General features: G+C 43.8%; 6 protein-coding genes, 2 long non-coding RNA genes and 12 other non-coding genes across 34 annotated transcripts in view; 17 read left to right on the forward strand and 3 right to left on the reverse strand.

The window, feature by feature from the left end:
• LOC142466034 (T-kininogen 2-like) overlaps positions 1 to 2,905 on the forward strand; it is a 20,137-nt gene extending 17,232 nt beyond the window's left edge. The window contains exon 11 of the mRNA XM_075570659.1: positions 2,071 to 2,905. Coding sequence (XP_075426774.1) covers positions 2,071 to 2,634 — 564 coding nt within the window. The 3' untranslated portion in view covers positions 2,635 to 2,905. The remainder of the gene's footprint in view (positions 1 to 2,070) is intronic.
• Positions 2,906 to 6,871: 3,966 nt separating this feature from the next.
• LOC142466033 (T-kininogen 2-like) lies at positions 6,872 to 30,660 on the forward strand. Of its 2 annotated transcripts, XM_075570657.1 has the most exons (10): positions 6,872 to 7,137; positions 12,306 to 12,419; positions 12,684 to 12,771; positions 14,545 to 14,717; positions 17,383 to 17,490; positions 19,222 to 19,306; positions 24,051 to 24,196; positions 25,708 to 25,815; positions 28,148 to 28,231; positions 29,722 to 30,660. In XM_075570657.1, exons 1-10 carry the CDS (start codon positions 6,943 to 6,945, stop codon positions 30,400 to 30,402), a joined length of 1,782 nt encoding a protein of 593 aa, XP_075426772.1. In that variant the 5' UTR covers positions 6,872 to 6,942; the 3' UTR covers positions 30,403 to 30,660. The 2 variants fall into 2 exon arrangements, with proteins under 2 accessions (XP_075426772.1, XP_075426773.1); XM_075570658.1 differs by lacking the exon at positions 28,148 to 28,231.
• Positions 6,885 to 8,175, reverse strand: LOC142466040 (uncharacterized). The gene is made up of 2 exons (XR_012788037.1): positions 7,954 to 8,175; positions 6,885 to 7,232 (listed from the first exon to the last, which is right to left on the reverse strand). It is a non-coding gene; the product is annotated as an uncharacterized LOC142466040 (long non-coding RNA).
• An 8,574-nt stretch (positions 30,661 to 39,234) lies between the features above and the next one.
• Positions 39,235 to 49,023, forward strand: EIF4A2 (eukaryotic translation initiation factor 4A2). 3 transcript variants are annotated; one of them, XR_012788038.1, is made up of 12 exons: positions 39,236 to 39,372; positions 41,048 to 41,093; positions 41,177 to 41,309; positions 41,562 to 41,701; positions 42,985 to 43,153; positions 43,337 to 43,446; positions 43,991 to 44,134; positions 45,017 to 45,154; positions 45,393 to 45,482; positions 45,882 to 45,961; positions 46,485 to 46,633; positions 48,306 to 48,443. XR_012788038.1 is itself a non-coding variant. In XM_075570670.1 (11 exons), the coding sequence occupies exons 1-11, from the start codon at positions 39,344 to 39,346 to the stop codon at positions 48,448 to 48,450; spliced, it is 1,224 nt and encodes a 407-aa protein (XP_075426785.1). In that variant the 5' UTR covers positions 39,236 to 39,343; the 3' UTR covers positions 48,451 to 49,023. The 3 variants fall into 3 exon arrangements, 2 of the variants coding, with proteins under 2 accessions (XP_075426786.1, XP_075426785.1); XM_075570670.1 differs by lacking the exon at positions 46,485 to 46,633 and having other exon boundaries at positions 48,306 to 49,023; XM_075570671.1 differs by lacking the exons at positions 41,177 to 41,309; positions 41,562 to 41,701; positions 46,485 to 46,633 and having other exon boundaries at positions 39,235 to 39,372; positions 48,306 to 49,023.
• LOC142466293 (small nucleolar RNA SNORD2) lies at positions 41,405 to 41,479 on the forward strand. Its single transcript, XR_012788144.1, has one exon. It is a non-coding gene; the product is annotated as a small nucleolar RNA SNORD2 (small nucleolar RNA).
• LOC142466295 (small nucleolar RNA SNORD2) lies at positions 43,187 to 43,257 on the forward strand. Its single transcript, XR_012788146.1, has one exon. It is a non-coding gene; the product is annotated as a small nucleolar RNA SNORD2 (small nucleolar RNA).
• On the forward strand, positions 43,741 to 43,921 carry LOC142466289 (small nucleolar RNA SNORA81). Its single transcript, XR_012788141.1, has one exon. It is a non-coding gene; the product is annotated as a small nucleolar RNA SNORA81 (small nucleolar RNA).
• LOC142466271 (small nucleolar RNA SNORA63) lies at positions 44,584 to 44,715 on the forward strand. Its single transcript, XR_012788124.1, has one exon. It is a non-coding gene; the product is annotated as a small nucleolar RNA SNORA63 (small nucleolar RNA).
• LOC142466274 (small nucleolar RNA SNORA63) lies at positions 45,190 to 45,318 on the forward strand. Its single transcript, XR_012788127.1, has one exon. It is a non-coding gene; the product is annotated as a small nucleolar RNA SNORA63 (small nucleolar RNA).
• LOC142466272 (small nucleolar RNA SNORA63) lies at positions 46,278 to 46,409 on the forward strand. Its single transcript, XR_012788125.1, has one exon. It is a non-coding gene; the product is annotated as a small nucleolar RNA SNORA63 (small nucleolar RNA).
• Positions 49,024 to 53,810: 4,787 nt separating the features above from the next.
• On the forward strand, positions 53,811 to 53,883 carry LOC142466294 (small nucleolar RNA SNORD2). The gene has a single exon (XR_012788145.1). It is a non-coding gene; the product is annotated as a small nucleolar RNA SNORD2 (small nucleolar RNA).
• Positions 53,884 to 54,840: 957 nt separating this feature from the next.
• LOC142466296 (small nucleolar RNA SNORD2) lies at positions 54,841 to 54,913 on the forward strand. Its single transcript, XR_012788147.1, has one exon. It is a non-coding gene; the product is annotated as a small nucleolar RNA SNORD2 (small nucleolar RNA).
• Positions 54,914 to 54,989: 76 nt separating this feature from the next.
• On the forward strand, positions 54,990 to 66,213 carry LOC142466043 (eukaryotic initiation factor 4A-II-like). The gene is given in 8 exon segments (XM_075570676.1): positions 54,990 to 55,058; positions 55,060 to 55,093; positions 55,645 to 55,788; positions 58,365 to 58,502; positions 58,746 to 58,835; positions 59,236 to 59,314; positions 61,881 to 64,447; positions 66,084 to 66,213. Coding segments are annotated over 7 exon segments (816 nt in total). The 5' UTR covers positions 54,990 to 55,002; the 3' UTR covers positions 62,156 to 64,447; positions 66,084 to 66,213.
• On the forward strand, positions 55,395 to 55,575 carry LOC142466290 (small nucleolar RNA SNORA81). The gene has a single exon (XR_012788142.1). It is a non-coding gene; the product is annotated as a small nucleolar RNA SNORA81 (small nucleolar RNA).
• On the forward strand, positions 56,194 to 56,325 carry LOC142466269 (small nucleolar RNA SNORA63). Its single transcript, XR_012788122.1, has one exon. It is a non-coding gene; the product is annotated as a small nucleolar RNA SNORA63 (small nucleolar RNA).
• On the forward strand, positions 58,538 to 58,666 carry LOC142466275 (small nucleolar RNA SNORA63). Its single transcript, XR_012788128.1, has one exon. It is a non-coding gene; the product is annotated as a small nucleolar RNA SNORA63 (small nucleolar RNA).
• On the forward strand, positions 60,623 to 60,754 carry LOC142466273 (small nucleolar RNA SNORA63). The gene has a single exon (XR_012788126.1). It is a non-coding gene; the product is annotated as a small nucleolar RNA SNORA63 (small nucleolar RNA).
• On the reverse strand, positions 63,921 to 74,144 carry RFC4 (replication factor C subunit 4). Of its 3 annotated transcripts, XM_075570673.1 has the most exons (12): positions 74,009 to 74,114; positions 73,457 to 73,604; positions 73,007 to 73,145; positions 70,363 to 70,441; positions 68,379 to 68,458; positions 67,377 to 67,496; positions 66,647 to 66,790; positions 66,050 to 66,170; positions 65,264 to 65,389; positions 64,707 to 64,787; positions 64,317 to 64,433; positions 63,921 to 64,106 (listed from the first exon to the last, which is right to left on the reverse strand). In XM_075570673.1, exons 2-12 carry the CDS (start codon positions 73,467 to 73,469, stop codon positions 64,011 to 64,013), a joined length of 1,116 nt encoding a protein of 371 aa, XP_075426788.1. In that variant the 5' UTR covers positions 73,470 to 73,604; positions 74,009 to 74,114; the 3' UTR covers positions 63,921 to 64,010. The 3 variants fall into 3 exon arrangements, with proteins under 3 accessions (XP_075426788.1, XP_075426789.1, XP_075426790.1); XM_075570674.1 differs by lacking the exon at positions 73,457 to 73,604 and having other exon boundaries at positions 74,009 to 74,144; XM_075570675.1 differs by lacking the exons at positions 73,457 to 73,604; positions 74,009 to 74,114 and adding an exon at positions 73,820 to 74,002.
• Positions 74,145 to 93,730: 19,586 nt separating this feature from the next.
• MCF2L2 (MCF.2 cell line derived transforming sequence-like 2) overlaps positions 93,731 to 142,205 on the forward strand; it is a 229,713-nt gene continuing 181,238 nt past the window's right edge. For 2 of the 9 annotated variants that reach the window (XM_075570677.1, XM_075570683.1), the window contains exons 1-3: positions 114,400 to 114,660; positions 125,293 to 125,376; positions 140,631 to 140,745. In XM_075570677.1, coding sequence (XP_075426792.1) covers positions 114,516 to 114,660; positions 125,293 to 125,376; positions 140,631 to 140,745 — 344 coding nt within the window. In that variant the 5' untranslated portion in view covers positions 114,400 to 114,515. Of the gene's footprint in view, positions 94,156 to 114,398; positions 114,661 to 117,509; positions 118,123 to 125,292; positions 125,377 to 140,630; positions 140,746 to 142,205 lie in introns of those variants that run through there. The other 7 variants (XM_075570680.1, XM_075570684.1, XM_075570686.1 and 4 more) reach the window with 6 other exon arrangements.
• Positions 127,536 to 142,205, reverse strand: part of LOC142466047 (uncharacterized) — a 24,699-nt gene continuing 10,029 nt past the window's right edge. Inside the window, exons 4-5 of one of the 2 annotated variants that reach the window (XR_012788040.1) lie at positions 141,456 to 141,602; positions 127,536 to 127,735 (exon numbers count right to left, since the gene is read on the reverse strand). This is a non-coding gene — a long non-coding RNA (uncharacterized LOC142466047). Of the gene's footprint in view, positions 127,736 to 141,455 lie in introns of both variants that reach the window. The other variant, XR_012788039.1, reaches the window with a different exon arrangement.

The following is a 142,205-nucleotide window of genomic DNA, read 5'->3' on the forward strand; positions in this document are numbered from 1 at the left end:
AAAAACATGTATTTGGTATATGAATTTAGAATAAAGCAAGAGGTGTGTTTTATGCCAACAAAACACGTAAATTCTCATCTTCCATGCTCCAAAGACCTCGTTTGGGAGGGAACTGATGTGCCTGGGTAACGTATAGGTTCTCTGTTTTACCGTTATTTCATTAAACAATCTGGCTTCCGCACTGCTCACTCCACTGAAACAACCCTCACTAAAATAACTAAGTACCTCCATGCTGCCAAAGACAGAGGTCATTACACTCTGCTCATATTACACAACCTCTCTGCAGCATTTGACACTGTGATCACCCTCTACTCCTTCACATTCTCCATACTCTTGGCATTCGTAACAAAGCTCTATCCTTGATCTCTTCTTACCTCTCCCATCGTACTTTCAGTGTCTCTTCTGCTAACACCTCCTCCATCGATCTCTCTGTGGGGGTACCCCAGGGTTCTGTCCTGGGACCTCTCCTCTTTTCTCTGTACACACTCTCTCTAGGTGACCTAATCACATCTTTTGGGTTCAAATATCACCTCTATGCTGACGACACACACATTTAATTTTCAACCCCTGACCTTACACCTGCTGTACAGAACAAAGTTTCTGAATGTCTCTCTGCGATATCATCCTGGATGGCCCTCCGCCAACTTAAACTTAATAGTCAAAAACACTGCTCCTCCTATTTCCTCCCAAACCTGGCCCTACTACCTCCTTCCGTATTAATGTTGGAAATTCTGTCATACACCCAGTAGCGCAAGCACGCTGGCTAGGGGTCACACTCAACTCCTCTCTCACATTCAAAACTTATCTAAAACCTGTCGCTTTTTCCTCTGCAATATTACAAAGATACACCCTTTCCTCGGACACAGGCCCTCATTCTTTCCCGTCTCAATTACTGTAACCTCCTGCTGTCCAGACTTCGTGCCTCTCACCTATCTCCCCTACAATCTATCATAAACGCGGCTGACAGAATCGCTCTGCTCTTTCCTAAATCTGCCTCAGCGTCCACCCTGCTGAAATCACTCTCCTGGTTTCCTATCAAATCCCGCATCTCACACTCAATTCTTCTCCTCACTTTTAAAGCTTTACACTCTTCTGCCCCTCCTTACATCTCAGCCCTAATTTCTCGCTATGCACCATCCCGACTATAGCGTTCCGCTCAAGGATGTCTCCTCTCTACCCCCTTGTTATCTAAAGCCCTTTCCCATCTTAAACCTTTCTCCCTGACTGTCCCACACCTCTGGAATGCCCTTCCCCTCAATACACGACTAGCACCCTCTCTATCCACCTTTAAGACCCACCTTAAGACACACCTGCTTAACGAAGCATACGAGTAGCTCCGTGGCTAATACTATACACCTGATACATAAAGTTTGGCCCCTTGCAGACGCACTTACCAGAACTCCCTCTTACTGTCTCTGTATGTTCTACCTACCAATTCGATTGTAAGCTCTGTTACTTTTATGTCTGAAGCACTTCTTGCCATTATTTGTTATTTATATTTTTTGTTATTTGTATGAATGTCACGTGTATTACTGCTGTGAAGCACTATGTACATTAATGGTGCCATATAAATAAAGACATACATTACATGCATACATTAAACTGTCTGCATATATTGTTCTGTATGTTTCTTGTAACATTATTTTGCGTAACTATATTATATATTAAATCTAAAATATAATAAGTACTGTTTTGGACTAATTGAACTTTGCACGTTTTTGAAGAGAGTAACTGCATTTTCGGACACATTTTGCCACAATAGATGTTTGTGTGCTAGTCATATTTGTTCCAATTTAACAGGGGACCAAGGACCCCCCTAGTGATAGGACTCTTTTTTAAGATGTATTGTGATGAGTCGAGGGGAGATATTACTCATTTTAAAGACGCTGAGATAAGTGGGTCAGCAGGATAACCCGTGTCACATATACAAGTAACGTGCTCACAATAGTGCTGTTCATTAAAAATGTGCATTACCAATTTGCAGTAAGGTGAACGTATATATATTTCTACCATTTAATTGAACAGGTGTGTAATATGCTTGTGTGTTTCATTTTCTTATTCTCAATACAGCTATTAAGAATTCCGGGTCTTTCCCCTTTCCGCACTGCTTCAAAAATTCCCAATCATCAAGTCAGACATGCCCAAGGACATGGGCAATCCAGAGGACAAGGGCATGGTCCTAATCATAAAGAAGAACATAAACCTTTAGTGCATGAAATCCCGCAGGTGCCTAAAACAACTTCGCAAACAGCTGAGGTGTTAGTGACACCACAACAGTCACAGAATTCCGGTCATGTTCTTGAAGAATCAGCTACTCCATCTATACAGGGAGACAATGGTCCTCCAATATTCCCCCATATTCCAAAAGTGGCACAGGATCAAGGTAATGTTCCAAATAGTCATGAGGATGTTTTGTTGGACCTACCAGAGGCACCAAAATGTCCTGGGAAACCCTGGAAATCAATAAAATTTAACCCAACATTGCCAGCACTTCCAACTCTTCAACCACTTACATTTGAAGACCGGCAGATTGCTACTGAGGATATAACAACTCCAGCAGCTCCAGGAACAGAAAAGAGAGGCTCCGCCACCCCACCCCAATCTCTGCTTTTTAGCGATGAAGACCTACTCTAGATGCCGTGCTGTCCTAATTTTAAAACAATTATCTGATTAAATGTGGTATGAAATTGTCAGTACGTAATTCAAAGGTTTAAGTTGAAAATTTGATCTAAAAACATGGCAATATATTTGCACACTTTTCATTTTCTTCAACATATATATATTTTTATATATATTTAAAATGCTAGATAAATATTGATTTAAAAATCTGCACACTGATCTTCCAATATGTGTCTTTGTATGTTACCACAATAAAATGTTCCTAATGGTGGTACATAAAATAAAATGAATGCTTGATTTATTTAAGAGTTTATTCTACCTAAGGCAGCAAAGTAATATTTCATTAAGAGATTTTCATTGGCTTCCCTCCTGTGGTCTTTTCCTGCTTTCTCTGGTTTAAGTGAAAATTAACTTTGTGATTCACAAAGGTGTCTACCAAGACAGAAAACAGGCATAGTTCAATGTGTATCCATCTGTGATATACACATATACTGTACGAAGAGCAACAGGGAGTAGGAACACTCCTTTTTAGGTAAAATCTATTAATAGCAATAATGATTTTTAATTGAAAAAAAGTAACTACCTATTTTGATTACAGAAAACATATGTCTTTACTGTTGTAAAAAGAAAAAAGAGTGGTGTGAATAGCGCTAAAGAATCAATTAAAACAAATAAATGGTGATTTAAGAGACAACAGTGTAAATATTGAATTAATTGATGAACAAGGCTGCCAGGAACATCTAACCCAAACACAGTTAGTGAGACACAAAAAAAACAAATACAGACCGGCGCCTTAGAGTCCAATTGGATGGTAAATAGAGTCCAATAAGGGGCTTGAAATGTCCAATAATGGATGTTCTAGTCCAGTGGACAGCAGATTCCTCTGCAGCAAAAGTATTATGCCATGCAGGGAAGACAAGAGAACAAAATCATAGTGTAACACAGTTGGTTAAAACTTAACACATACAAACATACACAGACAAACACAAACAACACTTAAACAACACTAGACAATAGGCTGACTAATATTAACAGTTTTAATGAACATAATAAAATCCAGCACACTGGTGACGAGCAGGTTCGGGTTCCGGTGTTTTAAAACCGGAATCCTACTTACAGCAAGACCACAGGATATAGGCAGATGGATAGTGGATCGATCGGTAGATGCTTATGGATGCGTGCCGCATGTGGAGTCCTGCAGGTCACTCCTCGTGCTGATGCCGAAAATGGCGACTCTGCCTTCTCCTCCACAAGGCTCCTTCCGTTTCCTCCCGGAACTACGTCACAGCGGGCGGGATAGGGATGCCGAATCACACTCCAAATGTCAGCTCCTATTGATCGCAACTCCAAAGTCTGCTGCAAGGCTCTGCTCCTCTATCAGTGATGCTGGCAATGAACTCTCAAAGGCCCAACGCGTTTCGTGCGCATGCGCACTTCTTCAGGGTAAATGAGCACAGTTCATGACGGCTTGATATACAGACAGGGCGCTCACCATTGGCTCAAACAAATGTCACTCAAAACAAATTGGTGTTAGCCCTAATTGGTGTCACATTCTGTCAATCATGTCCTGTGTAAAAGGCAGCCTTAACACACAAATGAAACTACATAAACACAACAGACATGTATACATAAAAACATACAAACATATATCATTTCAATCATGTTACTAATTGTACCTATTACATCTTATTCCAACATACTGAATTACACATCCTAAGTTAATGATGTAATCTTATTCCACATTGATGTAGCACACTCCGCACACAAATGGCTCCAAAGATTGCAGCAACTATTATAAATTGAATTTATATACCTATTCTATTAAAATATTTTAAAATTTATATTATCAATTATAAAACTATCAATTAATATTCTAAAAATGTATATTCATAATTTATTTATAAAAGGTTTTAAAAAGTCTTTTAAAAATCATTTAAGAAAAACACCTAGATCAAAATCAATGTTGAGACCGTTGGGTGAGAGTGTTTTTAATTCATAGATCCAGTAGGCTTCACGCCTACTGATCTGTTTAAGTAAATTACCTCCTCTCCAATGTTTTTCTACGGTTTCTATGGCTCAATCACAGCCTGCAGCGAATGACACAGATTGTAGTAAATCAGGACAGAGCAGAGTGCGATTTTACAGGAGAAGGAACAGAAGAGGAGGACTCCTCTATCATTCTGTCCAGTGACATCGCGATCACTCTAGTCCTGGGACCTAGGAAATCGGTTTGTGGCCCTGATCGCGAGTGTCGGATGGGGCTGGGGTAATCTGGTGTCGTGGTCCCTCCAGCACTCACAGGGTTAAACTATACTGATCAGGCCACTATTGTACAGATACTCCCACTGACTTCAATGGGAGCTTCTGTGCTTTCGGCCCTATCGAAGTTTCGGGAATAATCTCCTGGGTGCCAGTGTATTTGTGAGTGTGCCTCAATCAGTATCAGTATGCCTATATGTATATCAGTGAATGTGCACTGGGGGGTTAAGGGATATTAGGAGTGTGCTTTAGATCTCAGCAAAATGCTGACATTATAGGAGTTCCATTGCTATAGACTTCTTAGAGATTGCTCCTTTTTTATTTTAACTTATCATTTTATTCAGAAGAAATACAGAACAAAAGTAAAGGAGAGGGGAATACTGTACATCATAATGTCACGTTGAAGGACATTACCTTTGCAGGATACACAGATCCCAAGTTGACTCTATGACAATATAACCTAGACAAATATTTTGATCCTCAGAACGATCAGGAAAGGGAAAAGGAGAAAAGGAAAACAAATAAGGGTTCTTGGGAAGCTTTTATTACCAGCACTTTACTGTCCAAAGAAGAGGTTGGTAATCTGGACCAAGATGTAGCTAAGAAACCACTCTTTTCATGTTTTATATCGCCAAAATATGTCCAAACACTTTGAGCATTTAATTTAGCCAGGGATCCCAATTACTGTTTAATTCTTATAGTGTGTGGTGGTACATGTTGTGTGGGAATAGTGACTAGACACAACACAGTGCTAATGAATTATAACAAGCGTTATATACTCATAGCTATAATTTGTGGTGTTGCATATCTCATATGAATCAGTACGTTGAGTCTTAATCTCAGAATCACCCCATACACATATGTACTTAAAAAAACTATACCAACAGTGCAAACGCTGCACAAACCAAAAATAACTTTTATCTCTGTCCGGCCTCCCAATCATGGGGTACTGGCCTGTAGATCCTGGTGTGCTAGCACAATTGTTGGAGCTCATAAACTGTATGTGTGCTGCAGGCCTGGTGCTTTACAAAGATCAAACTGTGATGGCAATATAACTGCAGTTGAAATCCTTTGTGGGTTAGATAGACACAGTTATAATATTTCAGCACACAGGCTCAGCTGGACTCCAATCGTACTGAAATAGCAGTGACATCTTGTGGTCATTGTTAAGAATGCAGAAACACAGGTTAAGAATATTTAATGTTTTCAATGAGGAATTAGCTGCTGGTGACAAAGTGAGAAAAAAAACAAACATAGAATCATTTTTAATTAAATAGTAAGGTAGTGTCCAATATAAACAGGGCGAGTTGGCCAACATGGATTTGTTGCTTTATTTTAAATGATAGATTTGATTTATTGTCGGATTTTATAGTTTGACTACTCAGTTGCTCACCTCTATTTACCTACAGCAGAGACTGCGACTATTCTAACACAAACCAGTGGCAATCGCCAAAAAGACCCAGGTACATTCTGAATACATGCCTTAAACTTGCCTTAAACTAGCCCCAGCATTTCTGCATTGATTAATGGCCCATCAGATTAACAACGGGGATCCCTGGCAGTCCCATTCAAACTGGGACCTCTGCTGTGTTAATCCTATGGGTCATTAAGCAATGCAGAAATGCCTTAAACTAGCCCAGCACATACCCAGCACATACCCAGAATGTAACCGGGCTAGTTTAAGGCAAGCTTTAGAATAGTCGTGGTCTCGTCTGTAATTATGTATGTATATATGTATCTTCCTCTTTTCCCTTCCACATGCCTCGGACAGGAGTACCTCCATGGTTGGTCAGTATACTCTTAACATTTAAATATTAATAATTTCCTGCCATCTGCGGTCAAGGTGGACAAGCTTCATGGATTACACTGAACCTAAAGTCTATTTGGATAAACCTGGTCTGTTTGCTTTGCTGACATTGTGTAACATCTTTCATCACAGTCTCTTGACCTTTCTCTGCCCGAACAAACATGTTTGCTTTCTAACTCTTCCTTACTGTTGCCTGGTATTTGCACATTCACTTTCCACTGAGCAGTCCCCACTATTGCAGGGGATTCTTGGCATCAATGTGGCTTACGGTCGTCTTGCTTCTTTGCTCCCAATTTATCTTGGGAGCTGCAAACCAAGCTTTAACCTTCGATGCAGACTGCAATGGCCAAGACATTTTTGATGCAGTGGACTTGGCGTTGAGACATTACAACGAGCAAAAACAAGATGGCAACCAGTTTGTTTTGTACAAGATCACAGAAGCCAGGACAAGGGTAGGTGAAAATGATACTCTGTGGCAGAGCTTATTGTCCAAAATGTAAATAGTTCCTGTGAGGGGGATGTCTTCATTTTCCATTGTTTGTATTGGCTGAGAGAGAGAAAATAGCACATTACTTCAAGTGGTCAAAGTAGCCTACTAAGAGTAGGAGCTATTGTGTCTAATTTCAATTAATCCAAATCAGTTAAATGTTGATGAAAATAGCTGTGGAGTTGATTTTAGGAGGTTTTATATTCAGCCTTTTTAAAAAGTAGTGGTACTCAATTCCTCAAATACCCCCATACATCGACCATTAATTGTCTCTGAGAGTTGGGAAGAGTTGGCACTCAGAGCCACTAGCTTTAAAAACCTTTTATTTGCAAATGTCCACTTTCTTTCACTTATTTTTTTTTTACATTTCAAAATCTCAAGTGTTATAAAAAGCAAAGTAAGGGGTATATGAAAAGTTTTATTACTAAAATAACAAAAATAGAAACCTTTCCATATCTTGTTATAACATTAGCTTTAATTTAGGAATCCAAACAAAAGGCATCAATCTGTAACCTACATCTGTCTAACTGGGCTCCTGTCTGCGGATGCAATTTCAATATGTTACACTCTGGTACTTGTAGATATAAAGATACGTTCTATATTAAAATACAGCTTCTGTGGTCAAAAGAAATACAACATACAGTACGTGGTGATCTCCTTTCATGCGGAGGTCGTACAGATTCTCATTATTAAACAAAGGTTGTTACTTACATATATAAGACAAACATAGTGTGAAACTCTATTGTGTATTTGACGCACACAAATAATGAATCGCACTCACAAGATATCCCAAAAAAACGAGCCTTGCGTGTTTGTTCAGGGGACATGAATGTCCTGTTCCCGAAAATCAGCTGTGTCTCTACTGTTCAGAGGGCGCTTGCACACCGCGTCCTTCTAAGGTTCACCATCCTTTCGCGTTTCCCCGTCTCTGTGGCTTCCTCAGGGGCTCCTGCTATTATCGTGCTCTCCCTCGAGAGTGATATCGGCCATCTTGGTAGTTCTAGTTTCTAGTCCCTACAGTCAAATGCCAAACCTGAGAAGGACGCGGTGTGCAGGCACCCTCTGAACAGTAGAGACAATAGGCTGGTTTTCGGGAACAGGACATTCATGAACTAACACCCGAGGCTCATTTCCCCCCCGGATATCTTGTGAGTGCGATTCATTATTTGGGCGCGTTCTTTTTCTAACTTCTTTCAAGGGTGGCAGTGGATTGGAGATTTTTTGGATGAGAATCCTGAGATTGATTCACTCTCACACTTGCGGCATACTTTCTGCCATTATCACATCTATATTTATACCACAAAGGATTTGCGCTTCTTTTTTGCTTTTTAACCAACTTACCAACATGGAAGGGAACCTGTCGACTCAGAGCAGCATTACTTTCAGGATGTGTATTAATTTTATTCACTATTTGTTATTAGAGGGTGGTTTTTGCGCTTGTTTTTCACTCATTTCATTTCCATTTGAATCTATTGTCCTATTGTTAACATGTTCACTGCATCTTCACAATGGATATCTTTTACATGCTTGCTGGTTGATGCCATAAAGATTTGGCTGTCTTCCTGGACCTCTGACTTGTCATGTGGGCAGAAATTCTAAATTCCTTATTCAGTTACGAAATACAGGAGCACTTATATAGTACATGATGCCAGCCTTTTAACATTATTCTGTAATAAATATGGAGAAACAACTCTTTGGGGATCCTGATCTGAAGCAGCGATCACTCGCCATCATATCATTTTCTTTATATTGATTATTTTTCCTAATTCGATATTGGGGGTTCCTTCAGATCTGAAATGGGACCCCACATTCCTGAGATATTTACCAGTTTAGTTGCCAATGTTTCTGCTCCTACTAGGGAATAAAAAATTGCTGCTAAATCGCGTGTGTCTTGCGGGCCAATAGGAAGTCACAACGTCATTGGAGGAATGACTAGGCAGCTTCCTATTGGATAACCGCAAAAGCCATCTTTGATAATCCAGAATTGGCAACAGCAGCTAATCACTTAAGTGTCTCTGGAATTGTGGGTCCATTGAGGCTAAAAGTAGCACTATCCAACTGCTGGTTTTAACTCTGTAACAAAAATGTTTAAATGGCTTCTTTAAAGGGACAATTCTACAAAGGACATTTGAGGTCTGGGGGGGAGTATGTTTATTGGCTATGCACTTCTTTAACAAAGGCTGTGCTGAAACAGCTGTGTAATTGTAACGAGTGCTCACCACAAATAGGACGGGGTCGCAAGGCTGAGGTGGGGATGTTTGAATACAAAGATCAACAACCGCGCAACCGTGTTTCCCTGTGTTCCTGGCCACCTTGGGCTCTAGTTGCTGAGTCTTCCTTGTTCGTGAGTCTTTCCTGTTGCTGTGCCTAGCCTGTTGCTGTGCCTAGCCTGTTCATTTGGAATCCCTGTTGCCGACCCCGGACCGTGACCCCGACCTCGCTGCCTGCCCTGACCCTGCCTGTTGCCTGGACTTTGCGCCACTGCTGCATGCCCTGACCTCCTGCCTGCTTACCGACTACGGATACTCTAACAGGACTCTGTCCCTGGGCTCTGGTCGGTTAATTTGCATCCCTACCTCAGCCCTGCGGGTCCGCTTCCTGATCGGAGACGGGCACCCTTCACATGCAGCAGGCATACGCTTACAGGGGTCCATGTTAAAATGGATTTGAAGCAATAGGTGACACTGTGTGCTCATTTGCATGTCATTTCCCTGAATCCCTAGCTGCAGTGTAAGCATTGTATGCTAAGAGATAATTCTTTGAAGGAGCAATTCTATGTAAGACAGAAGTGAATTAATGCCAATGACATGTTCGAGGGGTTACATCCGAGTTATTGATGCATTTTTTACCCAAATCTCACACCTACACGTATTTTCAAATAATGTTTTAATGTTGCTCATGCTGAGCTGAGATTTGGGAGGCGTGTTATTTCCTCCGGCCACTCTTTCTGCCTGATGTTGTGTGTTCAACAATTGCTTGTACTGCAAGAGCCTCCCCCTCACTCCCCTTATCTTTTTTGGCTCTGTGACAAGAGCAGCGTGGGATAGCGGTAAACACTTGATTGACAAACACTCCCCCACTTAGGGGACCCTGAGAAATGCCAATTGTAATTCATTTCTAAAAAAAAAAAAAAAAAAAAAAACAGCCATCCAAATATTACTTTGGTTAGATTTGGTTGTGGAAGCCAATTTCATTGTTACATTTTCTCCAAACGGTTGTTTTTTGGCCGACGGCTATACCATTTATACTATACTATGTTAATTAATTAAATAATTATTGGTAGTCTCCCTATATCTCTTTGTCTTATCAGCATTGGTTTTAGTTAATAAATCTAAACGATCAGTTTGTAATGCTTGCATAAAAGCAGAATGAATATCACGTTCAGAATATCCTCTACTTCTAAATCTATTGTTTAATATCTCTGACTGTTGTCTAAACAATTTAATGATATAGGGAGACTACCAATAAAAGTGAAGAAACTCCATTGTTTATTACTACTTATAGCAATCAAGCCAGTCAAATAAGAACCATTGTAGAAAAACATTGGAAAATATTACATCTTGAGAAGGATTTGGCTACCGTTGTTCAAAACACTCCTAGATTTGTTTATAAAAAGGCAAAAACAATTGGTTATCACCTTTCCACAAGTCTATTTGTATCAGATCGAAACAAACAAAAACAGAATTTTCCCAAGGGGTTCCACAAATGTGGAAACTGCAATTATTGTAAATATGCAACCCCTCTCTCAAGCATTGTATGCAAACATACGGGACAACCATATAAAGTCAAACAATTTATGACTTGTACCACTAATTATGTTGTTTACAAATTAAATTGTATGTGTGGAAGTATTTACATTGGCAGGACAATACGTCCCTTAAAATCAGGATTTCTGAACATCTTCGCTCTATTAAAAAGAATGATCTAAGCATTTCAATTGTCCATTAGGTTCTATTAGTACGTTTACATTTAGTGCCTTAGAACAAATCCCTAAACATCCCAGAGGAGGTAATAGAGAGGCAGCCCTCAATAAAAGAGAAATGTTTTGGATTTATACCCTCGGGTCATTATCACCCGGGGGTATAAATACCGATTGGGAATTGAAACATTTTTTGGAATAGGATTCTCTTTTTTCATATAACGTTTAAATTATGATGTTTTATGCATTACTACAAATTATTTGCATATTTTGTACCTTATATGTTTTTTACATGAGTACTATATGCTCTTGAATAGATATCTGGTCTGTTTGAATCTCTTTAGTATTAACCATTTTGCATATTACAGTTTCTTTTGTATGTGATTGACTATAGGGGACATTTTATTTACTATTTGTATCCCACATTCATAGATTTAACTGATTATGTATGTTATATATGTGATATTGAATTAAGGACTCTCTTGGATAAATAGATTTAATAGGTATAGTAGTTTAGTATTAGTATCATTGTATCTATACTGACTTAATTGTCATTCTGAATATAACTATATTTTATCTACATATCTAAGAGACTCATATCTGTCTCCTGAGAACATTCTTCATTGTTTTTATTCATTTTTTGTTTTTATATATTCCCGCATTGATAGTTTGGTTATCATTATTACTTGCGGGTTATTTTAACTGGATGCCCTTTCTTGTCTATGTTTATGTTTGATCATCCCCCACCTTGCAGTGACGCCACTTAGGCATTTCTATGACAACCGGTTGTCTTAGTAGATGCCCGTCAGTGTGGCTTGTCCCGTTACATCACTTCCGGTATACAGATCTCAGTGTATCAGTCTTCTTAGATGTGTAGTTGCGTCACTTCCGGTGGGCGGATGATGCGTTACCGCGTCACTTCCGGTAAGCGGTTAAGGGGTATAAGAAGAGGCATCGTGTCCACACTCTGCACTCTCTGACGAAGCGCCAATCGTGGCGTGAAACGCGTAGGAGTTTTTCCTGTCTGCACCATGTTGTCCTAATAAAGAAGCTTTTTATTCTACTGGCTGTTTTCCTGCAATATCCCTTACTAGCTCCGCTTCACCTACCTTTTCGGAGGATTACTCTCTTTAGAAGAAGGAATCCCTTACTGCACATTTACAGCTGCAGAATAACTGAGCTATTGAACAGCAAGATTTTCATTTTCTAACCAGCCTGAAAATGATGGTGGAACGCGTTATTTTGTCAAGTATGAGATATACGAGAGTTCCTGTGCAGTGAAAAGTGGCAAAGTGTGGCAAGAATGTGACTACAAGCGATCAGAAGCAGTAAGTCCTGTTTAATGACTTTTTCATAATCACTACGTTTTATTTTCCAATGACAATCAATTCTTATCACAAAATGTAACTGAGATATGTTTCTGTAGGCATGTTATTTTTTTAGTGCGCTGCAAAGCACTGTTTAGCTATAGAGAATCGGTTCCAATCCTGTAATTATAAACAAATGATAAAGGCGGGGATACTACTTTCAGATATTCAGTATGACCCTTACCCATTTTGCAAGTCTGATCTCATCTTTTTCTGTTTGTCCAGGAAACCGGTGTGTGCTCAGCACATGTTCTAATCAATAACCAGCTGAAGATCAATGATGTTATTTTACAGAACTGTAGCATTATTCCAAGTATGTAAATCAGAGCCTATAAAGATTGTTTTTTTGTTGTTGTTTCAATCTTTTTTATTGCGTATACAAGGATGTACAAATTTTCACAGGTCATAGTTCATGGGGGAGTTGGGACAGATTACAGTTAATAGTGACCTCCTAGACTTATAATTAACGTTTTCCTTCTTTGCATTTAAATTCTAAGTTAATTAAATGGTTTGACATTTTGTTTTTAATGATTCTGTAAATCTTTTTCTGGTTATTGTACAGTATTGCCAAACTTTCAGATTTAGGTATTAAGTTAAAAAAAAGTGTTGCACTTTGACATTTCTCAATGAGAATAGGGTTATTGAACTGTACAAAGTCTGTTTGTATCCGGGTCGCTATCTACACTATTTCACTTAGTGTTACACGCAGTATCCATAATCAATAAATGATTCATCCTTGTTGAATTTTTTTTTTGCTTCCAAACTAACCCACAAAACTGTTTTGTTGCACAGCAACTTCTTCAGGGGTACAGATTTCAGAGTCTATGTAATACGTTTAAAAAAGTGCTGGGGGCGCTGGGATACAATGCGTGCGCTCTAGGAAATGGCTGCACTCTAAGTAAGCTCCGTGCAGGAGGTAGACAGCGCGACTCATAAAAGCCGACTATGCTGACTTGCAGTCTCCAAATTAGTCCCAGGCATCACCCCCAGCCATGACATCCAAATCTCAAAAAAAATGCTTCTCCTCCCTGACTCAAGAGGGCCCAGGATGCCAAGCCTGACAGACCCCCCCTGTTGGCGGGCCTGCCACCCTCAGTCCTCCTGCTTTTGCATGTTCTCCCGCTGCCTCCCTCTTCCTCCTCCACCTCTGCCCTCCCAAAATGTGCCACCCTAGGCGACGTCTAAGTCACCTAGTGGTAGCACTGGTCCTGCCCAAGACTAACTATGGACAAAATCCTTCATTTAGTAGAAGACTTGTTTAGTCTCTGTATTTCCAGAGACCCTCTTCTTTTGGCTTTGGGCGCTCCAATTCCAAATTCAAAAAATCTTGAATCTAAACTAATCACCCACATTTTTAATGCCACATGTTGCTCCATAGCCCACCTCTGCAAGCGTAAGACCACTCCGCCCTTCCAATGTGTTTACAATAAAATATGGAACTTAGACTCTCTCTCTCTCTCAAGGTTCTCAGCCTACCTTCATGACTCAACCAATAGGTTTACTGAGACCAGGTTCACGCACTGCAATAAACAAATAAGGCTATAAGCTGTATGTAAGTTTAATGATATCCCAACATAGAACCCAAAATAACAACAACAAAAAAACAAGAGTTCCCCTATAGATGTATAACACCTGTGATGTATAATTTGTACCGATCTCAGGACCTGCCTTTCTCCCCCCCCCCCCATCGCCCCCAAATATTATTTAATCCCTATTCCGTATTCTGTAAACTGGGATTTAATGTGTTGAGTTTATTATAGTACCCTGATTTGAAAATGCTAAAAAAAGAATAAAAAATTAAAAAAAAACAGTGCTGCAGTTTGACATTTCTCAATGAGAATAGGGCTATTGAGCTGTACAAAGTCTGTTTGTAGCGCAGGAGCTATCTGCAATATTTCAAATAGTTCTCAGTGTTACACATGGTATCATAATCCATAAATTATACATACTTGTTCGATTTTAATTCTATATTTTTTTTTAAAGATGTCAGCTTGTGTTGCACCGGCATTTAATCATTTATGCCCTGAGAAGCTGTAACCCTTGTGTACTAATGATGTGTTCTGCAATCTCTTGGCCCAATTTTCAGTGGAAGTTCCTGTGACTGCTAGTTACTATCCGTGTCTTGGATGCTGGAAACCCATAGATATCAACAGTGGGGAGTTGTTGCGCATCGTGAACTATGCCATCGAAACCATGAACAGGATAGGTTCTCATCCTTTCCACTTTGACCTGGAGGAGATGAAGGCTGCATCTAGCCAGGTCTGTACATCTCATTGCAGGGATGTGTTACCATATCCCACAAGTCACAGGGGCATGTGTACAGTATCAAGATGCACCAAACATTTTGGTCTACCTCAATTTACTTCGACGCCATGTGTATGATGCTTGTTATTCCTGCTTCTTACATTTGGCGCCGGTCTCTAATAAGGATTAGACCTTGCTGATTTATTTGATGCACAAAGAAAATAGGAGCACATTTGAAAACATCTTATCTCTAATGGCACTGACTACATCCCCCCTTTTTATCTCCTCCTATGGTCACTCCCCAAAACACTCACTGACACAAATGGAGCAAAGAAACCTTAATACATCAATGCAAAGTGAAGCGGTGTCAAAATGATGCAGTTTGCGCCTGTTTCTGAAGCAATGCTCCATTTGCAACATGTGATACATACAGTAGCAGGAGGTCTGCGGTGCTGGACCATGTTGATTTGCACTCTGGGAACCCCCTGTTTACCGAGATCCTTACATCTGAAGGGGCTGCCGGTAGCAGCTCGGGTTTGGTCACAGAAAATGTCTGTGTAAAGGTTCTGCGTCCTGTCGGCCAATCGGAAAGCGCAATGTCATCCTTTGCCGCATCCCATTGTCCGCTTACCGGGAGGACCTTTAAACAGCCGTGAGCTACAGGCATCACCTTCAGGTGTAAGTATCTCAGGGAGCAGGGGGTCCCCGGTGCTTACATTAACCCCGTTCAGCTCCAGAAAGCCCCTCCTATGTTTTTAGAGTCAAAGCTCCTTCAAAGAATTATCACAGCAAAATTCAATTCTTCATTCTCTCTCAGCACACCACCACCCCCACCTGCCTTCTCCCCACCCGCCTTATCCCCCGCCCCGTTTCATCCATCCTCCCGCCTTTCATCCACACCCCCTTTATTAAACCTCTTCCCTATAACCATGATTAACCCTTTTCTCTGAAGTTGTATCTACCTTCTTTGCTGCTTTTCTGCTACATTCTGGATAAAATGGTGTTGCTTAAATTTGTAATTCCAGCTATAAGTATATTTAAATCATTTTTACAGTTGGTTTGCTGTTTGCAAACATTGTAAACTGTTACATGAACAGGATTTGATCCCCTTGCAGCTTGTACATTTTGTGTGATTTCACAGTGAGCTGTACAGGAGTTTGCAAAATTGTATATTCACCTTTTTATTTATGTTATAATAGTGTTTATGTACAAAGGCCCAAAGCCTGTCGCAGAGTGTTCCCATGGCAACCTCTGCCTTTTATTCTCACTTGCTCCTTCTCCCCAACATGCAGCACAAACTCGCCGTCCATGCAGAGCCTCGCTTGAGTGATTGTAGGGTTGCCAGGTGTCCAGTATTGAACCGGACGGTCCTGTATTTGGACACTCTCTCCAGTAAAAAATGTGTGTGTGTGTGAGTGTCAGTCAGTGTGGTTGTGTGTGTGATTGTGTGTGATTGTGTGTGATTGTGTGTGATTGTGTGTGAGTGTGATTGTGTGTGTGTGTGTGTGTGTGTGTCCGTGTGTGTGTGTGTGTGTCCGTGTGTGTGTGTGTGTGTTTGTGTCAGTCAGTGTGTGTCAGTGTGTGTGTGTGTGTGTGTGTGTGTGTGTGTGTGTGTGTGTGTGTGTGTGTGTGTGTGTGTGTGTGTGTGTGTGTGTGTGTGTGTGTGTGTGTGTGTGTGTGTGTGTGTGTGTGTGTGTGTGTGTGTCAATCAGTGTCGTTCCTCCCCTGGGGTCACTGAGGGCCTCCTCTGCCAGCAGTGACGTCACTTCCATCATGGAATTTTGTTGCAACACAAGGGATATTTCTTATCAAAAGATCACTGCTCTTTAGATGCCAGAGCAGAAATAAACGTTCTTTTAATAGTTTTTTTTTTAACTGTTGATTATAAATACAGTGTTAATAACTGGGAGTTGAAAGTTTGGTAACCGCCTGTTTTTAATTTCAAGACTCATTCTTGTAGACTGAAATGATTTTTTTTACATAAACAGAAAGCATATTCTTGCTGTTCTGGGCTTGTGAATATATTGCTGGGGGTAGCGCCTCAATTTAGATAACTGCAGAACAAAATATGATGACTCCCATACTCCAGAGTTCAAATATGTGATGTCACTTTATTAATCATGTTTTATATGCTTCCCCTGATGTCAATAAAAGCGGAACCAGACAGGGCATTCTTCAACATCTACTACAGGCGGTCCTCGGTTATCCAACGGAATCCGTTCTGGAAGTAGCGTTGTTTAGTGAAACCGTTGTAAAGTGAGCCCCATGTTAATCAGTGGAGGTGAGCATTGGATAACGCATTCCGGCGTCGGATAACGCGTTCAGGCGTCGGAAAATGGCCCGAAGGGTTGCAATGTAAAGCGTTGGATATGCCATCCGTTGTAAAGTGAAACGTTGGATAACGAGGACTACCTGTACTTTGCCAGATAAGGGGCTAGTTTTACTATATCTTAGTATTCAAGAAGTTTGTTACTTGGTATAATCTGTTATCTGACGGTAGACACTAAACACAGTTTAAACTATAAGATTTCTGCATCACATCTGAGAAGGTCAGTAACACCCTGCACCCGTCTGCAAAATCCTCCAGCAGAGAAGGGTATACTATTTCATTTCAACTTATAAAAAAACAAAACAAGTTCATTCTTTTGTTAATCTTTGTTTTCTGTATGTGTTTTTTCAGGTGGTGGGTGGATGGAATTATAAAATGGAATATACCGTCAGACAAACAAACTGTTCCAAAAGTGAATTACCTGACCTGACACCACAATGCAAGATCGATACAAATGGGGTAAGTGCTGTCTTTGTTATTTGTTATGTGTTGTGAGATTAGGATTCCCTATACCAAAGCTTTTATGGTGAAAATAAAAAATTATAATGTTGAAAAGCCTAACGCAGTCAGGTGAGTCAGTTACGCACGTGTGTATAATATATATATATAGCGCCAATCATGTATGCAGCCAGCGCTTTACAAAATTACAATACAAGGTAAATACATTGCAAAGAATGGGAATAAGTGCAACAGGTAAGTGACAATTTAAGGTAAAAGTAGGGTGGCCAGATGTCACGGTTTTTCAGGCTCTGTCCCATCTTTTTTGGGCTCTGTCCCGTTTTTTTCCCCCCTGGCAAGCGCCGACTGCGCATGCGTGATCGACACTTCACGGCTGCTCGTGTGCGCATGCGCGACTGGCAAGCTCCGATTGTGCACGAACAATCGAGTAGTGCCGATCGCGCATGTACGGTCGGCAAGTGCACTTTGCGCATGCTCAGTCGGCGAGCGTCAACTGCGCATGCATGACATTTGTTCCGGTTTTTGTCTGGAAAAATCTGGTCACCCCAGGGAAACGGATACCCTGCCCATAGAGCTTACAATATAACTTAGGGTTGGGGTTCCCTAGAATTTTACAATCGAATTCTTGGGGTTCCCCAACCAAAAAAAGGTTAAAAACCACTACCCTATACCAATGTCTTAAAGCTTTTATGGTTAAAAAGTTCTCGTCTTGAAAATCCTAACACACATATTCCAAACAGTTATCAATGTATGTGCAATGTGTAACGTCTCTTTCACTTGACGTGGGCTTGGTGTTTTGCTAACGATGAAAGCTACCTTGCAGCATATTAAACTGCCAATCAGAGTCATTTATCTATATTTACTTTAGTGCACAAAATGCCACCAGATGGTTTATCAAAAAAATAGGATTTATTTTATTTTGCACCTGGAAGACTCTGACAAATGACCCCCCAGTATACGCCCTGAGTGCAGATATAATGCATATGTGGAAATATATTTGATTTGATGTCACGTTGTCATGGTAAAGCGGAATCACTTAATGTTGCCATGACGGGACGCTGTAGGAGGGGAGATCCCGCTGGACCAGGTGACAAATACTTACAGAGGCCCCGCGCCCTCCTCCAACAATCAGTTTAATTGTTGTGGGGAATAACGCGGGGCCTCTGTAAGCGCGGGGCACGGTTCAGGGGCACCAATGGAACTGCCATTAAGCTGGCCCTGTGTGTCTATCAACTTGTGACTTTACAAGGGGCAGCAGGCACAACACCTCTTTATATCACATGACACACTTCTTCTGAGAGGATTTTCTTTTTAACAGAACGGTTCCTTAATTGTCGCTTTAAGGATGAATAATCCTTTCAGGGCAATAGTTACCAGCAAAGCATCAACATGCAGATATTGATTTGTAGAACCCAGACTCTTGTGCATCAGTCTGAACTTAATATTGCAGGATACAGTATATGTGTATACACTAGTTTTTACCCAATTATTTGCTAGCTTCATGCACATTCCAATACCCTGAAGATGAAGGTCAGTAAAGAATAATGTAAACAAATGTATCCTTTTTTTTTTTTTTTTTACCTTTTATCACGTTTGTCCCATTTAGACACAAAACAGCTGAAATAAAAGGTGGTACAATGTAGTTCACCTCAAACATGTGCTTTATTTGATAAGATGTGTTTTGCGGAGTTCTGGCTGCAGATTACAGATCTATTACATGTATTTCTTTAGCTTTCAGGTAACTGTGAAACTAAAGTGTTTGTAACTCCTTTTGATATCATTCAAGACGTTTTTCAAAGCTGCAAAACGGATACAGGTAAGAGACAGTGAGAGTACAGAAAATATTATCTTCTGTCCTCGTCTAAAGACATATAGTAAGTGACAAGACCCCATGCAGATCCCCCCATATATCCTACCATATAGGAAGATCTTCAGGTGCAGGTAGAGCAGCATTTCCATGAGTGCTACCTCCCTTTACAAGACACAAGGAGCAGGTGTTTGCCACAAGTTCTCCTAGTCCTGAGCCAATGTTAGTGTTCCAGTGAATAGGGCCCATCTCCTGCTCTCTAGAGTGATTCCCATTCACTGGAGAAGCCACATTCTCAATAACACCACAGCTTGGCTCAATGCTGGTATCCTGCCCCACTAGTAACCTAAGTGTGGCTCCCTTGAGCATTAGGCTGCGGCCACGTTGCCGTGACGCGCGCTCATGCTTGAGAGTGGTGACGTCACCAACTCTCTAAGCTTGAGCGTGGCATTTAAGGGAGGGTGCATGTAATTGGCTGGAACGGGCGTGTTATTGAAGGAACTATCGTGACATCACTTTATTAGCGTAAAAATCAAAACAAAGAGCTATGGAGCTCCTTCCCTCCATTTTCACCTTCCCTCCCTTCCCTCCATTCTCTCCCTCCCCCTTCCTCCATTCTCTCCCTCCCCCTTCCTCCATTCTCTCCCTCCCCCTTCCTCCATTCTCTCCCTCCCCCTTCCTCCATTCTCTCCCTCCCCCTTTCCCTCCATTCTCTCCCATCCCAACTTTCCTCCACTCCCCCCTTCCCTCCATTCTCTCCCTCCCCTTTCCCTTGATTCTCTCCCATCCCCACTTTCCTCCATTCTCTCCCTCCCCCCATTTCCTCCATTCTCTCCCTCCCCGCTTTCCTCCACTTTCCCTCCCCCTTCCTCCATTCTCTCCCTCCCCCCTTTCCCTCCATTCTCTCCCATCCCGACTTTCCTCCATTCTCTCCCTCCATCCCATTCCTCCACTCTCTCCCTCCCCCTTCCCTCCACTCTCCCCCTTCCCTCCATTTTCTCCCTCCCCCTTCCTCAATTCTCTTCCTCCCCCTTTCCCTCCATTCTCTCCCTCCCCTTCCTCCATTATCTCCCCCACCCATTCCCTCCATTCTCTCCCTCCCCTCCATTCTCTCCCTCCCCGCTTTCCTCCACTCTCCCTCCCCCTTCCCTCCATTCTCTCCCTCCCATTCCCTCCTTTCTCTCCCTCCCATTCCCTCCATTCTATCTCCAACCCCTTCCCTCCATTCTCTCCCCCCATCCCTCCATTCTCTCTCCGCTCATCCGATACTGTCTCTCTCTCTCCTCTATTCTGTGTGTCTGTCACTCTCTCCCCATTCTGTGCCTCTCTCTCTCCTCATTCTCTGTCTACCTCTCTCTCCCCATTCTGTGTCTGCCTCTCTCTCCCCATTCTGTGTCTGCCTCTCTCTCCCCATTCTGTGTCTGCTTCTCTCTCCCCATTCTGTGTCTGCCCCGCTCTCCCCATTCTGTGTCTGCCCCTCTCTCCCCATTCGGTGTCTGCTCCTCTCTCTCCATTCGGTGTCTGCCCCTCTCTCCCCATTCTGTCTGCCTCTCTCTCTCCCCATTCTGTGTGTCTGTCACGCTCCCCATTCTCTGTCTCTCTCCCAATTCTCTGCTGTGTCCCCCCCGCTCTCCTCCCGCCATGCTCATTTCAGAACATTACAGTGATCGCGCCAAGCGCCAAGTGTCGCAGCAGCGTGGCCACAGCCTTAGACTCCCCATATGTGCATGGGTATGTTTTTGTATGTGTTGTCAGTGATGGCATAACCGATTTATATTGGAGTGGGTGAGTAAGTCAGGACTTGGTGTTAAACAGCCCAGTGATAGATTTTAAAACACATAGAAGTGGGGTGGGAGATATCACACGTTTCTACTATAGGATAATTGTAGGCGGACGCTCACAGAGGTATGCAAGGGAGACTGATTATAGTGAAATTAAATAAGTCTTTTATTGCGCCTTTTCCTTAACATCAGGAAACCATCCAAACAAGGGGTAAACAAAGCTTCTATTCACTTGGGAGTATTTCTAGTGAAATACTATGCAGTTCACAACTCCCTTAGATAAGCATGTCTCCCAGCCCCAAACATATAGCATGCAATGAACAGATATAAAAAGTCTTGTAAATAAAAGTCTTATCTATTCCTTGTGGTTTGGAGGGAAAATCTTCTCTGTCCCTGGTTGCTACCTTTTCTTCAGGGTTTGTCAGCATTCAGATTTAGAAGTTTCCCCTGTGTCTTGAAAGCAGCTCTGCTGTTTCTACTGGCAGGGCTCAAGACAAGTGTCTCCAAGTTCAGCTCAGGTGTGAGCTAAGGAGTCTCACTTCCTGTCGCAAAAGACAGGCTTTTCTAAGCCATCTAATCAGGCAGGTGGTGTTTGTTAATTGACTACCAGCAGTTAACCACCACACTGCTGGATTAGAGGCACATTACCTGAACAGGGATAACTCCCCTGTTACAATAATGTAATGGGATTTCTTTCAAAACCCTATAGCAGAAAATGTCCATTTCCATATACCACGTGCACAAGGCACAAACCTAAGGCTGTGTCCATACAGCCTTTGTCCGCGCGGAGGCGTGCACGTGCATGACGTCACGCACGTGAAGTAGGTGTGTTTTCAGGACAAGGTAGACCCGCCGGCGGGGGGCGTGTCTAGGGGCTAAGGGATCTGTCAGAACATCCCGGATGACTGCTGACAGGAAGTGACATCACCTTCTCTGAAGCTACCATGGCTATCTTGCCTCCTGGCAATCCCTGCCCTCACAGGAAGTAAGCCTCACTTTGGACTTCATTGCCAGCAGCTGCATCTGCCCTTTAAGTAGCAGGCAGTTGCTATCCAACCTCGTGCAAAGTACTGGTTACCTTGTCCTGTCTGAGCTCTCCCTTGCTGTTGTTTTGCCTGCTGCCTGTCTTGACCTTGGAACTGAAATCTGACTACCCCTTGCTTGCCGCCTGCCTCGACCTCGGAACTGAACCTGACTACCCTTTGCCTGCCGCCTGCCTCGACCCTGGAATGTACCCGATTACCATGCATCCCAAGCCTCTGATCCCAGGCTAAGGTTGGTGTATTACTCCTACCTTCACCCTGCGGGTCCGTATCCTGTTTTGCATTCAGCAACGTTACAGGTGCGTGTCTGTGACGTCACGGAGCTGGTTCTCCCTCTTTGGGCGAACTGCTCACGTGAGCTGCCCGTCGAGCCAAGAAATCAGTTTCAACTGATTCCTCGCGCAACGCGCGCCCCCTCCTGCTGTCGCGCACGCCTGCGTGGTCTATGGGCACGATCAATGCCTTAAGACAAATGAAATAAAAAGTGTGATACCCTAACTCAAGCGCTAAACCTAGATAAGTGTGAAATACACGTGAAAAACAAATACCAATTGTGGTTAACAAGAGGTCAAAGCTGCCATAGGTTTCCCACAAAGCAAATATCTCAATTTGCATAAAGGACTGTGAAAAATGAAAGGAGGATACCTGGCGCTTAAAGAGTCACTGTGTCCTTATGAAACAGTCTGATCTTTAAAGAGTGTCTCAAAGTCCAAAACTTGAAGTGGATGGCTGTAGCTTTTCTTCACTGCTGCTGTTCTTCAATACACCTGAAATTGATAAAAGGGTACACCATTGCGCAGCACTACTGATGTTTGATGTTAACCCCTTATTGCCAACTTCCCCAGTGTGGACTGAATACACTTACAGGAGTGTTTCTTTCAGGATACAGTGGAGACAATCTGTGCTTTATTCCCTTTCCGTTCTTTATACACCACGAATCCCCTGGGTGCTTCCTTTGTCTCTTGGGATTTCGTGATTCCCAGAATCATCCGAACTCCACGAGCCCCCAGACAAGGAATTTGAACAATGGCAAAGAAGGGGGTCACAAATTTATTAAAAAACGGCTTCAACAAGCCTAAATGGCTGATTAGCCTGCACTAAAAACAAATGGATGTTTACTCACATGTACTCACATGAATACATGCGTGACAAAACTTCATAAGGATGCCGTCCGCAGCTTGTGGCACAAGCTGCGGACGGCATCCTTATGAAGTTTTGTCACGCATGTATTCATGTGAGTACATGTGAGTAAACATCCATTTGTTTTTAGTGCAGGCTAATCAGCCATTTAGGCTTGTTGAAGCCGTTTTTTAATAAATTTGTGACCCCCTTCTTTGCCATTGTTCAAATTCCTTGTCTGGGGGCTCGTGGAGTTCGGGTGATTCTGGGAATCACGAAATCCCAAGAGACAAAGGAAGCACCCAGGGGATTCGTGGTGTATAAAGAACGGAAAGGGAATAAAGCACAGATTGTCTCCACTGTATCCTGAAAGAAACACTCCTGTAAGTGTATTCAGTCCACACTGGGGAAGTTGGCAATAAGGGGTTAACATCAAACATCAGTAGTGCTGCGCAATGGTGTACCCTTTTATCAATTTCAGGTGTATTGAAGAACAGCAGCAGTGAAGAAAAGCTACAGCCATCCACTTCAAGTTTTGGACTTTGAGACACTCTTTAAAGATCAGACTGTTTCATAAGGACACAGTGACTCTTTAAGCGCCAGGTATCCTCCTTTCATTTTTCACAATGCCTTAAGACAACATGATCACGCCGGACGCCTCCACGTGATCTTCGGCAGTATGGACACCACCTTAGAATACAGGTAATATCTATACAATGTGAGATAAGAGCATGAAACATAACATTATGCAATGTGAAGGAATCACTGCCCCAAAGAGCTTACAATCCAAACTGTTATCTGCTGTTCTAGGATTTTGCCTTAGCTGTCTTAATGCAGTGGACCCGCTTGATCCAGAACTGTTGGATCTGTTAAGACAAGTTATGGATGAATATAATTCTGACAATAACCACACAAACCTTTATAACTTCTTTAGTGTTGGAAGCGCCACAAAACAGGTTGGTATACAATGTGTTCCAGTCTAAGTATATTTAAATCATTTGTACATTTAATTTTGTTTTTAGTTACAGTTAGGACATAACATGCAGGGTCAGGGGGTTGTGAGTCCTCTTTGCTCTACTGCCGTGATAAGATCAGCATTTTTTGGATACGCAATTCTTGTATGGTGGTAAATTAGGAAAGGGGAGTATGATAAGGAAATATACCTAGAATCAGTGGTGTAACTACCATCCGGGATGCCCTTGGACCCCAGCTTGGGTGATTCGATTCCCATTGGTCAGTTTGAATTTCCCACTCCCCTTAAGCCCGCATCGATGGGCTGTCTTACAGCATTGTCGCCTCCAATGGCGTGATTGGTCCATTTCAGGCAAACCCTCGCTCTCTGATTGGCCAGCAAAGACAATCTCTTCACTGATTGATCAGCACCCAGTCTTCCATGGTTTCAAATGGCGTCGGGAAAGTATGTAAGCTGACCAGAGCTCCACAGATATTCTGAGGTTCATACCTAGTCCTGGTGTCAGAGTAGCGGGAGATTTGAACATGCATGCGAGCAGCTATCATCCTAAGGTACTGGGATACCCTGAGATGGACGGACTGTGGTAGACATCCTGGGTGAGCTATGATAACCGTAACCCTCTGGTGAGTTTAAGCTTGTTTTGTGCATTGTGTTGCTCTTTTTGGCTCCTGCCAAAATGGGGGGAGAGGGAGAGAGAGACACTTTTCATATATTAAAATTCAGGATATATTGTGGATGGAGCTTTAACCCAAAGTTTGCGCTGCTGTTGGACAGAATACATTCATTTGCAAATAACCTGAAGATGAAGGTGTCATACGGCTTCCAGTGAGTGAAGCTGAATTACATACAAGTGTATGCAGCCTCACATGCTAAAAATGAATGTGACTTCCTTCCCAGTGTAATTGCTCCAAATAAGTGAGTTTAAAGGAATTTAACACAACTTGAAGAGGATTTCACTGTTTACAAACACATGTTCAGCGCGCATGCGCAGGAGCCGTTGCCGACCACAGGCACAGGTGCAGCACACGCACCACAAGCGCAGCACGCACACACAGACACACACACGCACACAAGGAATTCACAGTTACTATAGATATAGAATTACAAATGGGTAAAACGGGGTGTGTTCTAAGTCAAACTTTGCGTTTTGGCACTGAAATTGTTGTTTTGATTTTTAATTAAAAACATCATCACAAATACAATTTCTGCAACAAAACACAAAGAAGTTTCACTTAAATGCGCGTGCTCGGCACACACACACTCCCCTCCACCCCCCATTAATATGTGCATCAATACAATCCGCACAAAAAGTCATTAGCAAAATTGCCGATCGATCGTAAATGAGACTTCCTTCCCAGTGTAACTGCTCCAAATAAGTGAGTTTAAAGGAATTTAAGGCAACTTGAAGAGGATTTCACTGTTTATAAACAGATGCTTAAAATAAGTGAAATATAATATTTTCTCAACATCTTTCTCTTATTCTTTATCTTATAGGGTCTGGTTGAAAAAATGTATGAAGTGTCATTTGAAATTCAAGAGACCAACTGTTCCAAGTCTGTCTATGCCATATTGGGAGATGAGTGTCAGTTAAATAATAGCAGTGTAAGTACTTGGGACAATGAGGATATATCACTTATTTCCTTTTATTGACTGTGGCAGGGCAGCTCTTAAAGCAGCAGTCCAAGCTGCCATTTTTAATTATTTTTTTAATATGTGCATCAATACAATTCACACAATGGTAAGTAATTAGCCGACTGATCTGTTCTCCTGTGATCGATCGACGAAGATCGGGGTTCACAAAATCTCTGCCAGTGCAGCAGAAGAGGACCAAAGATGCAAAGTTCTGTGGGGAAGATCATGTGACCAGGCAGTCACTAGATACAATTGGTGCACTGCTAGAGAGAGGACAGGGCTCAAAAAGGGGTGTGCCTGAGCCTGTTTCAGAAGTGGAAGGTGATGTGACTTTGTAAATGGTTGCCATAGAAACAAAAAGTGCTTGTTACATTATAATACATTAAAAATATAATTCAGAGTTTTTTTTGTTTTTTTTAAATGCTACAAATATTTTCTCATAATACAGAACTGATTTATTTAAAAAAAACACACATGTAGGATATTGCTTGGTCTGCAGCATTAACCCCTCCCCCCCCGCCCCCCCATTCTGACTTCCCAGTGTAGAGGTCAAGAACATTTGGCTATGTGTTAACCCCAGTGGTGGTGTCTGTAATTGCGCACATACACCGTATATATTCCCTCCAAAAGATATTCCCAGGAGAGCACAAACAAAGCCAGGCAGCATAATAATCATTTTGGTTTCTTTCAAATTCTGGTGAAACATTTGTAATTATAGCTGTATGTCATGCCACCCGCACCTGTCTAACAAAGCGATACAAAGGAAAGTTACACATTACTGCGGAAAGTATACCAGTGAAGCAATACCATGTATACAGTACTTGAATAATATTCTCCTCACCACACTCTTCTCTCTAATGGGACAAAGTAACAATAGGAAAAGAGTTACGATTCGGTAAATTGTAAATGATCAAACACAAAATTATTTACTCATCTATTTTATACACACATATAGCACATTTAGGCCCAGATGCACCGAGCTCTGATAAATAAGGTCAAATAATGTGACGTTACCTAAATAGATAGCAGACCTTATTTTCATTGAGTTTAACAGATATCCACTAAGCTAATTAGATGCAAAAATAACAGCCATTAGTTTTCTCATTAGAATAGACTTAAGGCCATGGATAATTAGCACTGCCTTGCATTAGCTTCACATGTCTTGTTTTAGGCCTGTTCAAAGCTCCAGCACCCTGCGGGCCAAGAGGAAGCCATGATGCCATCGGGTTCTGCTTCCTATTGGCCCATGTGACGCGGGAGCTTTAAACTTTAAAGCTTACCTAGATCAGCCCGGAGTGGCTGCACCTACAACTACTACAGGGGTAAGCTACTGTGAAAGCAGGGGGTCCCCGGAGCTGAACCACATTCATTCTAGCTTCTCGAGACTCTTACCTCAGTAGATCCTGCTGGTGCTTCCTGGTTATTAAATATCCGAAGGCATGCTGGCCAATAGGAAAACGCAACATGTGACATTGCAGCTTTCTATTGGCTCTCGTGCTGCAGGAGATTTAAATGTCCATATTACTTCCCTAGCTAGGAATGGCACTGGGGTCACCTTCAGAGGTAAGTATCTCGGGGGTCCCCAGAACTGAAATCAACGTGGTTAAGCTCTGGAAACCCCCTGCTTCCTACCTAGAAGACTCATTTCCCATTACAATGTGTATCTGAAACAAGTGTGTGTGTGCAGCGCACAGCAAACAGAGGAGCAGGTCTCAGCAAAATGAGTATTTATTGTTGGGAAGGCATAAAAAGAAGGGTACAGCAAGAGTGCCTTCCCAACAATAAATAATCATTTTGCTGAGACCTGCTCCTCTGTTTGCTATGCGCTGCACACACACACTTGTTTTGGACATCCCTGGATTTGGACACGGCTGCACGCTGAGGAGATATTCCTGGGACAACAGTGAGTACCTCAACACTTACCCACGGGCCATCCCAATGAGGAGGGGGAGGGACACCATTGTTCTTACCCCCTACCTTCAGGGAGACATAGAGCCCCTGGCATTGGTCTAAGACTGTGACTGAACCACTGTTTCATTACTTATAGTTCCCAGTGCTAGTTCTCCTTTTCATTATTGGATATTGCTATGGAGACAGGACCAAGCACTTGAGCACTATAAATTCCACATATACAATGTGCATCTGGCCTGGCCGAGAAGTAGTATACAGGTATCACTAGCTGCAAGAGTCCATCTGACCACTGTAACCCATATGGGTAAAGAGTTGGGGATAGCCTGAATGCTGCATAAAATATAATTCATACAGCTAAAACGCGTTCTTCTCGTTGTTTCCTTTATTTTAGGTTATTTTGAGCTGTAATGTCAAATTTAATGTTACAAACAAGGCGATTAAAGTCCGTTCAAGTCCCCGATGCTTCCCAGTAAGGGTAAATATACCTTATTTTCTTACTTAAAGAAATTGTTTCATTGGAGTTCCTTACAAATATATAAACTAAGCAAAGGAGGAGGATATTAAAATATAATCCATGTATTGTTTATATTTTGGTAACTATGTTTTCAATGTGTGTCATGATAAGACCATTAAAATATTCAGTATTTTAATAATCTGGCACAGGAAGGGTTAACGTACATTTTTAAAAGACCTATTTTTCTTATATGTAAAATCGAACTAGCCTACGTATTTATTGGCCCATAAAACAAGGAGATTTTTAGATGAGGGCGGCAGGTAAAAATACCCAGAATACCAGAGTTTAACCAGGGATTGGTGACAGTACCAAGAACTACCAGAGGCCGTGGGTGCCATCCTCAAAGGGGACCTCACATTCCCGCTTTAAGTAGCAGAGAAAGGTGACAAACGGGTCACTATTCAGTTTAAGGTCGGTACTAAAAATAAAAAGATATCTGGTATCTGATGTGATGCACAAGAATAAAAAAAATACATATTTCTAACCAGCACGTACGGCTATTGCAATTAAGTCCAACGATACTGGACTAGTTAAGCTGCATATGTGAGATACTCATTTGTCCATGAAAGATTGGTATATCAACATTACAACACAAACACATTTTGTACAGCCCAGCACATTGATGTAGGTCTCAACATTCTAGGGACTGTCAGAAGACAGTTATGGGGTTTTTTTTATACAGAGGCTTTTTTATCCAAAAAACTGTTCTCTCCTCCAAGCCTTAAAGATGTCATTAGAGATTGATGAAGGGGAGGTAAGGACACGCCCCAGATGGGCTGATTCTATTTTAAATGCAGGGGTTTTCGGGATAAAACCGTGCACTTAGTAATTTAGAATTCAACAAGAGGTGCGTTTTATGCCAACAAAACATGCGAGTTCTCATCTTCAATGCTCCAAAGACCTTGTTCGGGATGGACCCTGATGTGCGTTGGTAACGTGTAGGTTCTCTGTTTTAACATTATTTTATTAAACTGTCTGCATATATTGTACTGTATGTTTCTTGCAACATTATTTTGCATAACTTCATTATATATATTAAATCTAAAATGCAATATGTACTGTTTTGGGCTCTAATTCAACTTTGCACGTCTTTGAAGAGAGTAACTGCATTTTCGGACATATTTTGCCGCAATAGATTTTTGTGTGTTAATCATATTTGTTCCTAGTTAACAGGGGACCAAGGACCCCCCTAGTGATGAGACTTTTGGTGGCAGCAATTTAAGATGTATTGTGATAGGTCAAGGGAAGACTCATTTTAAAGACGCTGCGATAAGTGGGTCAGCAGGATAAATGTGTATATTAACCCGTGTCACATACACAAGTAACGTGCTCACAATAGTGCTGTTCGTGACAAATGTGCATTACCAATTTGCAGTAAGGGGAAAGTATATCTTTCTACAATTCAATTGAAGATGTGTGTAATGTTTGTGTATTTTATTTTCTTATTCTAGATTCGCAGAATAGCGGGTCTTTCTCCTTTCCGGTCAATTCCCATGCGTCAAGTTAGACATACCCAAGGACAAGGGCAATCCAAAGGACAAGGGCATGGTCCTAATCATAAAGAAGACCACAAACATGGGAAAAAAGATAAAAAGGACAAAGGAAGCTCAAAACATGATCATAAAAAAGGTGACTCTTCTGAAGAATCTAAAGAACATGACAGAAGGAAAACAGCAGTAACAGTCAAACCTTTAGTGCATGAAATCCCGCAGGTGCCTAAGACAACTTCGCAAACAGCTGAGGTGTTAGTGACAACACAACAGTCACATAATTCTGGTCATGTTCTTGGGGAATCAGCTACTCCATCCATACAGGGGGACAATGGTCTCCCATTATTCCCCCATATTCCAGTGGCAGAGGATCAAGGACATTTTCCAAATATTCATGAGGATTTGTTGTTGGACCTACCAGAGCCAGCAGCTTCAACTGCCCCGAAATGTCCTGGGAAACTGTGGAAACCAATAATATTTAACCCGACGTTGCCAGCACTTCCAACTCTCCAACCACTTACGTTTGAAGACCTGCAGATTGCTACTGAGGATATAACAACTCCAGCAGCTCTAGGAACAGAAAAGAGAGGCTCCGCCACCCCACCCCAATCTCTGCTATTTAGCGATGAAGACCTACTCTAGATGCCGTGCTGTCCTAATTTTAAAACAATTGTCTGATTAAATGTGGTATTAAATTGTCATTACGTAATTCAAAGGTTTAAGTTGCAAATTTGATGTAAAAACATGGCAATACATTTGCACACTTTTCATTTCTTGCAACACATACATACGACAAAGTAAAATGTTAGATAAGTATTGATTGAAATATCTGCACACTGATGTATCGTCCATGTATCTTACCATAATAAAATTTTCCCAATGGTGGTACTTAAAATAAAATGAATGCTTGATTTATTTAAGAGTTCATTCTACCTAAGGCAGCAAAGTAATATTTCATTAAGAGATTTTCATTGGCTTCCCTCCTGTGGTCTTTTCCTGTTTTCTCTGTTATAAGTGAAAATTAACTTTGTGATACACAAAGGTGTCTACCAAGACAGAACACAGGCATAATTCAATGTGTATCCATCTGTGATATACACATATACTGTACGAAGAGCAACAGGGAGTAGGAACACTCCTTTTTAGGTAGAATCCATAACGGCTTAGTGTGCCTACTGCGTGGTTTACTTACACCCCCCTAACAAACTGAGACGACATAGTTTTGTGGAAGTAAAAATGGTCACAGCTTTATTGTTTTAACAATACCTGCAAATAACTGTCAGCCATAATCTTAGTCCTTTGTCATCCCTATTCTCGGTATCTTCCGGCGGGGGGAGCCCTCCTCCACCCGCCCTAATCTACCGTCCACCAGGAGAGACACTCTCCGCCGCGAGAGACACTCTCCACGGCCCCTAGGTCCCCCTTATCAGAGCCGCCTGGGCCTACCCGCATAGGATAGAGCCCAGTTGCCTAAGATTGGTGCCAGGGGTACAGCGCCTGACCGCCTGTGTCGGCGCCTCCAGCCCGCACAATCTTTTCAGGGGGACCGTTACCTGGCGGCCCATCCGCATCGGATGGAGCCCCATTTCGGGTATTCACGGTGTCCTTACGATGACTGGCCTGACAGTTCCGCCAAGCTGTAATGATGGATCTGCTAACAGATTCATAAGATATGGTTAGACACAACACAACATTACATTCTCACTGGGATGGGTGGGTGGGAAAACAGAATCAGTGATCAGTTCCTGCAAGCGCTGGGCTTAAATAGCCTGCCCCATTAGCCCCTCCCCTTGTTGATTCGCGCACAAATCCACCAAACCTCGTGGTGGGGGGAAGGAAAGGAAGGCACGTTAAGTACCCCCTGGAGGCACGGAGCCATTATAGACGCGACGGCCCCATTTTGGGACCTCTGCTTCTCTTTAATAGCAATGACGTTTTTTAATTGAAAAAAGTAACTACCTATTTTGATGGCAGAAAACATGTCTTTATTGTTGTATCAATCACAGCCTGCAGTGAATGACACATATCGTAATAACAATATTAGCAGATCAGGACAGAGCAGATATCCACTTATCTTATACATAACCTTACAGGTTTTAAAGAGTTAGTACCCAGACTTGTTTGTTTCGTGATACCTACGCACAGAGCTGACAATACACACAGCTGGTCACTAGCCGTACACAGTATTTACCGGACTTTTAAGCAATTTTGCCATTCCTGCATTTAGAATTATTCCAATGTATGCCATGATGCCCTCTCACCACTGGGGATTTTAACATATTTTAACAGTATATAGTACCACGTGTGTCGTGTTCTGTATCTATGAAATACAATAAAATGTTAATATTTTTCTTATATTGGAGTACACCAGTGAGGTTTCCTTAATCCTTGTACCTTGTGGGCCACTGGTCTCATTTGATGGCCTCCTAGGGATATTGACATCCCCAGACACACGCAGTCATCCTTTCTTCCCTCAACATTAAGTGCAATAGCGAGGGACCTTTGTTTTGAACGCTTGTGTTCACAATTATATACACATATATTGCTATGCTGTCCCTTTGCACCTTGTGGCAATTTCAATAATTCATTGTATTTAAGTAGAGCGGTTGGTCAATCTGTTGTGTTTTTGCAGATCAGAACAGAGCAGATACCACTAGCAAACTCTCACCAATGGTAATATACACACTCTATATACAAGTTATAGGGGATTTACTAAAGACATGCGAGTTACCTACAAAAGCTTTTTGGAGCACACCAACAAATGGTAGCAGATTTATAAGCCCAAGGTTACAATGTTGTACGTGTGAAAGTGCGTGTGCAAATCAGTGTGTCTGTGCTTAGACGATGAGGGTTATTCTGGGTGCCAAAGACTTGGCCACTACGACAAGAGGTCTGGCATTCCAGGGTCCCTATGATGTAGCAGCTACGTCATAATCTACATGCCAGTATTTAAAGGGGAGATCGGGTTCTGAGCAGAACAAAAAAGAGGACAACTCTTCCTTCCCATCATCACTGATGGGGCAATCACGCAGAGCCACCGACAGGGGGAAAGCTGGAACAAGTGAGCCGAGCCCGGCTAGCAGATGCTGGAAGTCCGACAGACTTCCGCATGAGACCCGCTCTAGCCATCACGTTCTGGTGCTACCAGCTTCCTGATGCCAGAAGTTCGGCCCGACAAGAAGTTAGACTCAACTTCTGCATCAAGGCGCTGGGCTCCAGCACCCCTCTTCCAGTGGGCCCTTCCTGACCGTGGAGGCCCCTATCCCAACGTCAGGTACGTTTCTTAGGCCTGGGACATAGTTGTTCTAGCAGTGCGGAGGCGCGCTGAGGCTCAGGGAAAGCGGTGCTTTCCTTGGCCTTACACAGCACGCCGTCCGTGGGCGTGTCAGGGGCGGGTCTGGGGGTGGGCCAGTGACGTCACGGAGCTGGTTCGCCCTCATTGGGCGAACCGCTCACGTGACCGGCCCTGCGCACCGGCAAGTGGGGAAATTTCAAAACTCCGTCAGACACACGCTTCCCCAAGCGTGCTGACGCGTGCGCGAGGCCCTGTTAAAGCCGCTCTCATTGCAGCTGCAGGGGCTCAGTGCCGAGCAGCAGCACGGCTCAACACGGCTCAGCACGACTCAGCGCATAAGCGCTGACCAGGCCCGAGGCCTTAGAGGGAGGAGTTTGAGAGAGCATGGGATAAATACAGGGGGGGAGGGAGAGGGGTGTGTGGAAATAAAGTGGGGAGTGAGACTGGGTAAGGGAAATACAGGTGTTAGTGATGGGATAGGAATACAGGGGGGTGAGGAAGGGAGTGTGATAGTGAGAAAGGGGAGACAAAGGGAGACAGTGATGGGTGAGTGATAAAGAGAGGGGGGAAGTGAGAAAGAGGGCATGCGTGTGAAAATGGGGAGGGGAAGAGAGAGAGAGAGGGGGGTGGAGTAAAAGGAAGAGAGGGGGGACATGCAATGTCGCCCGAAGGGGAGGCCCAGCTGGAGACTCTAGTCCTGGGCCTGGGAAAATCTCTGTGGCCCTGCAATCACATGATCGTGACTCCTAGAGCGGCTGTGGCACTGGTGCCCCAGTCCTTCCTGCATGGAAAGAGTTAAACCAGGGGTGCGCAAACTGGGGGGTGCGCAAAAATGTTTCCAAGGAAACAGAATTAGAATAGAAATAACCAGACCCAATGATTTGACTTTGCTGCTGGACCAGTGATGCATTGTAACAGTTCTGCAGGATGCTGGCGGAGGGATTCTGTGACAGCCAAGGAGCCAGGTATCTAAGAATCGCATCTATTTAGGAAACATTTCAGTAAGGGATGGATTGTATAATTCCAAAAGTGCGGGGAAACAGCCTCAGGCGGGGAGAATCCGGCTTGTGCAGCCAACACAACACAGACAAACAATTTCCTCAAAGTGCAGGTCTCCTCTAGGACAGAGATACAAAGTAGAGCTCTACTCACAAGTTTATAATGCAATTCTCCATTTAATGTGACAGCCAAGAACAGTGGAAAGACAATGTTTCAAGTCCCATATTGACCTTTCATCAGATGATCTGAATCGTTGTCTTTCCACTGTTCTTGGCAGTGACATTAAAGGAGAATTTCATTATGAACTTGTGAGTAAAACGCTACTTTGTATCTCTGTCTTTCAGGAGACCTGCACTTTGTATCTCTGTCTGTGAGGAGACCTGCACTTTGTATCTCTGTCTGTGAGGAGACCTGCACTTTGTACCTCTGTCTGTGAGGAGACCTGCACTTTGTACCTCTGTCTGTAAGGAGACCTGCACTTTGTACCTCTGTCTGTGAGGAGACCTGCACTTTGTATCTCTGTCTGTGAGGAGACCTGCACTTTGTATCTCTGTCTGTAAGGAGACCTGCACTTTGTATCTCTGTCTGTGAGGAGACCTGCACTTTGTATATCTGTCTTTGAGGAAACCTGCACGTTGTACCTCTGTCTGTGAGGAGACCTGCACTTTGTATCTCTGTCTTTGAGGAGACCTGCACTTTGTATCTCTGTCTGTGAGGAGACCTGCACTTTGTATCTCTGTCTGTGAGGAGACCTGCACTTTGTATCTCTGTCTGTGAGGAGACCTGCACTTTGTATCTCTGTCTGTAAGGAGACCTGCACTTTGTATCTCTGTCTGTGAGGAGACCTGCACTTTGTATATCTGTCTTTGAGGAAACCTGCACTTTGTACCTCTGTCTGTAAGGAGACCTGCACTTTGTATCTCTGTCTTTGAGGAGACCTGCACTTTGTATCTCTGTCTGTGAGGAGACCTGCACTTTGTATATCTCTGTCTGTGAGGAGACCTGCACTTTGTATATCTCTGTCTGTGAGGAGACCTGCACTTTGTATCTCTGTCTGTAAGGAGACCTGCACTTTGTATCTCTGTCTTTGAGAAGACCTGCTCTTTGTATCTCTGTCTTTGAGGAAACCTGCACTTTGTATCTCTGTCTTTGAGGAGACCTGCACTTGGAAGAAATTGTCAGCAAGAGATAGATTGAAATGTTCCTCGGGTTTTTCCATTACATTCTGGGTTACCCCTCTCCCCCCCCCCCCCCCCCCCCAAATAAAGTCAACCTGTGTTTAACTCCCTCAGTGCCAGTGAGGCCAGAACATTGAAGGAGTTAACGGGCTGTATGTAGTGACATTGAGGGATTGAGGGAAACCTAATTTAATTTAAAGAGGCTCAGAAAGAGAAGGCACTCACTCTAAGAACAATGGCACTGACTTTAATGCAGGTTCAAACTTCAGTGCCTGCTCCTTTTGACCTTGGACAAGTCACATGATCTCCCTGTCACTCAGGCACCAACATTAGATTGTAAGCTCTACAGGGCAGGGAGTCGTTGTGCCTGCAGTATTAGTTATACAGCTCTATGTATACTGTCAGCGCTATATAAGAAAAATATATATTTTCATTGTTTATAACAAGCCAACATTCAGCAGCGCAGTACAATAAAATAAAATAGCAGACATTGACATACAGAAGTAACCAACTCCAGACCTCAAGGGCCACTAACACTTCAGGTTATCCCTGCTTCAGAACAGGTGGCTCAATCAGTGGTTCAGTGAAAGACTGAACCACTGATTAAGCCTCCTGTGCTGACGCAGGGACTGATTGAGCCACCTGTGCCGACGCAGGGACTGATTGAGCCACCTGTGCCAAAGCAGGGACTGATTGAGCCACCTGTGCTGAAGCAGGGACTGATTGAGCCTTGTGTGCTGAAGCAGGGCTATTCTGAAAACCTGACCTGTTGGTGGCCCTTGAGGACCACCCCGGCACTAGTGCAATAAGCGAAGAGCTTACATTCTGTACGGAAGGGAGCGGAACATAAGGTAATTGGGGGAGAAGGTTGATGTATTTCTGAGAGCTGCTTGTAATTTGTAAGAGATGGGGAAGAATGAAATGGGAATGTGCAGAGGGAAGTGAGAGCAAGGTAATGTGAAAAGCCATCATTGCACATCCCTAATATTTTACCAAGAGCAGGGGTATTGTCAAAAGCATCAGCAAACGACACCCTCCCCCCCAGTAAAAGAAAAAAACCGGGACCAGCAGCCCTCCTCTGGCAGCGTAGCGGCGTCATGTGATGTCACGTTGCCAGGTCAACGCGGCATCATATGACGCCGTGATGTCTGCAGGATGTGGCCCACTGCGGAGAAGGTAAGAGCGCACACTCACCACACCCACCTCTCTGACGGTCCGGGGCCCACTCCCGCCTCCTGCCGGCGCTGGGATCCAACTTCCGTCCCGACTGGAGGGGAGAGCTGGAGCGGGATGGGGGGCTTTGATTTTTCCAGCAGCCGCAGCGTGACGTCCCCGTCGCTGTCGCTAGCACTATAAGCGCAGCCTTACTGAACTTCCCATACTACCAACAACGAATATACGTCAGGGGTGGCCAACTCCAGTCCGCAAGGGCCAACAACAGGACAGGTTTTTTTAGGATATCCCTGTTTAAGCAAAGGTGGCTCAATAAATAATATAATGTTTAAAATCTAAAAAAAATAAAGCCCTGTGAGGTCACATGACCCAAAGAACCATTTGGACAATATTTATGAAGCAGTGCTATGCCATGTACTTGAATGGGACAAAAAGTGGCTTGCAGTGCTTAGTATTTGCGTCTCTGGTGCTTGCTCCTGTTGCAAAAAAAGGGTTTAAACTAGCAATGCCCCTCCCAAGAAGCCTATGAGTTTAACTCACATAATGTTAGTATCTTGTGTTTGAGCATTTCCTGCTGTTGATGTTTTTTTTAATATCTAGTGTCTGATAACCTTTAGGCTGCGTTCAAACAGGATGGGATGCGACGTGCGCACGTTCGCCACTCTTGCGCTTTGGTGTGTGTGTGAGTTTTCAAACAGAAAAAGACTCCGGGCGGCAAAGGTACAGCGTTGACGCCGCTGCACTTGAAGGAGACAACTGAAGTTGTGATTTCAAGCGGCAGCCGTGTCACATGGACTTTACCAGCCAATCACAAACACACACACACTTTGTTTCTTTTTTTTAAATTAAATGGCTGAGTAGTCCCGCCTCCAAGTCGGTTCATTCTGTCGACTGGGCATGATCACACATCGCCCAGCAGACAGTGTGTAGTAGCCTGTCTGAACAAAGCCTTAGGCTGCGCTTATAGCGACAGCGACGTCGCGTCAAAACAAATGCATTGCAGCCGTCGCGTGCGCTTATTGTAAGCGCGACGTGACGGAGCGACGGCTTGGTCACGATCGCTGGAAGTCATCTCTATTTGATTTTTCCAGCGACCACAGCCTGACGTCGCCGTCACTATAAGCGTAGCCTTAGGCCGCGCGTATAGTGCCCGCGACCGTGACGTCACCCGTCGCCGCTAGCGAAAGTTGTATTTCGCTTTGCGTCGTCGCGGGCGACAGTGGCCATTGATTGGTTCAGGGGCTGTCACATGAGGCGACAGCCCCTGAAAAATCAAATATTCCCGGCTGCAAAAAATGGTGTCGCTTTGTCGCCGGCACTATAAGGGCGGCCTTAGACTCCTCTGGGGAGAGGTTAAGGGTGGGCAACTCCAGTCCTCAAGAACCATCAACAGGTCAGGTTTGTCTTTGACTGAGCCACCTGTGCTGAAGCAGGGATATCCGGAAAACCTGTTGGGGGCCCTTGAGAGCTGGAGTTGCCCAACCCTGGTGGTGCATCTCCTGAACGGAGCAATGACTCATTTTTTTTTTTACACCCAGTGTCAGAAAGGGCAGGAAAAAAATCTCTCAAACAAAACATGCAAACCCCCCTCCCCCCCCCCAAGCTATCTACCAGGAATGCTGCTTTACAGTAGAAAGACAACGCAGGAACCATAAATTCGGGTTATCTGCCGTATAATAAGGATCTTTGTCCCTGAGGAAGCTCCGTAATAGGAGGGAAACGCGCGTTGGACGCGTGTTGATGATGTCAGCCCCCTTCATGGGGCTATTTTAGTACAGTACCTGTCAGCCGTTCACTAGATTAGCCGATATATAAAAATTAGGGTAGTGGCTAGGCAAGTATTCTTGGAGTAGGTCACGACCTGATTAGGAAGCCATACTGCCGGTATCAAGCCATAACCCTGATATCAATAGCCCCTACGATATTCAATATTTATTAGGCTAACCAGTGAAGTGGTGGGCTTGTTTGCTCACTCCGGCTGGGTGCACCCTAGCAGCCTCCTATTCTCCAGTTTTAATAGTATACTGGAGCATTTACACATTAGAGACTGCCTGTCTGCACGAGTTACTCTATTTAATTTATTTTTAAACGTTATCACATTTTCACTTTGGTAATATATGTTTTAAGTAATTGTTATTAAAGGTTACATTTTAAAATTTAGGTAGTGTGCATTTGAGTGAATTTTCTTTGGAGTACAGGCCCCTGTACCCCCCACTTTCTCGGTCTCAAGTCCAGTCCTCAAGATCCCCTCCCACCCCCCAAAAAAACAGGTCAGGTTTTAAGGATATCCCAGCTTCAGCACAGGTGGCTCAACCTGTGCTGAAGCTGTGGTATCCTTAAAACCTGACCTGGTTTTTTTTATTTTTTAGATCCTCTGCCTGTCTTTATTTACAGGGCAAGCACAGGGGGCAAGCACAGGGGGCAAGCACAGGGGGCAAGCACAGGGGGCAAGCACAGGGCCGCATGCTTCTGTTGCAAATGTGCGCCCATTCGTCAAGCTACTGCGTGACGTCACTACCCGTCCCGTCACTCACAGCCAGGGAGGCGGGAGCTTCCCTGTCTGCACGGGCCTGAGCTGGAAACCCCGTGTGTCCCTCACGGACCTACAACCTCCAGCCTTTGCTGCAATATCGTTCCGCGGGGAGGGAACGTTGACAAAGTAGTCCCCATTTTGCAGACCGATTTAAATTATAGGAATAGGAATAATATTCCGTGAGAACAAAAAAAAGAGAGAGACAAGAAAACTCGAGAATGAGGTATTTTGTCTTCTCTTGATCCGTTAAACCGAAGCTGGCGGGGAAGTAGAGAGAAACGGCCCACTGCAAAATTCCTACGCAGGTACTGAAAAAAACATTAAAAAAAATAGTGCCGACTGTATAAATAGCGCGCGCCACCGTTGCTTGTCCTTTTCAGTTGAGCTCCGGGCTGGGAACGGAACATGTCAGGCGGCTCCGCGGAGTATACCAGGTACTGTTCTGTGGCCTCACCGGGGAGAAGGGGACCTATCTCATGTCACACTGACCGTGGTATAACGCCCGGGCCGCTTTAGTGCGGTTGGGGTCGCACGGTTAATGTAGTTGTCTAGGCCTCCATGCGGATATTTATATTTCGCACAGAGAGGGTGACGCAGATTCGGGGTGCGGGGGAAATATTGGGGGTACGTTGAGGGATTGGTGCCGTTTGGGCAGCGGTATGGGTTCAGGCTCCGGGGGTTAAGGCTGGAGGGGGGGGGGGTTGGGTTCAGACTCGGGGAGAGGGGGGTTCAGCCTCCGGGGGGGAGGGGTGTCTCTGGGATATGATTCTCCGGTTCCATGTCAGTTTGGGCCCTGTCTCGATTCTGTTGGAGTAGGGGGGCGGATGATGGGCACTAGAAGCTGTCGGTGATATTAAATGTCGCATGAAGTAGTCGGAGGGGGGTGTCCGGGTGGGGGGAGTGAGAGGGAGCAGCCCCGGGCTGGGGCTCAGCCGCAGGGTGGGAGGACAAGATGGCGGCGGAGGCTGCATGTCTGCAGTGGGAGTGTAATGTAACACCTCGTGTCCTTGGGCTACGGATAATCACGGTGTTCGCACCCCCACACTGCGGGACCTTCTTTATTAGCAGTTAAACTGAAGGATCAGCTCTGTTAATGTCCCTGCCTTTGAAGTGGGAGTTTCCGAATCCCAGTGTGCGCTATGACTGCCCAAGGCTTTTGGGGCTTCATGCACCAGATTAACCCGTGATCTCCAGTGCGTGCGCTGCGTATATACTCCGTACCATGTCCCATAACCCGTATTCCTACAGTTAATGTCACATGCTGAGGTTGCTCTAGCACATTACGGGGTGCAGTGGCCTGCAGCGTGTGATTAAACTGTGACGATGCTCGTATGTTTCCACCTTTAGACTAGGAATAAAACTTCAGTATAATTTGTGATGCAGTATTGGTGGGGAAGCAGTCCGGGTGCACTAGTGCTGGGGTCTGCAGACTTTCAAAGAGCCGTTTTATACACATTCTTTGACAAATATTCAGACCTGCAACACATGCATGAATATTGCAGCACCACAAACATACATACTGTACACACTAACAGGTATATACTGTATAAGCATTAACATACGAAAAACTTACTTTAATGAGAATTAGGGGAAGAGAGAATATGTGGGGGAATAAAATACAATTTTTTTGTTTTATTTATTTTTTCATGCAAACCAGTTGGTCATTTTCACACAGACACTAACTACTACCCCCCAAATACACAATCACTACCCCCACAAATATAAATATATACACACACTGGACCTTCCTCCTCACTGTCTGTGGGTTGCCACTCCCCAGCTGCTGGTTAGGCCTCTTGTTGCAGCCCAACATCTCCCATGCTGCAGGCCTACCTCCTGCACCTGAGGCATGCCATCAGCTGGGGAGGTGCCAAGTGGCGACGAGCAGGCCAGGCTGCCAGAAGCACAGTCTGGGAGATAGCCGCATGCAGGTGTGGAAAGAGCTGCAGGTTGCTCACCCCTGCACTAGGGAAAATATAAGTAGCACAGGCAAGAGGTATCCCTGTCTGGAGAGAGCCTTCTTCACTGTGCTAATTTGTGATACCACAATGCCCAGCTGTGCACTCTTAATTTTGTAATAGTCTTCTAAAACTACTTTATTGTTCCTAGAGATCATGGCGGCCCTGAAGGAATGGACCCCGATGGTGTCATCGAGGTGAATATCAAACATGCATTGATCCCCCTCGCTGGTCTTTATAACATAAGGAAGGCAAACCATGGTGTTTCTTTCCCTTTCAGAGCAACTGGAATGAAATTGTTGACAATTTTGATGATATGAGTCTAAAAGAATCTCTCCTGAGAGGGATTTATGCGTACGGTTTTGAAAAACCGTCTGCTATTCAGCAAAGAGCAATTATGCCATGTATTAAAGGTTAGTAGGACATATATTTAGTAATTGTAGTTTACGTTATTCATTTACCAAACGTGGGTGCAGTAAGTGCTAGTGTCACATGAACTGTGATTATCAAGTGAGATGATTGTATACCATCTTTCGGGACTGACCTGAAATGGAGAGAACCTTTTTTATTTTGCTGATCACTTGTTTAAATAAATGTGCCTTCAAAGTAGTTGGTGTACCCAAGTAAAATGTGGGAACATTAAATGTGTATCCTACTTTTTTTAGGGTATGATGTGATTGCTCAAGCTCAGTCAGGTACTGGCAAGACAGCCACATTTGCTATTTCCATCCTGCAGCAGCTGGAGATTGATCTCAAGGAGACCCAGGCTCTAGTATTGGCCCCCACAAGAGAACTGGCTCAACAGGTATTGATAGGGTAGCTTAAACCGTGTGCTGCACAGGTTTCAGTTTCCACAACTGTGAGGACAACTTAAACAAGTTGTTTAGTGTTACATGAAACCAACAAACGGCAGTCTTTACTACCTACTAATTACTCGGTTTGTACTCAAATTTAGACTGCTCCCTGTCAAGTTAGGGACTTTTAGTGATATGCAGTTGTGCAATATGAAAGCTGCAGGGCACATAAGGGTTCAGGCAATGTCAAATGTGCAACTAATGTTACCATGCATGTCAATGTTGCTTTTAATACTTGTTTCTCTGTTCCGAGTTGTCACTTAACTTAATAATGTTCTGCAATCTGCTCACAAACTGCAATGGTTAATACTTACAGTTAACGCACGGAGTAGTGGGGCTTGACTGAAGTGGGCTAGTTTTATATTTAAGGGTCTTCCCGTCCTTTAAAGTATCTCAGTAAAGGGATACTGGTTTCCCTGTATTGCTGTTTGTTGTGTATTTAACATTTATCCATTCACTGCATGTGATGGTGTCTTTAAGTAGTTTGTGCCAACTTGCTACTGTAAACGACCAGCATTGCATTGGCATTTAGGACCAATCGCTACTAAACTATCCTACCAGATGCTAGCTACTTTAATTTGTATTAAACCTGACCAGTTCAAGTTGAGCTGTATAATGCTTGCTTTCAGCTGCATAGGTTTTGGACTCATTTAAATAGTTTTACAAATGGGACAGGTCAGAAGTTGAAGGGCCACCAACTTCAATTGGAATAGATTAAGCACTCAAATGATATATTTAACCTATTGCCAGAATCTGTATCTTGGTCTAAAAGTCTGTTTGTGACATATATTATTATATAGGGAACTACAGTGAAGATAGCAGCAGACAGTCCAGTGGCCACTTAAGCCCTCCATGGTCTGGATTTGGCACACAAGATGCCATTTGAATAGCTTGGTTTTAACGGCTTTGCGTCGTTTCTTTAGTATAGTTAAAAGGCTACAAATTTAAAGCAATTTTCCATCCCTTCTGGTAAGAGGAGTTTGTACAGGTGATGCTGAATTGCTTATGATCTAAAGTTGCACTTTGGTTTTTTTTTGTTTGTTTTTTCTAAATATGCACATCCCTGCTATTGCATTCTTTCTTTCTTTAGATTATTTGAGACTTGAGCAAAGCTGTTCAACATCTATATTTTTTTTCATTAGTACTGTGGAATGACTTACATTTTGAAGGTTTGAAACAGATATTGAACTAAGCCCTGTGTTTGTTTTTTTGGTTTGTTTTGTTTTTTTTCTAGATCCAGAAAGTAATTTTGGCTCTTGGTGACTATATGGGTGCAATGTGCCATGCTTGTATTGGAGGTACAAATGTTCGCAATGAGATGCAGAAGCTGCAGGCCGAGGCGCCTCACATTGTCGTTGGAACTCCCGGGCGTGTATTTGACATGTTAAACCGCAGATATCTTTGTAAGTGTCTTGTGTTTAATGTTGTCGTTTTCTGAGCGAAGTGATGGTAATAACATCTTTCGGGACTGATAACCCTGATGATATCCTTATAAAACTGATCGCTCAAACGGCTTCTACTTGAAAGTCTGGGAAACCGATAGAATTATATTTTATAACATAATTTTTTTTTATTTTTTTTTTAAGCTCCAAAATGGATCAAGATGTTTGTTTTGGATGAGGCAGATGAAATGTTGAGCCGTGGGTTCAAGGATCAAATCTATGAGATTTTTCAAAAGTTGAGCACAAACATTCAGGTAATATACAAATGCCAAGGCTTACTATATTTATAGTTAATGATATGTGGACTTTGCTTCTAAAATAATGTTGGTTAATTGCTAAGTTTGTCAGACATGAAAGCAAAAGTTACTGTTAATTTTTGAATTGCATCAGGGATTGAGTGAGCAGTTTATCTTTATGGATTTCTTTGGCTTCAGTATAGCATAGGCCACTAATTGTTGATTGCAAATAAGCTTCCATCATCTGAGAAATGGTACTAGATCATTTGCGAGACCCTTCATGCTGTTGAATCGTTGGCCTTTGCTACACTAATCTTCCTGTACAAGCACTCTGTTAAAATTACGAAACCTGGATTTATTTCTAGTTTTTGTAATAATGCTAGTAGAGTACACACGGGAAGTAGAACGAATGCACTTTTTCGATTTATAGACATGGATGGACCTCTTTCTGAATGTCCAGTGTCCATTGTCTTAAAGATTCAGTGCAACAGCTTTATTAATCTGCTTCTGACAAACTAAATGTGTTTGGTTTAGATGACTAAATTGGTGTTTCTCTTGTCAGGTTGTCCTGCTGTCTGCCACAATGCCAACAGACGTGTTGGAAGTGACCAAAAAGTTCATGAGGGATCCAATTCGCATCCTTGTGAAAAAAGAGGAACTGACCCTTGAGGGTATCAAACAGTTCTACATTAACGTTGAGCGAGAGGTGAGGCCAGAAGGTGATATGACCTTCCTGTTAAGAACACTATTAAAAGTACAAACGTAAATGCATTTCCAAATTTCTGTAGTAGTGATAACAAGGTGTGTATGGAAATAGCACATGTACTGTAAGACCAGTGTCTTTAAAGTGCAACCTTTTCAATGTCCTTTGAATTGTATGTCCCGTTCATCTCGATAGGTTTTATATACCGTATGATGCTGCTAGAGCTATAGATTACAAAGCACTAATCTTGGCTTCATTAGAGGCACGTGTGCATGTTGGTGCTGAAGACATTGGTGCCAAAAGAATGAAAAAGTTTAAACCATATATAGGCGGAAATATAGCGGTTTCCCAATGCAAAAGCACTAAATACCTTCTATATAAAAAGTAAATATTACTGGTTACTCATAATATTGTATGGTATATTTCTTAAAGGAAGCAACGTTTGCTTATTGATGCAGGATAAGTTACAATATAGCTGTGTAGTGCTGTGTTGACGTTCCCCCTGCACAAAACAAATTGATTCCTACTATCCCTGTCTGTTTTGACTCTCACCCCAGCAGGCAGGGACGCTTGGTCTCAAACATCTTTTGCAATGCACATACTGGCTTTTTAGTTTTGTGGCAGAAAAGTCATGGCTGCAAGCCTTGGTGCATTTCCACGTCCCTGTAATAGTGAATGCATGATGTGTATGGAGGGATTATGCACTCTTTGCAGTGCACCATTTAAATAGCCTTTGCCTTGTATGTCAAGTTTGTCTCAACAGATTTTATGCTACAATAGATATTTTGGAAATAATTCTTTTTAAATAGATTTGTTAAAAAGCTTGTGTTCAGATGGTAAAAAGAAGTTCAACAATACTGACTTATTTTTATTTTTTTACACCAGGAATGGAAGCTGGACACTCTTTGTGATTTGTATGAAACTTTGACTATTACACAGGCTGTTATCTTTCTTAATACTAGAAGAAAAGTTGATTGGCTGACTGAGAAAATGCATTCTAGAGATTTTACAGTCTCTGCTCTGGTAAGCAATGTTGAACCAGCCTTTTTCTTAATAAAATGCAGGATAAGTTACAATATAGCAGTGTGGTGCTGTGTTGTCGTTCCCCCTGCTGAAATAAACCTGTTTCCTACTATCCCTGTCTGTTTCCGCTTCCACGGAAGGCAGGGACGCTTGGTCTCAAACATCTTTTGCAAAGCGCTTGCTGTTCCACCAGAAAAATAAAATGTTGGTCAATTGCCTTTGTATTTTCCATCTACAGCATGGTGACATGGACCAGAAGGAGCGGGATGTCATTATGAGAGAATTTCGGTCTGGATCTAGTCGTGTATTGATCACTACAGACTTGCTGGTAAATAGCTTGTTCTAGCACATTGGTGTGTTGAGTACTTAAAATCATGTTGCTGCAAGTTACCCTGGGCCCTTTTGCTACCTAGTGGTCAAGGCAGCTGTGGGTAGTAGTATCTCTGCTAGTCAATGCTGGTGTGCTTCATACGGTTCAGCTTCTCTTATGCTTGGAATTGGCGCTGAGCATTAAGGAGCAAACAGAACATCTCCCCAAAGACTTGTTGTTTCTGTGAAGGTTCCTAATACCAAACAGTATCAAGTCCTTTGGTAAAGAAAGTGCTGCATTCCACAATGGACTATACTGTTGTAGTTCATCACTAAATTGTGGCTGACAAATCTAAAGCAATATATTTGAACTCTTTTTTGAGTCTGTGCCTCAAGCTAACCCTTCACTTTCTTTCAGGCTCGTGGTATTGATGTGCAGCAAGTGTCATTGGTTATTAATTATGACCTGCCAACCAATCGTGAGAACTACATTCACAGGTACATTTTAACATTTCTAAAAGTAGCCCTTCCCATATAGTAAAATGTTACGCATGTTAAACCAGAGCCTAGACTGTTCTGCAAAGAACTTATCTCTGCTTCCATAATGTCCCTTCCTTAAAGGCACTTGTGCATGTTGGTGCTGAAGATATTGGTGCCAAAAGTGTAACTAGTGTATTGGCTGTGAAACCAGAAATACAGCAAAGTTTCCCAATTCCAAAGCATTAAATACCTGGTATATCAAAAGTAACCAATAATAATCACTCTATACTTTTGTAATCTGATTTTTGTTAAAGGAAGCAATGTTTGCTTATTGATGCAGGATAAGTTACAATATAGCTGTGTAGTGCTGTGTTGACGTTCCCCCTGCACAAAACAAAATGATTCCTACTATCCCTGTCTGTTTTGACTCTCACCCCAGCAGGCAGGGACGCTTGGTCTCAAACATCCTTAACGCCATGGAAATGGCAATAACTGAAGCCACTCACAAATTTTTATAAGAATTGTAATTATGTTTAAATAGTTAAGGAGCAGAATACAGCTGCTCTCAAGATAACGGACGCTGCTGAGAATAACCCCGTGGAAGTCGTGTCTTTCTCTTGATCTGAGAACACACACTTCCGGTCGTGGTATGATGGCGGCCAGTGGATCATGGACCAGTTCTTTGTGAAGGTAAAAGTCTTAATGTATTTGACCTGGTCTGCACTGTTGTGCATGATCAAAACCAATATTAGTGGGCCAGTTTGGTTTTAGGTATTAATGCCTTGGTCTTTGCTGTTGTCTCCTGATTACCTTTTGCTACAGGTAAGTTGCATAATGCTGCTGACCTGCCTTTGAATGTGTATAAATATGTTTATTTATATCACAGTGGTGCTGCACTCTGGACCAATGTATAGCTGTGTCATTTTACATGCAAATTGCCGATTGTTGTAGAACATCTTTACCGTGCATGTAAAATGTTCTCCCAAACTTGTAACAATGCAGTAGCAGTATGAAGGTGTTGGTTTAGACCTGTGATGGCTAATTGACAGCTAGCTGTGCTGGAGCAGGGATATCCTTGACCTGTTAGTGGCCCTTGAGGACTGGAGAAACAATATTTGTAGACCTTAAATGTTTCATATATTGTGGATTTTTAAAGTAACCTGATGAGATGTGGGTGGTCTCAATGACTTTTTGAGACTGATGGCAAACGGATCACTTATTTAGTCCCCAGAGACTTGTTGTTTCTGTGAAGGTTCCTTATACCGAACAGTATCAAGTTCTTTGGTAAAGTGAGAACCACATTCCACAATGGACTATACAGTTGTAGTTCATCACTAAATTGTGGCTGACAAAAGTAATGTTAAAAAAGTAATGTTAAAGGAGCACTTGAGTTTTTTGATACGGGGTTTCTGGAACTAAACTGTGTAGATTTATGCGTGGGGGGGGGGGAAACGGACGACAGGGGACAGACATCTAGTCTGTTTCCAGCACCCCCTTACGTAGGTAAGTAGCTCTGGAAGAGGGGGTGTCCTGGAGCTGAAATCTGCTCTGGAAACCCCCTGCTTCAAACCTATTGTCATTACAAGTACCTCTTTGCCCAAAAAAATGTTTTGAAGCCCACCCACGCAGACAGGGTCTCAAACATCCTCCATGCCGTAGAAATGGTAACTGAAGCCTCAATTTTCAGAGCATTTTAATAAATTAAATATGTGGCACAATACAGCTGCTTGCAAGAAACCGCCACTGCTGTGGATCTTGTGGGGAATATGATCTTTATCTGCAAATACAAATTTAAACTAAGCTGCACTTAAAGCTGCAGTTCAGTCAATATCCTGCATGTGTGGGTTTTTTTTTTAATAAATCAGTTCTGTAGTAAGAAAAAATACTTAGCATTTTCTGTTTTTAAAAAAACAACTTTGAAAGACCAATTTTCTTGTATTCTATTTTAACAACCATTTGCTAAGGCACTGCCCCTTCATGCCCTGGCACACCCCTTTGTTAGCCCTGCCCTCCCTCTAGCACATGTCACAGTGCAGTAGTTCTCATGAATATTCATGAGCTTCCACTGAGAGACAGAAGCAGAAGAAAAACAGATCCCTTCACTAATGATGTCACCAAATTTTGCAGATCAATACATGGAGAAGGAATTGACCTGCAGCTATACAGTTCTTTCGGTAATTAGAGATTGCACACATGAAACTATTGAAGTAAAAAAAAAAAATTAAAGACTGAACTGCAGCTTTAACTGTCAACTGACCTTTCCACACAAACCATGGAATTATTATGGATTGTTAATTTTTGTTTCTGACTTACAAGAGTTGTTGTGTATATGTAATAATTTGATATTTAATGTCCTTTGCAGGATTGGACGCGGAGGTCGGTTTGGTAGAAAAGGTGTGGCCATAAACTTTGTTACAGAGGAGGACAAAAGGATTCTGCGTGATATTGAGACTTTCTACAATACTACAGTGGAGGAAATGCCTATGAATGTGGCTGATCTTATTTGATCCCTGGGATGAGTTTGAATGCAGTGCTCGCTGTTGCTGAATAGGCAAATCACGACACTCATTGTGATTTCTTTGGAAATATATTGAATCTTGTCTCAATGCTCAGAACGGATCAGAAATAGTTTTTTGATAAGAGACTGAAGTTGTGGGCTCTGGAAGGAAAGCTATTGGCTTAATCTTCTTTCCAGAATTTAGACTGTTGGGGTGGGGTTTGTAAAGCGATGGGGTCTTTACATTTTCTTTGTAGTAGAAATGTATTTCCTAATTCTATAGAAGTGGTTGTATTAGATGTTCTTTATCACTTAATAATTTACTTATGGACTAAAAGATATAAGTGCTGTGTAAAATCGGCCAATTATGTTAAACTAGCATATACACCTTTATTGTACATTTCAGATTTTGACTTTACTAGTGGAATTATTATTTTTTAATGTGTATTTATTCAATAAAGTACTAAGTGATGCATGTGCTCCAGACCCTAAAACCCCCAACGATCTGTCTTTGGCTTAACATTGTAAAGTTGCTGTATTGCACATGTCCTAATGAAGTTTAATAAATAGTCTATTTACTTTGGTTCTGCTGTTTATTGCATTCATGTACACTAACACCATTTTGTGTATAAATGTTTATATAATGGCAGTAATGAGCTGTTTCATAAAATATGTGCCTGCCTTTCTACCTACCGTACTAGTCTCTTAAGTTTGTCTGAAACTAATTTTGATTTAGATGTTTGGAAGAGTAATAGATAAAGTCTGCAGTATTTGCCTCCTCTCCAACTCTTATTCTTGTGTGGGTGAATGGAGGTTTAGAAGGCTTTAACAGGATTGTTTTGGGTAGTGTTTTATATATGTGCTAAATTGGATAAAAAAATATTTTGTGACCTAATTTAAAGGTACCATTGCCTAAACTTACATCACATTAAAGCAGCAATTTAATTTCTTTGATTATGAAACGAGGTCTGCACAATTGAATGACATTGTTCCAGGGACTAGGGGTGCCTTTGAGGCATATTTCTCTGGAAGCAGGGCCCCTGGAGTTAATGTGGAAAAGACATCCTGTGAGGAGGTTGTTGAGCGGTGCAGAGCAAAGGCTGGATTGTGTTTATTTACTGCTGAACAACCTCCTCACGGAAGTCTCTCCCAGTCTGATACACACAGGTGGGAGCATGCTGATCAGGATGGAGCACAAGGAGGCTGTAAGTGATTTATCATACTAAAACATGCGTTTACCCCAGGAGGTTTAACTATACGTGTGGCACCTATTGGGAACGGGTCTGGAGCCTGTTCTTGGGACTTCTCTCCCCCTTCTGTTTATACTTGCTCCACAAAGCTATCATAGGGGTCCAAGTAGCCGAACTTGGTTTGACTACATATGCAACAGCCCTGCTTCAAACCAGGGGGAAAAAAGCAAATTGTATATATTACACATTACATTGTCTTTGGAAACAATAGCTCTGCAGCACTCATCACTTGATCCTCCACCCAGTTTTCCTTAAAAATGAATTTGGCTCTGTCTACTTTTCCTGCTTCCACCTACAGTGAGATTGGCACCTCACATCACCCATCCAGCTTTCAGTTCAGTGGTGTTTTGGGTCAGTTTTATCTAGCAAGGTTGTCCCTATGGTAATGTCTAGCATTAAACTGTTGAAGAGGGGGAAAATAATAGTTACAGAATTTAAAACGATTAAAACAGGATTCTGGAAATAGAATAAGGAGTGAAAGTTACAACTTGGGGGGGGGGGAAGGAGAGAGGAGTTAAGGAGGTACAGGGGAGTGACAACATAAGAATAAAATGCTGGAAATATAATGTAAAGGAGAAAATATAGTTTGCAGATACATCAATGGTATACAGAATACTAATAGGAGAAAGAAATGGCAGAGCACAACCAGAAAAATCCAAGAAAAAGTTTAGAAGGAAAGTGTGTTATCCATAAAAATATTTAATGGTTATGAAGGGAAAAATGGCATTACCCTACCAACATGTCAAGGCATACACATCCTATCATCACCAACATATTTAAAGAAGTGAAATAAATTGGCTTACCAATCATGAACCATATCTGGGATCCTCGTTAGCTAGGGAAGCGTTGCCATGGTGCGTGCCCACAGATCACAAACCACATCCCAATGCGCACAAACCTCCCCCAAGTGAGCCCTAACTACCTCGGTGTTTCTGCGCACAGAAAGGGGAAATCTGGATGCTGGAGTCCTGCGTGAGCGTGCTTGCGCAATGACAGCCCGTGGACTCCCTGCGATCCCCAGAGTGAGCACAGCCAGACGGAGGAGGGAAGGAAAGACAAGGAGGGGGAGGGTCACCACCAAAATGAGTGAGTTGGTCTCCCACAATATACTTTATTGAAAAAACACGTGATGACAAATACAATTAGAGAAACAGGTTCCTATCTTGGATGGGCAAAAGTTTGTTGTACCATCAAAGAGGGCACAATCTGTATATAAAAAACATAACTTTACATATGTATTGTTTAATACCTTGAGCCAAATAACTAAAAGTTGCTAGTTCAAACATACAGTATATGTTGGAAATGCTCAGAAGAATTGCTTTAAAGAAATCAATATAGAATTGGATATTGAATATTTTATAAAGTATAAACACTGATATAATTTGATTTAATTGTTCATAAATGAAAACAATGTTTCCATATCATAAGGAACAATATTGATGTCAATTGTGTGTGCATATGTGGACATCCACATGTATATGTACATGCAGATGTACACAGGAGCACACTTATGTATAATAATAAATATGTGGTTATGTGCAAATCCATATACAGTACACATGAATGTGAAAAAAAAACAAGGTTGTCCATATGGTAATGTCTGTAGCATTAAACTGTTGGAGAGGGAAAATAATAGTTACAGAATTTAAAATGATTAAAACAGAATTCTGGAAATAGAATAAGGGAGTAAAGAAAATTACAAATTGGGGGGAGGGGGAGATAGAGAAGAGTTAAGGAGGTGCAGGGGAGTGACAACATCAGCATAAAATATGCCGGAAATATAATGTAAAGGAGAAAATATAGTTTGCAGATACATAAATAGTATACAGAATACTAGGCATAGAAGATGCATATGGGGTGGGAAAGCCATAAACACGTAAGTTGGGATTCAGGGACACTGAATGGAAGACCATAAACTGCACCACGTTGGATTTAGGTCTGGGTTGACAACAGACAACTGATTGTTGGTTGATCTTGATGGACGCATGTCTTTATTCAACCTCCTGTATGTGCACACTATTACAGTTATCTTTTATTGGCTTTGAAGGACGAGAATGGAGGGACAGGCAGACCTGCTCAGCACGGACTGTCTAGGAATTGTTGGCCACCTCATTGGAGGAAAATAACCTGGACTGCAGTTGTGTCCCACCCCCACTCACTAAGGGGTTGTCATAAATGGTCTGCGCTGAACTGCTGACAGATGTTTGACTGCGGCCAACACCACAAAACAGCAGCCCCCACTTCCAGTTAATGAGCGCAGGCTTTGAGAGGCACTCTTAGGGACCATTTAATGTCTGCAACACCCCATTATTGCTTGGCAAACTGCTTCCACTGCAGCCAGGGACTCTGGGTAATAACATGCAAATGGCACTGTCACTACTTCACATCCATTTTAACATTGACCCCTATGAGCTTATGCCTGCCGCATTACACTGCTTATCAAAACAGCTTGGTTTAAGAAGTGCATAGCCAGTAAACCTATCAGACAGCTGTTTCAACCATTTGGTTTTACTCAGTGCAAGGTTGGTTGCTGGCCAAGCAACATGAAGCTAGTATGTGGGTTGAAACAGTCTCCAGAGCTGAACCACATTGTTCCAGGGGTGCCTTTGATGCACGGTTTTCTGGAAGCAGGGCCCCTGGAGTTGAAATTGTAAGCTGCGTCCAGATAAACCTACGTTGGGGGTGCCGGCAGCAGCCCAGATTGGGCTAGGTGGGCCTATAGAAATGGTGGCGTTTAAATGCCCCGTGAGCCAATAACAAGCAGTGACATGATCCCTTACAGCTTCCTATTGGCTCACGTGCTGCGGGACATTTACAAAGCAGCGATATACTGGCACCCCTTACGGAGGTAAGTATGTATGGAAGTAGGGGGTCTCCGCGGTTCAGCTCCAGAGACCCCCCCCCCCCTGCTGCCATTAATGGCGGATTTCACCATTAAGCCCAGAGGCGGCAACATTTGATGGGAGTACCTGCTGCCGCTACCGCCTTTTTTATGCAGCGTCAAGTGACGCTGTGACGTCACACGCCTCGTTGGCATATCGCCGCAGCGTCAAATGACGTCTCGGTCGCTGCGTGATGTCGCGTTGGTGACATTCCCAAGCGTGATTTCGAAGAACACGGAGGGTGGCAGCACGGACAGGAGGCGGCGCCAGGAAAGTGCCATGGGGCGGCAGATCTGGAAATCCTTTGTTTTTTGGTTTGCCTTCTATATGGTCCCTAGGAGTGCTCCTGCATGACAAAGTACTGCATTCATATAGCACTTTAAAATAAGACTTTCTCTACCGTCCCTTTAAGGGATTCTACGCTCCTTCTGCAGCACCACTTGACGAGACCATAAGAGCCCCGCCCTTTCCGGTCTCCAGGCAGCAGGTCTGTCCTGCAATGGAGGACGCCGCTTCCGGTTTTACCTCAGGTGAGAAAATCATCCCCCACCCTCGCGGGAACCTGTTCTTCCGTACGGGCCGGAACGCTTCCTCCCTCAAACCCCCCAACCCCCCAGGATCCTTTGCAGCTGGGTGGTGGGGGGTGAGGGGATATATTCTCGCCATGCCTTCCTCTTTCTGCTCCGAGGTTCCGCGCGGGAGGGAACGTCCCTTCCGCGGTGACGTCACGGCGCTTGTAACGGATTACATCATTGTGTCAGGGAGGGGACTCGGAAGACACTGTCAGCCAGGCGTATAAAGAAGCTTCTCCCCTCTCACACGGCGGCGCGGAGGGAGTTGGGTTTAGAGCAGGGGTGGACGCTGGTTTTCCTCTTTTGTAGGAAATGTAGACATTGCAGGCCCAAGCTGCCATGTGCTGTGGCCTTTTGCAATGTATTATCAAGCTGTGTAAAGTTTCCAGTTAAAGTGTGTCATCGAGGTGAATATCAAATCATATGAAGGTTTTGACACCAGAAAGGCAAACCAGAGTGTTTCCCTTGCAGAACAACCAGAATTAAATGGTTGACTATCTTTATGAGTCTTAAAAAAAAAATCTCTGAGAGGGATTTATGGTTTTGAAAAAACCTTCAGCTATTCAGCATCGTTTGGTACTGGCTTGTAGTTTGTTAGTTGGCCACAGCATGGATTTGAAAACGTGGCTATGTGTTGGTGTCACATCATGAAAAACATGATTTATCAAGTGAGATGATTGTATACCATCTTTTGGGACTGACCTGAAATGCAGAGAACTTTTTAATTTGCTGATCACTGGTTTAATTTAATGTGCCTTCTATGTAGTTGATGTACCCAAGTAAAATGTGGGCACATTAAATGTGTATTATGCAAAAGAAATTAAGATTTAATTGACTATTGGGGTATGTTTCTGTGAGTTGATAGGCAGACCACTCCGTTAATTGTTATCTAATTGCATGTGATCAGAGTATTTAAGACAGACTATTGGCTGTGGGCCATATGGCCGTGTAACATCTTAAGTGTTACATTTAAAGTGTGTGGCAGAGGTCATTTTGGAGTTGAAATTGGAGGTGATGATTTGAGGAACATCTGGACTCTGCACAGCAACTTTGCAACTGTGAGAACTTAACTTTCGTAAAGCTGTGATTCTTTGTACTCTTTCTATCCTCCAATAACTGGGAAGTCTCTACTCCTGCATCTCACTATGCCATACCTACTACTTTTTCTGTTTACTGTTTCCTTACTCCTTTTGTGAATGTCTCTGTTCTCTCCAACTTCCCCACTGCCCCATTATTTATACACCTCTCTCCCAACAACTTCTTTACTCCTCAATAAAAAAAACACCCACACACATACTGTATTCACACCCTCTATCTACTCCTTACTGCTGCTGGGATCTCCCTAAGCCTAAACACAGACACACCTGGTCTCACCCACACCTCCCTGCCATCTCTTCCCCTGTAAGTTGTTAACTCTCTTTTTAATACTGACTAACATTAAAACTTGCCCCACAAATCAAGCATCCCAATAGCCTGCACTCATGGTTACTGTCCCACACTCAGTCACTCCTACCACCCATTGTGACCCAGCACTGACATCTACAGCACTTATTCCCTCCCCTGCTGTCTCTGTAAGTTCCCCATCAAACCTCTTATGTGGCGCCTCACGTTGTCGTTGGCACTCCCGGGCGTGTATTTGACATGTTAAACCGCAGATATCTTTGTAAGTGTCTTGTGTTTAATGTTGTCGTTTTCTGAGTGAAGTGATGGTAATAACATCTTTCGGGACTGATATAACCCTGATGATATCCTTATAAAACTGATCGCTCAAACGGCTTCTACTTGAAAGTTTGGGAAACCGATAGAATTATATTTCATAACTTTTTTGTTTTGTTTTTTAGCTCCCAAATGGATCAAGATGTTTGTTTTGGATGAGGCAGTTGAAATGTTGAGCCGTGGGTTCAAGGATCAAATCTGAGATTTTTCAAAAGTTGAGCACAAACATTCAGGTAATATATAAATGCCAAGGCTTACTATATTTATAGTTAATGGTATGTTGACTTTGCTTCTAAAATAATGTTGGGGTTAATTGTTAATTTTTGAATTGCATGTCTGTCTGACAAACTTAAACAGTAACTTCTGCTTTCATCAGGGATTGAGTGAGCAGTTTATCTTTCTGGATTTCTTGGCTTCAGTATAGCATAGGCCACTAATTGTTGATTGCAAATAAGCTTCCATCATCTGAGAAATGGTACTAGATCATTTGCGAGACCCTTTAATGCTGTTGAATCGTTGGCCTTTGCTACACTAATCTTCTTGTACAAGCACTCTGTTAAAATTACGAAACCTGGATTTATTTCTAGTTTTTGTAATAATGCTAGTAGAGTACACACGGGAAGTAGAACAAAAGCACTTTTTCGATTTATAGACATGGATGGACTTCTTTCTGAATGTCCAGTGTCCATTGTCTTAAAGATTCAGTGCAACAGCTTTATTAATCTGCTTCTGACAAACTAAATGTGTTCGGTTTAGATGACTAAATTGGTGTTTCTCTTGTCAGGTTGTCCTGCTGTCTGCCACAATGCCAACAGACGTGTTGGAAGTGACCAAAAAGTTAATGAGGGATCCAATTCGCATCCTTGTGAAAAAAGAGGTACTGACCCTTGAGGATATCAAACAGTTCTACATTAATGTTGAGCGAGAGGTGAGGCCAGAAGGTGATGACCTTCCTGTTAAGAACACTATTAAACTACAAACATAGATGCATTTCCAATTCTCTGTAGTAGTGATAAGGTGTATGGAAAGAGCACATGTACTCTAAGACCAGTGTCTTTAAAGTGCAACCTTTTCAATGTCCTTTGAATTGTATGTCCCGTTCATCTCGATAGGTTTTATATACGGTATGATGCTGCTAGAGCTATAGATTACAAAGCACTAATCTTGGCTTCATTAGAGGCACTTGTGCATGTTGGTGCTGAAGACATGGGTGCCAAAAGAATGAAAAAGTTTAAACCATATATAGGCTGAAATCAGAAATTTAGCAGTTTCCCAATGCAAACACTACATACCTTCTATATAAAGTAAATATTACTAGTTACTCTTATTATTGATGCAGGATAAGTTACAATATAGCTGTGTAGTGCTGTGTTGACGTTCCCCCTGCACAAAACAAATTGTTTCCTACTATCCCTGTCTGTTTTGACTCTCACCCCAGCAGGCAGGGACGCTTGGTCTCAAACATCTTTTGCAATGCACATACTGGCTTTTTAGTTTTGTGGCAGAAAAGTCCTGGCTGCAAGCCTCGGTGCATTTCCACGTCCCTGTAATAGTGAATGCATGATGTGTATGGAGGGATTATGCACTCTTTGCAGTGCACCATTTAAATAGCCTTTGCCTTGTATGTCAAGTTTGTCTCAACAGATTTGATGCTACAATAGATATTTTGAAAATAATTCTTTTAAAATAGATTTGTTAAAAGGTTTATTATTTATTTATTTATTTATAAAATATTTTACCAGGAAGTAATACAGTGAGAGTTATCTCTCGTTTTCAAGTATGTCCTGGGCACAGAGTAAAACAAAATAATACATGGTTACAAATACAGTTACATAAATGAACAAGGTATACATTATATACAAGACATTGCATGCACAGTTAAAGAAAATATATATTATGAGCGTATGAAACACTTACAGACCAGATTAAAATGTGAGACAGCCTTAGATTTGAAAGAACTTAAGCTGGTGGTGGATATGAGAGTCTCTGGTAGGTTGTTCCAGTTTTGGGGTGCATGGAAGGAGAAGGAGGAACGTCCGGATACTTTGTTGAGTCTTGGGACCATGAATAGTCTTTTGGAGTCTGATCTCAGGTGATAGGTACTGCATGTGGTAGGGGTGAGGAGCTTGTTCAGGTAGCTGGGTAGCTTGCCCAGAAAGTATTTGAGGGTGAGACAGGAAAGGTGAACTTTGCGCCTAGACTCTAGTGATGACCAATCTAGTTCTTTGAGCATTTCACAGTGATGTGTGTTGTAGTTGCATTGGAGAACAAAACGACAAATTGAATTGTAGAGGGTGTCAAGTTTGCTAAGGTGGGTTTGAGGAGCCGAGCCATATACTATGTCTCCATAGTCAATAATTGGCATTAGCATCTGCTGTGCAATACGCTTTCTGACCAGGAGACTTAGGGAGGATTTGTTCCTGTAAAGTACCCCTAGTTTGGCATAGGTCTTGGTTGTCAGGGTATCAATGTGCATCCCGAATGTTAAGTGGGAGTCAAACCATAAGCCCAGGTATTTAAAACTAGTGACAGGTGTTAGGGTGGTGGTAGCGTTGGTTCTAATCAGGAGCTCAGTCACTGGAAGCTTTACAAATTTAGTCTTGGTCCCAAATACCATTGTTACAGTCTTGTCAGTGTTTAAAAACAGTTTGTTTTGGGAAATCCAGTTTTCGAGTCTCAAAAAGTCAGACTGAAGTATGTGTTGAAGGTCAGAGAGGCTATGGCTGTGTGCATACAGGATTGTGTCATCTGCATACATGTGTATTGAGGCTTCCTTACAAGCTGTGGGAAGATCATTAATGAACACTGAGAAGAGTAGGGGCCCCAGAACAGAGCCTTGCGGTACACCACAGGTGATATCCAGGGGGTTGGAGTTAGAGCCTGAGATGGACACATGTTGGGATCTTCCTGATAGGTAGGACTGAAACCAGTTTAAAGCATGTTTCCCTATTCCAGAGCTCTGGAGTTTGTTAAGCAGGCTAACATGATCAACTGTGTCAAAAGCCTTTGCAAAATCTAGGAATACTGCACCAGTGAGTTGTCCCCGTTCCATTCCACACTGGATTTCATTGCAAACTTTTAGCAGGGTAGTTACGGTGGAGTGTTTGGGACGAAACCCAGACTGGAATTGGCTAGGGAAATTTGTCTTGGTGTAGAAATCGCTTAATTGGGAGTGGACACATTTTTCCATAACTTTGGATAGAATTGGGAGAAGTGAGATTGGCCTGTAGTTTGAGACAGTGTTTTTGTCCCCACTTTTGAAGATTGGGACAACTCTGGCAGTTTTCCAGGTCTTAGGGATATGGCCTGCAGACAGGATAGAGTTGACTATGGACGCAATTGGTTTGGCAATGGCTGGGGCACCAAGTCGTAGGAACCTAGATTGTAGTAAGTCGGGTCCACATTGGCTGCTTAGTTTTAGTTTGAGGAGCGCTTGTGTAATCTCCTCTCAGATGGTAAAAATTTTCAACAATACTGACTTATTTGTATTTATTTTTACACCAGGAATGGAAGCTGGACACTCTTTGTGATTTGTATGAAACTTTGACTATTACACAGGCTGTTATCTTTCTTAATACTAGAAGAAAAGTTGATTGGCTGACTGAGAAAATGCATTCTAGAGATTTTACAGTCTCTGCTCTGGTAAGCAATGTTGAACCAGCCTTTTTCTTAATAAAATGCAGGATAAGTTACAATATAGCAGTGTGGTGCTGTGTTGTCGTTCCCCCTGCTGAAATAAACCTGTTTCCTACTATCCCTGTCTGTTTCCGCTTCCACGGAAGGCAGGGACGCTTGGTCTCAAACATCTTTTGCAAAGCGCTTGCTGTTCCACCAGAAAAATAAAATGTTGGTCAATTGCCTTTATTTTATATTTTCCATCTACAGCATGGTGACATGGACCAGAAGGAGCGAGATGTCATTATGAGAGAATTTAGATCTGGATCTAGTCGTGTATTGATCACTATAGACTTGCTGGTAAATAGCTTGTTCTAGCACACTGGTGTGTTGAGTACTTAAAATCATGTTGCTGCAAGTTACCCTGAGACCTTTTGCTACCTAGTGGTTATGGCAGCTGTGGGTAGTAGTATCTCTGCTAGTCAATGCTGGTGTGCTTCATACGGTTCAGCTTCTCTTATGCTTGGAATTGGCGCTGAGCATTAGGGAGCAAACAGAACATCTCCCCAAAGACTTGTTGTTTCTGTGAAGGTTCCTAATACCAAACAGTATCAAGTCCTTGGGTAAAGAAAGTGCTGCATTCCACAATGGACTATACTGTTGTAGTTCATCACTAAATTGTGGCTGACAAATCTAAAGCCATATATTTGAACTCTTTTTTGAGTCTGTGCCTCAAGCTAACCCTTCACTTTCTTTCAAGCTCGTGGTATTGATGTGCAGCAAGTGTCATTGGTTATTAATTATGACCTGCCAACCAATCGTGAGAACTACATTCACAGGTACATTTTAGCATTTCTTAAAGTAGCCCTTCCCATATAGTAAAATGTTACGCATGTTAAACCAGAGCCTAGACTGTTCTGCAAAGAACTTATCTCTGCTTCCATAATGTCCCTTCCTTAAAGGCACTTGTGCATGTTGGTGCTGAAGATATTGGTGCCAAAAGTGTAACTAGTGTATTGGCTGTAAAACCAGAAATACAGCAAAGTTTCCCAATTCCAAAGCATTAAATACCTGTGTCACGATGACACCAACTTTTATCAACACACTTATATTTCTGGGCACTTGATTGAACAGAACAAGTTGCAAAATAAATTGTGATTTATTTCCTTAATAGACAAACACACGACATCTGCTGAAAACAACCCTTACTGGAATAAGGGAATGAAATTGTCCTTTTGAAACAAAATAAATTGTCCTCTGCTTGCAAGCGCAAGAAATGCAGCCTTGGTTTTAAAAGTCCTGTGGTTATTAACCCCTTCACTCCTGGACTGGTTGCTGCTGTGCTGGAACAAAGTCTTGCATCTTTACATCATGGATTAAAATTCAGGAATCATACTGGGGATATCTGGGGGGGCCACAGTTATAGACTGCCCAAAGCTATCTTTAACATGTGGACCCAATCCCCTCGTGGGAACAAAAAAAAACACGAATAGCCAGGTTACCCACAGTTCATAAGACCGGTCAAAAGGACTGTCCGGTGGGCAGGGCGCATGGGTCAGGTTGACGCCCATGCCACTTAGCATACCTGGGCTACACCCATAACTTGGTGCCACTGTGTCTGGTTTCTGACTCAAAGGTGTCACTAGCCTGACATCTGCTGTGCATCAGTATGCCAGTATTGTATACATTATGGGTCTCTGGGTCTTTTCACAATTGACACTCTTTTAGACAGGGGGACTCTAAATCTGTGAGAGCCTTTTGAGGCTCCGTCATAAAAATAACTAAAGCCCTTTGAGGCTTGCTCATAAAAATAGCCCCAGCTCATTCACCCATATCACAGCTGGATGTCAAGTAATTCCTGCTGGGACTTAGAAAAAAATACCTCCTGCCTTATATTTAAGATTTGCCATCATGTGTCGGTTAGAGGGTATGGCAAGCAATGCATCTTGTCTTTTACCCTCGCAGACAGGGAATGGCCTGCAAATGGGGAATAAAAATGGCGGGGACAGGGCAACAGTAATGCATAGCAAATCAGGTATTAACCGTTTCCTCCCCGTCACAACCTGCTATATAAAAAGTAACCAATAATAATTACTCTATACTATTGTAATCTGATTTTTGTTAAAGGAAGCAACGTTAGCTTATTGATGCAGGATAAGTTACAATATAGCTGTGTAGTGCTGTGTTGACGTTCCCCCTGCACAAAACAAAATGATTCCTACTATCCCTGTCTGTTTTGACTCTCACCCCAGCAGGCAGGGACGCTTGGTCTCAAACATCCTTAACGCCATGGAAATGGCAATAACTGAAGCCACTCACAAATTTTTATAAGAATTGTAATTATGTTTAAATAGTTAAGGAGCAGAATACAGCTGCTCTCAAGATAACGGACGCTGCTGAGAATAACCCCGTGGAAGTCGTGTCTTTCTCTTGATCTGAGAACACACACTTCCGGTCGTGGTATGATGGCGGCCAGTGGATCATGGACGCCAGTGGATCATGGACCAGTTCTTTGTGAAGGTAAAAGTCTTAATGTATTTGACCTGGTCTGCACTGTTGTGCATGATCAAAACCAATATTGGTGGGCCAGTTTGGTTTTAGGTATTAATGCCTTGGTCTTTGCTGTTGTCTCCTGATTACCTTTTGCTACAGGTAAGTTGCATAATGCTGCTGACCTGTTTGTGTGCTCGCTCTCGCGTTGTAGAACATTTTTACCGTGAATGTAAAATGTTCTCCCAAACTTGTAACAATGCAGTGTAAAGGTGTTGGTTTAGACCAGTGGTGGCTAATTGACAGCTAGCTGTACTGGAGCAGGGATCTCCTTTACCTGTCGGTGTCCCTTGAGGACTGGAGAAACAATATTTGTAGACCTTAAATGTGTTGACCATGGAAGGGGGTGCTGGTATTTGCTATTTAAATTGTCAGGGCTGTTCCCGGCACCCCCTTCCTAGGTAAGTATCTCTGAAATCTGCTCTGGGAACCCCCTGCTTCAAACTTATTACCATGTCCTTACGAGTACCTCTTTAAACTCATGCCCGGAAACAATTTATATTAGTTTCTAACTATCCTGTTTTTGAAGGCCACCACAGCAGGCAGGGACATTTGGTCTCCAACATCCTCCGTGCCATCGAAACTGCAATGATTGAAGCTTCTTAACTTTTATAGCGAATATTTGTTATGGATTAAATGTGGCAGAATACAGCTGCTTGCAACATAACAGCCACAGCTGAGACTGACCTTGTGGAAATATTCTCTTGATCTGGGCATACAATATAAACAAAGCTGCACTTAAATTGTCAACTGCCCTGTCCACACACATCATGGAATTATGGATTGTTGATTTTGTTTCAGACTTCCAAGAGTTGCTGTGAATATGTAGTCATCGATTTGTAATGTCCTTTGCAGGGTTGGGCGTGGAGGTCGTTTTTGGTAGAAAAGGCATTCTTGGTTTGGCCATGACCAAACCTTTGCCACCAGGACACGTCACCGCTCAGATGTCCTGCGTGGCTGCTGCTCCATATTTTAATGTCCCGCGTTCAGAGAAATCTGGTTCCAGGACTGTGCCGCAGACTGTGTGGGAATCGTTGGCTGCCTTGTTAGAGGAAAGGAACGGGGACTTTGAGTGGTCTCCCCGCTCTCTCAGGAGTCTTCATAAATGGTCTGCGCAGAACTGCTGCTAATGTTGGACTGCGTCCATCAGCTCCCTCTCCCAGCTAACTTGAGCACAGGATAGTGCAGGCTTAGCAAGACCTACATTCATAAAGCACTTTTTAAAAGTAACATTATTTGTAGCAAAGTCATTGTCAGGTGAAACTGTAGTCAGAACAACCATTTTTATAGCTACAGACCAAGCAATATCCTACCTATATATATTTTTTTTAATCAGTTCTGTACTGAGAATACTTCTAGCATTTTGTTTTATAACTGGGAATTACATTTTTGTGTTAATGTAACAAGCATTTTTGTTCCTATAGAAACCATTTACAAAGTCACATCCCCTTTCTCTTCTGTAACAGGTTCTGGCACACACCTTTTTTGATCCCTGCCCTTTTTCTAGCATGCACCAATTGTATCTAGTGACTGCCTGGTCACATGATCTTCCCTACAGAACTTTGCATCATTGGTCCTTCTGCTGCCCGGACAGCCATTTAGTGAACCCCCAAGCAGAATCTTCACCGATCGGCAATTTAGCCAATTACTTATTTTGTGGATTGTATTGATGCACATTAATAGGGGTAAAAAAATAACCGTGAGCTTGGACTGCTGCTTTTAATAGGAACTAAAATGCAACTGCAGCTACACTATCAGGTTGTAGCTATTCCTTTTGGTACAGCTGTCTCCCACCTTCCATTTTATCTTCAAATTGACAATGTTTAGAATTAAACAATTGCCTCCTGAATTGGTTTTTATTAAGTACCTGGGTGATGTGCCTGGGAAATGCTGCAGAGATACTATAGTAAACAAAAAAAGTCCTAATGCACATCTAACTTGACATTGTTCTATTAATTTCTGGGGGGGTTTGTCATTTAGTTCAATCTTTTGGGCAAAACATGGCATGGTGACCCTTCCTGCAGGTCCCTACAGTACTCACTTTTTATACTGTGTCCTTTTATATTGCATTCACTGCATAGAGAGAGTAACCCTAAACCATGCTGTCGTTAATAGAATGGGGTACGTGACATGCGGTGCTAAACTTGTGTTTGAGGTCATGTAGCACAATTAAATATAATACTGTAGGACTGTTGAGCTTGCCAAGATTGTGTATGAGTAATAAGATTTTCTTTAGGATAGGAAGGTGTGTCCAGACTGATTGCGCTAAACCAGGAGAACTCAGTCCTCAAGGGTCAGCTTTTATTGATATCCCTGCTTCAGCACAGGTGACTCAGTCAAAGTTACTTGTGCTGAAGCAGGGATATCATAAAAGCTAGCCTGTTTGGTGGCCCTTGAGGACCGAGTGAGACCCCTGCTCTAAAAGGTCACAGTAATCGGTTTGCTATTTGCCCAAATCAGAAATATCCCATCTGTATCAGGAACCTGTAAGCGGCAATAGCGCCTAACCCCACTGAAGTCGATAGGAATTCCTGTGCGCTATCGCAGCTTACAGAATAAGGCCCACCATGTGCTTGTACGTGTTTGCGCACCTGATCCAGCGTTAACGCCCATTCACTTGTATTGCAGATAACATTGGACTGGGTGTACTAACGCGTACCAGCACTTAAAGAATCTCCATGGGTCACACTTACAAACTCTGCACCATTTTATTTGCTGTTCTCTGTAATTCAAATTCAGTAATTATCAATATTTCATTGTGGCAGCAATACTCTGTCCCCTAAACCCCATATTCCGGTACATCCTATTACTCTGCTGGCAATAGTTCTGGCAGCTGCATACACCATGCATTATTTAGCATATTTTTTTTATAATACAAAGTTTATTATCAGAATATAACAAAACACTTTTTTTTTTTTTTTTTTTTTTTTTAACACCACACTGGATTCATATTGGTTAAGAAACATCGCTGCTAAATAACAAAAACTAGCTGTTCTGAGTCATCTGTTGCGTAACAACTGCAAATAGGCTCAGCATTTGCAGGTATTCGTCTGCTCCATCTGCCAAACATTTGTCAAGTTCCTGCAGATACAAAAAGCGATTGCATCAAAAGTCGGATCACACACACACACACACACACACACACACACACACGCTTAATTTACAGGTGGTCCTCGCTATTCGTTATCCGTCGCAGATTAACATTGGATTCGCAATCTGACGGATAATCGAGGACCGCCTGTACAGTACTTTCTATAGATAACTCCTGTTTATCTACTTTAGGCGACTTACTGCAAGCTTTTCTGCAATAACGGATTTCTTCTTATCCGTGAGATCCTCTCTCTCCAGTATCACATCGTGGAGCTGGGTTACAAGCTGTGTGGCTGCATGTCCGTTGTTGATCAGATCCTGTGTGGAGAAAGGTGGTGAATCACGCAGGTTTTTGTTTTTTTTAACTGTCTTAGTGTCTCCAAAACCTACAAGAAAAAAACTACACATTTGAATCGGTTTCTCTGGACAGGTTTGGGCAAGTTGCGTCATCTTATACTACTGATTTAAACCCCCCCCCCCCCACACACACACACACACACACACGTTAGTCTAGCATTCAATAGTAACATTGGAAATACCTGAATTTCAAATAGAGGAGCTATATCAAAAATAAATCACATGTTTTATTACCTTTACCATTGTTTCCAGTTTTTCAAATGAACCACTCTGACAAGCTGCTAGCACTCCATCCAGTGTTTCCTTAGGAATCACCTGGAACAGAATGGTTCGTTCTTTGAGATTAGATATATATAGCGCTTATATCTATCTCTGTCAAAATTAGGTTTTGCTGGCCCCTCGTACAGTAAAGGGTTAAATAACAAAATCATAAATGAGCACATTGTGGCTTTTTTACTTCTCTATGGAGATCTCATTGAACTATCCCAGAATTAGAGTCGGATTTTTCACCAAAGTTCTAATTTGCTCCAAATTTCTAATGTTCGACTTTGAAGGAAAAAATAAATAACTAGAAAATACTCAAATTGAGGGAAAATAAATAAAAACTAGTGATTATTTACTTAATTTTTCTTTTTTAACAAAATTGGACAATGCCGCTCGAGTTTGTTCCTTGTAAATATAGATCATTTTATTTTTAAACGCAAAGCAAATTTCTGCAAATCTCTAAAGCCTCATTAATCTGTGCACCCACAGCCTTTGTACACTGCAGGTTTATTTAGAAGAGATTGTACCCCAGCTATTTCTGTCACCACTTGTTCAGTTATCTCTTTTCCTGCTGCAAGTCTTGTCGCGCTTTGTAAGAATGTAATCGCTTTCCGCAAGTCTCCTTCTGACACTGCAACCAGACAAGTTAATGCCTGTAAGAAAATATATTGATGAATGTTACGTTAATGTAGTATATGATGATTCTAGAGATACACATGCTCTCCTCATTACACATTTCCATCTGTTGAAAGCAGGCTCTTCAGCCGGTTTTCCAAAAGAACCAGGACAAATTAGGTGTAGAAGGGGCCACATGAGTCTAATAATGTCATTTTGGATGCATTTAAAGACTTTAACATTGTTATACTTTTAAGATTTTGCAAAAATGTATATTACCAGTACCATGTTTACATTACCTAAGCTTACACGGGAATGTCCGTGTGAAACTGCATTTGGACAGTGCTTCACCTAATGTCATAGTAGTTGCTCAAGCATCCAAGAGCAATCAGCTGAAGGGCCCTAGTCCGAAGTGAACAAAATCACAGACCCACAACATCGTACCAGATTCCTTCTAAACACCAATATCATGTATAGCTGTGTGCATTTTGGGACTGTATTATAACCTCACTGAGGGGAATGTGCGTTACTGACTAGTACAAACTTTCTAACCTTTTAGAATGATAGCATCCATGAGAATTAGGCGTGTGTGTGTGTCAAGGGAGCATAATTAATGTACTGTATTAGCCTGAAATAATATACCATACATACAAACACTGAACCCGTAGTATGTTAGCCATACGTAATAAATACTATACCTCATTGGTAATTTTCACATTTTCCTTTTCACAGATGCTCAGCAACCTTTGGGTTTGAATGTTATCAGCCAGTGGTTTAAATCGAAACTTGGAACATCGAGATGTTAAAGGTTCAATTATCCTAGGAGACAGACAGAAGTAATGATCCCTATTAATGGTGGTGGGGGGGTGGGGGGGGTCTATGTCACTTTTTATGAGATTGTAAACTGAACACAAGCTAAGAAAGCTGGCACTGATCTGCCTGCAGCAGATGATGGTAGTCACACTTTGTTGTTTTCTGCCACTGTAATATACCCAATCAATAATAAAGGTATGATTGATCTCAGGGCAATCACATGTTTACACAAAGTCCTCTGTGAACTTAAAACAGGTTATGAAAACAAAACAAACCTGCTTGGTATACAGGTATACTATTCCCGTTTTGCAAACTACTGGCAGCATAGGGGTTAATGATGAAAGCTTAGACACGTTACCTTACTTACAGCAAAACTATTTGGAATGTTACCATTTTTGTTGGAAACTTTCTTTAATTATCCAAGTATGAAATGTAATTGACATTTTCATGGGTATAATCATGTTTCCCTGATGTTAACGCACCTGCTGACATAATTACAAATGAGACAGAAGCGAGTGGTTTTCGATTCTTTCTCCATGGTGCGCCTTAGCGCTGCCTGCGCGGCAGAGGTCATGGAGTCGGCTTCGTCCAGAATTATTATCTTAAAAGGGGGGCACGGCTTACCGCTGAAAAGAAAAACACCTTGTAAATCACACGAGATATGCACACGGTGATGTGACGGGCAGTAAGGTTTGTGTTCTAGGGAGAGGATGCCCTGGTAAGAACACATTCATAACCTATATAAAAAGGTGGTTAGCGGAGATGCAGCATTAACATCTGGCTAAGGGCTGGTCAGTACTCTCCAACAACTGCCTTTATGGGTCTTTTATACCAAACTCTCTGGAAAATCTAACCAGTAATTTTTGTTTTATACGATTGTGATGGAGTGGATCAGATTAAATGTGGGTATTTTCATGCCGTTTTGGTGTGCATGGGCGCCTTCTCATCTTAGAATAAATCAAATAAGACACATTTCCCTCTGCTTTTGCATCACGCAGCTTACACGGCAAAGGGAAAGAACGTTAAGTCCCTCAAATGTTTCCCCGTAACCCCTTTAAATACAGAAACGGCAAAATCTTCATTTATTTTTAGCTCGCCTCAAAGACATCATTTAGGGGAACTGCGCCTTTAAAGGGCCGTAATGATCATAAACTAGAACAAGAATATCCTTTGCAGAGGAAATGAAAGTGAAGTATCCAGCATGCTGCTTACTCCGGGCGACTCCCTCCAGCCGTTAGCTGGGCAAAGTTCTTCACTTTCTCCCGAACGACTTGTATTCCTCTTTCATCAGAGGCATTTAATTCCAGAACCCGCTGACGGAACAGATGAGGCCTGCAAATTATTGAACACCAAGTGACTGTCACAAGCAGCTCGATGACATTAAAACAATTTATTTCAGGGGAAGTGCAATTGGTTTAAACAACCTCCAGCTTTCCTTTCTCATCGCACACAGGCGTAGGCAGCGTTATTACAGCCCGTGGCGTGCTGCACCGGGACATACATAACGCACGAGCGGGAGAAGCCGCCATTGTTTTAAAGCAGCCTTGTGCGGGCAGGGCTAGTGCAATATTTCAGCGGCAGGAGCATCATATTAAAGATTGTCATGCAAGATTTATTTGTAATTATTATTACATTCAGTCTGGTTATCATGAACTCTTTAGCAGTGTAAATGCTCCAGGATATTTACATTCACAAACACAATCACTCTGAAAAGTTGTAAAATCCTAGATTTTTCATTAAGTGCAAATTCTGCCTTAAAAACACTCTGTATTACACGGTTTCATGGGGTAAGGGGCTCCTTCAATGATGCATATTTGAGCAGACTACAGTATTCCATTAAAGAGGGCAAATATCAGCAATGAAGCAGAGCAACCGCATTTTATCCGAAACAGATCATGTGCTTGCCGGGAATGCTAGAATATATCAACTTTAAGCGTTTTGTGGAGGTTGATTTGTTTGTCTTAATTTCCATTGCTTCGTTTTTCTATTAAAAAAAAAACAATTTATAATTCTTTGCATCAAATCAATCTGTTGCATAAAAAGCTTTAAAGTGCAAATGGCAGACAGACAGCACTGCAAAGAGGTCATAAGTAATACAGTACAATCACCCCAGGAGCCAGGACTGAAAAACATAGCAGGGTCAGAACAATTAAATGTGTGGAATGTTGCAGTATCAGCAGACATTCAGCAAGCGCTTTGTCATTTGGGACTTACCCATAGAGCTCTCTGGATGCTGCCAAAATTGTAGATGTTTTCCCAGTTCCAGGAGGACCATAGAATAGAAGGTTAGGGAGCTTTGAAAGAGAAAAAAAGGACGGATGGTAAAAACAGAATAAGCAAATATATTGAGAGATCTGTCACACAACGGGGATTTGAAACTTGCTTTAAGCATTTTGACAGGTTAATGTACAGACTTATTCCTGAATAATACTTGAGAAATGCATGAAAAAAGCATTCCTGCTCTTGCAAAAAGACCTTTCAATTATTAGACGCAGGCATGTGTGAGCGATAACGTATACTGTATATCTTTAGAAGGATACCGATGTGTCTTTGTAGAAGGTTTAGGTACATTGCAGATTACACATTCAGCGCACTATAAAGGAATCTGGAGGCTACAATTATCACTGGCATTTGCATACTGCTCTACTAAGCAGGCCCTAAGAGCCACTATATTTATAGAAGTTATGTAGCACGGTCAGTCCAACTTTAACTCTAGCCAACGGCATGGTTTAATTTATAAACGGGGAACAAAGTGAGTTCACAACTCCCAACACTGTTGCAAAACACATAGGACTCCATTTACTAACTAGCCCAACATTAGCACATTACCATGAATAAGAGCTGAAGTTACATTTCAGACTCCAAAATAAGTCAACGTTAACAATAAATGTTAAACTTAATCGCCACTAACTTTAGCTAAATGGCCAGTGTGCAGTAAATCAGAGCAGCTAGGAGGTAAAGGTGAAGGAGTTTGTTTAATGAACTCTTTTCCTTTCATTCTGTGGCAGTAGAAATCAGAGCCATGAGACCATATCGTCGCTCTCTTGTGCTCTGGTTAAAAAACAGAACCTTCAGCTAACTCCTGGCACACTATATGCACTCCACGCCAACACTCGCTAACATCCTCATCCCCCCAAGCCTTAATGGGATCAGTTGTGCGGCTGGACCATACTCCACCCTGAGGCATACGCCAACCCAAAATGTGCAGCTACTTAACCATTTGTTTCTACATTGCCCCTTATTCCCTCTAGATCAGTGTTAATTCAACAGGAGTTCCCTTAAAGGGTTCCCGGAAATTTTCAGGTCATTTGAAAATTGTACCAAATACTGAAGAATGTACAATGCACCTGATCTCAGACGCGCTATTAGAAAGGGTTCGGGTTCCTTGCAATGCATCTGATCTCAGACGCGCTGTTAGAGAGGGTTGGGATTCCTTACAATGCATCTGATCTCAGACGCGCTATTAGAGGGGGTTGGGATTCCTTACAATGCATCTGATCTCAGACGCGCTATTAGAGAGGGTTGGGGTTCCTTACAATGCATCTGATCTCAGACGCGCTATTAGAGAGGGTTGGGGTTCCTTACAATGCATCTGATCTCAGACGCGCTATTAGAGAGGGTTGGGGTTCCTTACAATGCATCTGATCTCAGACGCGCTATTAGAGAGGGTTGGGATTCCTTACAATGCATATGATCTCAGACAAACTAGTAGGCTGCGCTTATAGGGCCAGCGACAGCGACGTCATGTCAAAACAAATGCATTGCCGCCGTCGTGTGCGCTTATAGTATGTGCGACGCAATAGACCGACTGCTTAGTCGTGATCGCTGGAAGTCATCTCTATTTCATTTTTCCAGCAACCGCAGCCTGACGTCACCGTCGCGTCGCTGGCACTATAAGTGTAGCCTTAGAGAGGGTTTGGATGGCGCAGAATTTCACAATGTACTTATAGGGTTCTTTAACCAAAAAAAAAAAAGTTACAAACACTGCTCTAGGTTGTAAACTCCTATGAGCAGGGCTCTAATTACCGTTTGTATCTGTTTGAGCGCACACACGTCGATTGCATTCTTATTTTCTTATCAAAGCTAATTCAAGCAGTATCCTAAAGAAACTCTAAACCTTCTACCCCCTTGTTCCAAAGCTATTTCAAGTCTGCATTTATTTTGGAGATTTATTTTCAGCCTTTTATTACATACTCACATCTGCTCCCGCCAACGATTTTTTCAGGACGGCGACCACTTCATCTTGATAAGCTACTTCATCCACACATTTGGGCCGACTATAAGAAAAGGATAGTGAGAGGTAATTGTCCAAGCGTCAGAGCCAATTGGATTGCATCAATCTTGCATTACAATGTTATGCATTTGCACTGGCGAAGAAAAATGTTTGACTTCAGGAAAACAAGAACGATAAACAGGATGTAAGTTTGCACTCATTTCAGTACTGCAATGATATTTTTTATATCAAAAGATGTTGAAAGCCTGAAAAAGGGGGGAAGGGAAACACAAAGTGATTGTGCCCCTAAAAGAATTCACTAAACTGCACACCACCGGGTGTAAAAAGTAACTTTTAATAAATTGACTTAAAACATATATTACCAAAGATAGGTGTAACGTGAATAAAAATGAATTAAATCAAAAGTGTCAAGCATCTATGTTGTCTAGTATGTATGGTAATAATATCCCAATTAACCAGCTAATGATGGTGAGATATGGAGGGCATAGGATGCAAAAGGTCAGGGTATAAACCCCTCTGTATCAGCTGTTAGACCAGATGGTGAGTATATAAAAGGTCAGCGAGACCAGATGAATAGTAAATGAATTTCCAATCTTCCTAACATGAACATAAAATTGAACAACTCTGCAATAGTGAACTGTCACGTGAAATACAAATCCTGTCATCAGGGAGGGATCAGAGAGTGTTTGGTATTGTTGGTACACTGTATCTTTGTCTCTACTACAGACCCGGTTTTATCTGCGTTCGTGTCTTGGTATAGCTGTTTGTTTCACTCTGTGGGTAATGCGTGCGCCTGTCTCAGTGTTATTGTGTATCTGTATCAGCAGTCATGCATGCCATGTACTGAGCCATATCAATACCGGTTGGTATTAATACTGCTGACTTATTGGGGGTGTCTCAGCATCGACACACTATCATCAGGTGTTTAAAGCCCTCTAGTAGGGTTTTGCACATTAGAATACACTAATGCTGGACGCCGATTGCCCCGTATTGCATATAGATCTATGAGCACTGATTATAATTGGACGGCATGTCCGCATACCACAGCTTCAGTTGTATGCTGCTTATATCTCTTTAGCAGAGTGTTTAGTCAAAGCTATTTCCAGGCTTTTATATTTTCTATCAGCTATATGTGTGATTTACTTGTGTGCTGTGTATGTCAACGTCATTGGGCGTAGAATCATTCCACGTACCACCAACCTTTCATTGTGTTGCACCTACAGTGTTAATATTATAAATTTACAGTTTATGAAATATCCACCATCACACTGTTAGGTGCTATACTTCACAATACAGGTTGGTTTGATCGGTATGCTACGCCTAATGCCGCACAACACACCTATGTTGCTATAGCGATTTGAGTCTTGATTAGCAGCTGATTTCAGAGATCCTGTGTTCTATATTTATAGGCTGCATTTGGTGCAAATTAGCTTTCCTGAATTATTTCAGACACATGTTTAAGCGATTTATATCTCTAGCCCAACACCACCTCCCTATTCCCCTCCCTGTATTAGTACATTGTGTGTTCATTATAAATATTCTGTATGTAGATTTTATTTTAATAGGATTATTATTAAATGTTAAGTTTTAAACGCCCAGGAGTGCGTTTGTTAAATGAGCTTCTAGGTGGTGGACGGAGGCACTAATATGCTCTCGCCCTCCAACCTTTTTGTGTATTCATTTATTTGAAACCCAAGAATTAAAGAACAATTTTAAAATGGAGATCCAACAATATATTTCTGACCATGGGAAAAAATAAAGTTTATCTAGTCTGTAAAAGAATGTTATCTCAAGGGGACTTCTAATGGTCAAGCATAGAAGTCTCTAGTTACACCAATGCCTGTGGTTGGCTTCTATAAACATGTATTCATAAGACATTCCAAAGCCCTTACTTTGGTGGCATTTCAATCTTTATTATTACTGATACTAATTACATATGAACCACCTCTGTGAGATCTGACTAGCATAACTCAGCAGGAAAACCACTTACACAGACTAGCAGATGCTAAAACCATTACACAACAGATGTGAGTATAGCTACAGCCTTCTAATCATTGAATATTTTTAGGCTTAGATCACAGACTTATAATACTCAGTTTCAACATCAACTTTGCCATAACAAAACGAATGTAACTGTTGTATACAAATACACCAGTGAAAGAAAAAGCTTAGAATCAGGTAAAGATACTTGAAAACATTCTATAAAATTAAGCTGTTCCTCCACTATTCACATATCTCCCTCCATAAGGAAAATAAGGCTTAAAATCAGTCACACACTGTGTCCTGAGATCATTCAGTGGCTCTCCCACACTAATTACTTAATGTACAACTAAGAAATATGATGCAAAACAATACTAGAGTTAAGGGCTAATACTTGTACCTGCTTTAATACTTTACACTTTTGAACACTACATTTAAAATGACTAAGTATTAGCACATATTGAATGATGGTCCCAAGGTAATTTCTGAAACACTAGATGAAAAATGCAAGCCTAACCAAATAGATTTTCCAGCACCTGGGTGTAGATTGGAAGCTACGAAGCACAGGACTGAGCCTTTAAATGGGAGATCACTGCCCAGGTCTGGTTAGAAATAAAGAGGTCATTACTATTTCTCCACCCATGGGACAGGTTTCTGCTTCTTGCCGTCTCCGCTGCTGCCGGTGCCAGATACAGAGGCTTTATCTTTTACAGGTTTGGTGCTGATAGATGTCCCTCCTTTCAGAAACGCCTGCATTATGTTATCACCTGCATGAAAGAAGAGAATTTGTTTTACTAACCAGAAAGGGACATGTACACAGCACCGACAATAAGGCGCTTTTCAACAAAGCTCAGTTAAAGGACTGAACGTGTCACTACTCTAACTTAATGTCACGCTAAGCCTAAGCATGCATCCCCAAAATAACAATAACATATTGTTAGCAATGTTTTCTCCTGTAATGAGCACAGCATTCACTTTAATGGACGTTAGTAATAATGACATGCAGATGAGGTTTTACCATAACTGAGTAAACCCACAAATAGTTTACACAGGGACTTAACATTATGTTAGGTCATACCGGAACTTGGCATTTCTCATCCAGATCATGAAATAGGACTTTTGCAGGCTCTGGATGTGTGTAACACCACAGTTAAGCGTTACGTCATAAAGCATTATATATCTCTCCTCCTCTTTTTAAACTTGAGATCACACACCTTTTTCAGGGTCTGGGTAGGAGTAATAGGAAGACATACTTTACATCAGGTTTTTGACAGATAACACAACTTTATGCCTAGGCTAATGAGATGTGGATCAGCTCCTTTTCCACATAACTAGGCTTCTATTTACAATGGCAACCCTTACTTGCAAAGCTACAATTCCGCTTTCTCCCTGAACAAAGTAGTTTTTGTCATTAGGATATTTATTATGAAACGCGCCCTACCTTTCTATCTTTGCAGCATTAATACTGTGGGCGCCAGGAATATCCAGCCACTGTGCTCCCTTAATACTACACAAGCTCCTATCATCTGGCCGGCAGGGGATTAAACCACTTAGCCTGCTGCTGAACCCCAGCTTGACGTGACCACACTCAGGCCTGGCCCTGGCACTCAGGCCTGGCCCTGGCACTCACCTGGGTCAGTGCACAAGTACAGGATACTCAGCGCGGGAATCCGGCTGCCAGGCAACACCAGCACCAGGTGGCGCGCGAAAACCGTATCCACACAACCGCTTCCGGGTCACGTCATGCAGGCGGAGACTTCTGTGCTCACAGACAGAGTGGCGCTTGGAGGATCAACCATAGAGAGGAGAAGACGCTGACCGTCGCCAAGGAAACCGCAACGGAAGTGCTGTCATGAATGTGTTGACGCGAGTTGGCGGCCATGTTGGTAGAGGAAGCCCTTTCTTTGCTAATCATGGAAATGCTGTTCTCTCTATTTATATAATATTATTACACACATACTGACTTTCTCCCCTAGCCCGCGTGGCTCGGACAGAAATAGATTGACATCTCTTCAGTGTACAGATATTAATTGTTCATGTAAACCCATGGATAGTGAGACGTACGTCCCGGGTTACGCTGTATTATTAGGGAGACGTACGCCCTGTGTTACGCTGTATTAGTATTATTAGGGTGACGTACGCCCTGTGTTACGCTGTATTAGTATTATTAGGGTGACGTACGTCCCGGGTTACGCTGTATTATTAGGGAGACGTACGCCCTGTGTTACGCTGTATTATTAGGGAGACGTACGCCCTGTGTTACGCTGTATTATTAGGGTGATGTACACCCCGGGTTACGCTGTATTATTAGGGAGACGTACGCCCTGTGTTACGCTGTATTATTAGGGAGACGTACGCCCTGTGTTACGCTGTAATATTAGGGTGACGTACGTCCCGGGTTACGCTGTATTATTAGGGAGACGTATACCCTGTGTTACGCTGTATTATTAGGGTGATGTACGCCCTGTGTTACGCTGTATTATTAGGGTGATGTACGCCCTGTGTTACGCTGTATTATTAGGGAGACGTACGCCCTGTGTTACGCTGTATTAGTATTATTAGGGTGACGCACGTCCCGGGTTACGCTGTATTATTAGGGAGACGTACGCCCTGTGTTACACTGTATTATTAGGGAGACGTACGCCCTGTGTTACGCTGTATTATTAGGGAGACGTACGCCCCGGGTTACGCTGTATTATTAGGGAGACGTACGCCCTGTGTTACGCTGTATTATTAGGGAGATGTACGCCCCGGGTTACGCTGTATTATTAGGGAGACGTACGCCCTGTGTTACGCTGTATTATTAGGGAGACGTACGCCCTGTGTTACGCTGTATTATTAGGGAGACGTACGTCCCGGGTTACGCTGTATTATTAGGGTGACGTACGTCCCGGGTTACGCTGTATTATTAGGGAGACGTACACCCTGTGTTACACTGTATTATTAGGGAGACGTACGCCCTGTGTTACGCTGTATTATTAGGGAGACGTACGTCCCGGGTTACGCTGTATTATTAGGGAGACGTACGTCCTGTGTTACACTGTATTATTAGGGAGACGTACACCCTGTGTTACGCTGTATTATTAGGGAGACGTACGTCCCGGGTTACGCTGTATTATTAGGGAGACGTACGCCCTGTGTTACACTGTATTATTAGGGAGACGTACGTCCTGTGTTACGCTGTATTATTAGGGTGACGTACGCCCTGTGTTACGCTGTATTATTAGGGTGACGTACGCCCTGTGTTACACTGTATTATTAGGGAGACGTACGTCCTGTGTTACGCTGTATTATTAGGGTGACGTACGTCCCGGGTTACGCTGTATTATTAGGGAGACGTACGCCCTGTGTTACACTGTATTATTAGGGAGACGTACGTCCTGTGTTACGCTGTATTATTAGGGTGACGTACGCCCTGTGTTACGCTGTATTATTAGGGTGACGTACGCCCTGTGTTACACTGTATTATTAGGGAGACGTACGTCCTGTGTTACGCTGTATTATTAGGGAGACGTACGCCCTGTGTTACTCTGTATTATTAGGGTGACGTACGCCCTGTGTTACACTGTATTATTAGGGAGACGTACGCCCCGGGTTACGCTGTATTATTAGGGAGACGTACGCCCTGTGTTACGCTGTATTATTAGGGTGACGTACGTCCCGGGTTACGCTGTATTATTAGGGAGACGTACGCCCTGTGTTACGCTGTATTATTAGGGAGACGTACGCCCTGTGTTACGCTGTATTATTAGGGAGACGTACGCCCTGTGTTACGCTGTATTATTAGGGAGACGTACGCCCCGGGTTACGCTGTATTATTAGGGTGACGTACGTCCCGGGTTACGCTGTATTATTAGGGAGACGTACGCCCTGTGTTACGCTGTATTATTAGGGAGACGTACGCCCTGTGTTACGCTGTATTATTAGGGTGACGTACGTCCCGGGTTACGCTGTATTATTAGGGAGACGTACGCCCTGTGTTACACTGTATTATTAGGGAGACGTACGCCCTGTGTTACGCTGTATTATTAGGGAGACGTACGCCCTGTGTTACGCTGTATTATTAGGGTGACGTACGTCCCGGGTTACGCTGTATTATTAGGGAGACGTACACCCTGTGTTACACTGTATTATTAGGGAGACGTACGTCCCGGGTTACGCTGTATTATTAGGGAGACGTACGCCCTGTGTTACGCTGTATTATTAGGGAGACGTACACCCTGTGTTACGCTGTATTATTAGGGAGACGTACGCCCTGTGTTACGCTGTATTATTAGGGAGACGTACGCCCTGTGTTACGCTGTATTATTAGGGAGACGTACGCCCTGTGTTACGCTGTATTATTAGGGAGACGTACGCCCTGTGTTACGCTGTATTATTAGGGAGACGTACGCCCTGTGTTACGCTGTATTATTAGGGAGACGTACATCCTGTGTTACACTGTATTATTAGGGAGACGTACACCCTGTGTTACGCTGTATTATTAGGGAGACGTACGTCCCGGGTTACGCTGTATTATTAGGGAGACGTACGTCCCGGGTTACGCTGTATTATTAGGGAGACGTACGTCCCGGGTTACGCTGTATTATTAGGGAGACGTACACCCTGTGTTACACTGTATTATTAGGGAGACGTACGTCCTGTGTTACGCTGTATTATTAGGGTGACGTACGCCCTGTGTTACGCTGTATTATTAGGGTGACGTACGCCCTGTGTTACGCTGTATTATTAGGGTGACGTACGCCCTGTGTTACACTGTATTATTAGGGAGACGTACGCCCTGTGTTACGCTGTATTATTAGGGAGACGTACGCCCTGTGTTACGCTGTATTATTAGGGAGACGTACGCCCTGTGTTACGCTGTATTATTAGGGAGACGTACGTCCTGTGTTACGCTGTATTATTAGGGGGATGTACGTCCTGTGTTACGCTGTATTATTAGGGAGACGTACGCCCCGGGTTACGCTGTATTATTAGGGAGACGTACGCCCCGTGTTACGCTGTATTATTAGGAAGACGTACGCCCCGGGTTACGCTGTATTATTAGGGAGACGTACGCCCTGGGTTACGCTGTATTATTAGGGAGACGTACGCCCTGTGTTACGCTGTATTATTAGGGTGACGTAAGTCCCGGGTTACGCTGTATTATTAGGGTGACGTACGTCCCGGGTTACGCTGTATTATTAGGGAGACGTACGCCCTGTGTTACGCTGTATTATTAGGGAGACGTACGCCCCGGGTTACGCTGTATTATTAGGGAGACGTACGCCCTGTGTTACACTGTATTATTAGGGAGACGTACGCCCTGTGTTACGCTGTATTATTAGGGAGACGTACGCCCTGTGTTACGCTGTATTATTAGGGAGACGTACGCCCTGTGTTACGCTGTATTATTAGGGAGACGTACGTCCTGTGTTACGCTGTATTATTAGGGGGACGTACGTCCTGTGTTACGCTGTATTATTAGGGTGACGTACGCCCTGTGTTACGCTGTATTATTAGGGTGACGTACGCCCTGTGTTACACTGTATTATTAGGGAGACGTACGCCCCGGGTTACGCTGTATTATTAGGGAGACGTACGCCCTGTGTTACGCTGTATTATTAGGGAGACGTACGCCCCGGGTTACGCTGTATTATTAGGGAGACGTACGCCCTGTGTTACGCTGTATTATTAGGGAGACGTACGCCCTGTGTTACGCTGTATTATTAGGGTGACGTACGGCCCGGGTTACGCTGTATTATTAGGGTGACGTACGCCCTGTGTTACGCTGTATTATTAGGGTGACGTACGTCCCGGGTTACGCTGTATTATTAGGGAGACGTACGCCCTGTGTTACGCTGTATTATTAGGGAGACGTACGCCCTGTGTTACGCTGTATTATTAGGGAGACGTACGCCCTGTGTTACGCTGTATTATTAGGGTGACGTACGTCCCGGGTTACGCTGTATTATTAGGGAGACGTACGCCCTGTGTTACGCTGTATTATTAGGGAGACGTACACCCTGTGTTACGCTGTATTATTAGGGAGACGTACGCCCTGTGTTACGCTGTATTATTAGGGAGACGTACGCCCTGTGTTACGCTGTATTATTAGGGAGACGTACACCCTGTGTTACGCTGTATTATTAGGGTGATGTACACCCCGGGTTACGCTGTATTATTAGGGAGACGTACACCCTGTGTTACGCTGTATTATTAGGGAGACGTACGCCCTGTGTTACGCTGTATTATTAGGGAGACATACGCCCCGGGTTACGCTGTATTATTAGGGAGACGTACGCCCTGTGTTACGCTGTATTAGTAGGGAGACGTACGCCCTGTGTTACGCTGTATTATTAGGGAGACGTACGCCCTGTGTTACGCTGTATTATTAGGGAGACGTACGCCCTGTGTTACGCTGTATTATTAGGGAGACGTACGCCCTGTGTTACACTGTATTATTAGGGAGACGTACGCCCTGTGTTACACTGTATTATTAGGGAGACGTACGCCCTGTGTTACGCTGTATTATTAGGGAGACGTACGCCCTGTGTTACGCTGTATTATTAGGGTGACGTACGCCTCGGGTTACGCTGTATTATTAGGGTGACGTACACCCCGGGTTATGCTGTATTATTAGCAGGGGCGTGGCCATGACTTCACGCGACTGGTTCGCCCTCATTGGCTGAACCGCCGGCAGGAGCGGTGCCGCGCCTCCGTCGCAAACTCTGATCTCAAATTCCCCTGCCTGCCTGAAAACAAGTCGTGCACCGCTGGGGAAAGGTGCGCGACAAGGTAGGAACTGGGACCTGATTTACTGGGGGGGCGGAGTTTGAACGCACAGCGCACACCTATAGAAGTGACCGCCCCCTAAGGGACTATGCACACTGACAGCAGCATATACATGACAATATAAATTGCTATTGCATGTTGCATGGATTCAAGTTATAGGTGAATGTAGTATTTCTACCTCTCAATATTCACTCTACACTCCCCTATTTGCAACAATCTATTGACTTTTTAGTTTGACTCTATCTTAGTACTGGTACACATGCCTGATATATTTGTATATTAGGTGGTGTGATACCTTTTACCATTAGGTAACGACTAGGGTTGCCAGGTATCCAGTATTGAACCGGATTGTCCTGTATTTGGACACTTTGTCCAGTAAACAAATTAGAGGTAATACTGGACATGTATGTGTATACCGGTATTACCTCTCTGGACATAGGGACCTGACCAGCTTGGGGGGGCCGTGGGATTTGCCTGAGCAGGGAGAAAGCAGGGCTGCTTCTAGGGGGCTGAGCAGCTTCCTCCATCCTGATTGGCTGCTGCTGGGTAATGCAGCCAATCAGGAGGAGGAGTCAGGAGCCTGGGGTTGGGGCCGAGGAGAGGAGGAAACAGCATGGAGAGGTGGTGTGTGTGTGTGTGTGTGTGTGTGTGTGTGTGTGTGTGTGTGTGTGTGTGTGTGTGTGTGTGTGTGTGTGTGTGTGTGTGTGTGTGTGTGTGTGTGTGTGTGTATATCTCCCAAGAACGTCGCAGCCTTAACCATTGTATACAGTATTTTTTTAAAAACCACCTGGCAACCCTATGAACGACCCTCAAATGTTGTAAAGCTTGTAACCTATCAACTACTTATTGGTGCAATAAAAAGGTACGGTATCATTCCCCTACTCCCTCTCCCTTCTTTGTTACTACATGGAAGAAGGGATCAACACAGCTACCCACCCTTCTTTGCTATATTATATAGCACACATAATACATTCAGTGCTATGTACGTAAGTCATAAAGTCTAGCCTTATAACGTGAAGAACATACTTGAAAATCTGTTTCTCTTGCTGTGGAAATAACAGCTTCATAGACAGTGAGGTAAACATTTTGCAGGGCTATATTTCTTGGATATCCATATTATAAATCTTAGTGTGGTATTAGGATGAAACTCTAATTAAAGTGTCAGCTTAAAAAATAATAATAATATAAATATATGTATATATGCAATATTAAGTATGAAACTTTAATGCCATGATTTCATTTGCCTCTGCCTAGGGGTTTTTAAGAATTATGCAGCTTAATTTTGGTTTTATTCTTTTATTTTGTGATCCTCCACTGAGTCAGCAAGAGGTCTCTTTTTCACAAATAAAACATCAGGGAGAAAATGGCAGAGATCCCAGAAATGGTTTCCATGGCAACAGTGGAGCCGTCATGGCAAAGGAAACAACACGGAGAGCGGCACTAAATCACAACGCTCACGCCAAGGTTGTGGACAAGCTGGAGCCGTATTTTACGTTTTACACCCCAGCAAAAGTAACCATGCAGTGCCTGTTATTTAGAGAATGCATCACTTAAAACAATGCCACGCGGGCAAGGCTGCCGTGTTCATTTAGTGACCCGTGTGCCTGACAATAATATCCGCCGTGCCATACGGGCTTCCATGTTAGATGAATCTTGGGATTAGAGAGCATAATCTAATAATATCCTGCGGTTTAGAATCTCAGATGTGAATTACTGGAGGATACCAATAATCATTTTTTCTTAATTGCCTTATTAGAATAAGTCAGCTCTAAGACAAGGGGTGGGACGCTTGCAGAGGGGTGGTGGGACGCTTGCAGAGGGGTGGTGGGACGCTTGCAGAGGGGTGGTGGGACGCTTGCAGAGGGGTGGTGGGACGTTTGCAGAGGGGTGGTGGGACGTTTGCAGAGGGGTGGTGGGACGCTTGCAGAGGGGTGGTGGGACGTTTGCTGAGGGGTGGTGGGACGTTTGCAGAGGGGGGGTGGGACGCTTGCAGAGGGGCGTTGGGACGTTTGCAGAGGGGTGGTGGGACGCTTGCAGAGGGGGGGTGGGACGCTTGCAGAGGGGTGGTGGGACGCTTGCAGAGGGGTGGTGGGACGCTTGCAGAGGGATGGTGGGACGCTTGCAGAGGGATGGTGGGACGTTTGCAGAGGGGTGGTGGGACGCTTGCAGAGGGGTGGTGGGACGTTTGCAGAGGGGGGGTGGGACGCTTGCAGAGGGGCGTTGGGACGTTTGCAGAGGGGTGGTGGGATGCTTGCAGAGGGGGGGTGGGACGCTTGCAGAGGGGTGGTGGGACGCTTGCAGAGGGGTGGTGGGACGCTTGCAGAGGGATGGTGGGACGCTTGCAGAGGGATGGTGGGACGTTTGCAGAGGGGTGGTGGGACGCTTGCAGAGGGGTGGTGGGACGCTTGCAGAGGGGTGGTGGGACGCTTGCAGAGGGGTGGTTGGACGTTTGCAGAGGGGTGGTGGGACACTTGCAGAGGGGTGGTGGGACGTTTGCTGAGGGGTGGTGGGACGCTTGCAGAGGGGTGGTGGGACGCTTGCAGAGGGATGGTGGGACGCTTGCAGAGGGATGGTGGGACGTTTGCAGAGGGGTGGTGGGACGCTTGCAGAGGGGTGGTGGGACGCTTGCAGAGGGGGGGTGGGACGTTTGCAGAGGGGTGGTGGGACGCTTGCAGAGGGGTGGTGGGACGCTTGCAGAGGGGTGGTGGGACGTTTGCAGAGGGGGGGGGTGGGACGCTTGCAGAGGGGTGGTGGGACGCTTGCAGAGGGATGGTGGGACGCTTGCAGAGGGATGGTGGGACGCTTGCAGAGGGGTGGTGAGACGCTTGCAGAGGGGGGGTGGGACGCTTGCAGAGGGGGGGTGGGAAGCTTGCAGAGGGGTGGTGGGACGCTTGCAGAGGGGTGGTGGGACGTTTGCAGAGGGATGGTGGGACGCTTGCAGAGGGGTGGTGGGACGCTTGCAGAGGGGTGGTGGGACGTTTGCAGAGGGGTGGTGGGACGTTTGCAGAGGGGTGGTGGGACGTTTGCAGAGGGGTGGTGGGACGTTTGCAGAGGGGTGGTGGGACGCTTGCAGAGGGGTGGTGGGACGCTTGCAGAGGGGTGGTGGGACGCTTGCAGAGGGGTGGTGGGACGTTTGCAGAGGGGTGGTGGGACGTTTGCAGAGGGGTGGTGGGACGTTTGCAGAGGGGTGGTGGGACGTTTGCAGAGGGGTGGTGGGACGCTTGCAGAGGGGTGGTGGGACGTTTGCAGAGGGGTGGTGGGACGTTTGCAGAGGGGTGGTGGGACGTTTGCAGAGGGGTGGTGGGACGCTTGCAGAGGGTTGTTGGGACGCTTGCAGAGGGGTGGTGGGACGCTTGCAGAGGGGTGTTGGGACGCTTGCAGAGGGGTGTTGGGACGCTTGCAGAGGGGTGGTGGGACGCTTGCAGAGGGGGGGTGGGACGCTTGCAGAGGGGTGGTGGGACGCTTGCAGAGGGGGGGTGGGACGCTTGCAGAGGGGTGGTGGGACCCTTGCAGAGGGGTGGTGGGACGCTTGCAGAGGGATGGTGGGACGCTTGCAGAGGGATGGTGGGACGCTTGCAGAGGGGTGGTGGGACGCTTGCAGAGGGGTGGTGGGACCCTTGCAGAGGGGTGGTGAGACGCTTGCAGAGGGGGGGTGGGACGCTTGCAGAGGGGGGGTGGGACGCTTGCAGAGGGGTGGTGGGACGCTTGCAGAGGGGTGGTGGGACGCTTGCAGAGGGGTGGTGGGACCCTTGCAGAGGGGTGGTGGGACGCTTGCAGAGGGATGGTGGGACGCTTGCAGAGGGATGGTGGGACGCTTGCAGAGGGGTGGTGGGACGCTTGCAGAGGGGTGGTGGGACCCTTGCAGAGGGGTGGTGAGACGCTTGCAGAGGGGGGGTGGGACGCTTGCAGAGGGGGGGTGGGACGCTTGCAGAAGGGTGGTGGGACGCTTGCAGAGGGGTGGTGGGACGTTTGCAGAGGGATGGTGGAACGCTTGCAGAGGGGTGGTGGGACGCTTGCAGAGGGAGGGTGGGACGTTTGCAGAGGGGTGGTGGGACGTTTGCAGAGGGGTGGTGGGACGTTTGCAGAGGGGTGGTGGGACGTTTGCAGAGGGGTGGTGGGACGTTTGCAGAGGGGTGGTGGGACGCTTGCAGAGGGGGGGTGGGACGTTTGCAGAGGGGTGGTGGGACGCTTGCAGAGGGGTGGTGGGACGTTTGCAGAGGGGTGGTGGGACGTTTGCAGAGGGGTGGTGGGACGTTTGCAGAGGGGTGGTGGGACGCTTGCAGAGGGTTGTTGGGACGCTTGCAGAGGGGTGGTGGAACGTTTGCAGAGGGGTGGTGGGACGCTTGCAGAGGGGTGTTTGGACGCTTGCAGAGGTGTGTTGGGACGCTTGCAGAGGGGTGGTGGGACGCTTGCAGAGGGGGGGTGGGACGCTTGCAGAGGGGTGGTGGGACGCTTGCAGAGGGGCGTTGGGACGTTTGCAGAGGGGTGGTGGGACGCTTGCAGAGGGGGGGTGGGACGCTTGCAGAGGGGTGGTGGGACGCTTGCAGAGGGGTGGTGGGACGCTTGCAGAGGGATGGTGGGACGCTTGCAGAGGGATGGTGGGACGTTTGCAGAGGGGTGGTGGGACGCTTGCAGAGGGGTGGTGGGACGTTTGCAGAGGGGGGGTGGGACGCTTGCAGAGGGGCGTTGGGACGTTTGCAGAGGGGTGGTGGGATGCTTGCAGAGGGGGGGTGGGACGCTTGCAGAGGGGTGGTGGGACGCTTGCAGAGGGGTGGTGGGACGCTTGCAGAGGGGTGGTGGGACGCTTGCAGAGGGATGGTGGGACGTTTGCAGAGGGGTGGTGGGACGCTTGCAGAGGGGTGGTGGGACGCTTGCAGAGGGGTGGTTGGACGTTTGCAGAGGGGTGGTGGGACACTTGCAGAGGGGTGGTGGGACGTTTGCTGAGGGGTGGTGGGACGCTTGCAGAGGGGTGGTGGGACGCTTGCAGAGGGGTGGTGGGACGCTTGCAGAGGGATGGTGGGACGCTTGCAGAGGGATGGTGGGACGTTTGCAGAGGGGTGGTGGGACGCTTGCAGAGGGGTGGTGGGACGCTTGCAGAGGGGGGGTGGGACGTTTGCAGAGGGGTGGTGGGACGCTTGCAGAGGGGTGGTGGGACGCTTGCAGAGGGGTGGTGGGACGTTTGCAGAGGGGGGGGGTGGGACGCTTGCAGAGGGGTGGTGGGACGCTTGCAGAGGGATGGTGGGACGCTTGCAGAGGGATGGTGGGACGCTTGCAGAGGGGTGGTGAGACGCTTGCAGAGGGGGGGTGGGACGCTTGCAGAGGGGGGGTGGGACGCTTGCAGAGGGGTGGTGGGACGCTTGCAGAGGGGTGGTGGGACGTTTGCAGAGGGATGGTGGGACGCTTGCAGAGGGGTGGTGGGACGCTTGCAGAGGGGTGGTGGGACGCTTGCAGAGGGGTGGTGGGACGTTTGCAGAGGGGTGGTGGGACGTTTGCAGAGGGGTGGTGGGACGCTTGCAGAGGGGGGGTGGGACGCTTGCAGAGGGGTGGTGGGACGCTTGCAGAGGGGTGGTGGGACGCTTGCAGAGGGGTGGTGGGACGCTTGCAGAGGGGTGGTGGGACGTTTGCAGAGGGGTGGTGGGACGTTTGCAGAGGGGTGGTGGGACGTTTGCAGAGGGGTGGTGGGACGTTTGCAGAGGGGTGGTGGGACGCTTGCAGAGGGGTGGTGGGACGTTTGCAGAGGGGTGGTGGGACGTTTGCAGAGGGGTGGTGGGACGTTTGCAGAGGGGTGGTGGGACGCTTGCAGAGGGTTGTTGGGACGCTTGCAGAGGGGTGGTGGGACGTTTGCAGAGGGGTGGTGGGACGCTTGCAGAGGGGTGTTGGGACGCTTGCAGAGGGGTGTTGGGACGCTTGCAGAGGGGTGGTGGGACGCTTGCAGAGGGGGGGTGGGACGCTTGCAGAGGGGTGGTGGGACGCTTGCAGAGGGGGGGTGGGACGCTTGCAGAGGGGTGGTGGGACCCTTGCAGAGGGGTGGTGGGACGCTTGCAGAGGGATGGTGGGACGCTTGCAGAGGGATGGTGGGACGCTTGCAGAGGGGTGGTGGGACGCTTGCAGAGGGGTGGTGGGACCCTTGCAGAGGGGTGGTGAGACGCTTGCAGAGGGGGGGTGGGACGCTTGCAGAGGGGGGGTGGGACGCTTGCAGAGGGGTGGTGGGACGCTTGCAGAGGGGTGGTGGGACGCTTGCAGAGGGGTGGTGGGACCCTTGCAGAGGGGTGGTGGGACGCTTGCAGAGGGATGGTGGGACGCTTGCAGAGGGATGGTGGGACGCTTGCAGAGGGATGGTGGGACGCTTGCAGAGGGGTGGTGGGACGCTTGCAGAGGGGTGGTGGGACCCTTGCAGAGGGGTGGTGAGACGCTTGCAGAGGGGGGGTGGGACGCTTGCAGAGGGGGGGTGGGACGCTTGCAGAAGGGTGGTGGGACGCTTGCAGAGGGGTGGTGGGACGTTTGCAGAGGGATGGTGGAACGCTTGCAGAGGGGTGGTGGGACGCTTGCAGAGGGAGGGTGGGACGTTTGCAGAGGGGTGGTGGGACGTTTGCAGAGGGGTGGTGGGACGTTTGCAGAGGGGTGGTGGGACGTTTGCAGAGGGGTGGTGGGACGCTTGCAGAGGGGGGGTGGGACGTTTGCAGAGGGGTGGTGGGACGCTTGCAGAGGGGTGGTGGGACGTTTGCAGAGGGGTGGTGGGACGTTTGCAGAGGGGTGGTGGGACGTTTGCAGAGGGGTGGTGGGACGCTTGCAGAGGGTTGTTGGGATGCTTGCAGAGGGGTGGTGGAACGTTTGCAGAGGGGTGGTGGGACGCTTGCAGAGGGGTGTTTGGACGCTTGCAGAGGTGTGTTGGGACGCTTGCAGAGGGGTGGTGGGACGCTTGCAGAGGGGGGGTGGGACGCTTGCAGAGGGGTGGTGGGACGCTTGCAGAGGGGTGGTGGGACCCTTGCAGAGGGGTGGTGGGACCCTTGCAGAGGGGTCGTGGGACCCTTGCAGAGGGGTGGTGGGACGCTTGCAGAGGGGTGGTGGGACGCTTGCAGAGGGGTGGTGGGACGCTTGCAGAGGGGTGGTGGGACGCTTGCAGAGGGGTGGTGGGACGCTTGCAGAGGGGTGGTGGGACGCTTGCAGAGGGGTGGTGGGACGCTTGCAGAGGGGTGGTGGGACGCTTGCAGAGGGGTGGTGGTTTTGCTTTATACATCAGAACATTCATTTATAGGTAGAGGGTTTTCAAACTCTTCTTTAATGCTGCAATCTTTGCAGTTTGACTCTGATAGACTTTTTCTTTGCATTGAGAAGCTGTATATTCTTGTTTGAACCTTCTTGGTATCTCTGTTCCATTTTCCTTTCCAGAGATTCCGACCTTCTAAACGTGTGTGAATTAAAATAGTCGCCATAACCAGCGGCCAGACAAAGAGGCAAACGTTAGTAACTCCTTTGTCGTGAGCGATCTTTCGGAAGGAGAACAGAAGTTCTGTTTGGGGGAATGATGCGGTATCATAACAGGAAGTTAGCACCTAGCATTTTGTAGCCCCCCCCCCCCAATCCCGGTAGACTTGCAGGCCTCTGGCATAGAAAAGGTTAAACACATTTTCTGTTTCTACCTACACATAATAAATCAAGTCACGCAGTGTATGAAATAAGACAGCTTTTTCATCATCTTCCAGTGATTAATTCAGTGAGTAATGCAGTCAGGACAGAACAATGCACACAACCATGTTAAAGGGGCATATGTATTATATATTTGATTGCAATATAAGCGGTAACAAATGCTTATAACATATAGCACACTACAATATCCCATATGTACAAACTTAAAAGTGGTCACTTATTTATGGGACCATTTTTCACGTATGGCACACCTGTGAGCACCTGACCTGTATATGGGACAAGGGTTAATACACAGAGTATCTAGCTGACCCACTTTTCACCTTCCGCAAAGGTCCCTCAAATGAACAATATCTCTCCTCAATTTGTCCCCGTATACCACCTGTCACGGACAGCACACTTGTGAGATCGTGACTTACATATGCAACCAGGGTTAATTCACACGGATAAACTAGCCAACTCACCTTTCGCCTCCGCAAGGTACTTCAAATGATTTAATATTTACCCCTTACTCAATTGCAATCTATATCTGCTGCCACCACTAAAGAAATATTAAATATGAAATTTGCAGAGTCTAATGGTCCCTGTTTATTAAAGAAAAACTATGCACTTAATGCACAACAATCTGCAGTAGGAAAATGTATCCAAAAAATTGACTTTACTCCCTACCAAGCGTGCAACAGTTTAATCAGAGCCCAAAGCATTACTTATTCAAGTTTCATTTTAATATAAAAAATACAGTGCTTGGATTACAGAAAAAAAGATTATTACAAGAACATACAGTTACAATAAATGCAGACAAGTTTCTTAAAATAAAAGGATAAACATTGCAGAATTCCCTATACATTACCACATCATAAGTTCTTCCCAGAGAGGTCACTGGCGTAGAAAAGATGAAAATCTGATCCCAAACACACCTCTGTTGAATTCTGACTTTCACATTACTTTGGTGATATCTATGTACTATCTTTTCCCCATTAAAACAATGTAAGCCCACCCCTGTCGTATATTAGCTACTTGGTTGACATTTTTACGACTTAAGAAAAAAAAAAACTCCTTGCTTTGGATTTTAAAAGTCTGACTCCATATATAAAATACCTTATCTTAATTTCTCTAATACTTAGACAGACGTCATCTTCGCTGTTGCGTCTCTGTTCTTAACATACACGCCTGCATCTAAAACTTGACAGTCCAACGTCTCGCAGGAGAAACAGATATCTGTATTTTGCACCTCTTAATCATGAAATGTTTGGCATCATTTGATTGGTCCTATTGCAACAGTTACGAATATCTCTTCGTTATTCTTCAGACTAGGTGTCATCCCGTGATAGCCTCATTTTTAATAAAGCCCTACGATTAAGTGATGACCTATTTGTCACCTCTCTCTGTGATGCACAGGGGATATTTCAAGAATGTAAGGATTTCTTTGAGGCTGACAGCCCATGATCTGGGTATCGTCTATAGCCTTTCAAACTATACATTTTTCACTTTTAGTGGCCCAGCAGTGATAGCGTAGATCGTGTAAATGAGTTGTCAGTTGTCAGCCAGAGCTGTGATAAGCAGTGGTCCTACTGTGCAAAGAGTAACAGAGAAAACCATACAAAGCGATTGGCAATAAACTAAAATATGTATGTATGACGTGGTTCAGGTTGGCATGAGACATATTAGGATTCGTTGGTATTTAACATTATTTATTTTTGAGAACCCCTGCAGGGGCTGGAGGTCCCTCTCGCAGTACAGGGGTTAAAATACCAATCAGTGTTCTCAAAGTAGAGAAATGGGCAGATACAGTAGGTTTAAGTGATTCACATCTGGGGGTCAATAGCAAGCATAATTTTGTCCTTCAGCTTAATGGTAGCATGTGATCAGTGAGTTTCTGGTGGAACCATAAGGAGAAGAAGTCACGTTAAAGAGTCAGCAATATAAAAGCAGACATCATGGAATCATTTCTGTTGATCCTGTGAGTCACAATGTAGCACATCTCCTGTCTATATAGATTACCTCACCTATGATGTGATCACCTGATCTATAATGATTACCTGATCTAGAATGTGATCTCACTGATGATGCAAGAAGTTAAAATAATAAAGACACATCATCCTTGTATCCTGTGACATGATTTTCTTTAATCCTTCTGGATAATAAAATATTCGGAATCAACTTCACAAATTTAGGATAGGAGAATTAAAGATTGTAATAGACTTTTTGGAGCACGTGCTTTTTTGGAATATTATTATTTTAATAATTTTTATCGTCAAAGTGGAAGAGCTCTTTGCTGCCTAAGAGCTTTCGAAAGATCAGCAAATTCACATATTTTATCCTAGCAGGGTAAATCTGCATTGTAGTTATTTAATAAGAATACCAGAACAACACATCCACACCTTGTGAAGCATCTCTGTGAATATTAGAGAATATAAAAGCAATACACGTGTTATTTTTGTGCTAACGTTATCTGATACAAAATATCATCCTATAAATGATTATAAATGATAACAAAAAACCCTCAATGTATTCCGAAACTCAAACCTACAAGATGGAGAACTGGAGCGAGGCTGTAAGTTTACTTGCAAGTGTAATTATTAATACATCAGCTGGCTCTCGGTGTCTATGAAACCAATTTAATGATATCCAAGGATTTTCCAGTCCTTCCAATCAAAACGGTTTAATTTATTGCCTCGTTACGCAGTGAAATGGGTTGAGACAGGTTGTACAAAGATGAACGAAAAGGAGGATCCGCTCAAAGAAAGACGGAGCACCCCACAAAAATATATAAAACAACCTTTCATTCAATTAAATATATATATAAAACAAATATCACTGAAAAGTGTAAAAATTGTGGCGCGTAGAGGTAGTGTAGGACCTGCAGAAAAACCGTTTATCTTGTCGTGGTTGCAGGCTTGTAATGCATTGACCAAAGAATTGAACTAAATAACCCTGATTTATGAGAAGAAAAACAACTAGTAATTAACTACCACTTTTTGCTGTATACATTAGGTCACTATCGCAGTAGCACTCCTTTTGACACAACCTATATATACAGTGTAGTGGGTTTGGGTTTTTTGCTGTATACATTAGGTCACTATCCCAGCAGCACGCCTTTTGACACAACCTATATATACAGTGTAGTGGGTTTGGGTTTTGAGCTTGCTGGGACTGTGAGTTTTTAAATGTTAATTAGTAACAATTGCTGGGAGGTGTGTGACCCGTCCCCCTTGGCTCTAAGCTCCCACCCATGATCCCACTTTTAATAGCAGGTCCTGTTATACACCTGTAAAGGACCAGGTTACGGAGACATTTCTGCCTCCATTAAAGAGGTGAAGAGAGCGTTCATAGGTAGTGTAAGACCTGCAATGGGTATTTATCTTGCACGCTTATAATGCTTTGGCTAAGGGATTTCACTAAATGACCCTTACTTATGAGAAAAAACCCAGATAGTATGTAACTAAATAATGTGTCAGATTGGATGTCGCCGTGGGGCTTTTTAAACTTTCCAGTGACATTTGTTTTATATATATATATTTAATTGAATTAAACGTTAAGTTTGATATATTTTTGTGGTGTATTCCCAAGAGAACTTCTTTCTTTGAGTGGATCCTCTTTCGTTCTTCGTTTGGTTAAATTATCACTTAGTTCCCAGTCCTGTACCCACTTATAACTCACTGTGCAATATTTTTCACCTTCACTTATGGTCCAATTCACCTGTGAATTGATTCCTCCTCCCCCCACCCCCTTCCTTTCTAACTGTGTGCAGTTGTACAAAGATGTTTCATTGGGCACAAAAATAAGTCTTTGAGCTTTCAGCCTTTTCCAATTTGGGCTACTATTTAAATCTTATTTAAGGCATCCATTGATTAAAAAATATATACTAGTTATATGTCTCTTCTTTATAGTAGTTAAATTGCTGTAAGTGCTTTATCCACTCTGAGGATTTAATGATGTAATTACACCTGAAGAACAGACTTGTGAGGTCTGTAAAACTAGAGAGGGGCAAATCTGCTGAAATCCGTTTCCTGGATTTTCGCGATGTAACCCCCAAAATCCGTTTCGCGGTGTAAAATCCGCAAATGGATTTGGGCGGATCCATCAAAATCCGCCATTGGATAAAACCCGTGGGACGGATTTGCAGATTCGGCAACCCGTTGGCGGATTCTTATCCGCCAACGGATTGCTCAATCCACGGATTGGATGCTACAAATCTGTTCACTGGTGGCGGAATCCGTGTAGTGTATTGGTAATAATAATAAAAAAAATTCTGCAAAGCGCGAATCGCCCTTTTTGACATTGATCCGCTGAAATCCGTGGACCAAAGGAACTGGCCAATCCGATGCGGATCCAAATTCGCCAATCTCTATTGAAAACTTGAATATAACCATGACGATCTGTCGGGTCCATTCAAATGAATCCCAACCGGCAGCAAATGAAATGTTCTGTTTATATTAAATATCTGCTCTTTACAGTAACCCCTTTAATTTCTTCGTGTCTGTGTAATAAATGTTTGTGATGCATTAAAGGAGGAAAAAGAAGTGGGAGATCCCCCCGATTTCTCCCCCCCCCCCCTCACAATAAGGTTCCATGGCCTAAGCACTTTAATAAAAATAATAATAATATAATATTTTCTACATAGCTTAAGTTCCAGACTTGTAGAGCTTTCAGTATTATTTTAGTTCCTGGGACACAAGGGAATTAAGTGACTTGCTCAGGGTCATAAGTAGTTGGAAAACTGTCATTCAAACTGGGTTCACCCAGCAGCGAAGCCAGGATTTCTCATGAGGAAGCCACGGAGGCGGGCACCAATCTTTGCCCACTTGATAATCTATGAGTGTGAAGGGGTGGCGGGATAGGATAAGCGGGGTGGGGTTTTTTGCTCCTGCAGGGCTTCTCATCTGCCCCACTCTAGTTACGCCTGTGGGTGTAATACCCAGCAATGTCACAGGGGTATGTAGGGTTGGTCTGGAGGCATGTTGCTGCCTCGCGGGCCTTGAGACCACACGGCAAGGCACATTGTTTGGGCACTTGCTCTTGCACGGATTTCCCCTGGCACATACCTTCCCGAGCGCCCATATGCAGTTAGAATAGTAGAGTGAAAGAGCAAAGAAGAGAGAGAAAGCGGGCGCAAATAAGTGAAGAAAGAAAGACTCTGCATCAACAGACAACCATATAAAACTGCATCCAGACATTAGTCCTTAGGTCACACCACTGAAATAAAAGAACAAGCCCAGGCAATTCCTGTATGGACAGAATGGCCGGTGACAGTGACCGAGGTTGGAGGTGTCCTGCGGCGCGGCTGTGTGGCTTCTGTCTGTTGTGGAGAATTCACCGGCGGATACAGGAGCTGGGGCAGAGAAATGGCCCCTTGCAGCCGCACTTACCATAATACCCTCCTATCTCTGTAAGATCTCCCCACTTACAATGTAAGCACTTAGAGCTTAGATGGTAAGCTCTTCGGGGCAGGGACTCCTTTTCCTATTGTCTGAAGCGCTTATTCCCACTATGTGTTATAATAATATGTCACGCGTATTGTAACGCGCTATGTACCTGGATAGCGCTACATAAATAAAGATATTCTGTACATCGATCTGCAGAACTCAGTGGTTTTTATTTACAGTCTTTGAAGGCTCATATCACGTGGTCTCTGAGATGACACAAGGAGCTTAACCAGGGTGCCGGGGATGTCTTTCTGGGATTCAGTTTCAGTGGCGGTTACATGAGCTTTAATTGAGTAGCGTTAGGGGAGTGAAAGTGGATATTATATACATATTATATACATACAAAATGAGTTGCAATCTCCGCGGCACTGAAGGGGTTAAATGAAACGTTGACAAGCCAAGACGATGATTGGACAGATTTTGCCAGCCGATAATGAGTTATATTTTTTTCAGCTTTTCACACCATTTGTTTACATTTAAGGTATCTGAAATACCAGCTGGGTCCATGGCTAATGTCGGCAGGCGCCATTATTAACGCAGTAATGTAGTAACTCACAAGGATGGTTAGATCCCTTGGGTGCAGGGCCTGGCGGCTGTGTAACCACAAGCAGCAGCTGTTCCCCCAGCCCTGGACAGACCTCTTCTCTGCAAGGGAGAAAAAGCAGCAAGATGAGCGAATCTGGACAGCTATCTGTGTCTGAGGAAAGGGGAATATACACCAACACAAAGCAACAAATCACTGAGAACAGGAAATATCACAATGCCTATAATATTACGGGGCGTCCCAACATTATTCATCCAAAATATGATAGCACATATTTACTTTTGGATTCATACTTTTGGGACACCCTGTATATAAACGGGACAACCAACTATATGTACAGTATGTATGTATGTATGTACATATGTGTGTATATATATATATATATATATATATATATATATATATATATATATATGTATGTGTGTGTGTGTATATATGTGTGTGTGTGTGTGTGTGTGTGTGTGTGTGTGTGTGTGTGTGTGTGTGTATGTATATATATATATATATATATATATATACATATGTATGTGATTAGATGGATAAATATACTGTAGGCAAATCCTTTATTTCAATGCTAATACATTTGATTTCACTTATTCCCATTGTTGTGAAGAGCTGTGTATATGGTTGACGTGATATATTTTTGTTGGTATAATACTAAAATATACATACACTATATACATTAGCTCTATACATTTTAGAGAAGATAAAAAGATTATAAATGCATTTGTGTATGCAGGTATTTGTGAAGCAGGCGCAGGAGAGCAAAAAAAAAATGCTCCATACGTATGTGCATGTTCACCCTGGCAGTGCAGAGAGAATAATAGCCTGTATGATGGAGAATCCCCTCTGACCTGAGACTTATTTCCCTGCACACTCCGATCCTGAGGCTCAGTCCAGGATTTCCTTAGCATCAGCACCACCCAATAGCCCATGGAGGCAGGTAGTGTTTCTGCATTGCATTGCCATTCTGCACAGCCTCACTGCAAGTGTGAGGGGAAAGCAGCCCTGGAGGCAGCAGGAGCCTCAGTGCAAATCCGCACAATATTGCTGACTCCATTGGAATCCAACATTTTTTTTTTTTTTTAATCTTCATTAGGAGAGAAAGAGTATTTTTGTGCATTAATCCTGTGAGTGTGTGTTGCCTGGTGACAGGTGGATGTGAGGCTGCCTTGGTGAGCTGAGACTAGCACTGCTGGCTGGGAGTGGCACTGCTTTGCTTTGTATCACACACACACACACCGGCACAGTCTGGAGGAGAAGGGGCTGCAGCGTTCATTGTGAATGTTGGGACTGCAGGTTTCTGTGAAATGCTTTTTTGGCTGAAGGAAGAAGAGATGTCACATCAGGAGTTAACGCAGAGGCTATCCACTGTCATCACTCATGTTGGTAAGAGAGATGGAAGGGGCTTCAAATGATACAGAGGCTGGGTCCAGATGCATGATACATAGCAATATTTATACTGCACACCAGCAAATATATATATATATATATATATATATATATATATATATATATATATATATACATACACACATACACACACACACACACACACACACACACACCACATCACTGTATTCATCTGTCTATTTATTTCTATGCGTCGTCTAAGATCGTGAGGCTATTGCTATATACATTTCTGATTGACTCCTTATTGCTAATCAAATAAGATGATACCAGTTTAGATCCGTTGACGTGTCACCGTGTGGGCGGTGTACCGTGTAATGAGCGTATTGCTCACCCAGATGTCTTGGGTGAGCAATACGCTGTCCGTCTGTGTCCATTGTAATATTTGGTTTATACTGATATTAGTATTTGTTACTGGAGCGTCTGCACTTCATTCACTGGTCTGTGAGCATCAATTGGCCCAGAAATACGTCATTGCAGTCTCTTTAAAACGCATATTATTCCGTTGTATTGTTACCTTTTTGTCCAAGACCTTTAATTCTCTTGTTTGGTAATTGACACCTGTGTATGTTGTTCACTAATATCCAAACTGTGTTTTAAAATGCTGCGTTTTAAAGATGAATAGATTGGTTGCTTTTACCAGTAAATGTGCTAGTGCATCCATGGCCTTAAGTACAGTAGATATATTTTGGGCATTTGCCAAACTCGCCCTTAAACAGTACTCTCACCTCAAATGCCATATGAGTTTTCTCTCTAGTGTACGGAATGGGTTGAAGGAATAAGCCAAAATCCACAAACAAATGCCTGTGACCTGGGCCCACTTAAGCTTGTTGGTGCATTAAATAATGATTTGGTTCGTGTTAGCCTATGCATAGCACAACCACACAGTCAGACGTATGCAGGAAAGCCAGGGATAGGCATTATTTCCCTGAGAATGAAGGTGTTAATAGAATGGGATCCTTCTAATCCGTTCATTGCCACATATAATCTCATTGCATTAAGCCCATCTGAAGTTATTTCAGAGCCATGTACCATAACTAGATATGTGCAATTTTCTTTTCCGCACGGGTAAGGGAAAACGCAAATTTGAAGACATTTGCACATGTCTCTAATCATGACGCAGTGTGAATGTTCTGCTGACATACACGTATCGTCATAATCATCTACATCCAATGTCGATCCACTGTTGGATGAAGGCCTCCTCCATCATCTTCCAGGTACTGCAGTAATACATTTTCTAAATTCATTCTCCCATCTTACTTTTGGTCGTCGTCTTGGTCTTATGATGTCCCTTGGAATCCATCCGAGTTCCATCTCTGTCCAATGATGGTTATTTCTTATTTTTTTGCTGTGATATGTTCGGCTCACCACCATTTTAATTTCCTCACCTTTTTGATGGTGTCACAGAGTTTTGTTTGGTTTGGAAGCCATTCATTTTTTCCCCTGTCTCTTCGGGTATATCCATCCACATACATCTCTCTATCTTTCCATACTTCTTGGAGTTGTCTGAAGCTTTATTTCTTTGAATTGAATTACTTTACATTTCGAGTCCAGGTTTCACACCCACACATAAGCGCAGACAGAATACACTGAACAAACACTATCTATTTCAACCAGTGGAAGGTTGAAATATTGTCTTATTTCTTTCCAGTATGGTCCTTCTCATCTTCATTCTCCTGTTGATTACGGTAGAAAGGTTCCCCACCATTGATACTGCCGGTCAAGACATAGTTTTGTACTTCTTCTAGTTCTATTCCGTTTATTTCGATCTTTGTAGAGTTGACATATTTGTTGAACATTTGGTCTTGCTGAGATTCATATGGATGCCCACCTTCTTACTTGTCTCGGCAAGTTCTCCGATTTGTTGCTGGACTTAAATACCTAATGTTGTTCCTTAAAAAATATCAATATACGCTTCTTCAACATTTTGCCTTCTTAATGCATTTAAAACGACTGAGTTGTAGACCTGATTAAATGCTTTTTCGTAATCTATTAATCCTACTGTATATTGAGTGATAGATTATATTCATTACTACGGAAAATCGGTTCTTGTGCAAATTGGATGTGGTCTATTGTTTCTCTCGGCTGGGCAAAATCCAGGATATGTTGCATCTGATTAGTGAGTATTCTGGACCCATGGTCATGTCTAGGGTATAAATGGACCCAGATAGCTTCAACTCAGTCCCCTTTCCAAAGCACACCAAGTCCTGTTATATTTTCTTCACTTTATTAGAAAAGCAGCAGTAAATACAGGCACTTGTGGATGTAATGTTGTGTTGGGAGAGTGCTTCTCTATAGGTGCTTCGTAGTTAAGGGCAGGTGAAAAGGAGATGGCCTTGCCAAGAGGAGTGTAACAGAGAGGGGTACTCACTCAGCCAGTGGTCAGGAATGAAAAGGAAGTGTAGGGGAATCTGGGTAACAGGAATAGTCTAGGGACAGACTAACTGTCAGCAAGACAGGGGGGAGGGCAGAATAGCCCATTCTGAGAAAGATCTCAGAGGTTGCTATAGCAACTCACAGACTTCATGCACAGAGGCAGGAATGGCAACATAGTATAAATCACACAGGCAAAGTGTGTGTTCAAAGCAAATTCACATGCAGCTGAAATCAGGAACTGACAGACAGAAGTTCCAAAAAGAGGGGGGTGAACAGAGGGGGGCAGAAATGGGAATACTTGTTCCAGGACAGTGAGTATCTTCGTAAAATAAATTGGAAGTGACTGGAAGTAGACTGATTGGTCAGTAGTTCTTGAGTTCTTCTTTGTCTCCTTTGTAGTGGATGAAGAAAACTATGGCATTACTCCATTGCTCTGCTATTTTCTTGTTCTTCATGCAACAAGTAAAGACTTTTGAAAGGATTTTTTCTACTTCTTCCCCAGAGCTTTTCGTGATTTGAGTTGTAATTCTCTCTCTCTCCTGGGGATTGTCCCATTCTTTATTGATTGTATTGCCTTTGCTACTTCTTGTAACAGGACGCATAGTACATCATTGGAATGTTGTCCTTTCTCTTCATCTCCTTGATTATGCCCTGTGTTATCTGTGATCTGGTAGAACTTCTCTACTCTCTTTATGATATTGTAAGTGCACAGTGTTTGTTGATCCATCGTCTTGTTTGAGTACAAGGGTTTGATTCTACCCAAATACAAGTTGCTGCTACCTTTTCTTAAACTGTTGTTATCTTCATTAGTCTTCTCCACCATCTTGCAGTTAAATTATCGAACATCTCCAGTTATACACTTGTGGATCATCTTTCAGAGGACTGTATAATCAGTTTTTGTTCTTGTGTTTTGGGATTGCTTAATGTCTTGCGACTTCCTCAGTATCTACGTTGTCCCATCTAATATTTTTTTTATCATGTTTTGTTAGCGATTCCTCCAGTTTTTTTGATGTGTTTTCGACCACAATCGTCATACTTTTTTTTATAATTGTTTGTTGACGTATCACCATGCATCTCGAGTAAGTGGGAGTGATTTTTTAGCTCTAGTTGAAATTCTCTTCTGTTATTTTGTAAGGTTTTTGATGTTGATTGTTTTTGTCTTCTTTTTAATCAATTGTCTTCTTTCCATCTTCGTATTAAGATGTAATTTGCTGCAAACAATCAATCACTTCTTGTGTCGAAACAGCTAAGGACTGTGCAGTCTCCAATCACGTGTTTCTTGTTAGCGGGGATATACACTAGTCCATTTCATTCTTGATTCAATTGGGTCCACTCCATGTCCATTTTCTATTTTGGATTCTTCTTGAAGAATACATTTGTAATGTAGAAGTTTTCACATTCTGCAAATTCTACCAATCTCTCTCCACGTTCATTCCTGTTGCCGTAATAATACTTACCAACTGATGTTTCATCTTTCTCCTTGGCGCTACTGTCTGCATTGAAATTTCCCAACATGATCTTGAGGTGCCAATTTCCTTGGTTCTGAATTTGGTTGATTTCATGGTGGAAGTCTTCAACTTTCTTGTCTGTGTGACTTGATGTTGGGGCATACACTTCGATAATTTAAAGCTCATATCTGGCAACTGAATGAAGATTCTGGATGCTCTTTCAGATGAGCTTTCATACTCCACTTTGTTGCTTCTCCGGTACTTGTTAACGATGAAGACATCTGCACTGTTTCTTCCATTTTCTGTGCCTCTAATATAATAAGTGTCCACTTTTGAGCTCATTGAGGCCTTTGTCTTCACTTCTAACTTTACTTTAATTCTAACTCATTTTCTTTTTTTCAAACGTCACTAAGGCCAACAATATCCCAATAAATCTCTTCAAGCGTGTCTTCCAGTTCTTGCAGTGCTGCTTCGCTGGGGTCCAGCAGTTGTAGGTAGTCAGATTGAGGTTTGAATGACAGCTGGTGTTTAACCTCTGGGGATTCTTAGCACCCTCTGCCTTTATGCCTTCTTCTTGAACCCTACATTCCAGCCTCCAGGGAATGTGGGCCATCACCTTTTGGTATCTTTTATATTTGGGGGTGAATGCCATAGGCTACGGCCCCAGTTCCTGCGCTGTACGCGCGCCTGCGAGGCTGGCGGTGCGTGCAGCCGAATTCCCCGGCCTGCAGAGAGCTGCAGGGGGAAAGACAGGCGGGGGCGTGACAAGGGAGTGACGGGGGTGCGGCCGTGACACTGAATCGCTGGGGGGGCGTGGCATAGCGCTCCGTCGCTAGTTCCCCTCACAAATTTCTTGCAGGCTGGAAAAACTTACTGCGCAGCACGGCGGCCGCCCCTCACAGTGGGCCCCATTGACGGGCGGCTTTTGTCCCTGCAGCGTCCGCCACTGCGGGCGCTGCAGTAGCCAGCGGAGACCTGGCCTTACTGTCATGCTCGCCTCTTTAGCTCTTTAGCTGAAATATTGTGTGAACAATACAAACAGGTATGGATGTACAATTATAGGTGTGGGGAATGCACACATACGTAGGTGTGACACATCAATGGTTTGGGAAAAAATATATTAGCAGTATTACACGTAATTAATATTGCTAATTTTTTCTAATATATTTTTTCCCAAACCATTGATGTGTCACACCTCCATCTGTGTGCATTCCCCACACCTCTAATTGTACATCCATTCCTGTTTGTATTGTTCACAAGATATGTCAGCTAATTTCTGCACTCCCCTCCCCCTTTTTTTCACCTACTATATATAAGGATCCTGGATAGATCCTATTGGGTTGAGCAGCACGAATTGGACTCCATCAAAAGGCACCGACAGAAGGGTGCTTGCAAGGGCCCACCTTGACGGTAATTTTACCCCGTTATTTGTATTGCAATATATAGAGAGCGCCTTCGTTTTTTTCCTCCACCATACTCTGTTGCTTATTGAAAAGTACCTTTCCAACTTTAGCTGGGTATATTGTTCAGGCTTTCATAGTATGATTGAAGCGAGCAGCACAAGTGCCACTATACTGTACGTCTTCTTAAACATCCGTTGGCTCCTTCCTGCCACCACTGCCGGCCTGTACTTTTGTGGGGCTGGTACAGGGGCTTTTCTTGGGGCCTCTTTACCGGGTCCGGTGTCCCTTTCTCCTCCTCCTCAGATGTTCGTGGCGTCACGTGACGCGATGTCACGTTGTCATGGCAACTCTAAGCCTTTTGACGTCGTAGCGCCATGTTGGCACGGACAAGGTAAGAGATACTTACAGAGACCCCGCACTCTCTCCCGACTATCAGTTTAATTGTTGTGGGGCCTCTGTTAGCCCGGGGCTCGGTGTAGGGGCACAGATGGAACCGCCGTCAAGTCGGCCCTGCCTGCCACTTTGAAGTAGTGATGTTTGAGGGAAGGATAAAAATATACTGTATATATCAAAATAACTCCTGTTTGAGAGCTGTATCTATTGACGTGTGCATTATTTATGTGTAGCTATAGGAGACCACTGTTTAGAATCTATTTATAGACATGCGTGTATTATAGATGTTTAATCCTAAATGCATGCATATATGTGCACATTAATAAATACAGTACATAGCCGACATGCATAGGTGTGAATTCGGTTTAGCCCTGAGCAGAGTGGTCCATGTTTTCTTATATGTTATTTTTTCATTATTAACAGAATGAATGTCAACTATCATTATTCATCACAAATAAACAAGCCATTTCCAATACACTATATTTACCAGTAGGGGGCGCGTATTACTTAGTATGGAGCATATGCCTGAGGAAGGGCCAAAAGTGGTCCTATGTACATCAATTATAGGGTAATAGAATAAGTGGAACCCACCCATCTTGAAAGGGTGGATTGGTCTGGAAGGGATGCTAGTGAGGTGCATCTGATCCACCCCTGTTTTCCTGTAATCCAGGGATGGGCAACTCCAGTCCTCAAGGGCCACCAACAGGTCAGGTTTTCAGGATATCCCTGCTTCAGCACAGGTGGCTCAATCAGTGGCTCAGTCATTGACCTGATCCCTGCGTTGATCGCTGCGTTGTAACGGTGACGCCTCTGAAAGCGCCGTGCTCCCCCCCCCCCCCCTCAAAAAAAAATCTCCCGCCCTCCAGCCTGCACACCCCTGCACTATTAGAGAGGGTTGGGGCTTCTCAGAATCTCACAATATAATTATAGGGATCCTGAACCCAAAAATTCAGAGCATGAAAATCTTCATGAATTTCACTCTGTGATACATTGTTACACTTTTGTGTTATTGATAGAACTGCGTTAGGGCTAAACGGGGCACAGAAACTCCCATTGACTTCAATGGGGATTAGTGCCCCGATTGGCACTATTGCATTTAATTGAATAAATCTCTCTGTCTCTGGGTATATGCTTCTTGTCGTTCTGTTTGCACTGTCCCTTCTGCTTCAGTGATTGGGAAGAAGTCTCTCTCTTCTCTCTTCTCTCTTCTCTCTTCTCTCTTCTCTCTTCTCTCTTCTCTCTTCTCTCTTCTCTCTTCTCTCTTCTCTCTTCTCTCTTCTCTCTTCTCTCTTCTCTCTTCTCTCTTCTCTCTTCTCTCTCCTCTCCTGAGAGTTTGAAGCAGGGGAGTCTGGTTCAATTCCCGGCGTCGGCTCCTTGTGACTTTGGGCAAGTCCCTTTATATCCCTGTGCCTCAGGCACCAAAAACATAGATTGTAAGCTCCTCTGGGCAGGGACCTGTGCCTGCAAAATGTCTCTGTAAAGCGCTATGTAAAACTGGCAGCACTATACAAGAACATGCTATTATTATTATCTATTTCGGATGTAATGCTTAGCGATGTGACGTTGACACAAGAAGATTCTAGTGAGGGAAAAAAGTGGCAGAAACCCCCACGTACAGAGCGCAGAGTAACCCATGAGTGTACCTTCAAGTGGATAGGAAGATAAGTGACACGCCCACTGGGTGCTTATTTGCATGTCACTACCCAGAATCCTTGGCGGAAGCTTAACTACTGTATGACATGACAATGGGCTGAATAAATCAGGTTTTGCTGACCTTTTGGATGTGAACTTGTTATAATCTAATTAGATAACCTGAATGACGATAGATGTGTTGGAACGGAGAATTACAAGAGGAATATTTACTGTCTGCTTGATGTAAAACATTGATATATTTCACTCTGGATATGAATTGTTTTAAATTGTATAATAAATAAACATGACTGCACCTAAAAGAATAGAATTTTTTTTTAGAACAATTACTAGTATTCATATCAAAACCACAGCCCATGCTTCAATGCCAAAATGGCATCTTTACCAGGGTACATTGTCAAACCTGTGATATTCAATATAAAAAACGTATTTCTGAGTTATGCTTTCCGCTGGGATTCTTTATTTTATTTTCGTGTTTTTGCAGTGACCTCTGTTTGTTTTAGATTTGACTTTATATTCGAATGTATAGAGGGGGAAGATCTGCTGTTCTGTTCACTCACAAAAACGATGCTTTTGCCATCTGCTAATTAAATGTGTTTTTGTGTAAACAAGGTAGAGAAACCACCATTAACCTCTTGGTGGAATGCAATGAAGGTTGCTTTGGCGCTTAATGGGTTAAACTAAAGGGAGACGACATACATAGGAAATGTAAAATGGGAAGAAGAGTATACTGAACCAGGGGTGTCTAACTCCGGTCCTCAAGGGTCACCAACAGGTCAGGTTTTCAGGATATCCCTGCTTCAGCACAGGTGGTTCAATCAGTGGCTCAGTCTTGTATAATATCCCTTGTTTTGCTGCCCTCTGGTTAGGAAGAAAGTGTCAGGGACCCAGTGTGAGGGCACAGTAGGTGATTATTAGGGTTTCCGGTTGTAAATTTTCACTGAATAATCCCACAGGCTTATCATCTTGCACAATAGGCATCATATCCTATTGAGTGGCACTCCTTGTATCAGCCCAGCCAGAGGTAGGAGACAAAGGCAACACAGGGGAGTATGGAAACGAAAAAAGGGTGCTCTGACGTACACCATATTCAAATGTATGTCCATTATTTTCTCATTGTTATTATTATTATTATTATTATTGTTTATTTGTAAAGCGCCAACATATTCCACAGTGCGGTACAATGGGGGTGCAGAGATTTCATAATGACATAACCAGTTATATACAAATAAGGACAAACAGATACTGCAGGTAATGAGGGCTCTGATCCTGAGAGCTGACAATCTAGAGGGAGTGAGGGGCAATGTTGAAACAAGCAGGTAAAGCGGCTGCTCATTGTTGGACGGAGTATACATCAGGTTGGAGTATGGTCCAGCCACACAGCTGGTTCCATTCAGGAGTGTGGGTGTTGGGGGTTCAGTGTGGCGTTTGTTACCACTAATAATCACTGTTTTTAAAATATAAAATAAAACAAAAAATAAAACACAGATTTTACAAATAAATAAACACCAAAAAACCCTATCCCTAATGAAAATATGCTTGAGTACTTACATAGTTACATAGTAGATGAGGTTGAAAAAATAAATGTGTCTATAAGGTTCAACCCTGCTTCAGCACAGATGGCTCTCTGTCCCTGCTTCAGCACACGGGTGGCTCAATCAGAAGCTCAGTCTTCGACTGAGCCACCTGTGCTGAAGCAGGGATATCCCGAAAACCTGACCTGTTGGTGGCCCTTGAGGACTGGAGTTGGCCGCCCCGGGCCTAGACTCATTTGACTAAGATTCTAGGTTTGGCACTGTATGGCTGTGAGCAAATGATTCCTTCTACCTGGTGACAATAGACTCGCCCTGTCCCCACCTTTCATTATTTGCTTCTTTGTAACGTTCCTAGTGACGCAATGAAGAATTCCTTTCGGTGGATTTAGTACACTTCTGAAACCTTTTCCTCCCAACGACTCGTTTATTTATTCCTCCGTTAGTTCTTTACGGCCTCGTTCATTGATTAAATAGTGAGCTGCCCATATTCCCGCTGGCTGCCATTCGTATTCCCCTTTCTTCGGTGTTTGATGCGTGATCTCTGGATGTACAGGGCAGTTTGGGCGCGCTGGTGTCGTTCATCTGTATTCAACTCCGCAGTTCCAGCTTGTAAAAACATTAGGCAGATAGGGGTCGCTGTCACACCAGAAATCAGTGTCTTGCTGCAGGAAATCTCACTTTTTCTTTCAAGAGGCAATCTAAACAGCTTATAAAATACAATATATATATTTTTTTTTTTTAAGCAGCCATTAGTGAAAACTAATTACCTAAGCTGCCGATCAATTTGTTCTCTCGTGATCGATCAGCAAATATCCTGTTTCTCAGGGTTCTTTAAATGGCTGCCTTTCAATTTCAAATCAATCTTTCAGTCAGTGTAACTCAGCAGCTACAATGTATTCTTATATTACTAAGGTAACATTATCTATTGTTATAGTTTACAGCTCAAACTGCTGGGAACATTGGCAACAAATTATCACACACAGGAAAGTGTTGCAAAGATCATGCACTGCTGGGGAGGTGGGATAAAGCCTGCTATAGAAATCAAAGGATGCTCAGTATATTAAAACATTAAAAATGGCTCTAAGGTTTGAATTTTAAAATGAAAAAAAGGTAGTAAGTATTATCTAATAATACAGATCTCCGGAAGCAGGGGGTCCCAGAGCTGAAATTAACGGGGTTCAGCTCCAAGGACCCCCAGCTTCAATTCTGTATTTAAAAAAAAGAAAATACATAATAATAATTTAAAAAAACAGCTTGACTTTTTTTTTAAATGAGAATGATAACTAATTATCCACGTTCTGCTGTCATTTGAACTTGGGTGGGACCTCAGTGCAGGAACAAGCAACGCCTCTTTATAGATAAAACGTCAGCTCGAGAGTTTGTTACTCTGTGTTCTGTGTGTCGGTTCACCCAATTGTCATTGAATACCATATTATTAAATAAAATAATATTAAAATACCGTACATTTTTTACTTTCTTTAAGAAGCCTCTTCTTTGCCTGTTCGGAGATGTAAACGTTTGAAATATTAAGGGTCCGGGAGATTAAAATGGAGCTCTCCCCAGGTCCAGTGAAGTGTAAAGGTTACCATGGTAACCTTGTGCTATATCACTATTTTTAACACGTTTTTTTTTTTCAACTTAAGTTTTTTTATTGGGTTTTCAGAAAGTCCAGCAAACAACAAAATCTTTGCATCATCTTGACTCCGGCGCAGCGGAGTTTAACAATAACCTAATGCCTGACTAAGTGGCAGAAAAACCCATTACAGTGAAAACATGAAACACAGAACACCGTGAAGGGAGGGAGGGGAAGGTATGGAGGGAAGGGAAGGGAGGGAGGTAAGGTAGGGAGGGGAGGGAAGGTAAGAAAGGGAAGGGAGGAGCGGGGTAAGGAAGGGAGGGAAGGTAAGGTAGGGAGGGAAGGTAGGGAGTTAAGGTAGGGAGGAAAGGTAGGGAGGAGCGCGGGGTAAGGAAGGGAGGAGCGGGGTAAGGAAGGGAGGAGCGGGGTAAGGAAGGGAGGAGCGGGGTAAGGAAGGGAGGAGCGGGGTAAGGAAGGGAGGAGCGGGGTAAGGAAGGGAGAGCGGGGTAAAGAAGGGAGGAGCGGGGTAAGGAAGGGAGGAGCGGGGTAATGGAAGGGAGGGAAGGTAAGGAGGGAGGTAGGGAGGGAGGGAGGGAAGGTAAGGAGGGAGGTAGGGAGGGAGGGAGGGAACGTAGGGAGGGAGGGAGGGAACGTAGGGAGGGAGGGAGGGAACGTAGGGAGGGAGGGAACGTAGGGAGGGAGGGAGGGAACGTAGGGAGGGAGGGAGGGAACGTAGGGAGGGAGGGAGGGAACGTAGGGGGAGGGAGGGAACGTAGGGAGGGAGGGAGGAACGTAGGGAGGGAGGGAGGGAACGTAGGGAGGGAGGGAGGGAACGTAGGGAGGGAGGGAGGGAACGTAGGGAGGTGAGGGAGGGAACGTAGGGAGGGAGGGAGGGAACGTAGGGGAGGGAACGTAGGGAGGAGGGAGGGAACGTAGGGAGGGAACGTAGGGAGGGAGGGAGGGAGGAGGGAACGTAGGGAGGGAGGGAGGGAGGGAACGTAGGGAGGGAGGGAGGGAGGGAACGTAGGGAGGGAGGGAACGTAGGGAGGGAGGGAGGGAGGGGAACGTAGGGAGGGAGGGAGGGAGGGAACGTAGGGAGGGAGGGAGGGAGGGAGGGAGGGAACGTAGGGAGGGAGGGAGGGAACGTAGGGAGGGAGGGAACGTAGGGACGTAGGGAGGGAACGTAGGGAGGGAGGGAGGGAAGTAGGGAGGGAGGGAGGGAACGTAGGGAGGGAGGGAGGGAACGTAGGGAGGGAACGTAGGGAGGGAGGGAGGGGAACGTAGGGAGGGGAACGTAGGGAGGGAGGGAGGGAACGTAGGGAGGGAGGGAGGGAACGTAGGGAGGGAGGGAGGGAACGTAGGGAGGGAGGGAGGGAACGTAGGGAGGGAACGTAGGGAGGGAGAGAGGGAACGTAGGGAGGGAGAGAGGGAACGTAGGGAGGGAACGTAGGAGGAAGGGAGGGAGGGAAGGGAGGGGAGGGAAGGGAGGGAAGGGAGGGGAGGGAAGGGAGGGAGGGAAGGGAGGGAAGGGAGGGAGGGAAGGGAGGGGAAGGGAGGGAAGGGAGGGAGGGAAGGGAAGGAAGGGAAGGGAGGGAGGGAAGGGAGGGAGGGAGGGAAGGGAGGGAGGGAAGGGAGGGAGGGAGGGAAGGGAGGAGGGAGGGAAGGGAGGGAGGGAAGGGAGGGAGGGAAGGGAGGGAGGGAAGGGAGGGAGGGAAGGGAGGGAGGGAGGGAACGTAGGGAGGGAGGGAACGTAGGGAGGGAAGGGAGGGAGGGAGGGAAGGGAGGGAGGGAGGGAAGGGAGGGAGGGAGGGAGGGAGGGAGGGACGGGAGGGAGGGAGGGAAGGGAGGAGGGAGGGGGAGGGAGGGAGAGGGAGGGGAGGGAGGGGGAGGGAGGGGAGGTAGGGAGGGGAAGGGAGGGAAGGAAGGGAGGGAAGGGAGGAGGGAAGGGAGGGAAGGTGGGAAGGGAGGGAGGGAAGGTGGGAAGGGAGGGAGGGAAGGTGGGAAGGGAGGGAGGGAAGGTGGGAAGGGAGGGAGGGAAGGTGGGAAGGGAAGGTAGGAGAGGGAAAGTAAGATGGGAGGGAAGGTGGGAAGGGAAGGGAGGGAAGGTAAGGTAAGGTAGGAAGGGAAAGTAAGGTGGGGAGGGAAGGTAAGGTAGGGAGGGAAGTTAAGGTAGGGAGGGGAGGGAAGAGGAGGGAGGGAAGAGGAGGGAGGGAGGGAAGGGAGGGAAGGGAGGGGGAGGGAGGGGAAGGGAGGGGAAGGGAGGGGGAGGGAGGGGAAGGGAGGGGAAGGGAGGGGAAGGGAGGGGAAGGGAGGGAAGGGGGAGGGGAAGGGGAGGGGGGAGGGGAAGGGGGGAGGGGAAGGGGGGGAGGGAGGGGAAGGGGGGAGGGGAAGGGGGGAGGGGAGGGGAAGGGGGGAGGGGAGGGGAAGGGGGGAGGGGAAGGGAGGGAGGGAAGGGGAGGAAGGGAGGGAGGGAAGGGGAGGAAGGGAGGAAGGGAAGGGGGGGAGGGAGGAAGGGGGGGGAGGGAGGAAGGGGGGGGAGGGGAAGGGAGGGGGGGGAGGGGAAGGGAGGGGGGGGAGGGGAAGGGAGGGGGGGGAGGGGAAGGGAGGGGAGGGAGGAAGGGGGGGGAGGGGGGAAGGGGGGGGAGGGGAAGGGAGGGGAGGGGGGGGAGGGGAAGGGAGGGGAGGGGGGGAGGGGAAGGGAGGGGAGGGGGGGGAGGGGAAGGGAGGGAAGGGTGGGAGGGGGAGAGAAGCAGAGGTCTTGTCTGTGTTTAGCTCAGTGCCACAGATTTAGAGATTCCTTCAGTCCTTTACGTGAAGTCTCGTCTGGAGACATTTTTTATTTTAAAGCAGGACAGACTCACGGAGCAAGATAGTAACATGATTTAAACTCCTATAAGCTTCGGAGGGGATTTCTGCTTTAAACATGGCTGCCCACCTCATTAGGATTTAATGGGGTATATTGACTACAATTCAATCGCCATTATCTTTCGCTCAGGCTTATTAATTTGAATGGCCATTATCACCAATGGCTGTATCACACTTTAGCAGATTATTTCCTATCATTGAGGTTACCTGTACCATGCATAGGTTTTGATTTTTTTAATACGATAAATTATGTGGGTGTATAAGGCTGGGAGAAGCTACATTTACAACTCCAGTCCTCAAGCCCTCCCCCACCCCCAACAGGTCTGGTTTTCAGGATATCCCTGATTTAGCACAGATGGCTCAATCAGTCCCTACTTCAGCCAGGGTAGCTCAATCAGTCCCTGCTTCAGCTCAGGTGGCTTAATCAGAGGCTTAGGGCTGGGACCCGCTGAGCCCTGCGGCGCGGGCGGCCGCGCAAGCGTTCCCCACCAACAGGGGAATCCTTCTGATCCGGTCCCAGTCCCCCCTCGCTGCTGGCTCACTACGCGCTGTGACACGTCAGCCGCCAGGGGATGCAAGAAAATTGTGATCCTGAGCGGTGACGCGTCACGTGGTGCGCTGATGAGCCTATCAGCGGCGGGGGCTGTCAGACAGCTTCCTACACAAGGTAGGGGGTGGTGTGTGTGTGTCAGCGTGTGTGAGGAGGGCATTTGTAGGGGGAGGGAGCGAGAGCTGCTTACCTTCCAGCAGCCCGCAGCAGCTCCCTCCTGCAGCCCGGGAGACCGAGTCCGTGGAGGGAGTAGCAGGTCCCTCCGCTCAAACCATGCCCCCCTCCAACTCCGGCTCCCTACAGACCGCATATCGCGGTCTGTGCCTGTCAGCGCGCCGCCTGTCTGCAGTGCGGGCGCGCTGACTGAGGGAGCGGGGCCTTAGCCTTAGACTCTGAGCCTCTGATTGGGCCACCTGTGCTGAAGCTGGGATATCCTGAAAACCTGACCAGTTCGAGGCTGGTACTGTATAGTATCTAATTATATATATCTGCAGCGGAGACATGTCTGATTTATATACATATATATACATACATATATATATATATATATATATATATATATATATATATATATATATATAAATTCAGACATGTCTCTGCTGCAGATTGCGTAAAATCAGCTCGTGGCCTGAAGGTATCAGATTAGTTGTCATGGTTACCGGCTAGAAATGACTGAAAATGAAAGAAAACGCATATAGCATGAAATCAGCGGCATTCCCCCCCAAATATTCCGAATTTACCTTTGGAGAGAGAAACCTACATCATAATAATAAAAACAAACCCCAAATGTTTACACCCATTTTGCTTGGAGCTCAGATTGCGATGCAGTAAACGGAGCTGACGCTTTGCGCTGCCACTGTCTGCAATAGTATTTTGCCTGCTCTGTCTCTGCTCAGTTTGTATTTAATGTCTTAATCACTGCCAGACAGGCCTCTGTAACAGATCGCTTTCCAGGCCCCTCCTGCAGCAGAAGGGGTGATAAGGAAACAAATATTATTACTAACGAGGGACCAGATTTCCTTGCTTGGTTATGAATTAAAAAAAAAAACATTAGCAACAATTGTCACTTTTATTTTAAAACAAAATGGAGCAAACAACACTACAGGCGGTCCTCGCTTATCTGACGGAATACGCCCCGCACAGCGCCGTCCGTTAACGGAGCGCCGGATTGCGGGTCCCATGTTAATCGGCGGCGGTGACCGTCGGATAAGTGGGTCCGACGTTGGATAATGCGTCCGGCAGACTGCATTATTCGGCGTCGGATAAGGCGTTAGTCGGTAAACGGGACATCTGATACCGAGGACGCACTGTACATGACAAATACTGCTTCATACTTCGTCAAAGAGAAAGGAGGAGAACAAGTGATTTTGTAAAGTAAACTTCTTTATAAGAGCTGTACATGTGTTGCCTAAAAACACAGCAGGCTGATGCCTATGACTGAAGCAGCGCAGAGCAGAAGCGGCGGGTGAGCAGGTTGCAGAGTGGAATTAAAAAACTGCTGCCACCAATCGAGTTATTTGACCATCTGATGCACATCAAGCTCCAATACAATTTTTCCTGGAGTTAATTCCTCTCAGTGTTGTTTGCTGAGATAAGCCCAGCAAGGATTTGCCTTGATCCAAACTATAGCACTGAGCACCTGCTCTCCATGTCTGATTTTTTTCACTATTTCTTTTTTACAGTGGAGTTGGTTGAGTCATTTTATCCATTGCAAACTCAAGTAAACTTCGAGGGATTAAAAGTAATACTGCAAACGTTACCCATTTAGGACTGATGAAAATGCAAAAATCGCTTGTCTCAGACAGGTCTGTATTATCGCCTAGCATACAATGCTTGCACTGCAGCTAAGGATTCTGGGAAATGACATGCAAATGAGCACATAGGACTGAAGAAGTAACAGTGGTAAGAACAGTGGGGTGTGTGTAGCAAGAAAAGTGGTCGGCGCCAATGCATTCGCATGGTAATTATTTTGCATTCTTCCTGTCTGAGACACACACAGATACCCAGCAAGCTCTCAGAACCCCCCCCCCCCAAATTACTAATATATATATATATATATATATATATATATAAAAGTATCAAAAGGAGTGCTACTGGGTGTGGCTAATTGTATAAAACAAGAAACAAAGAAGTCCAGAGCAACATCCAATGTGACAAAAATACACAGTGAAATACCTATATATCTCTTGAAAAAAGGGTCATTTAGTTAACCCTTTGGCCAAAGCATTATAAGCCTGCAAGCCACTTTCAAGGCATGACCATAATATCGCATGTCCTAACACTAACTGATTAAAATCCTTATTTACCTCTTTTTTTATTTTGGGGGGGTTTCTGAGAGCTTGCTGGGTATCTGTGTGTTTGTTAACTTTGTCCAGCTGGTCTCAGCTGTTTTGGAGGTCAGTGGCTCCTTCCTCTCAGGGTTTAAGCTCGCCCCTCCCCACTGTCCAGGTAAACAGGTTTTCTTTTCATGCAGCTGGTTGCGACAGGTTCAATGCCAGGATAATCCTTCCTCTAATGTATATCTATCTACCTTACCACTGTTTTGGGCTCAGTGTAAGACTTACCTCTCCCTTCTGGTTTTTCCTGTCTTAACAAAACAATTGTATATAATTTTAATTTGTTTAACTGTTAAGTATTGTTAACACAGGTACCCAGCAAGCTCAAACTCCCACACCCACCACAAAGTGAATATATATTTATGTCAACCAGAGAGCTACTGAGCGTGGCAATTGTATATAACAAGAGACAGGGGGTGCCCAATGCTGCATCCAATTGACAAAACATATAAAGTAAAATACTTATTTAGTTAACCCTTTGGCCAAAGGCGTCATAAGCCTGCATACCAACGTCAAGGTATAACCAAAATAATGCAGGTCCTACACTACACTGTGAACCCTTCCTTTTACCTCTGTGAGAGGGGAAAACCATAATGGGTCTTGTTCCTGCAGCAAGTGAAATGACCTTCCAAGTTAAAAGGGTGAAGGAGGAGGAGTGAGCTCTGGGGGGAGGTGCCACAGCCTCCAAAGAGACATAGGTTAACACAGATTCCCAGCAAGCTCAAACTCCCACACCCACCACAAAGTGAATATATATTTATGTCAACCAGAGAGCTACTGAGCGTGGCAATTGTATATAACAAGAGACAGGGGGTGCCCAATGCTGCATCCAATTGACAAAACATATAAAGTAAAGTATTGTGATTCCCCCGTAAGTGGAGGCGTGCTTTTACTGAAAAAATAAATGATGATAATGGGACAATGTATAATCCTACATTTTTGCCTAAACTGGCAATCATTTGCTGCTCCTGTTCTAAATCTGTCAAAATCCTCATTGTGCCGAACTAAATGGCTGCCTTTCAGTTTCAATCAATCCTCCAGTCAGTGTAACTCAGCAGCTGCAATGTATCCGGATATTACTAAGGTGACATTGACTGTTGTTACAGTTTGCAGCTGAAACTGCTGGGAATATTGGCAACACATGATCACAAACAGGAAAGTGTAACAAAGATATTGCACTGCTGGGAAGGTGAGCTAAAGCCTGTTATAGAGATCAAAGGATGTATATTAAAACTCATTAAAAATGGCATTGAGTTGAATTAAAAAAAAAAAAAAAACAGTCACTATTATCTACTAATACAGAACTGATTAATTTAAAAAAAATAAGATTCCACATGTTTTGCTGCTTTAAAGCTTATTATACATATCTAGGAGTATTTTCATATATGGCCATAATATACAGTAACAGAGAATGAAAGAAACCAGCTTTAGCGGACGCGGACACAAAGCGCTAGACTTTGTATTCTATCTCACCTGAGGTTTCTCCGCCGAAGAGGAAATTCCTGTGAGCAGATCAGGTTTGTGGGATTATAGGATGACAAAGAGGCTTACACGGGATGAAGCCTTCGCCAGTAACTTTCATTGTACATCCTTATTATGCCCCTCAGCACTAAGGGGTTAAATAGTGAAAGGACAGCTACTAGAACACTGTATGTGAGCAAAGTGGTCACCGTGCATCCCATAATAATATTTGGCCGCAGTGTCCACTCTGACTTGATGGCTGCCACAGTTATATTTGATAAATGTTGTCTCAATAGGATACTAGTATTGCCACAGACTGTCATTTTCCCTTCGTAACTAGAAATGGGGACAGTATGTCAATTCCATGCCACTCAATTGGAAACATTAATTACTACATTAAAGCAGAAATACTACATTCTCTCCCCCCCCCCCCCCCTTTTTTTTCTTATTTGTATACGTAAAGCATTTGACAATTTATCAATCTACAGGATTTACCTAAGCAATCGTTTGGTGTTCCTGCTATAAATCTGTAAAAATCCGAATTGTGTGCCTAATGAAATGTCCGCCTTCTAACTTTAGGCTGAAGCCTGTGTAATGCTGCAGCTGATATGTAACATTATATTACTAAGTGTGGCACATTATTATTGCAGGTGTCAGAGTAATAGACAGTCTGCTGTTTGGAACACAGCAACAGATCTGTTTTGTGATACTTTGTTGGCAAAGGCTAGAGCTCAAAAAGGTGTATGAGCCTGTTTCAAAAGAGGAAGTGGCTATGACTTTCTGAATGGTTGCTGTAGAAACCAAAGGATGATCAGTACATAATCATTAGAAATGGCATTAAGAGTAAAAAAAAAAAACCACCGACATTGTTAATATCTAATACTACAGAACTAATTTATTTTAAAAAAACCATATTAAATTTTTCACGTTTTGCTGCATTAACACAAAATACATTTGAAGCACTATATAAATACAAAATAAATCTTCCTGGCTGTTATCTCTTTAGCTAGACCCCAAATAAAAGTGAGTGTAGAATATAAGGATATTTATAAAATGCTGCGTTTCACCCAAACACCGGCACCCAGCTGGAGCTACAGATGGCAATTACAGCAATCGAACGTTTTGGCAGCAAAGACGGGCAGGTTCTGAGGACGGCTTGAAGTGTTTCACTTCCACCCGAGATAAATATAGACAGCACAGTGAATCTAGATGAAGAGATTCATTGACTTGGGTTACTGCCATGTGCATCTCGGGCTGAGGGCCCAGTTACACTACAAGCAGACTACTTCCTGTCATTTCCCGTGTTTCCCAGCATTCCAGGAAGCTAATGGAGGCCCCCAAAAAGTTACAGCTCAATATTCAAGGAAATAAAATGTATCATAAACACGCTCAGGACACTTCTGCTTTCCAGTAATTTTCTGGGACCACACAGTGACTTCTTTATAGAAATAGTGTAAAGGACTTTTTTTGCCACTGGGAGTAAAATCCCGCTGACTGCTCATTAGAGATTTTAATGTCATTTACTTGCTGCTCTTAGCCACCGCTGCTTGTAATTTATTTTCCCTGTATTGTTATTTTATAAAGCACTGTGTACACTTCAAAAATAAATGATACATAGGCCTATGTACATACAGGGCGCCCAACAGAAATCTTCGGGTCCAGTACCGAGGTAAGGGGCAGCTCTCCCATGATGCACTGAGGGTGTGGAGAAGGTATTGGAGGTGGGAGTGGGGTGTGTGGGGAGAAGGAATGGGCCTGGGGAAGATGGGGGAAGATGGTATTGACCTAGGGGAGGAGGGTGGTGTTGGTGGGGGGTGGGGGGGAGAGATGTATTGGGCCTGGGAAGATTTGGGAGAAGGAAGTATGAGATTGGGGGGATTGGTATAGGCCTGGGGTGGGAAGGGAAGACAGCAGCCAAGTGTGTAGGAGGGCGGCAGGAATACGTGGGCAGTGCCACGTGGGGCCTACCTGCAGGAAAACAAAATGGTGGATTCAATTTACCGCATCACACAGGCCAATAGGAAACTGCAACATCACGGACGATTTATATACCAGAAAATAACACTGGCACCTTTTACTAGTCAGTATCTAAGGAGCCAGGGGGTCCCTGGAGCTGAAAATAAGGCGGTTCCAATCTGGAAAAGAGGGGGAAGAGGGCCGGATTGCTGTTTTAAGTGGCTGAACTGCACAGGATTGCATGTGTTTGTTTACAAATACAGTGGGCTATTAAGGCCATTGACTGCACCTGTCCATGTCAATCCCTTGGGAAGATCAGGCAAAGAAGGGTGGGGAGCTGTGTTGGTCCTTACTTCCATGTAGTAAGACAGGAGGGAGAGAGAGTAGGGGGTATGGTAACTTTTATTGGACCAACAAGTAGTTGATGAGTTACAAGCTTTCCAACCTCTCAGGGTCCTTCATCATGTTACCGATGAAGGACCCTGAGAGGTTCAGAAGCTTGTAACTCATCAACTACGTGTTGGTCCAATAAAAAGTATCACACCCCCTACTCTCTCTCCCTCCTGTGTTGCTACATTGGGAAGTTCAGTCAAGGCATCTGAGGAGAACATTACAGTCAATAAGCCTATAAGGTATTAACCAATTGCAGCAGTGATCTGCCTGTATGTAAAAACAACCTTCAATAGTCTTAAGGGATAAGGGAATGGCTTGGAAATAAGACTGTGCATGAGGTGGATCCTTGAACACTGTATCTCCGCACTAAAGACGTCCAAGAGAGTCTTCTTTGCCAATGGCGGACCGCTGTTCAAGATGTGGCCAGCAGATACCCCAGAATTTAAAGCTCTTCACTCTTGTTCGCATAACGGAAGGGGAAATGGCATCATATCATTACTTTCTTGGAAGGTGCCTTAATCTAGAGTACACAGCAAGGAAATGTATGTACAATCATTCTTGTGCTTTCTATACCTATGTTTATTTAGACTGTGGTTGGAGATACAGTATACAGAAGATGCTTTCCACTTTATTTAATTTCAGAGGGGCGTGCGACACCCTCCACTAGCATGTCTGGCAGAGAAAGTGTTAACCGCACCGGTGCTGTGCTGATCAGCGACACGTGTCTGTGAACATTCCCCTAACACTGACGGGGTTAATAATGTCACAATGGTTTATACATCAACTGAATAATTATGGAGCCTTTATTTTGGCATTATTATATAAATATACAGTATGTATGTTACAGATAAAATCCAGGATTATTATTGACAGAAATACAGTAGCACACCTTGTGTACAATATTGTGCTTATCCTGTAACTGATACAGTTGATTCTGCACCATTGAATGGTTGGAAGGTAGCCTAACCCATATAGTGCCACACCTGCTTGCCATGCATTGCTTTTGATTGTGTTTTGCAGTCCGTTCAGGCACTTTAGTTAGTTATACTGTTTTGGATAACAATGAGATGAGAACTTGCAGACACTCGATGGGAAAGTCCATCTAGACTGACCTTGTATTAATAAACCCAGAAGTACCACCCGCTCGGACACTTAATAAGTGAACGGTAGTACTGGAGGTCGTATTATATCCTAACATTGTGTCCTACAGTAATTTTAGGGGATTCAAGTCAGTGGTGCTGGAAATAACAGGGCCAGAACAGTTATTTGACTTCCCAACTGGAAGGAGACTTTCCGAATGACGCAGTATGAAGATATCACCACCATACTATGTAACACTATGAGATACAGTATATATACTGTATTACATTACATGTAGCTGCTCAAACATCCGTTTGATGAATGAAAGAAGAGTCTGACATTGTTATACACTTAACCACACCTGGCAGTGCAGAAGGAGGTGACTAATACAGGCCAAACCAATAATACTTTAATAATACAAGCGAATCCATCTCATGGGACACATTTCATTAAACATTCTGCTACCTCTTGTTTTTGGCACCTATTTTGGAAATGTTTTGGTTTCCTTTCAGTGCATGTAGTGCAGAATAGAGACTTCCTGTCTTGGATTTAACTACAGTACTTCCTGTTTGACATGGTTGTTTTGTCTTATAGCACGTGCACGTTCTTACAGTTCTTGGTCCATGTAATCTGATCGCGCGTATAATATGTTTGCAAAGGTACCCAAGCCAAAGTGGTTTGGGAACTGTAGTGCTTTTAAAGTCATCAAAAATGAGTGTGCAGGAAAGCATAATACTGTACATGTGAAATAAGCAGACAAATATTATTTTACTGCAACATAAATGAATTGTTCCCTTTCCAAAAATAATTGAACTTATCCTGTGATAAAGAAGAGAATTTTAACTCTGTAAAAAATGGGTTGTGGTACTTGGTACCACTTGGAATCATTACACTTTATAATAATTGTGCCATGGGGCACTACTTTTTATTTACAACCCAGCAGCTCTGATTTAATTTTCTTTACATTTTCACTTCCTATTTCACGGAAAAGATACTTTCTTTTTTACAAAGAGGCTCTTTAAATTCCTGTTTTTAAAACGTCGACATTGCATATCTAGCCCATCTTCCCCCCCCTTAATCGCAGATCGGGTCCCCTAAGGTGTTCTGGGGTCTGGCTAGGTGTCTCTGTGTGGTGCATACCTGCTGGCAACAGGAGGACCTGAGTCTCCCGCGATGACATGGGGGATAACAGGAACAGGTTTCTGGGGTGGATGCCTTCATTCTGATTCAATGGTGCAGCGCCTCCATCTATAGTAAGCCCCAGGAATGCGGGTGGAATCCTTACCACAGAGATTCCCCACAGGGATGAGAGATTCCAGTCTCACACAAGAATTATCTTTAACAGCAGCAGTCTCTTTATTCTCTTGGGCAGCAGCAGCAGCTGACAGGTACAGTTGATGCACAGTCCACTAACTGTTCTCCCTTGTGATGTCCCTGCCGCCACTCTGGACCAAAGTCATTCAGAGTGGGGCTAGCTCTTCCCTCACCCCCTAAGCAGGGTGAGAGGTATTTGGTTCCACCTCACTAACTGTAGCTAGATCAGCTCTACTCATGAGCTGATCTCTCCTCCTAACTCACTATCACTACTGTCAGACTGACAGAACACACACACACACTAAATATGAAGTGCACTGCTCTTTTATGATCTCAGCAGGCACCGCCCCTGTGTCTCTTGCTTTGACACAGGGTCAGGTGACCTACCTCCACCACTCAGGGCAAGTGCTTGAAGTGGGGGAAACCCATGATAACTCCTGGCAACCTACCCTTACCAGGGATTATACCAGGAGGAGGATAGAACTATAGCCCCATTTCTTACCAGGGCTACACAAAAAAAATCAAATACATTTGAAAATTGGGCCCAGGGGAATACTGTTTTTTTTTTAAACTGAAACCAGGGACAGTTCCATTGCTTTCTAAAGCCCCCAACTGCTGCATATTGTGCATAAAAATCAGGGCTGCTCCCGAAATGCTGGAAACTGTATTGGAAATAGAAAGAAAGGATAGAAGAGACAAGCAAGACAGCTGGAGGACTCTGTAGAAAACAATAGTAGTGTTTATGGAATATGAGATAGTACAGAGGTTCTCAACTCCAGTCCTCAAGACCAACAGGTCAGGTTTTTAGGATATCCCTACTTCAGCACAGATGGCTCAATCGAAGAGCCTGCTTCAGCACAGACAGCTCATTCAGTGACTCAGTCAAAGCCTGAGCCACTGATTGAGCTGCCTGTGCTGAATCAGGGAGGATCTCCTGAAAACCTGACCTGTTGGGGGGGGGGGAGGGGTCTTGATGACCCCCTGAGATAGTAGCATCTCTGTACACTGTAAGTACTCATGTCGGTCCATCGAAACATACAAGAAGCCTAACAGGAAAAAACAAATAAAACAAGCATGACATATCCTGGATGAATGGATAATGAACAGCTTCGCTGCCGAGCGCTGAAGGGGTTAATTGACATCAGACTATAATGCACTTCAGGCTCCTTCTGGCACTGAAGAGGTTAAGTGACTCGTGTAAAAGTGTAACTGTAACTGTTAGCTTTCTTTAAAAGTCCCTTTTGTGCGCTGAACCACTGAAATCTCAGCTTCAGCCTAATTCTGCCCAGATTCCCTGATGTAACGACACTGCGGCAGTGTGTCTCAGTCAAACTCTTGATGTGATTTGCTGCACATTAGTTTCTTTGCTGCCTGGCCCCCCGTGCCATTTAAACCTCGTTCTTCTCTGCGGAGAGAAGTGCTTTTTTCATCTCAGCCCGTTGCGGTCTCTCGGGCCACAGAAGCAGCCCAGCCAGAGACAAGGGGGGATATGTATACATTTCCTGGACAATCCTTTTTGTTCATTTTTAAAGGCGGCAGAAAGCCGGGACTGTCCGGTAACTGAATGCAGGCGGATAATGAAGCACAGTTGAAAACCTCCGTGCAAACAGGTCGGTGATGAGTAGCTGTTGCCTGAATTGTTTCGTCTTACAGGGTATGTCGGCTCTGCCGCTGTGGCGTGGCACATAGGAAAAAATGTAGGAAGTGTTTGGCAGTCATTGAAGGGACACCGCAGAGTCTAGGAAACGGTTTATCTTATTTTTTTCCACAACTGAGGAAGAAAAACAGACGGTATAAAATCAGTAGGGGAAGTTTGCAGTGAGTAAAACGTATGCAGTCGGGCTGGGGCAGGGAACATTTTTCAGCCTACCTCAGCTGTTCATTTTTTTGCAATTTTAGATGCATGTTAGTTATCACAAATCAGGGGGTTGTTGTAATTACAGGCTGTGTCCAAATCCTGCGAGAGATGCCTCTCTTGCAGCGAAAGCTGTGTTAAATTAGGGGTTGTGTTATCCTTTAGTAGTGAGATTAGAACAGAGGGTGGGCAACCCCCAGTCCTCAAGGGCCACCAACAGGTCAGGTTTTCAGGATATCCCTGCTTCAGCACAGGTGGCTCAGTCTTTGACTGTGCTGAAGCAGGGATGTCCTGAAAACATGCCCTGTTGGTAGCCCTTGAGGACTGGAGTTGCCCAGCCCTGGGTTATATGGAGGGAGTGGGGGAGGGGTCACTTCCCTTGCTTACTATAACTTTGGGGTCTTTGAGTGAATTGCACATCTTTTTTCCCCCCTAAGTCAGGTAACACTGCCAGGTCTGAGCTAGACACTTAGATACCTAAACAGTGCTCTTCCATTTGGCCCAGATGATGGAATAAAGTTGATAAAAGTCTGTTGATTAAATTAGAGACTTCCTTATGTACAGCTCACATATTAGAGAGAAAGGGCGGAACACTGCATTTTCTGCCTCATTTTGCAGCACAGAGCCAATGGGAGCACCTTCAATCTTACCACTATAACAGCTGCACTTTAATGCTAGCACAGTAAAAAAAAAAAACAGGTTTTGCCTTTTTCTCTGGGTCATCGGAAAAATAGCAGTCTCTGTATTGCTTGTATTCTTTTTATAATAAACTCCACCCTTTAGCGTCCCAGTTCCAAGTGCTCTGAGTGTGAAAAAGCTTGAAATGAGAAAATAATGTGCGTATGCATCTTAAACATCTCCATATACAAGTGTCTGTTTCTACACTGAGGGGTGAATGAGAAATGTAAATTTTTTGCCACTTTTCTCTTGTCGGTGCTCTGTGCGGGATTCTCACTGCGGATGTCTCAAAATAACCACAATGTGCATTGTTCGGGGGAAAACCAGCCAAACATTTGTTACAGTAAAAAGCAAATAATAATACCACTTGTGGGCACATTCACATCTCAGACAGATCTGCAACCCTGCCTTTCCCCATTATCTCAGCCAGCCAGGGATTCTGGGTAATGACATGCAAATGAGCATGCAAATGCTTCAAATCCATTTTAACATAGACCCCTATAAGCATGCTCCTTCCGTATTCCACAGCTTTTTAGCACAGCCTGTGTTAAAGAAGAGTAGAGCCAGTAAACCTACTCACAGACAGCTTTTTCGAACTTTTGGTTCTCATCAGTGTGAGTCTGGTTATACTGGCTTTGCAATTTGGAGCTGGGATAGGTTTAAAGAAGAAAATAAATTGAAAAAACAAAACAAAAACGTTTATAGTAAAGGAAATGTACACTGCACGGCATTTCTTTCAGTGCATGAAGCTGTTTAAGTGGAAAAGAAATGAAATGGAAAGAATGACCCGAAGAATTCAGGTCCCACAGCAAGTAACTCTTAACCGAAGAATTTTCCCAGCTGGCATGCGGAAGAAACAGAAATCATGGGACAAGTTGAATGTAACGGAGCGTCACCGTGCTGCTCTCTGCAAGAGACATCTGTAGGTTTGTGCTCAGTACGTGGGCTGATATGCAATGAGAATGTGTGTACTGAGTATCAGGGTACGACATGCCAAGGTTCAGGCACATTGGACAGCATCATTTGCAAAGGATTGACCCTAATATCCAATATGCCGGTCACGTTAAATATGATACTGTCCTGTTGGTTAATGCTACAGGATTTAGGGAACATTGAGTGTCTATGTCCTACACCCCTGTTTGATTTTTTACAATTGCACTTCTGAATTTCTAGGGGATTATTTACTCAATCTCTCCTGGCTGTAAAACTGGGACATAGGAAATGCACGAGGATTATCAAAAGAGAAACCCCATGTTCCTTTTTAAATAAATATGGCGCTGTGTTTTACACTCATTTTGACCCCGTTTTGTTGCCTGTTATGTGAACTAGGCTCTCCTCTGCTTTTGGCCTGAGGACAATAGACCAATGTCCTGGTAAAAAATGTATAACCGTTTACTTTTGTTAATGTTACTCACTTGTAAGACAGCAAGAAGGAGCGGCTCAGCGAGTAAAGACACTGACTGTAAACAATGACACGGAGTTTGAATTAGGGGGATCTGGTTCTATTCCTGGTGTCGGCACCTTGTGACCTTGGGCAAGTCACTTTATCTCCCTGTGCCTCAGGCACCAAAACATAGATTGTTAGGTCCACAGGGCAGGGCCTGTGTCTGTAACAATCCTATGTGTTGCGCAGCCCATGTGGTATGTTGGTAAGGCTGCGGCCCCGCTCCCTGCGCTGCACGTGCGCCTGCAAGGCAGGCGGCGCGTGCAGCCGAGTCCCCCCCGGTCTGCAGAGAGCTGCAGGGGGAAAAACAGGTGGGGAGGGCGTGACGGGGGAGTGGCAGGCGTGGCTGTGACGTCACCCGGCAGGTTCGCCCTCATTGGCTGAACCGCCGGGGGGGCGTGGCCTAGCGCTCCGTCGCGACTCCTGCTCTCAGGCCTTAGGCTGAAAAGTATCATACTGTACACAAAAATACTTCCATTTCTCCAAAGCTTATTTTTTGAAGAAGAAATAAAATGTAAAATAGTTTGAATCTGCATGCCGTTTAATGCTGCATAGTGGCACTGCCTCTGCAATGGACGTGCGGCTTATTGTATTGCTGCTTGTTTAGTTAGGTCGGTAGCCTGCAACACATACTTCCTGTGTATTTGGTTTATAAAGCCTCGGGCTCATGAACTCTGTGTGCTGGGCCCTTCCCTCAGTGTAATCTAATTTATAACAAAATGGCTTTTTTTCGAATAATTGGCAAAGGAAATACACTGATTCTATTTCCAGCCGACCCGCATCTTGCTACAGTTGGCTGTTCTGATTCTGTTTTCTGTTTCATCGGGAATCTAATGATCTAATCTCCTCGTTATGATGCGTGGCATGTAGCCAGTGATAGCTTCTTTCAGGTGTATGTTCATTTGAGTTGTTATAAAATAAGGATACACTGATGTAGACAGACTTACCGTCCTCGGTGTCGAGAACAAACGCGTCTTCGGCGCCCAGGACTGCGCCCGCTGCGATGGACCGGCTCTTGTTGCTTAAAAAAAGGAAACAGTTGGGGGGGTACTTTCCTATTCCTAATATACTGACCATTGTGTCTGGAGATTTCTCTCTATATTTGTAATATTCTTCTAGCCTTTTTTTTTTTTACAAGGAAAAATGGAGTTTGTAAGTTTCTTAAAGTGCCAGTCGAGAGACGAGACGCTGACGGTAAAACAGCACTGCCTCCCATTGGAGATAAGAAGACAGATATGTGCTGCATTCTTACCTTTCTTAACCCATTGGCTGCCAGAGAGTCCTGCAACGCATTGCCACTTCCACTCTGTGCATCTCTACAATAGCATGTTTCTACCCTCAGTCACAGCCGTAGGAAGGGCAGCTGCCTGCAAATATAGCCTTAGTTGGGGCACTACATTCAAATTCAGGGCCCACTAAATTCTGGACAGTTGTCAACTATAAGTAGCATAGTACTGGAGGAGCTCCCAATGCAATGTGACATAACACACTGTCTACCCTCAACCATGTCCCATCTCTCTCTCTCCAAAGCTACTTTTGATTTCTTCTCTGGGTACTGAAAAGAAGACTCCCACCCTCTTCCTTTCTCCCTCTACAACCTCTACTCTCAACCCTATTCTTTCACATCTTTTCCCCCCACTTCTGCTCCCTCTTCACCACATTCATTCCTCTTCAACCTCTCTTTCAGTACTGACTTGTTTCCTTCAATAAGTAAGCATGCCTCTGTCACACCCATACCAAAGAAGCCCCGTCTCGACCCAATCTCACTTTCTAAGTACCGCCCAATCACCCGTTCCCATTTGCTCCCAAACTACTTGAAGTCATCTTTATACCTGCATTATACACTCCCTACTCCCTCATTCATACACCTCAATCTGAATTCCATCCTAATCACTCCGCAGAGACTGCTCTAACAAAAGTTGCCAAAGATCTCATGGCACAACCACAGGGACAGTTTTGCTTACTAGACCTCTCTGATGCCTTTGAAACTGTTGAACATTCTCTCCTCCTCCATACTCGCCGTTCCATTGTCCTTGTGGCACCGTCCTCTCGGTTCTCTACCTATCTGACCACTCCTTCAGTATTTCATTTGTTGGCACCTCCTCTTCTCCTCTCCCACTCAATGTTCGTGTTACCCATGGCTCTATTTTTTTTTTTTTCCTTTAACACCACGTCCTTTTGTAAACTAATACTGTAGTTTGGCTTGCCCTACGAACTCTTCACAGAGGATGCCCAAATCTACCTGTCTTCTACTGAACTCTCACCCTCTCTCCAGATTGTGTTACTAATTGTCTTTCTGCTATCTTCTCCTGGATGTCCCACCGTTACCTCAAACTCTACATGTCCAAAACAAAACTAATCATTTTGCCTCCCTCTAATTCTAACCCCATACCTGACTTCTCCCTAACAATGGATAACTCCACTGTCCTCCCGATACCACACGCCAGATATTTAATGTCATACTTGATTCCTCCCTCCTCTTTATACTACACATCTAGTACCTCACCAATTCCTGCCGCTTGCATCTTTGAAAGATTGCTAAATTACACTCTTTCCTCACCATGCGATTCACCAACATTTGAATTCATGCCGAATAGACCTGCTCCGAACCAGCCTTCCCCTCTTCCAACCCTTCCAGTCCATCCGAAATGCTGCTGCCAGGCTCATCTACATCTCCAACCATTCCACGTCTGCTGCTTCACTGCGCAACTCCCTGCACTGGGTAGCCATACGCAGCATAATCAAACTCACGGTTCTGGTTCTCACCCCAACTGTGGAACTCATTGACCCATTCCAGCAGACTGTCCCCTGCCATTCACACTTTGAAAAGTTTCCTCAAAACCCACCTCTTTAAAAAGGCCTACCTATCCCCCCTCCTGACAAGCCTACGGTTAATACCAGGCTGAGTGGGACTGTACCCCCACCTATCCTTGTGTTGTCACGCTCCAAATCCTTTTAGATTGTAAGCTTCTCGGAGCAGGGACCTCATTTTGACCTATTGTTTCATTATGTGTTCACTCAGTATTCTTAATGTAGTAACTTCCATCTATTTGAAGGAGCAGTGGAGAGTGCAAAATTTCAGGTCCCATCTGGACCTTCCATCCACCTGGTGGATGTAAATATATGGAAGTTACTGCAGTAAGAATACTGTGAGCAGAGCTGCACTTTGTATCTCCTATTGAGGATTTGTGTTTCCGATAATGTTTTTGTGTATTTGTGTTGGCCACACATACAGACTTGGCCACACTGAAGCTTTGTCCCCATTTTTTTTCTGTATTTGGTGCCATATAGATACAATATAATAATAGTAATAAAAATGAGCCCCTCCAGTGACTGAATGGGTTAACGTTTTCAGCGCTAGCCACCCAGTAAAGAAGTATTCATCCAAATAGTGAAAGAGAATGGGGTCAGCTAGAAACAAATAAAACCAGAACGGAGAAAGGGGAAGAAAGTTCAAGAGTATAAGTTTGTAACAAAGAAATCCCAGTGTAACTCTATGGGTTTGGGCCTCACACAGCTGTGAGTCCTGGCAGTTTCCCTGCCACACACTAATGCCTTTCACTGCAGCACTTAAACCTTCTGACATTGGCTTGTAGGGCAATTAGCATGAGCTCATACGAAGAGTCGAATCGCATCTCTGCGTTTGTGTCTTTCACTAAACATCGGCACTTAGCTCCATTTCAGGCTGAGTTTTGTTAAACAGTTGTATTTTTTTTTTTTTTTAAGGATTCCTCTATATGATGAGAATATGGTGCAAAAAGATAGAAGTAGAATAAAAGCTAAAAATGTATTATTTCATCTACTATCTGTATCTGTTTTATAACCTTGAAATGGTAAGCGATGTTCACTTTTTTCTCGTGTGTGTATAAGCTCAAACAGACAGGACACTCACAAGAAATGTCATTCGAAATGCCTGGATGCCATGGCACTACCAGGACATTTTTAAACGCCAAAACGTCTATTAAAATAATATCAATGTTTTGGTTTTTCTCCAGAACCTTTTTCTTGACGAGAACCGAAACAAAGCTAAACCCTCAAAAAGGTGGCAAAATCATTTTATTAATACAGCTAGTGCACTCAGATTTATGGTAGTCATATTGCGTGCAAATTATTTATAGGCAATAGATAATGCGGTGGCCAACTCCAGTCCTCAAGGGCCACCAACAGGTCAGGTTTTAAGGATATCCCTGCTTCAGCACAGATGACTCAATACGTCCCTGCTTCAGCACAGCTGGCTCAATCAGAGACTGAGCCACTGATTGAGCCACAGGTGCTGAAGCAGGGATATCCTTAAAACCTGACCTGTTGGTGGCCCTTGAGGACTGGCGTTGGCCGCCCCTGGGCTATAGGCTTATTCTTTCATAGATGAGGTTCTGCTGTACGGGGCAGTACTGAGGACACACAAGGAAGAGACCTGCGAGGTTTGGAAAGCTCTGCACCCTATCATTTCATCTACAAAGAACCTACAGGGCGGTCCATTAAAAGGGATAACAAGGTACAACAAATATGTACATGCATGGGACAGACGTGAACACAGCAGCTAAAAAGTAGACACATCTTCAGACCCGTGAGAATTCTGAGAACTCAGCAGATAAAGGGACTAACAGTGAGGAAAGGGAGGAAGATATTAGGGAGCTTGTAGCTGGGACTTTTTTCCCCGATCATGAGACGCTATGATTTGTTGCTGAAATAAAGGCAATCATGTGAAATCATCTGAGCTTCCCCTCTGCAGCCTTTCCTTTGTGCCTCTTTACTGCTGAGACTTCTGTAATTTACCAGTTTTTTCCCCCCGTTACTTCGCAGATGAAATCATGCAGCAGGAGATCAGACCGCTGCTTGCTGTGGATATCATAGAACAACTTCACAAGCAGTTTGCTACCTTGTCAGGTAAGGTTTATATCTGGGGTTTTTTTTAATGCATTTTAAAGACTTAAAGCTGCAGTTCAGGCTCCCGTTTTTTTTTTTTTTTAGTTTTTTTTTTTTAACTTCAATAGTTTCATGTGGGCAATCTCTACTTACCTAAAAAAAAAACTGCATAGCTGCCGGTCAATTCGTTCTCCGTCTATTGATCGGCAAAGTTTGGCGACATCTTTAAATATGGGGAATGTAAATCGTTGCTATAGGAACAAGCATGCTTGTTGAAATAGAATACAAGAAAATTGGTCTTTCAAAGTTGTTTTTTTTAAAACAGAAAATGCTAAAAGTATTTTTTCTTACTACACAACTGATTTATTAAAAAACAAAACCACACATGCAGGATATTGCCTGAACTGCAGCTTTAAAACATTCTAAATGTGACTGCAGTAAAGGAAAACGCACTTTGACCCAACTGACTCGGTGCTGCTATTTTCATATCTGTCCAATGACTTTATCTTTTAAGGATGGTGTGGTCCAGTGGTTTTAACTCGTATATCCCTTAGCACTCTGTAATCTGTAGGTCTGTTATTCAAATTGACAAGACCAAAAGTACAAACGCTTATGGGAATGCCTGGACTGAACTTGGGTATGTGTGTATTTTGAAACATTTGAAAGGTAAATGGACACTGATACACAATACAACACAATACAACACAACACAACACAACGAGGCTGGAAAGGATTGCTGAAAATAGCTGGGTAATTCAAGTGAATTAAAAGAAATTATGTCATTCAATTAGCAGAAGCTGCTATGTGAGTGGCAGCAAGCTTTGAAACAACATTCCAATGTATTTGTAATATACTCTAATGTACTCCTGCAATGTATTTGTAATATACTCTAATGTACGTCTGCAATGTATGTGTAATATAATGTACGAAGAGAAAAAAGGGGGAGCAAAGGATTAGAAGAGATTGACCTATATTACCAGTACTGAGATGACTTAATGGAGTATCTAGCTGTTTAATAAAGGTGTGATGATGAATTGACAATTGTTTGTAGTCAAATACTCACACGGCCCTGTGTGAGCACATATGTATAAAGGTATCTTGCTTCTGACAGCTTCTTCTTAACCCAAGTGGCTGGTTAAATTCGGATGGGAATGGAGGGGGGGGGTTAAAATATTAGTAATCATAAATTACTTACACGGCCATGTGTAAGCTCAATCCTTTGAGAGGTTACTATGAGGTGCCTCTAGTGGACCCTTCCGTGGTAATTCCCGTGGCACAGTGTGTTCAGCTGCTGGCGGGCAGGGTGTTGGATGGGGGTTCCCCTTCCCTCACCCGTTCCAATCTTCCCCCCCTCCCCGGTTCAGGAAACGGGGATGTGTGGGGTGAGATGATAGCAGGGGGTCAGTGACAATCTTTGGTCAAAATAGAAGTTTATTAAACATATAAATGGAAAAAACACTCACAAAATGATGTTAAAAAACCCCGTGGCACTCCTGTCGGCGTGGTAGCAGGTCGCCTTCCAGCTGCTCTATCTTCCGCGTCCGGGTTCAGAAGTGATGGGAGCTTCTGACGCAGCTGTGACTGCAGTCTGCTTCCACTGGCTACGGAGGCCTCCAATGTTCAGAAAGATGTGGCGAATTAGAGCAACGCGTTTCGCCATTCAGGACGGCTTCCTCAGGCTCAAAATGTGTGGTGGTGGGGGTCTTCTTAACTTATATAGACCCACAATCATAAATATTAGTTAAACATGGTTACTTAATTGCTACCTTCATTAAAGGGATATACCCTCTTGTAGTTTGTGGTGTCTAATTTATGTGCAGGGTGGCTGCAGTAGATTATAGAAAACATTATGAATGGAGACTTGCTTACTTGATCCAATATAGTAATATGATTCAACAATGGTTATAAGTGAAATTAATAAAAACATAAATACTCTTAAAAGCATCCTAACAATCACTAAAATATATAATATATATGTCTAATCTATTCTCTAAATGAAATTCTAATACATTCTTCTTTCACAAGTTATAATTCGAATGCGTTACAAACTTTATTACATTACAGTATATCTTGAAAAATGCATGCAACTATTATGCTAAAAATTGAAACAAAATAATATCAATTTACCTATAATTCTACATTAAAGTTTAAAATAATAATATTTATGTTAAAAACCCATACTGTTCAATATATCTTTAAAACATGTGTAGCTATTATGTCAAAAGTTTAATTGAAATAATATCAATTTACCTATAATCGAACCTAATAGTTTAAAAATGATAGTGCTTATGCTAAAACTCATACTTTTCATTATAAATGAACATAGACCTGGATATGATTGCCAATGCAATTTATACACAGTAGATGGTTATCCGTGTATCTATAATAAAAAAAACATAGGGTTAAGTTGGTCAAAAAGCAGTATATCTTGTTTTCTTGTTCCCCCAGGCAACCCCTACATTATGGTAAGCAAATCAAGTACTGTACAGGGGAAGCAAAGGGAGGGGGGGTTCCAAAAGGGAAGGTCATAGGTCAACGTGGGGGAATGTGTGTAATTGTGTTTTCCTACTCACATTCACACAAACGCAGCCATGTCCAAGTCAACATTCAGACCATTGGGGGTTAGGGTTTTGAGTTGGTAAATCCAAAATGTTTCCCTTTGGCGTAAGCGCTTTAGTCTGTCTCCTCCCCTCCAGTCTTCTGCCACCATTTCTATTCCCCTATAGGTCAAACCTGTGGGGTCACCCCCATGGGCTGAACTAAAGTGCAATGGTACACTGTGAGTTGTCACTCTCCTCCTAATGTTGCCTATGTGTTCCAGTATGCGGACCTTAAGACTTCTCGAGGTCCGGCCCACATACTGGAGACCACACGGGCATTCCAGCAGATATACGACAAAGTGGACTTGCAATTGATAAATTGCTTTGTTTTAAATAATTTCTTAGTTTTTGTCGAAATAAAGCTTGTTTTCTCTCTTGATGCGTGTTTACACGCCTTACAACTAAAACAATTGTAAAAGCCCACTGGTTTGGGCAACCAGTTGGTATTTTGCTCCACAACCTCCCTCCTATAGACACTGGGGACTAATTGCATCTTTATGTTGTTAGCCCGTCTAAAAATCACGCGTGGGGCTTCTGGTAGGTGGTCCTTCAGTACTACATCCTTCCGTAGAATGTGCCAATGCTTTTTTTAAATATCGCATATTTTGTTGGCTTCAGTGTTGTAGCGTGTGATAAAGGGTACTGTGAATTTGTCTTTATCTACCCTAAATTTTGGTTTTGGTTTCAATAGTTCCTCCCTTGATAGTCCCAGTGTCTTTGTTAGGGCCTTCAGTACAGCTTGTTCCTTAAACACCCCTACCTCCGTACAGTTCCGCCTGATCTGGCGTAATTGGCCAAACGGTATGTTCCTTAGCCATTGTGGATGGTGGCAGCTCTTCTGTAAAATAAAGTTATTCGCATCCACCTCTTTAAAAAATGTCTTTGTTTTGATCTGACTATCTTCTATGTAGATAGTCAAATCTAGGAAATTAATACTTGTCGGACTGATCTCTGATGTAAAAGATAGGTTTACCTGATTCTCATTAATATGGCTCAGAAAAAGGTTTACATCTTCCTTGCTCCCATGCCATATGAAGATCACATCATCGATGTATCTCTTCCAGAGGACTAGGTTTGCTCCAAAGGGGTTACCTGACCAGATGTTCTTCTCCTCCCAGTGTGCCATAAAAATATTTGCGTAGCTGGGAGCAAATCTAGTCCCCTTTGCGGTCCCACATTTTTGTATGAACATGGAGCCATCGAACCAGAAGAGGTTATGTTTTAGAATCCAATTCCATCAATTAAGAATGTTTTCTGCTCAAGTGGGATTAAAGGGTCTCCTTCTAAAGCATCCCTTACTGCCTCACATCCGTCTTCATGCCTAATCGAGGAAATCTTTCTGCCACTGAACCTCAGATAAAACCCCTAGAACCTGTAGGGTGTCTCTTAGGTATGATCTTGCACTAGTGGCATACTTTTGGAGATAATGATCTACATATTCAGAGAAGTTTTGCGTCAGAGATGATTGGTCTCCCCAGGGGTCTAAGGCGGTCTTTGTGTAATATAATGTACGCCTGCAATGTACTTGTAATATAATGTACGCCTGCAATGTATGTGTAATATAATGTACGCCTGCAATGTATGTGTAATATAATGTACGCCTCCAATGTATGTGTAATATAATGTACGCCTGCAATGTATGTGTAATATAATGTACGCCTGCAATGTATGTGTAATATAATGTACGCCTGCAATGTATGTGTAATATAATGTACGCCTGCAATGTATGTGTAATATAATGTACGCCTGCAATGTACGTGTAATATAATGTACGCCTGCAATGTACGTGTAATATAATGTACGCCTGCAATGTACGTGTAATATAATGTACGTCTGCAATGTATGTGTAATATAATGTACGCCTGCAATGTATGTGTAATATAATGTACGCCTGCAATGTATGTGTAATATAATGTACTCCTGCAATGTACGTGTAATATAATGTACGCCTGCAATGTACGTGTAATATAATGTACGCCTGCAATGTACGTGTAATATAATGTACGCCTGCAATGTATGTGTAATATAATGTACGCCTGCAATGTATGTGTAATATAATGTACGCCTGCAATGTATGTGTAATATAATGTACGCCTGCAATGTATGTGTAATATAATGTACGCCTGCAATGTATGTGTAATATAATGTACGCCTGCAATGTATGTGTAATATAATGTACGCCTGCAATGTATGTGTAATATAATGTACGCCTGCAATGTATGTGTAATATAATGTACGCCTGCAATGTAGGTGTAATATAATGTACGCCTGCAATGTATGTGTAATATAATGTACGCCTGTAATGTACGTGTAATATAATGTACGCCTGCAATGTATGTGTAATATAATGTACGCCTGCAATGTACGTGTAATATAATGTACGCCTGCAATGTATGTGTAATATAATGTACGCCTGCAATGTATGTGTAATATAATGTACGCCTGCAATGTATGTGTAATATAATGTACGCCTGCAATGTACGTGTAATATAATGTACGCCTGCAATGTACGTGTAATATAATGTACGCCTGCAATGTACGTGTAATATAATGTACGCCTGCAATGTACGTGTAATATAATGTACGCCTGCAATGTACGTGTAATATAATGTACGCCTGCAATGTACGTGTAATATAATGTACGTCTGCAATGTAGGTGTAATATAATGTACGCCTGCAATGTACGTGTAATATAATGTACGCCTGCAATGTATGTGTAATATAATGTACGCCTGCAATGTATGTGTAATATAATGTACGCCTGCAATGTATGTGTAATATAATGTACTCCTGCAATGTATGTGTAATATAATGTACGTCTGCAATGTATGTGTAATATAATGTACGCCTGCAATGTACGTGTAATATAATGTACGCCTGCAATGTACGTGTAATATAATGTACGCCTGCAATGTATGTGTAATATAATGTACGCCTGCAATGTATGTGTAATATAATGTACGCCTGCAATGTACGTGTAATATAATGTACGCCTGCAATGTATGTGTAATATAATGTACGCCTGCAATGTATGTGTAATATAATGTACGCCTGCAATGTACGTGTAATATAATGTACGCCTGCAATGTATGTGTAATATAATGTACGCCTGCAATGTATGTGTAATATAATGTACTCCTGCAATGTATGTGTAATATAATGTACGCCTGCAATGTATGTGTAATATAATGTACGTCTGCAATGTATGTGTAATATAATGTACGCCTGCAATGTATGTGTAATATAATGTACGCCTGCAATGTACTTGTAATATAATGTACGCCTGCAATGTATGTGTAATATAATGTACTCCTGCAATGTATGTGTAATATAATGTACGCCTGCAATGTATGTGTAATATAATGTACGCCTGCAATGTACGTGTAATATAATGTACGCCTGCAATGTATGTGTAATATAATGTACGCCTGCAATGTATGTGTAATATAATGTACGCCTGCAATGTATGTGTAATATAATGTACTCCTGCAATGTATGTGTAATATAATGTACGCCTGCAATGTACTTGTAATATAATGTACGCCTGCAATGTATGTGTAATATAATGTACGCCTGCAATGTATGTGTAATATAATGTACGCCTGCAATGTACGTGTAATATAATGTACGCCTGCAATGTATGTGTAATATAATGTACGCCTGCAATGTATGTGTAATATAATGTACGCCTGCAATGTACGTGTAATATAATGTACGCCTGCAATGTATTTCTGGCCACTTTTGCAGTTAATAATTTCAGGCTTTTTAAAAAATATTTATTTGTAAGCATTTAACATTTAAATCTGTTAGCAAAGGGTGCACAGTATTACTGCTCTCACAATTACTACCTTCAATGAGGATTCAACTTAAAGCGGGTATTCTAGCACCTAACCCAGGGGCAGCCAACTGCAGTCCTCAAGGGCTGGCAAACGGTCAGGTTTTCAGGCTATCCCTGCTTCAGCGCAGGTGGCTCAGTCAAAGACACACACACACCCCCACACTTTCCTCCTCTCCTTTGCCTCACCCACAGGCTCCTGACACCTCCTCCTGATTGGATGTATTACCCAGGGGCGTAGCTATAGCCCGGGCAAAGCTCGGGGGCCCGCTCTCCCCCCCCCCCTGTCTTTGGCCCATCTGTCTCTCTTCAGATAGAGGCAGGCGGGGGGAGACGGTATGTGGCGGCACTGGGGCCCCTGGCGTTAAACAGAAGCCGGCAGTGGAATCAGCAGCTGTTACACAGGCAGAGCAGGACAGCAGGGGAGGAGCGCGCTCTAGTGGTCTGACCCGGAAGTCTTTCTTACTTCAAGTGTCTGCTGCTAGAGAGCTCCTCACCTCGTGCTGTCCTGCTCTGCCCGTGTAACAACTGCCGAGTCCTTGATTCTTCTGCCGGCTTATACTTTAACACCGGGGGCCCGCCGCACCACCATCTCCCCACGCCTGTGTCTATTATATTCCATATATTCCAGCCTCCTAACCATCAACAACCAAGTAATATCACTAAGGGGGATATTACTCTGACAAACCCCACTGACATCGCAAATGCATTCAATGATTACTTTGTGGGGTGTGCCACTAACTTATTAGCGAAACGCAGCACAAACCCCAAACATGAATCTCATCCTGGGAGTACCCCTATAGTCCCACCCCCTCCCAACACTGCCCACAATTTTCAATTTGGCCCAGTATCTGAGAGGAGATTACACAAGCGCTCCTCAAACTAAAACTAAGCAGCCAATGTGGACCCGACTTACTACAATCTAGGTTCCTACGACTTGGTGCCCCAGCCATTGCCAAACCAATTGCGTCCATAGTCAACTCTATCCTGTCTGCAGGCCATATCCCTAAGACCTGGAAAACTGCCAGAGTTGTCCCAGTCTTCAAAATTGGGGACAAAAACACTGTCTCAAACTACAGGCCAATCTCACTTCTCCCAATTCTATCCAAAGTCATGGAAAAATGTGTCCACTCCCAATTAAGCGATTTCTACACCAAGACAAATTTCCCAAGCCAATTCCAATCTGGATTTCGCCCCAAACACTCCACCGTAACTACCCTGCTAAAAGTTTGCAATGAAATCCAGTGTGGAATGGAACGGGGACAACTCACTGGTGCAGTATTCCTAGATTTTGCAAAGGCTTTTGACACAGTCGATCATGCTATCCTGCTTAACAAACTCCAGAGCTCTGGAATAGGGAAACATGCTTTAAACTGGTTTCAGTCCTACCTATCAGGAAGATCCCAACATGTGTCCATTTCAGGCTCTAACTCCAACCCCCTGGATATCACCTGTGGTGTCCCGCAAGGCTCTGTTCTGGGGCCCCTACTCTTCTCAGTGTTCATTAATGATCTTCCCACAGCTTGTAAGGAAGCCTCAATACACATGTATGCAGATGACACAATCCTATATGTACACAGTCATAGCCTCTCTGACCTTCAACACATACTTCAGTCTGACTTTTTGAGACTCGAAAACTGGATTTCCCAAAACAAACTGTTTTTAAACACTGACAAGACTGTAACAATGGTATTTGGGACCAAGACTAAATTTGTAAAGCTTCCAGTGACTGAGCTCCTGATTCGAACCAACGCTAACACCACCCTAACACCTGTCACTAGTTTTAAATACCTGGGCTTATGGTTTGACTCCCACTTAACATTCAGGATGCACATTGATACCCTGACAACCAAGACCTATGCCAAACTAGGGGTACTTTACAGGAACAAATCCTCCCTAAGTCTCCTGCTCAGAAAGCGTATCGCACAGCAGATGCTAATGCCAATTATTGACTATGGAGACATAGTATATGGCTTGGCTCCTCAAACCCACCTTAGCAAACTTGACACCCTCTACAATTCAATTTTTCGTTTTGTTCTCCAATGCAACTACAACACACATCACTGCGAAATGCTCAAAGAACTAGATTGGTCAACACTAGAGTCTAGGCGCAAAGTTCACCTTTCCTGTCTTGCCTTTAAATTCTTGATGGGCAAGCTACCCAGCTACCTGAACAAGCTCCTCACCCCTACCACCTGCAGCACTTATCACCTGAGATCAGACTCCAAAAGACTATTCATGGTCCCAAGGCTCAACAAAGTATCCGGACGTTCCTCCTTCTCCTTCCGTGCACCCCAAAACTGGAACAACCTACCAGAGACTCTCACATCCACCACCAGTTTAAGTTCTTTCAAATCTAAGGCTGTCTCACATTTTAACCTGGTCTGTAACTGTTTCATACGCTCATAATATACATTTTCTTTAACTGTGCACGCAATGTCTTGTATATAATGTATAACCTGTTCATTTATGTAACTGTACTTGTAACCATGTACTATTTGTTTTACTCTGTGCCCAGGACATACTTGAAAACGAGAGGTAACTCTCAATGTATTACTTCCTGGTAAAATATTTTATAAATAAATAAAATAAATAATAAATATTACAGGTAAGCATGGAGGAGGAGAGCTGATGATGATGATGATGAGGGGGAGAGATGATTATGATGATGATGAGGGGGATAGATGATGAAGATGAGGGGGAGAGATGATGATGATGAGGGGGAGATCATAATAATAATAATAATCATCAATGCCTGTGACGCTTCACTTGTACTTAGGAGATATTATTGCTGTTTTTGCATTATTTCCTGGTGCAGATTGTGTACGTGACTATGTATTTACTGTGATTTTCTTTACCTTCCTCTCTAGTAACAAAGGTGGGAGAGGGACTAGATGGTATGAAACTTATTACTGGACCAACAAGTAGTTGATATGTTACAAGCTTTCCAACCTTTTCGGGGTCCTTCATCGGGTAACCCTGACTCTGAGAGGTTGGAAAGCTTGAAACATTTCAACTACTTGTTGGTCCAATAAAATAGTATTATACCCCAACTCCCTCTCCCTCCTGTGTTACTACATGGAAGAAAGGACCAGCATGGCCCCCCACCCTGCTTTGCTTTACCTTCCTCTGCATTAATATAAATATAGTATGAAGAAAAGGTCAAACTCAATGGACTTACGCCTTTTCTTAATCTAAACTACTTTCGACCCTTAGGCAAGCACTAATAAGAACGCCCCCCAAAACCCAAAAGAAAATTCCCCCCAATTTTTTTTTTTTAAGCCAAATAATTTTTTTCCTACTAGGTAGGAAGCAGGGGGTCTCGGAGCGGAACCACATTCATTTCAGTTCTGGGGACCCCCTGCTTCCTGAGACACTTACATCTTTAGGGGGTGCCGGTATCTCCTGCTCAGGTTTTGATGTCCCATCACATGGGCCAACAAGGAAGTCATGACATCATAGGCGACTTCCTATTGGTCCATGTGACCGGGGGCTTTAAACCTGAGCAGGAGATACTGGCACCCCCTAAGGAGGTAAGTATATCAAGAAACAGGGGGTCCACAGAGCTGAAATGAATGCGGTTTAGCTCCGGAGATCCCCTGCTTCAATCCCACATATATTTTAAAAAAAAGGAAAGCAGCAGTTACATTTTCCCTCTTGCCACCCCGAGACCTGCCGCCCCTAGGCGGTGCATTGCCCAAGGTATACCCAGGGACGGACATGGATAACATCATAGGCTTCTCTTGCTAACCCCCTCTTTGTATTCTAATAGCATCATACGTTCCCACATCATAAGCACAAACGTGATTAGGGCATTTCACATTAAGGTTGCTTTATCCACTAGTCATATACTGAAAGCATAATTGCTCAATTATTTTGGGGGGGGGGGGGGGGGTATATTTGTAAAATTTCCTGAACATGGTCGCTAGGAGTCGATCCATTGTCCCCCATCTCCCGGGGATCCCACAGTTTCCATGGTACCACCACAGGGTAAGATTATTTGCCCACCTCACACTAAAAGACCACTGGGTCAGGCTACTTCCAGTGACCAATAGAAAGTTACAGCGTCTTTGAGAGAGGAAGTTGGGACCTTGTATTCATTATCCAGTGGCCACAATTGTAGTTTATTTTGTGTCAAAACTGGCACCCAAAAAAACCTACAAGGATCTCGCAAAGTCAGGGTTCGCAGAGGTCGGGGACTATATGGGATCACGTAGAAGCGGCATAACTACATTTTGCAACAGAATCCTCTTTTTAAAAAAAGTAGATTAACACGTACGGAACCAGTGATACTTATATTGGCTTTATACTTCTAATAGAACACAGAGAACACCTTACTCACCTCACTCAAAAAGAATAAAGGCGGTGCAAAGGGAAACTGATAACGCAAAAACACACAAAATGGCCAAGAGAGGTCACTTAAAAGTCCCTCATAATTGCACGCGAGTGCAATTATGAGGGACTTTTAGTGACCTCTCTTGGCCACTTTATGTGTTTTTGCTTTATATTTCTAACCAAATTTGAAAAGCAAGGGACAGCACCATTTTGTTGCACAATAGTGGCACCACTGTTAGAAAAAATTATTGGAAGTATGTAATATTGGTGAGTGCTTTCACCTCATTCCAACTCCAATCTTCTTTGTAAGGGAGCCCCCTGTCATTGTAAAAAAAATACCCAGAATCCTCTACATCTCACGTGACCTGACTTCCCAGTGTTGGAAATCTCTCTGCCAAGGTCGTAGCAGAAGACATTGTATAAAGACACTGCGGATGTGCGAATATTGTCAATTGTAGGTCGCATATTTTCACAGAAATGTTGCCATTTCCATGACATTTCTACAAAATCTCCAATTGCTGTAAAATTGGGGACCTTTTACCATTTAGAAAATCTGACTAAATGCTCACCTTTCCCCCAACCTTTGCAAAACAAAGAGCTTTGATATCCCCTAAATTAGATATTGAATGTGGCAGCAGCTTACAATGTTGGAGTAAGTATCTCTTCATGCCACATGGAAGCCCTATAAATACCAGACCTCAGTGCCATTCCAAATGTTAGCCATAGGCATTAATACAGGTTTACTGAAAACTCACATCCTGACTACAACTAGTGTTATCAGGAAAAGCTGAAACCTTGCATTTTAAATACAAAGTGGGAAATGCCAGGGAAGTTTTTCAGGTATGTTTTGTTTATGGGTTGAAAGCTAATTTCCTTTGGCTGATTTAACTATAATTTCAGTATTTTTAAACGTTTATTTTTATTCACCTTGCGGACACTGCATATGCTGTACTTTGCAGCATAGGGTAGGGGTACAGACTTTACGAGGCTGGAAGTAGTCATCCTGTGTGGGGGAGGGTGACACCAATCTTACAATTAACATTAGAATATAGGGATCGGTGCCCCACAGACGTTGCAATCTGTCTATTGGCAGCTCAGGTCATCTCATCCTTTTAATCATACTCATCTCATTCAGGCCTGTTACGGAAGGTATGGGTTACCAATATCAGGTCTGATAATTTCTTGTGTGCTTATGGAGAGTAACATAACATGCCACAAGGTGGCAATATGAACCCACAACCAACCACCAGCTCTGAATCCCAGCCGTGCACACCAACAATATTCTATGCACCTCATGGAACAACGAGGTCATGCGTTGGCTGGAGACCAGTGTTTCTCAACACTCTCCTCATCTCCTCGGGACACCCCAGACAGACCAAATCTTAGGAATAATCAATGAATAACCAAGTCCACATGTTTGGGCGTATCTTAGATGTGAATGTGTGATTAGTTGGGTAACAATGGAAATATTACTGTATGCTCATTTGCATGTCTTAGACAGGTCTGCAACCCCCGAATTTCACCATTATCACCCAGCACACAGCACTTCCACTGTAGCAAGGGATTCTGGGAAATGACATGCAAATGAGCACACAGTGCCACCTTTTGCTTCAAAACCATTTAACATGGTCCCCTATAAGCTTAAGCTTGCTGCATATCACAGCTTTGAGCACAGTCTGGGTTAAAATGCATAGCCAGTAAACCCACCCACAGACCGCTGTTTCGACCTTAATGGGTCTCCTCACATGCTCATTTCTGCTCTAATCGTCTGGGTATATACTTCATAATATGCCTAATAGCAAATGGAGGAGCATAGCAGATGAGGAACTGCATAAGTTCCCCACTGCTTACTACAGGGAACAGAGTACCCTATACCCTATAAATAGCTTCATTGTTACAGAATAAGCATGGGCTGGAAAATGTGCACCCCAGCAATGAGTCTGCTCAGTAGATACAATATAGATAGAAAAACAAAAATGATACCCCCTGAGTTATGTAACTGAGGGTAAGTCCTCCTTGGTAGATGAAGTTGCTCCAAAGGCTTAAATGGACAATCTAGCAAGTCCGTTCAGCATGATCTGTGGCATGTCTGCAGAGGCACCTAGATCCTGCTTGTTATTTTGGAATGCAGTGTGCTCTTGCCCGGATCTCTCACGTCATATCCGTCCAAGAATGCCCAACGCACGTTTCGCAGCGATGCTTCATCTGCGGCTTGCCTGATGAAGTATCACTGCATTCCGAATGCCACAGCATCTGGGCGTCTCTGCAGACATACCACAGATCACACTGATCACACTAGGTAGATTGTCCATTTAAGCCTTTGGAGCAGAACTTGCCCTCAGTTACATGACTCAGGGGATATCCTTTTTGTTCTTCTATCTATTTTTTCTACTGAGCGGACTCATTGATGGTGTGCACATTTTCCAGGCCATGCTTACTCTGTAACCGTTGAAGCTGGGTATAGGGTACTCTGGTTTCCTGTAGTAAGCAGGGGGGAACTTATGCAGCTCCTCGTCTGCTATGGAAAGAAAATTTAAGTCGCGCACCAAAAGGATGTAAATAGTGTGAACTGATAACCAGTAAATTGAAGAGTGGGAAAAAACAAAATAGGGCCACTGCAGATAAAATAAGTACATGACCTGAGTGCAGGAAATATAATTATAGAGTTGGCTGCAGATCAAAAGAGATGGCTCAGTATCTCACGGCACGAAAATGAAAAGATAAGCGCACAGCTCATAGTGTAGTAAGTTAATATGGAAATGTAATACATAAAAATGGTGGTGAGTTCCAAAAAGTATGGACGCCATGGATCGCCCAGACAGACATCCCCAGGCTGGATACCAGCGCAATTTTGCAATAATAACTGTAGATGCGTTCTCTGGTGACTGAGCAGGACTCACGACGACCTAGCTACGAGACAGGTAGGACCCATCCCTATATCAAGAAGAAGCGTGAAAGATATCACACATGCGGCGTCCGGAGAGCAACAACTAAATAGGCAGATGCCTGTCGACCCTGGAGCTAACCGATGAATCCCCCCCACCCCCCCCTCACCATTGTATTCACCCGTTGTTGTCTTGGTCATGTTGGTCAGGTTTGTCAAGTCCTGTGTGTAAATGTTGTTTGTCCAGTGTTGAGTGTGATCGATTATAACCCCCGGTAGTGAGAGCTGGGGGGGAAATACCTATGTGGGTATAATGATGTTAAACAATGGTCTGTGTTATAATGTTCAAGTTGTATAACCCAATAAAAATCTTGAAGTTGAAAAAAAAAAAAAATGGTGGTGAGTATCACACGTACGAAAAGGTAAACATATAAAAGCAATTCATGCAGTAACCAGCATGGTACCACAGATATCCACGAACTCCCACGAGTGAGGACTGTCGTCAGCTGTAGGGATGGTTTGGGATAGATCTCTTCCTTCAAATGCTGTGCCGGTGGTAGACGTCCAGATTCCAGCCGGTGAAGAATGTTCTCAGAGTCCAAGGGGTCCAGGTGATAATATAGAACCACCGTGAAGAGGCTACAAGAAGCAGCGAAATAGCAGTCGAGCAGTTCAGTGATGGTACACGGGAGCAGCCATGGGGCAGGGAATGACTCAACACTATGCTCGTTAGACTGTCCCGCAAGGAGGATATCAAGTAATAACGCTCCTCCTCGTATTATACAATACCCTCTGCAATACAGCGCGAGTCTCGCTACGAGTCGAGCAGAGGAGGAGCGTTATTACTTGATATCTCCTTACTGGACTCTTTCAGCGGTTCCGACAGTCTAACGAGCACAGTGTTGAGTCATCACCTGCCCCACGGCTGCTGCCGTGTACCGGCGGATATCTGGTGCACTCATTTGTCACTGAACTGCTTGACTGCGATTCCACTGCTACATATATGGTATTGAGTACTGGGTCGTTTTTTGAGTTGGTCGTGTAGTCTTGAGCAGAGGGATGAGAAACACAGCTCTAGATCAGGGGGGCTCAACTCCAGTCCTCGAGGCCTCCCAACAGGTCAGGTTAAAACCCAGCTTCAGCACAGGTGGCTCAGTCGAAGACTGCTCTAAAGTGACCAACAGGGATGGGCTCCATCAATCCGGAGTCTATAACCAGTTTTTCTTGCGAGAAACTGCATTTAGTTCAGTGGAAAATGTTTGACATGTCTCCGATAATTAGCACACATCTGAACATTTGCGTGGGAAAATGCTTGCTTGGGGCAAATAAAGTAAAATCCAAACATCCCATTACTTTCAGTAATATTTATTCATTTGTGATGTTTTTGCGTTCCATCATTTTGCTCCAGTGAACGTTTAATAGACACGTATGTCTGTAAATTCTGGGACACCCGACATACAGGTTAAATATTCATGTAACGCATAATTATAGCTGCACTGCAACCGTTGGGCCAGGATTTTTCTTGTAGTCTTATGGTGTGTCCTGTGAATTAATGTCAGTGTTTATAACCTTGCGTGTAATAATTCAGTCTTCGCTGGCTTTGTTTTCGTGTGTTTCCAAGGAGGAAGAGGGGCCGACGGGGCGCCCATCATAACCTTCCCAGAATATCCCAGCTTCAGCGAGATCCCTGATGAGGATTTTCTCAACGTCGTGACGTATTTAACAAGCATTCCCAGGTGAGAGTCGGCTCTGTGTATTGCCAGCATATCTGCACTGCAATAGCAGGTTCAAATGGGGAAATGATGCGTTCCTGTGCATTGCCGCAGTGACGTTATTCATTTGTTAATACATCTTGAACAAAAAAAGGTATCAACTTGAATGTACAGGTGCTGGTAACCTGTTCTCATAACACATTCAAGAAGGTGTTCAGTAGAGTAAATAATTGGTGACTGTGTCTCTTTAGCATCCTTGAGGGTTGTTAAGACTCCTGATTATTTTGAATTGCCATTTATGATTTTCTTCTATTTGAGGGATGTTGCTCTATAGCAGGAGTGGTCAACTCCAGTCCTCAAGGGCCAGCAACAGGTCAGGTTTTAAGGATATCCCTGCCTCAGCGCTGATGGCTCAATCAGTGGCTAGGTCATTGACCTGATCCTTGGTTGTGCAGGTTTGTGTTACCTTGTTCTTGTATCTTGTATTACCAGTCTAGCATGCTCTGGTAGTGTAGAACAAAAAGTTAAACATTCACTACAATAATTTACAAGAAAAGACGGGGGAGCACAGTTTCAGGAAAAGGGTAGGGTTAGGGTCCTATTAAACTGGTGATCGATATGATGAGAGGCGCCTCTATTGAGGCTACAGTCTATGGAACGAACTCCATCTACGGAAGGCGCACATACAGTGATGTGTGAATGCAAGTGAAAAAATAAAAGAATAAAAAACTTACACGGCCTTGTGTAAGTTCTATCACATCAAGGTTTCTTTGGATCGCTTTTCTTCTTTGTAGGATATATTTGTCTACGATCGTGACTTCTCTCCTCGTTGTACCTTCAGCTTTCCTCGTTGGATGGAGTTCTCCCTCCAGGCAGTTTTCCTCTCATGGAAATGAAAAAGTAATTAGATCAATACAAATATACAGCAGCTATAGTGTAGGGAGGGGTGATAAGAAAATAAACCATTGCAATGTAATGGTATACTCATGCACTCACATGGGCCAATGTGAGTGTTCTCCTATCACGGTATCTTGATATTTCCCGTTTAGGAGGTTAATACAGGGCTTCTGATGTTGATGTCTGTAGATATCTGGCAAATAGTGGTATGTGTACAGCCTGATATTTGAGGTGAATGGGAGTAAAAAGCGATATAACAAAATACTCACACGGGCCAGTGTGAGTACACACTTGTAGGGGTTTCTTGTCACTTCTGTTATTTCTTGTGAGGTTCCCCTTAAAACTAAATGTAGGGATGAAGGCAGACTATAGGACACTAGGGTCTAGGGGGTTAAAACTTTATTAAAAATAGAAAACAATAGCATGTAAAGGTACAAAACAAAAGAAATATAAAACAAAGAAACCAATGGCTTCTAAAAGGAATTAAAAGCAAGGGGAGTGGTAAGGTGATAAGTGATAGGGGATCTCTCACTCCGTGTCCGGATAGAGAGCTACGACTTCACCTCTGGCTCCTCTGAATCCGCTAT

The sequence above is a fragment of the Ascaphus truei genome, chromosome 14 (genome assembly GCF_040206685.1).
Source record: "Ascaphus truei isolate aAscTru1 chromosome 14, aAscTru1.hap1, whole genome shotgun sequence".
In the NCBI taxonomy this organism is placed as follows: Eukaryota; Metazoa; Chordata; class Amphibia; order Anura; family Ascaphidae; genus Ascaphus; species Ascaphus truei.

Bases quoted from the DNA above. Each gene is read 5' to 3' on its own strand.
- RFC4 (XM_075570673.1), bottom strand. The intron at 66,791-67,376 runs GTAAGCAGCATG...TTTTCTTTTCAG, and splicing joins GCTGGAGGGAGTCGCCCGGA to CGGTAAGCCGTGCCCCCCTT. The intron at 66,171-66,646 runs GTGCGTTAACAT...TCTGTCTCCTAG, and splicing joins ATTTGTAATTATGTCAGCAG to GATAATTGAACCTTTAACAT.
- LOC142466033 (XM_075570657.1), top strand. From the start codon at position 6,943: ATGTGGCTTACGGTCGTCTTGCTTCTTTGCTCCCAATTTATCTTGGGA. The intron at 12,420-12,683 runs GTAAGTCCTGTT...CTGTTTGTCCAG, and splicing joins ACTACAAGCGATCAGAAGCA to GAAACCGGTGTGTGCTCAGC. The intron at 19,307-24,050 runs GTAAGAGACAGT...CTGCTGTTCTAG, and splicing joins AAGCTGCAAAACGGATACAG to GATTTTGCCTTAGCTGTCTT.
- EIF4A2 (XM_075570670.1), top strand. From the start codon at position 39,344: ATGTCAGGCGGCTCCGCGGAGTATACCAG. The intron at 41,094-41,176 runs GTGAATATCAAA...TTTCCCTTTCAG, and splicing joins ACCCCGATGGTGTCATCGAG to AGCAACTGGAATGAAATTGT. The intron at 45,483-45,881 runs GTAAATAGCTTG...ACTTTCTTTCAG, and splicing joins TGATCACTACAGACTTGCTG to GCTCGTGGTATTGATGTGCA.